This window comes from Lethenteron reissneri, chromosome 53 (genome assembly GCF_015708825.2).
Source record: "Lethenteron reissneri isolate LAM-NWPU_2019-01 chromosome 53, ASM1570882v1, whole genome shotgun sequence".
NCBI lineage: Eukaryota > Metazoa > Chordata > Hyperoartia > Petromyzontiformes > Petromyzontidae > Lethenteron > Lethenteron reissneri.
In genome coordinates, this window is record NC_083831.1 from 2,252,377 (window position 1) to 2,396,247 (window position 143,871).

Consider the following 143,871-nt stretch of genomic DNA (forward strand, 5'->3'; position numbering starts at 1 on the left):
CTCTCAATAATAATGAGCGGGTGACGTCACTCCACATGGAGCACCCCCCCTCATTAATAATGAGAAGGTGACGTCACTCCACATGGAGCACCCCCCCTCATTAATAATGAGCGGGTGACGTCACTCCACATGGAGCACCCCCCCTCATTAATAATGAGAGGGTGACGTCACTCCACATGGAGCACCCCCCCCTCATTAATAATGAGCGGGTGACGTCACTCCACATGGAGCACCCCCCTCAATAATAATGAGCGGGTGACGTCACTCCACATGGAGCACCCACCTCATTAATAATCATGAGCGGGTGACGTCACTCCACATGGAGCACCCACCTCATTAATAATGAGCGGGTGACGTCACTCCACATGGAGCACCCACCTCATTAATAATCATGAGCGGGTGACGTCACTCCACATGAAGCACCCACCTCATTAATAATGAGCGGGTGACGTCACTCCACATGGAGCACCCCCCTCATTAATAATCATGAGCGGGTGACGTCACTCCACATGGAGCACCCCCCTCATTAATAATCATGAGCGGGTGACGTCACTCCACATGGAGCACCCCCCTCATTAATGATCATGAGCGGGTGACGTCACTCCAGATGGAGCACCCCCCTCATTAATAATAATAAGCATGAAACGTCACCACATGGAGAACTGCCCCGCCATTAATAATAATGATCGGATGACGTCACTCCACATGGAGCACCCCCCCCCTCATTAATAATCATGAGCGGGTGACGTCACTCCACATGGAGCACTCTCATTAATAATCATGAGCGGGTGACGTCACTCCACATGGAGCACCCCCCTCATTAATAATAATGATCGGATGACGTCACTCCAGATGGGTGGGGGAGCCTCCTCCCTCCTCACCAAGAACTTAACCCTAAAAAAAACCAGAACCCTCAAGTCACGCGAACTCCGTAACGCTGCTGAGACATAGAAGCAAAAAAACGACGTCATGATGAACAAGGGATATAATCTTGATTTAAAGCTTGCGTGACTGCAGGGATTCATATTCTTGGTTCTTTCGGTAAAGTCACGTAGAAGGGAACTATTAAAATAATATAAATATAAAACAATAAAAATTCTCACGACGTTTCGACTGCAACACGAGCAATCATCACCTGATGGATCGTAAGGATTTACTTGACCAGTCTGTTGGGGGCCGCCGCAGGCTGTGGTTGTTTGCTTGTGTTGCAGTCGAAACGTCGTGAGAATTTGTATTGTTTTATATTTATATTATTTTATTATCTCCCTTCTACGTGACTTTACCGAAAGAACCAAGAATAAGGGATATAATCGTCAAATAAAATAGAGTCTGTGTTACCGGTCTTACAAATTGCACACTTATGGATGCACTGAATATGATGTCACAGTCTGCTTTTCGCTTGAATATTTCAGATGTACTGCGATACACCCGTCTTTAGACGGGCTGTGGGCTAGTTTATTTATAGTCGAGGAGGAATCCGATGAGCTATAAAGCTCTTTTTCACAGATGTCCAGTAGGGGCACGGGGTCAGAAGGTTACTACTACAGCAAACAATATAACAACACGATAGGAATGCGAAGTATAGGAAAGGTAAACAAACCACTTACAAATATAAACAATTTTTTTTTTATCTTACCATTTAAAGCCCACTGAGCTATTAACTTATTTTTCAGAAGCGACCTGGCCACAAATGATAGCTCACCAAAGTGACTTATCATGTGGAAATGTATTGTAGCAAAATAATCTAAATGCATGCTTCTAAATGTGGAGCCAAAACCGGAGGACCCGGAGAAAAAAAATCTACACGACCACGGGGAGAGAGAGACACCACAAACTCCAAATATACAGCAGGTGTCAGTGTCGGGATCGAACCCACGACCTCCTGTCTACCAGACGAGGTAGTTAACATCTCGCCACCATGCAAACTCCAAATATACAGCAGGCGTCAGTGTCGAGATCGAACCCACGACCTCCTGCATACCAGGCGAGGTAGTTAACATCTCGCCACCATGCAAACTCCAAATATACAGCAGCAGGTGTCAGTGTCGGGATCGAACCCACGACCTCCTGTCTACCAGGCGAGGTAGTTAACATCTCGCCACCATGCAAACTCCAAATATACAGCAGGCGTCAGTGTCGGGATCGAACCCACGACCTCCTGTTTACCAGGCGAGGTAATTAACATCTCGCCACCATGCAAACTCCAAATATACAGCAGGTGTCAGTCAGTGTCGAGATCGAACCCATGACCTCCTGTCTACCAAGCGAGGTAGTTAACAGCTCGCGCCACCGTGACGACTGGGCCACTCACGGCTGTCACTAACAGCGAGGTGAGCAACAGCGGACTCCTCCTCGCAGCCTCTGTGTTGTATCCGCCGTGTGTGTGCGTGCGTGAAATACACGTCGTGCCCTGTGCCTCCTTACCCGGACTCTGTGTGCGTCCTTTATATAATAATCATAATCTATAATAGAGGAGGGGGAGGGAACTTTGTTGGGTTAGATTGCGTAAATATAAATGTGTCGTTAAACCCGCCACCACCCGGCACGGCCAACTTGGCGTAGGTTTGTCACATAAACAAAGCGTGCCAATTAGTTACTAGTTCAGCACTAACGGGTTGTGTGTTTTGGGCGAGTAAACCCACTACAACATTTTCCAATTCGAGTCCCGTGACGTTTCGTCGGTAATTACAACCAGCATCATCAGGCGACAGCCGGAATTGTGGAGAAATCCTCCTGTGCATCTAACCTGATCTAACCCAATAAACCCCCCCCTCTATTATGGATATTGGTCGCGAAAGCAGACGTGTTAAATCAGAATCTACTTCAAACTTGATTTGGAGCTTTCGTGACTGCAGGAATTACTCTTTGGTTCTTTCGGTAAAGTCACGTAGAAAGAAAAAATAAATTAAATAGCATACGACGTTTCGATTGCAACGCAAGCAATCATCATCAGGTACAAATGAAAGAGAAAACAAAACCTAGAAAAACTTAGAAATGTAATGTAATACAACAGAGAGTCGGCTAACATAACAGTCAACACCCTGCCTGGTTGATGACGTTCTTCCAAAGATTGCTAAATTTGAGAGAGAGAGACAAAACACAGACACTGAGACACAGACAGACACATAAGCAGAGAGATACAACACAGAGACACACAGAGAGAAACACACACATAGGCACACAGAGAGAAACAGAATATACATAGTTTATTATATTATTACAATTTACTTATTTAACCAGGAGAGCCACACCGAGTCGTATGACTCTTCCTGGGCAAGGTCCATTGGGTGGTTATATTGGAGGCCCATCTAAAGGGACGAATTCTCAAGACAGACGTCTAAACGTTACTCCAAACGTGTCGGATTGTCTTGCGTGACTTTACCGAAAAAACCTAAGAATATGAATCCTTGCAGTCACGAAAGCTTCAAATCTAGAATTAATGGCAAAAGCGTTGTTCCAAAGCCTGGAATCTGCACAGTGGCGAAAACCCCGATCAGCCCAGGAACAGAGCCTTGACATCGGAGTGGTTATAAGAAGGCTGTCCGCAGATCTCAAAGGGGACTCGTTCGATATTAAAGATTGTTGGATTAATTGCTGGAAATATTGAACGTTAGACGGCGAAAGCCCCCCCCCCCTCTCCACCAAGAAATGTCTATTACTATTAGAACTATTTTATTTTACCAGGTATGGCCCATTGAGCTATATTGGGTTTTTTTTCAGAAGCGACCTGCCTGGCTTTCACAAATGATAGCCCAAAGAAGTGGCTTATCATTGCGTGGAAATGCTTGTCAGCCAAATACTCCAATGGTTCTAAATGTGGAGGGGAAAACCGGAGGACCCGGGGAAAAATCCACGCGAACACGGGGAGAGCAAGAGAGAGACACGCAAACTCCAAATATACAGAAGGCGTCTGGGTCGGGATCGAACCCACGACCTCCTGTGTACCAGGCGAGGTAATTAACATCTCCTAACCACCGTGATGATGATGATGAGACACACAAACTCCAAATATACAGACGTCAGGGTCGACCTACTGCATACCAGGCGAGGTAGTTAACATCTCATAGCCACCGTGGTGATGATGATGATGATGATAGAGACACACAAACTCAAAATATACAGAAGGCGTAAGGGTCAGGATAGAACCCACGACCTCCTGCATACCAGGCGAGGTAGTTAACATCTCCTAGCCACCGTTGTGATGATGATGATGAGAGAGACACGCAAACTCCAAATATACAGCAGCAGGCGTCAGGGTCGGAATCGACCCACGACCTCCTGCGTACCAGGCGAGGTAGTTAACATCTCATAGCCACCGTGGTGATGATGATGAGAGAGACACACAAACTTCAAATATACAGCAGGTGTCTGGGTCGACCTCCTGCATACCAGGCGATGGAGTTAACATCTCCTAGCCGCCGTGATGATGATGAGAGAGACACGCAAACTCCAAATATACAGCAGCAGGCGTCAGGGTCGACCTCCTGCATACCAGGCGAGGTAGTTAACATCTCATAGCCACCGTGATGATGATGATGATGATAGAGACACACAAACTACAAATATACAGCAGCAGGCGTCAGGGTCAGGATCGAACCCACGACCTCCTGTGTACCAGGCGAGGTAGTTAACATCTCCGAGCCACCGTGGCTTCCAAAGGGGCCCTCCCCACAGTGGCCGAGCAGCAGCAGCAGCATTGGAGCCGAGGCACCCGGGAAGACCACCAGCACCACCAGCATCAAGACGAAGAAGAAGCAGAACGAGAAGTGTTCACTCGTTGTTTATCTTTAAAGATCTCTAAACATCTCTAAAGATAAACAACGGGGGAGGCGGCGGGGGGGGGAGGCGGCCGTGGGCGCCATCCGTTGCCAAGCGCCGCCGTTGCTAGAGCCGCGCCGAGCTGGGCGAGTGGCGTGGTGAGTCTCGTGGTGAGTGTGCCTGTGTGTGCGTGTGTGTGTGTATGTGTGTGTGCCTGTGTGTGGTGTGGTGTGTGTCTGTGTGTGTGTGCGTGTGTGGTGTGTGCCTGTGTGTGGTGTGGTGTGTGGTGTGCGTGTCTGTGTGTGTGTATGTGTGTCTGTGTGTGTGTGTGGTGGTGTGTGTGCGTGTGTGTGTATGTGTGTGTGTGCCTGTGTGTGGTGGGTCTCTGTGTGTGCATGTGTGTCTGTGTGGTGTGTGTGCGTGTGTGTCTGTGTGGTGTGTGTGCGTGGTGTGTGCGTGTGGTGTGTATGTGTGTGCGTGTGTGCCTGTGTGTGCATGTGTGTGGTGTGATGTGTGTGTGTGCGTGTTTGCCTATGTGTGTGTATGTGTGTGTGTGCCTGTGTGTGGTGTGTGTGTGTGTGCGTGTGTGTGGGATGTGTGCCTGTGTGTGGTGTGGTGTGTATGTGTATGCGTGTGTGCCTGTGTGTGGGGTGTGTGTGTGTATGTGTGTGTGTGCCTGTGTGTGGTGTGTGTGTATGTGTGTGCGTGTATGTGTGTGTGTGCGTGTGTGTGCGTGTGTGCCTGTGTGTACGTGTGTGCCTGTGTGTGGGGTGTGTCTGTGCGTGTCTGTGTGTGCGTGTGTGGTGTGTTTGTGCGCCTGTATGTGGTGTGGTGTGTGTGTATGTGTGTACGTGTGTGCCTGTGTGTGGGGTGTGTCTGTGCGTGTCTGTGTGTGCGTGTGTGTGTGGTATGTGTGCGTGCCTGTGTGTGGTTGGTCTGTGTGGTTAGTGTGTCTGTGCGTGTGTGTGGTGTGTGTGCGTGTGTGCCTGTGTGTGGTGTGTGTCTGTGCGTGTCTGTGTGTGGTGTGTGTGCGTGTGTGTGTGGTATGTGTGCGTGTCTGTGTGTGGTGTGTCTGTGTGGTTGGTGTGTCTGTGCGTGTGTATGTGTACGTGTGTGTGCGTGTTTGTCTGTGTGTGGTGTGTGTCTGTGTGTGGTGTGTGTGCGTGTGTGGTGTGTCTGTGTGCGTGTGTGTCTGGTGTGTGTGTCTGTGTGCGTGTGTGGTGTGTGTGCGTGTGTGTTTGTCTGTGTGCGTGTGTGGTGTGCTTGTGTGTGCGTGTGGTGTGTGTGTGTGTGCGTGTGTGTGTGTCTGTGTTCGTGTGTGTCTTCGCCGGTTGGAAACATTTAGGCTGGCCTGCCTACGATCCATCCTGGGTTTAACCTGTAGGCTGGATTGTGTGAGGAGCTCACAAATCCTTGAAAGATCTGGGCAAAGTCCCATCGGTGAGCTCCTCCGGCAGGCAAGGCTGCGTTGGCTGGGTCATGTAGCCCGCATGCCCAGCCACCGCATGCCTAAACAGCTTTTGTTCGGCCGGATCGAGGGGGCTAAACGGGCGCGGCACGGGCTAGAGAAGAGATGGAGTGATGGGTGAGTGGGTGAGTGCGTGGGTGAGTGAGTGGGTGAGTGAGTGGGTGAGTGGGTGGGTGAGTGAGTGGGTGAATGAGTGACACGGGCTAGAGAAGAGATGGAGTGATGGGTGAGTGAATGAGTGGGTGAGTGGGTGAGTGAGTGGGTGAGTGAGTGAATGAGTGGGTGAGTGGGTGGGTGAGTGGGTGAGTGCGTGAGTGAGTGGTTGAATGAATGAGTGGGTGAGTGGGTGAGTGAGTGGGTGAGTGAGTGGGTGAGTGTGTGAGTGACACGGGCTAGAGAAGAGATGGAGCGATGTGGTACAGGAGGATGTGGAGCTGAGTGGACTTGCCGATGACTGGTACCAGCGGTGTCAAGATCGGCCTCTGTGGAGGAGGCTCGTGAAGGACGCTACTGGGCAGTTGGAGGCAGTCGCCCTCCAACAACAACGGAGGGCGGAGGAGCGACGCTCACAACAACGAGCGGAGCGCCGGGTGGATAAAACGCGGCGAAGTTGGCACAGTCGTGTTCACAGGTGGTGCATCTGCGGGTAATCCCCGCCAGTCAACCCATGGCACCTGCAGGGTCGGTCTCGTGACCGCCTGCCAGCAGAGAGCCTTCACCACATCACGTGGCCTCAAAGTGCACCTAGCCTGGCACGGGCACCGCGGTGACGCCACTGCCACTCCGTGGCGAATCCGCTGCAGCTACCTGAGTTTGGTTCCTGCTCACGGCCAACGCCAGTGACGATTATTTGAACCGGTCCTGGGCCTCTCCTAGGTCGATTCAGCCCCAAATGAGTACCCGGTGTGGTGTCTAAAACATCGCCACTGGGGAGACAAAGGCGGTAGGGCGTAGTGTTGGCCACCCACGCCCTCGTGTGCCGTGCCGGCCTTCATAGGTGCTGCTCGCTCACAGCACTTGCCCCTACAGTCTGTTGAGGCTACACGGGGTAATCTTTGTCATTCATGAATGTTTGACCATACTTCACCGCGCTGGTCAATGCGGGTTAATGAAGACGGACAGCATGGGCACAGGGCGACTGCCTCCAATGGTAGCGTCCCCACGAGCCTCCTCCACAGAGGTCGATCTTGACACCGCTGGTACCGGTCGTCGGCAATTCTACTCAGCTCCACATCCTCATCTACCGCATCAGCCCATCTCCTCCCCCATCTCTTCCTCCAGCCCATCTCCTCCAGCCCATTTACCCCCTTCCATCTACCTGATGACGAGTGCTTGTGTTGCGATCGAAACGTCGTGATTTATTATTTATTGGTTCTTTCGGTAAAGTCACGTAGAAGGGAAATAATAAAAGAATAAAAATATAAAACAATAAAAATTCTCACGACATTTCGACTGCAATGATGATTGCGAAAGAACCAAGAATATGAATCCCTGCATTCATGAACACTTTAAATCAAAACGTATTATTTATTTTTCTACTTATGTGACTTTACCGAAAGAACCAAAGAGTACTATTCTAATTTTTCACGTCTGTTTCATTGTCATCAAGGGTAAAACCTATTCTTATTTTTCATAGTATGATATCAGTGTGTATAGGCAGAAACGGATGTCTGCGAGTAGATTCGCATACGTGCCCTGAAAGCGGTGACCGTATAAATGCACGTACGTTGAAATGCGGTCCAGCAATGGGATATGTCTTGCTGCAATTTCCCCACAATCTTTGACGCGTGAAACGTGCGTCTGAATTCGCGGCAGGGCCCGTCGCCGTTTGTGCCGAACGCGGTTTGGTGGCCTCTGCGCGTACCACATGGCGAACGTTGGAGCGACGCGCGCAGAGCAGCAAGGCAAACTCACGCCCGAGGACGCCCGGTCACTCGGCAAGAGCCCCGTGTACGGAGTGCGGTGGCTGGACGCGTGTCTGCAAGAGACTCTCCTGCCAGGCGCGTCCTGGCACAAGGTCAGCGTGGATCCGGGTGGATGCGCGCGTATGTGCGCGCGAGCGGTAGTGGAGCGGGTAGCGCACTGCGCTACGAACCCGGCGACCCGAGTTCGATTGCCGCTCACGCAAATCATTGGTGGTGATTGTCTGCACCGGTCCTGGGCCTCCCCTAGATCGACTCGGCGTCAAATGAGTACCAGAGAACATGGCGGCCGAGCATGTTGTTGGCCACCAACCACCCCGTGTGACGTGCCGTCCTTTATAGGTGCTCTCCTAACAGCACTTGCCCCAACAGTCTGTTCAGGCTATATGGGGGATCTTTGTTTTCTCTTCCGAGCTCTGTGACCGTTCAAAAAGGCAAAGTGATTTCCCGCTCGGTTCGTTGATTCCGTTCCATCGGAAGCTGTTGGTGATGCCGGTTTGGCCGACAGCCGTTCCTCGATTTGGTTTGTGCAGATCTCAACGGAGGTCTCATCAGAAGCCCTCGACACGAGGAAAAGGTCACCGGGTAAAGAGCACCACGGTCAGAGGTCACCGAATGAAGGTTAGTGCACGTCATCACGGCTGCCACCTCTGAGATAGAGAACCTCGCCGTGAAGGCGACTGTGCAATGAGTTCTGTGCGCTCGTAAAGCCGTCGACTTATTGCTCGCCGTCTTTCATTCAATACGGTTGCTGGGCACAGACCCAAAACACCAAGCGGCCAGCAACAAGCGACACTGTCCATGTTATAAGAGATCGAGGCATTATTAAACTCACTTATTTTCCGAGCTCACCCCACGCCCCCTTAATCTCCCGCTCATAACCGCCACCTTTACCATTGCATGGCTATCACTCATGAACCTTATTCATTCAGTCCATTCATCGTCATTTGCTGTCATCAGTTTGGCTTTCACGTAATTCACGCACCACAGATTTGCCACCATTGCTTCCTCTCATCTATTTTATTCACAATTACGTTCACATGCTGTACCATTGTTAATTTTGTGTCATGTGCCTTGGATAAGGTGCTATATAATTTATTTTAAAATAAGAATCGAGCAAGGTTATTATTGTTATAAGAGGGTGGGTAGAGAAGAGACAATGATGATGGAAGGAGGGAATTCCACAGCAGAGTAGTGCGAGGAAAGAAGCAGAGAGAGAAGTGAGGTGACTTGCAGTGTGGTGAGTGGGTGGGTGGGTGAGTGGATGAGCAAGGAGTAGGTTAGTGCGTTGCTTTGACCTGCAGTGTGGTGATTAAGTGAGTAAGTGATGAGTGGGTGTGTTGTTGTGACCTACAGTGTGGTGAGTGGGTGGATGAGTAAGTGGTTTAGTTATTTGCTGTATCCTGCAGTGTGGTAGGTAAGTAAGTGATGAGTGCGTTAGTAGGTTAGTGTGTTGCTTTGACCAGCAGTGTGGTGATTAAGTGAGTAAGTGATGAGTGGGTGTGTTGTTGTGACCTGCAGCGTGGTAAATGATGAGTGGGTGAGTGGGTTAGTGTGTTGCTGTATCCTGCAGTGTGGTGAGTAAGTAAGTGATGAGTGGGTTAGTGGGTTGTAGTGACCTACAGTGTGGTGAGTGAGTGGGTGATTGTGTTGTCGTGACCTGCGGTGTGGTGGCGCTCGACCGCAGCGTGGATGAGACGGAATAAGTCAGTCCCATTGACATGAGCCACATCTTCTCAAACTGTAGAAGTGTACCTCCAAAACCGACACCCCGTGTGTATTTACGAGACCGTGACACGTGTGAGCACGAGGTCTCCTGATTGTGTGGAACTGCCCGCGTCGCGCGAGCTCCCCGTTGACGAGGAGGAGGAGCCGTTTGCCTCATCTCTCATCCCCTCCCAGACTCCGTGGCGGCGTTCGTGGACGGCACCCGCGTTGCGGTCGCTGCCGCGGCCAGAAGGGCGATGGCGCAGGAAGCGGCGCACCAAGGGGAGCCGGTGCGCCGCTCGGTTGGGCTGCAAGGTGAGGGATGTCGCAAGGAGGGATTCGTGGCCATTGTTACGATTAATGGCCATTGTTACAATTTGCAGCCATTGTTATGATTCGTGGCCATTGTTACGATTCACAGCCATTGTTACAATTTGCAGCCATTGTTATGATTCATGGCCATTGTTACGATTCGCGGCCATTGTTACGATTTGCAGCCATTGTTATGATTCATGGCCATTGTTACGATTCGCGGCCATTGTTACGATTCGCGGACATTATTACGATTCACAGCCATTGTTACAATTTGCAGCCATTGTTATGATTCATGGCCATTGTTACAATTTGCAGCCATTGTTATGATTCGTGGCTATTGTTACGATTCGTGGCCATTGTTACGATTCGCGACCATTGTTACAATTTGCAGCTATTGTTATGAATTGTGGCTATTGTTATGATTCGTAGCCATTATTACGATTCACAGCCATTGTTACAATTTGCAGCCATTGTTATGATCCATGGCCATTGTTACGATTTGCAGCCATTGTTACAGTTTGCAGCCATTGTTATGATTCATGGCCATTGTTACGATTCAGAGCCAGGTTAGTGTGTTGCTGTATCCTGCAGTGTGGTAGGTAAGTAAGTGAGATTAGATTAACATGCGTCTTGAATCGAGCAAGGTTATTATTGGTATAAGATACAATTCATGGCCATTGTTAAGATTCACAGCTATTGTGAAGTGTCGAAGGCTTGCTGACAGGGGGTCATAGAACAGGCCTAGATGCTATGGGTTGGCCGACTGAGATGACTGCCACATGCACCGGCTTTACCCCCTAATCACACCAACCGCTATGGCAGCAGCGTCCGTTGTTTACGTAAGGTGTGCTTCTGTGCGGCTTCCTCCGTGCGTGTCAGGCAGTGCTGTGCAGTGGCCTCGTGTTGTGAAACTGGGACCCCCCTCCCTCTGCCAGGCTCCAGGAGCGAGCTGCTGGGAGAGTCTATGTGCGCCGTGCTGGGGGTCGGGCCTGAGTGCCTGGACAGAGTGTGCTCGCGGCTCACGGGCAAACTCCTCCCGGCACGGCTCCGTGGAGAAATATGGTGCCGGTCTCTTGGGTTTGTGACGCTGTTATAAATTTTCACATAAGCCACTTCGTTGAACTATCATTTTCACCCATTTTCACCCCGGGGTCGCTCGCTCGCCTCCTTGTCGCTCGTCTGTCGCCGTGGTTGCTGTTCCCAAGAATCTCGCTCATTGATTCCCCCACCCGCATTGAGAGACGCGGTCTCTAGCAGGCATTGTTTCATCTCATCCGTACTGTGGTCAACCGCCACCACACTGCAGGTCGCAAGGATACATTCACCCACTCATTCACTCGCTCATCCAGTCACCCGCTCACTCACTCACTCATGTTTTACTATGCACCATGGCTACTGTTCCCATGGACTTTGCCCATTGCTTTCTTCAACCCATGTTGAGGGGTGTCACGGTGGCGAGCTGTTATATACCTTGCCTGGTATACAGGAGGTTGTGGGTTCGATCCCGACACTGACGCTTGCTGTATATTCGAAGTTTGCATGTTCTCCCCGTGGTGGCATGGATTTTTCTGCAGGTCCGCCGGTTTTTCCCTCCACATTTAGAAACATGCGCTCAGAGTATTTGGCTGTTATAATTTTCACATAAGTCACTTCGTTGAGCTATCATTTGTGGCCAGGTCGCTTCTGAAAAAGAGCTGTATAGCTCAGTAGGCCTTACCTGGTAAAATAATAAAAATTGTTTAATAGTTTTAAGACGATGCGATCTCGTAACAGACTCTGACTGTTGTTTTCTCATCCATCCTGTGTTCAACCACCACACACCTAGTAAATGTTACAGCCTCACATCGGTTCTCTGCTGTGTCCCCTTGGTGTGGAACTCTCTATATCCCTTTGCAGATCCGCAACATGAAATGCACTCTGATTTTTAAGAAACATCTCCAGGCCTCTATCTATTTGGTCTCCGCGCCTCTGAGTTGTGGACTTGTCTGCAAAATCTGCCGTGTTATAAATGTCATTATTATTATGAACTGAACCAGTTGTTAATAATGAAATGGTAACCAGTTACCGGTTAACAAGCCCGGCTGTTCCACAGGGGTGCGTGCGAGGGGGAGGCGTGGGAGCAGTTCAGGCGGAAAGTGTGGCGTGGCGTGGATCAGATGGGGATGACGCACGCCACGCAATCTCCCGTCGCACACCTCATCCGCAACACGGTGACGGAGGTGAGTGGGTGCGCACCGACCCTGCGCGCAAAATCAACAGCAGCAGCCGCCATTCGCAAATATGTGGTGGGAACGGCACCGCGGCGCTTGTGCCAGGCTAGGTGCAGTTTGAGGACATGACGTAAAGTGTGGAAGGTCATGGGACAGACCCATGGTGCCATGGGTTGACTGACTGAGATGATTGACAGATGCTCAACTCGTGCTGCCCACTGTGCCAACTCGCTGCGTTTTACCCGCCCGGCGCTCTGCTCGTTGTTGCGAGTGCCGCTGCTCCTACCCCCGCCGTTGCTGGAGGGCGACTGGCTACGACTGCCCAGTAGCCTCAAGGTGCACATGGTGCACACACAGACATGGACACACTAAATGCAAATGGTCTGGATCAAAACACCAGAGAGTGTGCGTAGTTAATGAGCCAGCCGGGGGTTAATCGAGAGTGGGGCTGTTGCGGTGTGGTGGAGGCAACGGCCGCATGTCACCGATCGCAATTCGTTCATCTGGCGGGTCAGCAGACTGCAAGGCAAACAGTACATAGGCGATGCATCGTCGAGCGAACGTTCGTCACTCGCCACGTGCTCGCCCGTGCCTCCGTGTCGCCCACCCCCCCACCTGCGCAGAAGCTGCGTGGGAGCGGCTGGCTGCAGCGCACGTACATCTCGGGCGATGGGCTGGCATTCACGCTCGTGTGCGACGTCCTCAATGTGCTGTACACGCACGGCCGCGTGTACGCACCCCACCTCGTGTACCGCCTCGTGCCGCTGCACCTCGCCTTCGCATCCGGGCACCCGCACGGTGCGTGAGGGGGCGCCGGGGCCCCGACGGCCCTGAGCGCCGGGCGTCGACATCGTGTCGGTCAATAATGACAATGATATGTTTGTACGTATGGATGTTGAACTTCGTTCGTCACCGTACGTCATCAACCATGTTAATCGGAGGTGCCGGGGAAGGACAACAAATTAAACACAAAAAGCAGTTTTAAAGAAATGAAAGCGTTGAAGAGGTTTTCCTGTAAGAAGTGTACATTCACAGTGGGCTCTTTATTCAGCCTACGCACAAGCCACACGCAGTCGTGGGGAAGTAACGCCACGGCGACCCGAGCGGCCGTTAGCCCGTCCCTTTATCCCCTTTTGGGTCCCTCTCGATCCTTCCCACCCGTTCTCCACTTTACCCGCGCAGTCCTATCCCAGCCGCCACCAACCGCCCTGAAGGAACACCTTAACATCCTCTCTGCCAACGCCCCCCGCGGTTTCCCAATCGGACGCCCGCTCCATGGCCGGTTAATCGGCTTGTCTGGCTGGTGCGCGATGACCGGCGGCGTTCCTGACTGATTGTATTTTGAACGACGCGGCCATCAAAGCTGCTATTTGGCTGCGGCATAGTTCAATTTAATAATAGGTATACGTCTCTCGGTGATCCGGTAATCAGGCCCCGAGCATGATCCCGGTATTTATATCGTGCCCCAAAACGAAAAGCCTCGGGGCACAGTATCAAGGGGTTATTTTAGCCGAGAGGACATTTCAGCGGCAGCTGTCTCTATGCAACACAAAGTGAACGCAGCAAATGCTAGTAGTAGGCGATATTGCTTCTGTTATCCCGATTGAGTAATTGTCAGGTACATTTTCAGCATTACGCCCTTGTTTTTCCAATGCCGGTTACATTGTATGGAGGGATTTTTTGGCTATGGGAGGAAACCGGAGAACCCCGGAGCAAACTCGTGCAGAACAGGGGGTGAACATACACACACTGCACGCAGAAAGGCGCCCGCGTCGGCAAAATCGAACCCAGGGCCTTCATGCTGCGAGGCACGAACATCACCACTGCACTACCGCCACCCTGCATGCCTAACGCGGTTCGTCGGTGGATATTCTCACAGCTGTTCAGTTCATTTCAGTTAATTTATTTGGTACTAGCTGTACTACCCGGCTTCGCCCGGGACTTGGATCCATCACGCCCGGCCGCCTTTGTCTCCCCAGTGGCGATGTTCATACGCCACACCAGTTACTCGTTTTGAGGCTGAGTCGACCTAGGGGAGGCCCAGGACCGGTTCAAATAATCGTCACCGGTGGTGGCCGTGAGCGGGAATGGAACTCGGGTCGCCGGGTTCGTAGCGCGGCGCGCTAACCACGACACTACAATGCGTTACGCTTCCGTTATAGGGTTTGTGTAAGGCGCCGATCCGTTGTAGGATTTGTGTGAGGCGTACCGATCCGTTGTATGATTTGTGTGAGGCGCGCCGATCCGTTGTAGGGTTTTAGTGAGGCGCGCCGATCCGTTGTAGGGTTTTAGTGAGGCGCGCCGATCCCCCGCGCTACAATAATACTGTGTAATCGCTATAATTTTATTATCTACCGACCCTATAATAGTAATTGCACACATTGGGGTGGCGGGGGAGTGAAGAGGACGTGAAACTTTGATGAATTTACCTCAGAGTCGCGTGGTGGGTGTCGAGGCCTAGCACCGTGCAGAGCCTCCGGCCTCGCCTAAATTGCCCACCCGGCTGAGGCTGGGTACGGGTGCCGTTCCCCCCCCCCCCCCCCCGCGCTACAATAATACTGTCTAATCGCTATAATTTTATAATCTACCGACCCTATAATAGTAATTGCACACATTGTGGTGGGGGGGGGGGGGAGTGAAGAGGACGTGCAACTTTGATGAATTTACCTCAGAGTCGCGTGTTAATGCGTGCGCCTATTTTTAACGGGAATTAAAAATGGCGTCCACCCCGCGGCGAAAGCGTCGCTACCCGTTGCCAGGGGTAACCGCCGTCCAATGAAACTGCGTATGGTCCGGCGACACACAGACACACAGACAGACAGATTCGCGATTTTATATATATAGATAGCCCTGTGAGCCATTCAGCTCTTGAATCAAGTGCAACCGCAACAAACAAAAACATGAACAAGAAACATCTTAAAGGTCTCGATTTGAAGCTTTCGTGACTGCAAGGATTCATACTCTTAGGTTTTTTTCGGTAAAGTCACGTAGGTAAAAATTTTTATAAAAATAAAATAAAATAATAATAAATGAAAATAACTAAATTAAATCACGACGTTTCGGAAGCAACACAAGCCTCCGTCATCAGGTGTGACTGCTCCAGTAAAATTACGCTACAGTAATTTAGTTATTTTCATGTATTATTATTTTATTTTATTACGTGACTTTACCGAAAAAACCTAAGAGTATACATCTTAAAGTGACTACGCGCAATAGAAAAATCCAGGAAAAAACAGCAAAGTCTTCCAGAAAAAACACCGCATTTCAATGCTGTGTGCAAAAATCCCAGTGGGATGCAAGTCAAACAATAACAACCACAAGACAATTTAGATTAAAGTTATCAGTTTAACTCTATACAACAACAAAGAAATATGACTAATCCAAAACGTTTTCGAAATCACCAAAATAAAGCTATAAAAACAACGTAACAGTGATCATAGGAACTGTGATTCACATTTAACAATAAACGAAACACATAACATATACGACCAAACTTTGCAGCCATAGCTGGCAGCATGAGTCACTCCATAACAGCAGGAGTATCAGTAGGAGTATCAACATTTTTCAATGCCCCTTTAAAAATCAGCAGACTATAATCAAAACTCAAGATCATACTTTGCAGTGGTCACCCGGAGCGATACATTTGATTTCAGGCCACTGAATAGCAGTGGCAGCTAGGGCTGTACAACTCCTCTAGAGCAGTTTTCGTTTTGCCTTCCCATGCAAATCCGTCTCCGAGTCGTAACCGCCGCGTGTCCACCTCCCCCCCCCCACCGCTCGCCCCCCCCCAGAGGTCGCAACCGGGTACCGATACCCGTACCCTACCCGATACCCGGCTACCCGTACCCGACCGGGTACGGGTACCCGTTTGCGACTCTGGTGTGGCCGGGTACGGGTATGGGTAGACCGTGAGTCACTGGTGAGTAACTGTTTGTCACTCATTTCCCAACGTCTTGTCTCTTCTCACAATTTAAGTTCCTAGAATCAACCCACCCGCGCCTGCAACATGGCTTCATCCCAGAGGTCGCAATCAGGTACCTGTTGTATCCTAACCCTTCTTCCATAATTGAGATTAATAATATTTGATGATTTTTATATATTATCTTTTTACTTGTTTTTTTTAATGAGTGAAACACACCAAAGCGCACCAAACTGCAAAACACCAGGTGTTGTTAAGTAATGAACGAGAGGAGGGCTAGGATGACAGAATTGCAACCTTGCTTCAAGGCAAAGGCAGTGAAAGGAAGCAGAGGCGCCCTTGTCTAAGTCATAACCACAGAAAGCCAGGAATCATCACTGATTGTGTGTTAGGGATTCCGAGCTAATTAGAACACGTGCACACAGAAAGGGAGGTAGAAGCACGCCTTGTTCTCCTGCAGCTGAGGAAACATAGATAAACCCAAGAAGGCCTTGGACCTGAAATTAAGAATAACATTCCCAGAGCAGAAGGTTGGAGGGCCACAGAGAGCTGATTTAAAAAAAATGTTGTATATCTCTCAAGGCGGGCAGACCCAGCTAAATAACACGGCTGCGGGGGTCACCAGAAGTTCGCGTTCGCCTAGTTAAGACAAAAAGCTCAATTATTCTGTATTGCTATTAAAGTAACGTTAAAGTCGGAACCTAACAACAGGGTAGGCTAAAGTTTGATATTCACACCCACTCCAATTAAACCAGGTCACAAGTACGCCTACTGAACCATCACCATCATTAAGTCAATATGAAATGTTATTTCCATACTTTAATGCTTTCTATACAACTCGACCCGAAGCATATGCATGAAAAGACAAAAGTAAAACTTATGAAAAGCCAGGATAACGGGATGAATCACCACCAGGTCGAATATAAATACATAATAAAAAACGATGTTAAACCCAGGGTCGGAGAGAAAGGGAGATCCCGGCCGTCTTTGTATCCCCGCAGCGCGGGATAGGAGTGTGTATACGCTCGGGGAAACACCTACACTTGGGTCGGGAACCACGATGGGAAACGACAGACCTTAGGTTACATACAGAATCATAACTGTGAAATAGTAAGGGACAAATGTTAACTTAAAACTTTTTAACCATTTCTTTGTGCGCCGGGTCGGAGAGAGTGTTGCCCCTCCCTCCAGGTTGTGCAACACGAACAAAGACGCCTATGAGACGATTTGTAACGTCTGTGTTTTGGGTCATGAAGAAGGCCAGACAAGAGATAATATTGCACCCAGACAGAGAGACGACTTCGAGGCAATTTGTAACATCTGATTGTTTGCTCGTGGGTTTTATGGAGGGAGTGTGACAACGAATATACCGTCAGTGATGCACACAAGGACACACGGACATACGGACAGACACATGGACACACCTGCCTACGGACAGATCCTGACACAGCAAAAATCGGAGGAAGCCCCGCCTTGTGGGCGGGATCCAGGGGGAATTTTCGGCATAAAGTAAAGGATCCTGAGCATTGGAAACCAGTGCGACGGGAGGGTCCACTCAGGAGTGCGACGGGAGGGTCGACTCAGGAACGAGTGCGACCAGAGTGGGTCCACTCAGGAGTGCGACCAGCGGGTCCACTCAGGAGTGCGACCAGAGGGTCGACTCAGGAGCGAGGGCGACCAGCGGGTCGACCCAGGAGCGAGCTCGACCGGGAGGGTCGACTCAGGAGCGAGCTGCGACCAGCGGGTCGGCTCGACTCATCTTCAGCTCGTCAACCTCTGCCGAATCGGGGGTCTCTGCTGCCACCGGAGTGGTGAGCATCGCGGATCGGCGACAACCCAGAGCTGCACGCTACGAGCGAGTTGTGGGCGCCACCTACCGACCGGGTTCCGAACTGCGACAGCGTATCAACGGGCATCCGAACCAATTCGCCACGGGATCGACTGATACGTATGACGCGCACCGCCCCCTCACCACACGACCACCAGGCGTCTGTTTGACCTAAAGAATCGACTCCGAACACTGACTATTCAAGACAACTCTTACCACTCAAAAACACTCGAACCCATAAGCCATCCGTGGCTGGAAAGCATCACAACGAGACCGAGTGATGGCCCTCCGTCGTTTATAAGAGTATTCTTAATTTTTATCTTTAATATTTAGTGGGCTGTACTCTTAATCGCATAATTCCCAACAGATCCATCAATACGAACTGATTCTTGGCACCTCCTTCCGCCGAGCCACGCTCACGTGGGGAGTGGTGGCCCACCGGATCCTTATCAGGTGATCTGGTCCCCAATTAGTAAACTTGGTATAAGATAACAATCTTCGGAAAAGGAGCACCGTCGCAGGCCCTTACTCCGAGCCGTTCTGAGATAACCTGCCGATGTATCTGTTGAGATTGGTGCCTTTAAGAATAATAACTGTTTTTGATTGTGTTTTTTTTTTATCGCCGTATAATCTTTCAAGTATCTTTCAGTCATAATCGCCGCACGTACTCGCATCCTCTACAGAATATTCAACTGTTCCGTGACCCAAGGTGTTAACAACGTGATAAGGGTTGCGTATGATCAATAAGGAGTGCGGTACTGCGTGAACAATATTGAGTATAATCATTCATTAACGTTAAGGTTTTCTTAGCATAGTATTTGCATGTTTTAACGACTCTCTCTCTCACTAACAACCATCGCGTTATGCGGGATCCATGTGCCGTTGTCAAAGTGAAATCAGACAATCGTTGATGATACTGTATTGATGCCGTATTGACGTTCCGGGATTGAGAGTTCGCATACTATATCATAGTTAAGGTTGAATTAGTAATAAATTGATCAATACAGAAGTGGTTGTGTGATTCTTTCCTGAAATCTATGCATAAGATCTGCTTCTGCGTTGAGATTTGAACTTGGTGACCTTAATAAACACACTAATACATACTCAGTAAATGTTAAAGCGATAACGGGGTGAACCGGGGACCTAAATATAACCACGAATACCCACTCTGGGAATGTTAAAGCGAGAATGAGACGAACCTAGACAACGATGCCGAGTTAATCTAAGTTAATCTTGCATACTTACACCACACCTGCATAACCGCATACGATTAATTGCCTTATTCCGATCGATAACCCACCCTCGTCACCGAGGCGGGGTCTGGTTATCATAACGACTTGCATTATCATAATTACACCCACTCGCATAATTAATACGATTACCTCTCGAATTGGCATAATTAAAATGTGCGTAATTACATAAATTCAACATATTTCCGGATAATTACACATTTGGCCAAATTTCATTTAATTATTATTATTTCCACTGAATATTCATAACCCACATATACAACATAATAATTTCACCCACGCACGCATACAACATAACAAATTTTCATACCCAACATATACAACATAATGGGGGCTCGTCCGGGATCTCTCGCAGACAGTTATGCATGAATTCAGGAACGAATCACTGATGTGTTAATCAAAGTGTTGTGAACTAACGTTGCCTTGTGATTGTAAACGGGGGTATACAAACAAAACGCGCTCTGAAGGGAAATACCAGAGTAGCAGAGTATAACAAAGACAGCTGGGCTGAGATTATTTGCTCGAGTTGAACTGACGCATCCTGTGATACAATTGTTTATATGCACTCTGAAAAGAAATATTAAGGTAACTCTTGCCATACTTAAGATGCTAGGATTAAGAATAATATTTGAATGGGTTACGGGATACGGGGAGCTCGTATTTAAACGTACCGACCAATCTGTTACAAAGCAGTACAGTCAGAGAGACATATGGGAAGGGAGCTGTATCGATAACACGAACACACCTCGGGGGAAACTAATTGACTGGATAAAAAGTAACGAAGGCAAACACGATGCAAAAACTGCAGAGAAGGCAGGACAGGACTCATACCTTCTCACACAGGCATACAGACAGGGATTGTGGAATGAGGGAAAATTTGGAAAGGAAACGGGAGAGAAATCGTCTCTAATAAACGACGAGAAATGTCCTCACACCCTCGAGAGGGAGGAGAAATCAAAGCTCGCGACACCAGCGAAACTCACAGACGTTGAGCCACAGAATAAATATGGAAGTAACATCAAATCACTCTCTTGGGTACGTGGACAGAGTCCAGGGATTGATCGCACAAAAGTTAAAGTAAAATCGCCAGGACATGGTACACTAAGGGCAGAGGCAAAAACTGAAGGGAAATGGCAACACGAGCGACACGGCCCTGGGCGCGCACACAGAAAATGCACACCACTTAAACACAAGAGACACAGCACAGACCAAAGTGACAGATTGCCTGATGATAACTTGTTTGATGATGACGCTGTCAGCAATCAACTTTCGGAATACCTGTTCACCAGTAAAACCCTTAAGTTGATGGACAAGGCTCTAGTCAGAATTCCCGATTTTGACCCCCACAATAAGACTATGGATATCCACACACATATCGCGACAGTGGAAGAGGAGGCAATGATTAGAGGGCTGAGGAGACGGGATGAAAAAGCGAGTTTGTTGAAACGGACCTTACATAAAGAATCTATTCCATGGGTAAAGTCACTACCACACAAGGTTAGAAATGAGTTTAAACAATTGAGCCTGGCAGTGATTCGGAAGTTTGGAGAATATTCGACACTCACTGAGGGGTTTTATGCTGTAAAATCGATGACCCAGGGCATGGACCAAGATCCACGTGACTACCTCGTCCAATTTAAAAGAGCGTATTACGCAGGCGATGTGAATCAATACCACGAAGGGGATAAAATGTTCAAAATTATGTTTTTTGAATCCTTGAGCCCAGAGATTACAGAAAGGGTGAGAATGGTTTTGAATCCAGAAACCGCATCCTTACGCCGCATAGAGAGCAAGGCGTACATGGCATGGTTATACAGAGCTAAGAATCATAATTCGGATCCAGAACACAGGGAGAGGGATGAGGAACCCAGCCTCTCAGAGAGGAATAAAAATCACCGAGCAGTCCCACCATGCAGAGAGCAGCAGAAACGCACGCACACATGGCAAAATAACCCAGAGAGAGGTTGGCACGAGAATGAGAGCGGCACAAAGCCGAACATTCAGGAGAATCGCAGGAGGGGGAGGTTCAGAATAGAACCATACCAACACCCCATGCCCCGACATGCGCAAGGTCAAGATTACCCACAGGGATGGCGAAGTAACAATCCAGGAAAAATTTGGCACCCAAATGGGAAAAACACTGGGCCAAGGGTGCAGGAGAATCGTAGGAGGGAGAGGTTCAGAGCAGAACCATATCAACACCCCATCCCACGACACACGCAAGGTTCAAATTACGCACAGAGATGGGAAGATAACCACCTAGCGGGAAGGTGTTACACATACCGCGGAGGTATGGATGCGAACATTCACGAGAATCGCAGGATGGGAGGTCAAACACAATCGATCCAATTCCGACCAATTCCTCCACCGGCTATACCAGGAGGGAATAGAGGAATAACACAGAATACGGTCCAAATACGTGATGAACCATCCACAGTGATTGAGAGCGGGCAGCCCATACGCGCCACACCCGCCGAGGTGTTAAACCCGGCGCTCAATGTGAAATACAGGCAGGCTGCAAGTGACAGGGCGGGCAAAAACGTGGACAGTGCTCCCGTAAATGACGCGCGGATCGAATACAAGGACAGGGTTGAATTGAAGCGTGATCGGACAGTACAAAAACAGACAGCAGGGACACGCCCTGAGGAGCGCAGGCATGAGCCTTTGAATGGAAAATATCCAAGGGAAACCAAAAATTATGTGGATCGGAGTGCTAAAATGGAGACGAATGTCCATGACGTACCGGGAATGGTGTTGAAATCCAACACACTAGTAAAAACAAAGAGGGCAACATTACGAGGGACAGAATTAAATCGACACACTGACTCGGCAAATGTGCATGTAATCGCAGAGAGAGCGAATGCCTCGAACCAAGTGTCAAAGTGGGTCGTGTGCGCGAATTCTGGTTATGTGCAGCACAATTTTTCACCACACACTCCCACGACACAGAGAGTCAGAGAGGAAACTACAAAAACGAACCCGAAAACCGTGATCGAATTATCGAAGTGATAAGTGGTGAACGAGGCAACATGAGGAAGGTAACGCATAAATGCGTTCGAAACCGCTACCTAGCGTTTCCCAGGATTTAACAAAAACAAAAATGAATATTCGTCGGAGTCATGATGTATCAGAACCGATGTAACGCAATATCGATGTTTAACGCTTGTTTAATTTTCTTTGCTCAATTCAAATATAACCATGTTAAGTTGTGACACGTACGCGCGCGTTGTAAGGAATAGCAGCAAAACTTGAGGACAATCGATGGTTCATGATGGAAGAAGGGTATACATTTTTTTTAAAAATAACCCGTGGCCATTTGACCACTGGTCATTTTTAAAAGGGCGGTATGTTGTATCCTAACCCTTCTTCCATAATTGAGATTAATAATATTTGATGATTTTTATATATTATCTTTTTACTTGTTTTTTTAATGAGTGAAACACACCAAAGCGCACCAAACTGCAAAACACCAGGTGTTGTTAAGTAATGAACGAGAGGAGGGCTAGGATGACAGAATTGCAACCTTGCTTCAAGGCAAAGGCAGTGAAAGGAAGCAGAGGCGCCTTTGTCTAAGTCATAACCACAGAAAGCCAGGAATCATCACTGATTGTGTGTTAGGGATTCCGAGCTAATTAGAACACGTGCACACAGAAAGGGAGGTAGAAGCACGCCTTGTTCTCCTGCAGCTGAGGAAACATAGATAAACCCAAGAAGGCCTTGGACCTGAAATTAAGAATAACATTCCCAGAGCAGAAGGTTGGAGGGCACAGGGAGAGCTGATTTAAAAAAAATGTTGTATATCTCTCAAGGCGGGCAGACCCAGCTAAATAACACGGCTGCGGGGGTCACCAGAAGTTCGCGTTCGCCTAGTTAAGACAAAAAGCTCAATTATTCTGTATTGCTATTAAAGTAACGTTAAAGTCGGAATTTAACAACAGGGTAGGCTAAAGTTTGATATTCACACCCACTCCAATTAAACCAGGTCACAAGTACGCCTACTGAACCATCACCATCATTAAGTCAATATGAAATGTTATTTCCATACTTTAATGCTTTCTATACAACTCGACCCGAAGCATATGCATGAAAAGACAAAAGTAAAACTTATGGAAAAGCCAGGATAACGGGATGAATCACCACCAGGTCGAATATAAATACATAATAAAAAACGATGTTAAACCCAGGGTCGGAGAGAAAGGGAGATCCCGGCCGTCTTTGTATCCCCGCAGCGCGGGATAGGGAGTGTGTATACGCTCGGGGAGACGCCTCCACTTGGGTCGGGCACCACGATGGGAAACGACAGACCTTAGGTTACATGCAGAATCATAGCTGTGAAATAGTAAGGGACAAATGTTAACTTAAAACTTTTTAGCCATTTCTTTGTGCGCCGGGTCGGAGAGAGCGTTGCCCCTCCCTCCAGGTGGTGCCGAACAAAGACGCCTATGAGACGATTTGTAACGTCTGTGTTTTGGGTCATGAAGAAGGCCAGACAAGAGATAATATTGCACCCAGACAGAGAGACGACTTCGAGGCAATTTGTAACATCTGATTGTTTGCTCGTGGGTTTTATGGAGGGAGTGTGACAACGAATATACCGTCAGTGATGCACACAAGGACACACGGACATACGGACAGACACATGGACACACCTGCCTACGGACAGATCCTGACACAGCAAAAATCGGAGGAAGCCCCGCCTTGTGGGCGGGATCCAGGGGGAATTTTCGGCATAAAGTAAAGGATCCTGAGCATTGGAAACCAGTGCGACGGGAGGGTCCACTCAGGAGTGCGACGGGAGGGTCGACTCAGGAACGAGTGCGACCAGAGTGGGTCCACTCAGGAGTGCGACCAGCGGGTCCACTCAGGAGTGCGACCAGAGGGTCGACTCAGGAGCGAGGGCGACCAGCGGGTCGACCCAGGAGCGAGCTCGACCGGGAGGGTCGACTCAGGAGCGAGCTGCGACCAGCGGGTCGGCTCGACTCATCTTCAGCTCGTCAACCTCTGCCGAATCGGGGGTCTCTGCTGCCACCGGAGTGGTGAGCATCGCGGATCGGCGACAACCCAGAGCTGCACGCTACGAGCGAGTTGTGGGCGCCACCTACCGACCGGGTTCCGAACTGCGACAGCGTATCAACAGGCCATCCGAACCAATTCGCCACGGGATCGACTGATACGTATGACGCGCACCGCCCCCTCACCACACGACCACCAGGCGTCTGTTTGACCTAAAGAATCGACTCCGAACACTGACTATTCAAGACAACTCTTACCACTCAAAAACACTCGAACCCATAAGCCATCCGTGGCTGGAAAGCATCACAACGAGACCGAGTGATGGCCCTCCGTCGTTTATAAGAGTATTCTTAATTTTTATCTTTAATATTTAGTGGGCTGTACTCTTAATCGCATAAATTCCCAACAGATCCATCAATACGAACTGATTCTTGGCACCTCCTTCCGCCGAGCCACGCTCACGTGGGGAGTGGTGGCCCACCGGATCCTTATCAGGTGATCTGGTCCCCAATTAGTAAACTTGGTATAAGATAACAATCTTCGGAAAAGGAGCACCGTCGCAGGCCCTTACTCCGAGCCGTTCTGAGATAACCTGCCGATGTATCTGTTGAGATTGGTGCCTTTAAGAATAATAACTGTTTTGATTGTGTTTTTTTTTATCGCCGTATAATCTTTCAAGTATCTTTCAGTCATAATCGCCGCACGTACTCGCATCCTCTACAGAATATTCAACTGTTCCGTGACCCAAGGTGTTAACAACGTGATAAGGGTTGCGTATGATCAATAAGGAGTGCGGTACTGCGTGAACAATATTGAGTATAATCATTCATTAACGTTAAGGTTTTCTTAGCATAGTATTTGCATGTTTTAACGACTCTCTCTCTCACTAACAACCATCGCGTTATGCGGGATCCATGTGCCGTTGTCAAAGTGAAATCAGACAATCGTTGATGATACTGTATTGATGCCGTATTGACGTTCCGGGATTGAGAGTTCGCATACTATATCATAGTTAAGGTTGAATTAGTAATAAATTGATCAATACAGAAGTGGTTGTGTGATTCTTTCCTGAAATCTATGCATAAGATCTGCTTCTGCGTTGAGATTTGAACTTGGTGACCTTAATAAACACACTAATACATACTCAGTAAATGTTAAAGCGATAACGGGGTGAACCGGGGACCTAAATATAACCACGAATACCCACTCTGGGAATGTTAAAGCGAGAATGAGACGAACCTAGACAACGATGCCGAGTTAATCTAAGTTAATCTTGCATACTTACACCACACCTGCATAACCGCATACGATTAATTGCCTTATTCCGATCGATAACCCACCCTCGTCACCGAGGCGGGGTCTGGTTATCATAACGACTTGCATTATCATAATTACACCCACTCGCATAATTAATACGATTACCTCTCGAATTGGCATAATTAAAATGTGCGTAATTACATAAATCAACATATTTCCGGATAATTACACATTTGGCCAAATTTCATTTAATTATTATTATTTCCACTGAATATTCATAACCCACATATACAACATAATAATTTCACCCACGCACGCATACAACATAACAAATTTTCATACCCAACATATACAACATACCCGATACCCGTACCCTACCCGTCTACCGGGTAGGGTACGGGTACGGGTACGGCCGGGTACGGGTACGGGTACCCGTTTGTGACCCTGGTGCGGCCGGGTACGGGTAAGGAATCAAAACCCGTTTGCGACCTCTGCCCCCCCCCCCCCCCCCCACCGCAGCAGAGGCCACACTGCAGCTCGCCTTCCACCTCAATGCCCTCCTTCAGAAGCACTTCCCGGAGTGGCGACGCATCGCCGACATCTCGCAGCGAGTGGTCGCGCGGCTGCAGGAGGGCGACCCGCACCTGCACGCGCGGCTGCTGAGGCTGACGCGCGACGTGGCGGCACCACACACGCAGGTGGGAGCGGCGCCCCGGGCGCGCACGACGCCGCTGGGTCGTGGGAACCGGTGGCGCGGCGGACGGCACGCTGCACCCGCGCTGCGGTCGTAACGAAACGTCTCAGGGGCACGGGTTTGGGGTTGGCAGCTGTCCCTTCGAGGCGCGAGCTGAAATGCAGCGCCCAGTGGAGTGGGCTTCACGGGGAGACGTTGCCATTGGTTGTTGTTTCAAAATAAGCGATTTGCGAAACGTTTTTCAACATGTGGCAAATTTGGGCCGTGACGCCGGCAAAAGTCGGACCCGACGTCCCGTGGCAAGCACCGGTCTTGGAGTTCCCTCTAGGTCTACTCGGCCTTAAAATGGGTCCCCGGTGCAAAAGCAGCCGAGCGCGGTGCCGGCCGCACGGCTGTGGTGTCGTCGCCCGAGCCACAAACCGGTCGCGTGGCTGGCATGGACGGCGTTCTGCTCCGACAGAAGGAATTCCGGAGCCTCCTGGAGTGGGGCGACGACGAGGAGAAGCAGAAGCATTCGCACACGGGCGACGGGGAGCGCGGAGACTCTGGAGGAGACGCGGCGGAGCACGGGGACCCGCACGGCCCCCCGCCCAGCATCCTGCTGGTCTTGCGCAAGTGGATCGGAGAGGTGGGCCCCATGAGCCCCTCCCTCCACGCCTGCCGCGTGTGGAGCGGTGGCTAGCGCACGCGTCCCACCCAGCGCAACTGCCTGGGCCAGTTCGTGCCTACGACATTCACCTGCCAGTTTCTCTCCTGAACCTCCAAGTAAGGTGTGAACAGGCGAGAGTGCCCCGCAAGGGCAGGCGCGTTCAGTCTCACGACTGGTGAACAGTACCCGACTGCACCACACACACGCTGCGCTACGATCACAGTGGCCAGTCCTGGGCCTCCCCTAGATCGACTCGGCCTCAAATGAGTACGTACCTTGCATGGCCTACAAACGAAAGTACCAAGGAGACAAATGCGGCCTGGTTGTGGCGTTGGCCACACCACAGCCCCTTGTGCACAGTGCCGGCCTCAACAGGCGCCCACTAACTTAATTTGCTCCGACAGTCTGTTAAAGGCCGTGCGGGGGATCTTTGTCTTTTTTGCAGGCATTCGTGAGCGTGCTGTCGGCACCGGCCGTGCTGCTGCTGTGGGACCAGCTGTTCCTGAGCGCGTGGGATGAGCGTGTGTTTGTGGATTCGTGCCTCGCGCTGCTGTTGCTGCTCAGGGACCAGATCATGGCGTGCGCCGACTGGAGCTCGCTCATCCAGGTCCGAGTGATGGCGCACACCCGCATGCGTGCGTGTACCTGCATGTGTACCTGCGTGTGTACCTGTGTGTGTACCGCCGCGCATGTGCGTGTATTAACGTGCCTGTGTACTGTTGTGTACACACACAGTGGCGGCCGGGCGTGGTGCTGGCCAACCCCATCCCTCATTCTAGATTTGAAGCTTTCGTGACTGCAAGGATTCATATTCTTAGGTTTTTTCGGTAAAGTCACGTAGGTAAAAAATTAAAATTAATAAAATAAAATCAAAATAAAATAAAAATCACGACGTTTCGGAGGCAACACAAGCTTCCGTCTTCAGGTGGGACCGTCACAGCACGCTTGCTGTATCAAGTAAAAAAAAAGAATACCCATCCCTCATACTGGCTCAAACAGTCTGTTAAGGCTATACGGGGATTTTGTCTTTGTATGTTCGTGTGAGGAGTGGTAGTGTAGCGGTTAGCACGCCGCACCGCCAACCCGGCCATGTGAGCTCGGCCAACACCAGTGACTATTAATTTAAGTGGTCCTGGGCCTACCCTAGGTCGACTCAGCCTCAAATGAGTACCTGGTGCCATGTGTGTATATCGCCACTGGGGACAGAAAAGGCAGCCGCGCGTGGTGTTGACCGCCCACCCCCTCGTGTGCCGTGTTTGCCTTTATAGGTACTCGCAAACAGCACATGCCCCAACAGTCTGTTAAGGCTATACGGGGGATCTTTGTCTTTGTAGGCAATTGCAAGGCCGTGACTTTACCTACTTCCACGATGTATTCATGATAGTTTTAGTTTTCTCGTTCATGCAAATTGCGTCGCTCACAGTCGTGGAAGAACCACAGTCGAGCGGGGGAAGGCAAGCAGTTGCCAGGTGGCAAGCCGACGCTACCCACGATTGCCCAAGATCCACAGTCCTCTACATAGTAAGATGTTGTCAGCCAATGAATGGGCGGTGCGTTTACATGCGGGAGCAAACCGGAACACCCGGTGAAAAATCCACCGTGCGTGCGATAGGGCCAACACCCTTTTCCGTACAGAAGTCTGCGCCTTGCTGTGCAGCATCACCGTCACCACTGCCCCGGCTGCGCATTTGCTGGAGCTGGCTGTGTGCTGCCGCTGCTCTTGCTGCAGGTGCTGTTGGAGGAGACGCAGCGTCTCTACACGGTGGACGTGGCACGGGCGTTGGCGCACCTGCGGGGAGACGGCGACGCGCTGGCCGTGCCTGCGCTCAACCGCTGGTGCGTAATGGGCCCCGGGCCGCCGCGTTTCGCTCCATGAGCTTCTTCAGTGCCGCGGAGAGAAACGGAGTGCGGCAGCCCGAGGGCACGTGGGGGGAGCTGCCGCGTGGCGCAAGCCGTGTCCTGCACCCACGCACACGTGTCGTCTGCACAGCCGCTTTGATCAATCCACTGCTGGATGAGGGCCTTGGGGGGTTGTTTGACTTTAGCACGCTGGTCAGTGCAGGTGGACGAAGGCGGTGAGCATAGACATGGGGCCATACAAATACAGTACAACGAAGGTTTTGGCTGTACTGACTTCTGCTGCCCGAACCCGGACGAGTGGGAGTCGTGTCATCACTGCATGAGTATGCATTGCAAAGACAAAGATCCCCTGTACAGCCTTAACAAGACTCCTGCACAAAAGCTGTAAGCTAGCAACTATTAAGTTATCGTATCATGCCCGCCCACCTTTGTCTCCCCAATGCTGATGTTCATACAACCATCCCGACTATTCGGAATTGAACTCTGGTGGCCGGGCTTTGTAGAGCAGTGCACTAACTGCTGCACCACCGCTCTCCCCCCCCTCACAACAACAACAACCACCGCCATTCGCCACTAAGTGGCGGTGACGTCACCACGGCGCTTGTGCCAGGCTATGTACACGTTAAAGCCACGCAAAGTGTCCAACGCTCGCTAGCAGGTCACGGGAGAGACTCAGGTGCCATGGATTGACTGACTGAGATCACTGGCTGATGCCCCCTACTGTTCCAGCTTGCTGTGTTGTAGCCACCTGGCACTCCGCTCGTTGTAATTAGCCGGAATTGAACTCGGGTCGTCGGGCTTGTAGAGCAGCACGCTAACCGCTGCACCACCTCTCCGCCCCCCCTGCCCTCACACACACGTACGCACACACACGCGCGCACGCACGCACGCGCCACACACGCGTGACCCTGGCAGGCACGGCGCCCTCTCCCCGTGGGTGGCCCACGACCCGAGTGTGGCGCCGCCCGCCCCGTGCCGGCCCTCCGAGCCGTTCGTCCTCCACATCGACGCCGTGCGCTACCTGCCCGATTGCGCCACCATCATCAAGGTGCGGCGAGGTTCCGCCCTGAGCAGAGGAAGTGTGTCACGTGCGTGCAGGGGAGGAGGAGGAGGGGCTGCCACGAAGGAGAGAATTGACGTCCAAACCTCAGCACGGATGGGATGACGATCGTGCATGATGATTGCTGCCAGCCTCAATAGGCGCTCGCTAACAGCACTTATCCGAACAGTTTGCTAAAGGCTACACGGGGGTCTGTTGTGTTTTAGTGGGGGGGGGGGAGGGGGCTGAGACGGAGGTTTCTTTCGATCCGAAACTAAATATTTTGGGATCGTCTGAAATACAATGTCGAGGCCCGACTTTCAAATCCTCTCGGGTGAATGCGAACGTGGCGAGAGCGCACCCCCCGTGATGGCATCGGCGGATCTGGCCACGGCGACGTCTCGACCTCTTTTGCCAGATTCCGAATCTGCAGCCGGATCGTGTGAACTCGCTTTGTCGCCCAGCGCCGCCACCATCGTCGCGATTACGCTCGTTCACCTGGGAAAGCCCAGCAGCGCTGCTCCGCCCAACGTCGAGCGCGAGCCTCGCGTGTGCTCCGCGAGCGCGCAGGTGACGGGCCGCGTGGTGAAGTCGGGCCTGGAGGGACTGGAGGACATCATGGCCGTGCCAGAGTTGGACAGCCTGGCGCGGAGCCCCCACTTCTCGGAGTGCGTCTCGATCCCCGCGGGGAGCGACGCGCGGGTGCACGACGACGCGCTGCTGCTGCTGCGCGTCTACACGCTGGAGAGGGACTCGCGGCGCGCCGTCGTCATCGGTGCGCAGCCCGAACCGCGGCCCGAGATCCCTGCGTGAATGAAATGAGGGCTCCACCTCTTCCACCTTTATGGGATAGCGTGTTTCCCCCTTGCACGTGCGGGTTTTCTCCCAGTGCTCCGGTTTCTTCCCGCCTGTAAGCACTCGTTAATTGGCTGAAAACATCTTAATTTATATGGGACTGCAGAGCTTGGGCAATTGTTCACCGCGTGGCTGCTGCTGCTGCCTTCCCAGCCATCTGTGGTTCCTCCTCTTGACACCTCTGAGCCGTTCTCTGTCTCCGAGAGCGAGCGACAGCAGTGCAATGGCGACAGTAGGCGGCGGCGCAGTTTTTCAAGTTGAAATTCCATTTTTAAAAAAAGCCACGGATATTTCGTTCATGAGGATAGGAGCTGAGTACTGAGAGCAGCCGCTCACCCGCAACACTCTGAAAATGAGGATTCCACCTCGCCTGGTATACAGGAGGTTGTGGGTTCAATCCTTACCCTGACGCCTGTATATTTGGCGTTTGCATGTTCTCCCCATGGTTGCGTGGATTTTCCTCCGGGTCCACCGATTTTTCCCTCCGCTGATTATTTGGCCGCTACACATTTACACGTGATGAGCCAAATCGTCGAGCTGTCATTTGTGGCCAGGTCACTTTTGAAAAAGAGCTACGTAGCTCAGTGAGCCTTACCTGGCGATAATAGTTTAAGCACTTTAACAAACATCCGGACGGTGTGGCGCGTGCTCCCGTGCGCCTGCGTGTCCGCGTCGTCTCCAGGTAACGTCCTGTTCGGGCTGTTCCGGAGCGACGGATGTCTCAAGAGCGGCGGGCACCAGCTGAGGCTGTGGGCGGGGATGCCCGATCCCGGGGACTCGGCTCCGCTGAACGAGCACTCGCTCGTCCATCACCCGCTTGTGCCGGCGTGCACCATCCTCATCCGCTTGCTGCCGCTCACTCCGGTAAGGGTCCTCAGCGAGCGGCTTCTGCACGGCGCGGCCGCTTGCCAGGTTTAGGCTACGTGGCGGCAGAGTTGAGTTGATTTTCTGCAAAGTGGCTGAGAGATAAAACTATATAAGTAATATATATTAAAAAAATATAAACACGCTTTAATGAAATGTAACGGACTAGTAATGGAAGAACTCCACGACTCCAGGAAGTGGCCCCGAAGCTTGCCACAACGTTAGAGACCGTGGTGATTTACAGCCAACGTCAGTTGAGCGTGGACAATTAGATCCAAGCCGAAACATAACATATAAAAAATAATATTTAAAAATATATATATTATTTGTAATGATAGAATATAGTATTGTCATTAGTATGACATAAGTATACCAAGTTTGCAGTCGATGGAAGTGGGTAAAAATTGAGTTGCAAGATTTGAGGATACAACAACAGACAGAGTGAGTTAATAAAAAGCGTGTAATAAAAACTAAACTAAACTGTTTTTATTTGACCAGGTGAAGCCTACTGAGCTATGTAGCTCTTTCTCAAAAGGAGACGTGGCCACAAATGATCGCTCAACGACGAAGTGGCTTATCACGTGGAAAGTTATTTCAGCCAAATAAGAGCGTGTTGATTCTAAATATGGAGGGGAAAACCGGAGGTCCGAGAAAAATGCACGCGACCGCGTGGAGAGGGATGTGTAAACTCGGCAATGTCTCCTGCCCCCGCCAAACGCCCCCCCCCCCTCATCAGGAGCCGAGGCCCCGGCCCTCGTACGAGACAGGGTTCTACTTGACGGAGGGGGCCCGCCCCTCGCCCTCGGAGATCAACATCATGAGCTCGTACAGCAGGGACGACGCGGGCTCCCCCCGCACCGTGCGGGACTGGCTCTCCGTGCTGCACCCCGGTGGTACGCCGTCACACCGTCACATCGTCACAGCATCACATCGTTACGCCGTCACTCCGTTTCACCAACACACCGTCACACCGTCACATCATCACATCATCACACCGTTACTCCGTCACATCGTCACACCGTCACATCATCACATCGTTACGCCGTCACTCCGTTTCACCATCACACCAACACACCGTCACACCGTCACACCGTCACAGCATCACATCGTTACACCGTCACATCGTCACACCGTCACATCATCACATCGTTACGCCGTCACTCCGTTTCACCATCACACCAACACACCGTCACACCGTCACACCGTCACAGCATCACATCGTTACGCCGTCACTCCGTTTCACCAACACACCGTCACACCGTCACTCCGTTTCACCAACACACCGTCACACCGTCACTCCGTTTCACCAACACACCGTCACACCGTCACTCCGTTTCACCAACACACCGTCACATCATCACATCGTTACGCCGTCACTCCGTTTCACCAACACACCGTCACACCGTCACTCCGTTTCACCAACACACCGTCACATCATCACACCGTCACTCCGTTTCACCAACACACCGTCACACCGTCACTCCGTTTCACCAACACACCGTCACACCGTCACATCATCACACCGTCACTCCGTTTCACCAACACACCGTCACACCGTCACATCATCACACCATCATTCCGTTTCACCAACACATCATCACACCGTCACTCCGTTTCACCAACACACCGTCACACCGTCACATCATCACACCGTCACTCCGTTTCACCAACACACCGTCACACCGTCACATCATCACACCATCATTCCGTTTCACCAACACACCATCACACCGTCACTCCGTTTCACCAACACACCGTCACACCGTCACATCATCACACCGTCACTCCGTTTCACCAACACACCGTCACACCGTCACATCATCACACCATCATTCCGTTTCACCAACACATCATCACACCGTCACTCCGTTTCACTAACACGCCGTCACACCGTCACATCATCACACCGTCACTCCGTTTCACCAACACACCATCACATCATCACGCCGTCACGTCATCACGCCGTCACATCACCACCCTGCCACGCCACCACACCACACCAGGCTGCCACGCCACCACGTTTCGCTCCACAGGCTGAAAACTTGAGGAACTGAATTTGTTCGTAGCTGCACTGCGCTACGAACCCGGCAACCGAAGTTCGATTCCCGCTCACCGCCAACATCAATGACAAATATCAGAACCGGTCCTGGGCCTCCCCTAGGTCAACTATGCATTAAATGAGTACCTGATTTCATCTTCTGACAGACCTGTTCTTCACATGAGGACGCTGTCTTTCCGACAGACCTGTTCTTCACCTGAGGACGGCTGCTTGCATTGTGGCCGAAACGTCGTGAGAATTGTATTTTATTATGTTTTATTTTTATTATTGTATTATTTCCCTTCTACGTGACTTTACTGAAAGAACCAAGAAGATGAATCCCTGCAGTCACGAAAGCTTTAAATCGATACCTGATTTCAGTGTGTAAATTGGAGCAATGGAGAGACAAAGGCGGCTGGCCGGGGCGTGGTGACTGCTCCACCACATCGTGTGCCGTGCCGGGCCTCCGCAGGTGCTCGCTAATGAACACCAACACCTTGCGGAGACTACACGGGGAACCTTTGTCTTTGTCTTTGCGTGTGTGCGTTGCAGAGCTGCCTGCGGACTGGCGCAGCGTCTACCTGGAGCTGCTGGACGCGCGGCGGGCGCTGCCCCCGGGCTGCCCGGCGCCGCACCTGAGCCCGCTGAGGGCCGTGCGGTACCGGCAGCGCACCGGCGTTTGCGTCAGCGTCACGGACGCCAGCGTCACATCACGTACCCGGCGCACACGTGCAGACACAAAGACCGCCCGTGTTGCCTGTAGTGCTGTTTTTTTGTACGCCGCACCGGGTGCTCGTTTGAGGCTGAGTCGACCTAGCGGAGGCCCAGGACTGGTTCACATATTCGCCACTGTTACTGGGTCACGAGCTTGGGTCGCCGGGTTTGTAGCGCAGTGCTGAACTACCGCTGCCCGTGCACAAAGACGCACACGCAAACAAGTGCTTTTGAACTGGCCACAGCACCCTGTTATATCATCCCTTTGGCTTCCGATGGCGTCCGTCAGGACTCGATCTCGTCCTACTCACCAGCCCCCATCGGTAACAACTGTTGGCCGGTTCGAACAGGGCAATGAATTTATCGCTGCACACATCTCACCCCTGCGTGTTGTTGTATTGCGCGCGAGCCAGGCGGCTGCCCGTACCATTACGTACGGGTGTTGGCGAACATATTGCCGAGTGCCGAACTGGACACGCGCGCCGTCAAGGAGATCGTGATCGCGAACCGTTTGAACCTCGTCAACTGCGGCACTCTGAGCGGGGAGCTGGAAAACTGTAAGGTGCGTGATGCGAGTGGAGGCCGGGTGGTCCGAGGGGTCAGAGCGTTGAGCCGGTACCGCTGACGTGCCTGGGTTCCAATCCGGGGTTCAGCCGCTGCCTGTGATTAAACCGGGATCTCAAGTGCAATGAGTTGATGGTCTCAGCCTGGTCACCAGTGACTCACGTAAGAGACCCATAGACTCACATAGACTCACATAGAGACGCATAGACTCACATAGACTCACATAGAGACCCATAGACTCGCATATAGACCCATAGACTCGCATAGAGACCCACAAACTCGCATAGAGACCCACAGACTCGCATAGAGCCCACAAACTCGCATAGCGACCCATAGACTCGCATAGAGACCCACAGGCCCACTTAGAGACCCAAAAACTCGCATAGAGACCCACAGACTCGCATAGAGACCCACAAACTCGCATAGCGACCCATATTCTCGCATAGAGACCCACAGGCCCACATAGAGACCCATAGACTCGATGAGTCAATCCTCTTGACTGCGTACGTGATTCGTGTTGTGCTGCGTATGCCGCGGGTGCCGGATGCGTCTTAAGCCGCCGACGCGTCAGCGACGCGCGATGGCATCGGCGGATCTGGCCACGGTGACGTCTCGAACTCTCTTGCCAGATTCTGAATCTGCAGCCGGACTGGGCGAACTCGCTGCTGCTCAGGGTGTTCGGCCGGAACGACGACGGCGACGACGGTGAAAATTCGGAATTTGCCGACGTGAGCAGCGCGGACTCCAAAGGGAGCAGCTCGTCGCCGCAGCTGGGCTGGGGAGTGCTGCCCCTGTTCCACGGGTAACTCAGGAGTGTAACGGGTGTCCTGGGCCCCGTGGTCATGGAGTTCCCTGTCCCACAGCCGCTCTCTAACTCAGCGGCATGAGGGCCCTGTAATCACAGAATTCCCTATCCCACAGCCGCCGCCTATCCATAACAGTTTTCTCCGTGACCATTTATGAAATATATGCATCGCACATTATTATCCTACAGTCTATAAAACTCTTAAAAGGATTTTATCCATCAAGATCTGAGGTTTCTGAATTCAACTGAATTATCGAGGGCATTGGTACACTTTTAATTTTCTGCATAAAGCCTGACACTCATCAGGCGGTAGTGAGGTAAGATGGTCCACTGAGTTGGAAAGTGGGTTTTGTGTGTCTTTAGTAATTGTATGTTTGGAAAAATGGACATTCTTTGTTTGAATTATTCTATGTTCCAGGCCATATGTGAGGACAGGAAAACATGACATTCTGCTGTTTGAAGGGGCTCCAGATGAGGTAACGCTGACCCATTCACTCCACACACACCGCCTGTATCAGCACACTGTGCAAGTTGTTGTAGTATTACTCAGCTTCGACCCCAAACTCTAACCTTTCACCTAGTCGACCGCTGGTCGATCACCGAATCTACGGCCGTCCGACATGCCTGAAGCTTTTATGAGAACCAGGATTTGTCGCCGGTTTTAGAATGTTCTGGCCTCATGATGACGATGACGACGCGCGGGCAAAGCGCGGAGGAGCTACCTGAGCAGCGGGTGGGACCAACGTCAGGAGGAGCAAATAGGAGGCCACTCGCTGTGCGCAGTGGTGCTAGCGGTTTGGTGTGGGCACTGCTATGCAAAAAAAATAAGTGGCGCGTGGGGCTGGTAGCTCACCGTGCGTTCTGGTTCGACCCTCCCAGATATCGGGTAGCTGTGTAGATCGCCGGCAAGGCAAGCACTGGATGCATTCTCACGCGAGGGGACTTCACGTGCGTGAGGCCGGCCGGTGAAGCGCGCAGAGCGTCCGCCCCTCCCTGACTCTCGCCCCTTCGATTATCGTCAGAACGTGGCGGCGCTGCTGACCCGGGGGGGTGGGGACGTCGCCTCGGCCCTGCGGGAGGCGGAGGAGAAGCAGTGGACTCGGCGAGCGCAGCTCTGCACCGGCCTCACCGTGGAGCTGTGGGACGGACATTACCTGGAGGCCGAGAGGCAGTCGCTCATGGTAACTTGAACGATGCCACAACAACGCCCCTCGTCAGGCGGCAGCGGTGGCGGGTGGCGCGGTGGTAACGCTCGAGGCTCACAGCAGGAAGCACCTGGGTTCGATTCCCGTTCATGGCCAACACCAGCGATATCTGAACCAGTCCTGGGGCTCCCCTAGGTCGATTAAGTACCTGGTGCGATAGTGAACATTGTCACTGGGGAGGTATTATCACCGGGTGTGGTGCTGGCCACCCATCCCCTTGTGTTCCGTGCTGGCCTTCAGACGTGCACGCGAACAGCTCTCGCCCCAACAGTCTGTTCAGGCTAGACGGGGAATCTTTGTCTTTGTGACCGGGCTGTTAACGGTAGATTGTCTGTCCGCCAACAGAACTGGGCCTCCAAGCATCAGGCGGAACATGGAGAAGAGCGACCGTAGCCTTCCTGTTCGTCTCCGTACGCGAGGCTCTGCTCGTGAGACGACGGAGACTTGGACGCGTCACACCCTCGGCCGGCCGGTTGGCCGGCCGGCTCCCCCTCGACGAATCCGCGACAGCGACCGCAGGCATCGACGGCACGCGGACACTGCGGCACTCTGCTTGGTGTCCGCTACTCGGCCGACTCGATGATGTCAGCTCGTGCTCCGGTTCAGAACGCTCAACAGGGCGGACCTCTTGACGGATGTCAGCGATGGCTCTCGTTCAATTGGATTCCTCCCACCGCCTCTGTCCGCCCAGGGGCATAAATGGGAACTACCGCAGTTAGTCGATCGGTGGGTATTGGGTGTGGGTACTCCTAACACATCTCCCACGACGTTACTGGGCCAGCATGGACGAGTTGACTCTAGATTTGAAGCTTTCGTGACTGCAAGGATTCATACTCTTAGTTTTTTTCAGTAAAGTCACGTAGGTAAAAAATAAAATTAAAAGTAATAAAAGTAATAATGGAAATAAAATAAAATAATAAATCACGACGTTTCGGAGGCAACACAAGTCTCCGTCAGCTAAATATTAGCTGTGACGGTCCCACCTGATGACGGAGACTTGTGTTGCCTCCGAAACGTCGTGATTTATTATTTTATTTTATTTCCATTATTACTTTTATCAACTTTTAATTTTATTTTTTAACTACGTGACTTTACCGGAAAAAACCTAAGAGTATGGACGAGTTGGCCAAAACTCACTCGAGAGATGGGCCCTCTAAAGCTGCCTCAGCGGAGGCCCTTCTGTCATCAGTGGCGTGAGAAAATAGTCCCAGAGCTGTGGCTCTACCACTGCGGCCTTCTGCCGGTGGCTGTGTTAAAGATGCCCAGACTGCTCACGATTCCTCTGTGTCAAGAGCGGCTGATGCACACTCACTCCAAGCCTTCATTGGTCGCATCTAAAACCCAAGCGCAACGTTCACTCCGTGCATCTGCTGTCTTGGAATTAATTCAATGTATTACTGTTTTTTACTACTATTTTATATGCTGATTATCGGTTCGCGTGAAAGTGCCAGTGGTGGAAATTCCATAGTATAATCGCTGTTGACTTCCCCACAAAGTGGAACTCATTTCATCCACCTCGGAGGGAGTAATTACAGACTGTCAACCCACTGACCAGGATTTAAACTTCGGATTGCGAGCCTCTCGCTCTGCAGGTGGACCACCCGGCCAGATTTTTGTTACTTTTTTGTGCTGGGTGGATTCTTACGTCGCAGGGTCGTGAGAGGCGGCAGGGGCTTAGGGAGGCTTTCATCCGACAGTGTCTTGGCCATGGCTGATGATCGTGATGGTGATGATGAAGCTGATTTTGTGGAGTTTTAGCATTGTGTAGTTGTTTTGTATGTATGTATGCTAAGAGGAGGTTTTGCTTTGACTAAAATTTTACCTTAAATAAATGTAAAAACCATAAAATTTTGGCAATACATTTGTTGACGTCTCAAGCCTGGATGATAATGCTTTAATACCACTGCCAGTTTTGGCTGCGATTGGGAGTATGGGTGTGGAGTCTGGGTTTGGAGTCTGGGTTTGTAGTCTGGGTTTGCAGTCTGGGTTTGGAGTCTGGGTTTGAAGTCTGCACTTGTAGTCTGGGTTTGGACTCTGGGTTTGGAGTCTGCGTATGCTATCGTGGTTGTGCTGCTGTGCAGTTCTCCCACATGCGTTACGGTCGTGCCCCACAATATCCGACGTTTGTTACCACACCGCTTTGTTACCTTACCGTTTCACCCTGGTCACCTTCAGTTATAATGAACACAAATTCAGACTCTTCTGCAGTCTCGCTGGTGTATACCGCTAACCAATTTGTTCATTCACAATGAACATGTGATCGAGTGAACTGGTGATCCTGTCTGCGATGTTTTTATTTTGTCACATCAGGCCATATATACACTCAGAGCTTCATCTCTCACTCGATATTTTGCGGAACCTTGCTAGGCTTGGCACTGTAGCAAGGCTTTCGCGGCGTAAGGCACTACCACGACAGCGATGCCCATCCAGAACAGAAAAGTCAAAATGATTTTTCATGCTCAAGTGGCTGCTGAAGCATCGTTCACAGCCCCTGAGCCAGTGGTGGAAATTCCACATTCCTATGACAGGAGTCAAGTCTCCCCAGAGGACAACCATCAGTGTTGACTTCCCCACAAAGTGGTACTCATTTTTATCGAGCTCTGGGGTGGAGATGATGATGATAATAATGTGCGGAGTCAACCCACCCCTACCAGGATTTGAACTCGTGACCCGCTGAGTCACCTGGCTCGGAACCGGGGTTCCAGACTGGTGGTGGCCGAACGGAATCGCTGCGTGTGTGTGAGCAGTGGATCAGTCGTGAGTTGTGGTGTAGTGGTTAGCACTATGCAGCACTACCAACCCGGCGTCCCTGTTCGAGTCCCGCTCACGGCCACAAGCACCAGTGACGATTAAACGGAACCGGTCCTCGGCATCCCCTAGGTCGACTCAGCCTCAAATGAGTACCTGGTGTGGAGTGGCATCTACATCTGTAGAACATGAAGAACCAGTGGCATCTACATCTGCAGATGATTCAACTTGTAAAGCCATTCCCCGTGTTTAGTGTACACGCCGTACAACATGTACGGAATCGATCGGAGTAAAGTTGGACTTACGAACACATCGACTTACGGACAGACCTCTGGAACCTAACTCGTTCGTAAGTAGAGGAGTCCCTGGACTCTCTTCCACGCTGACGAAGCGGGCGTTATCCACATTTTACCCCACCGCACGCACCCTGCCGATCGACTCATTGGAAAGTCCAGTGAGACATCTCATCCGTCACACCATCATCCCACCACCTTCATTTATCAAGTTAAAATCTGAACAAAGTTGTGTTTATTGCTCCAGGCAATTCTGTATTGCACCGTTTTTCTGCACACACACACACAATTGCCTGTACTAACCGGTTTTCTTGGCGGGTTTGGCGGTTACAACTCACGCTCACTGATGCCACCAACCCAGGAACCACACTCGCGATGGTGAATGTGAGCGCCACTTAAATAAGTAATATTTAAAACAACTTTTTTTAAACACGCTTTTATGAAATGTACTAGTAATGGCAGACTCGAAGAAGTGGCCCCGAAGCTTGCAATAATGTAAGGGACCGTGGCCAATTACAGCCAACGTCAGTTGACCGTGGACAATTAGACCCAAGCCGAAACATAACACATAAAAAATAATGTTTTTATGATAGAATATAGTATTGTCATCAGTATGACATAAGTATACCAAGTTTGCAGTCGATACCACATTGGGAAGTGGGTAAAAATTTAGTGACTTAAGATTTTACGATAACAACAGTGAGTTAAATAAAAGCGAGTATTAAAAAGCTTCAGGCCGCGCGTCTTATAATCCGGAATGCGTGTGACCAGACCTGTAGTCCTCTTCTGGCTGCGTCTTATAATCCGGCAATGACGTGATTTGTTGCGCGTCTCATGGTCCGCAATGTGACGAGAGATGTGCAAAACTTCATTCGGTGCGCGTCTTATAATCCGGTAGGGATGTGCGAGACAGGATTTAAATAATTTTTCAGAAACCGAACACGAGTGTGTGGGGGGTGCGTCTTACTTTCCGGTGTGATGGGGGGGGGGGCGGGTGCGTCTTACTTTCCGGTGTGATGGGGGGGGGGGCGGGTGCGTCTTACTTTCCGGCGTGGGGGGGGGGGGTGGGGTGCGTCTTACTTTCCGGTGTGTGGGGGGTGGGGTGCGTCTTACTTTCAGGTGTTGGGGGGGGGGTGCGTCTTACTTTCAGGTGTGTGTCTTACTTTCAGGTGTGTGGGGGGGTGCGTCTTACTTTCAGGTGTGTTGGGGGGTGCGTCTTACTTTCCGGTGTGTGGGGGGGGGTGCGTCTTACTTTCCGGTGTGAGGGAGGGGGAGGTGCGTCTTATAATGGGACAGCAGCGGCGGGTGGGCCACTGCTTCTGCCCTCGTCCCCAGCTCCTCCCCCCGCGGGTCGCGGTGGCGATGGGGCGGAGACGCAGGGGGAGGGGACGGAGGTTCAGTTTCATCTACAGTGCTCTTAGTTGTTTCGGTAAAGTCACGTAGGTAGAAAATGAAATAAAATTAATAAAAAATAAAAAAATCACGACGTTTCGTCATCAGGTGGGACCGTCACAGCCAGATTTGCTGCATCAAGTGCTTCAAATCTAGAATTCATTTACAGTTTTCTTGGTTCTTTCGGTAAAGTCACGTAGAAGGGAAGTAATAAAATAATAAAAATAAAACATAATAAAATAAAATAATTCTCACGACGTTTTATTTTAATTATTGTATTATTTTCCTTCTACGTGACTTTACCGAAAGAACCAAGAAGATGAATCCCTGCAGTCACGAAAGCTTTAAATCGAAATTTCATTTACAGTGTTTGGTAATAGCCCTGTGAGCCATTCGGCTCTTAAATCGGGAGGGGGCGGAGACGAAGGGGGAGGGGGCGGGGGTGAGGAGGAGGGGGCGGGGGAGGGGATGGGGGAGGGGCGGGGGAGGGGGCGGGGCGGGGGAGGGGACGGGGGAGGGGACGGGGGAGGGGGCGGGGGAGGGGACGGGGGAGGGGGCGGGGGAGGGGCGGAGGAGGGGGCGGAGACGAAGGGGACCGGGGAGGGGCGGGGGGGGCGGGGGGATGGGGGAGGGGGCGGGGGGGGTGACCGACGGGGCCAGAAATAGCGCGGGCGGAGGCGGGCGGCGTGGATTGTATCCGCGAGACGCGGGTTGAGGAGGAGTGAGAAGCAGCAGCAGCATCGCCACCATCACCATCACCACCATCACCGCCACCATGAAGATGAAGATCTTCGTCTTGATGTGCGTCGCCATCGCGGCAGCGGCGGCGAGCGGGGAGCGACGAGGTGAGAGGCGCGACGTCCCCCCCCGCACCTCGTCTCCCTCCAACTCTCCTCTCTCCCACCTCGTCTCCACTCGCCCCCCAGCCCTCATCTCCACTCATCTCTCTCATCTCCCATCTCCGCCTCCCCCCCGCCATCACCACCTCGTCTCCACGCCTCGCTCTCGTCTCCTCATCATCACCATTCGCTCACCTCGCGGGGTCGACATCAATCAACACAATCCCAACAACCAGCACCACCATCACCCAACAACAACAACCCCCACCGTTAGTTCGCCTTGAACCACAACAACAGCCCCGCCACGACACAATGAGTTGTAACATCACGGGAGCTCCCCTCCTCCACCTTCCCCCTCGTATCACGACAAGCTCGCCCCCAGTAGCCACCACAGAGTCTCGGGAGCCCCGGGGGCAGAGGGCGGGCAGCGCGTCCCGTCGTGCAGGCCCCGAGGGCGGCACACGAGGGCCGTGACACACACCCTGACACACACACACCCTGACACACAACTAACACACACACCCTGACACACACACCCTGACACACACACACACCCTGATACACACTGACACACACACACGCTGATACACACTGACACACACACGCTGACACACACACACACCCTGACACACACACACACCCTGACACACACACACACCCTGACACTAACACACACCCTGACACACACACACACACACCCTGACACATACGTTGACACACACACACAACCTGACACACGCTGACACACACACACGCTGACACACACACACCCTGACACACACACACACACACGCTGACACACACACACACCCTGACACACACACACACGCTGGCACACACACACACGCTGACACACACGCTGACTGACACACACGCTGACTGACACACACACAGACACAAAGAGCACCTACGAAGGCCGGCACGGCACACGAAAGGTTGGGTGGTCCACACCACGCCCGGCCGCCTTTGTCTCCCCAGTGGCGATGTTTACTACACACCGCACCAGGCACTGCAGTTGAGGCAGAGTCCTGCCTAGGGAGAGGCCCAGCACCGGGCTCTGATACAGGTGGGGTGGCTTATTTTTGTTTTAATTGGAACTCTGCGCTAACTGCTGCGCCACGGCTCCTCGCCGCAATAACTTATCGCACAGGAGCACAACAACGGCATCTCTTGTCAACAACAACAGCGGTGGTGGTGGTGGTATCATTGACCACATCAGCACCGTAGTGATTGTAGTAGCAGCAAGCCGGGCAGCCAGAGCCAGTGGAACGGGTGCGATAGGGCACGTGTTGTGGCCTTGGAGGTGCACGTAGCCTGGCACGAGCGCCGTGCTGACGTGGCGATTGTTGTTGTTGTGGTGATGTCGAGGGCTACCCCCACATCGTAGTTCTCCCCGCAATCGTGTTCGCTTGTAGTTCCACAAGAAGAGCCGAGCTCCGGAGTGAGTAAAACATTTTTTAGATATCATGGGTGGTGGTGGTGGTGTACAATGGGCAATAATAACCATTGCTAATTGAATTTCGATGTAAAGCTTTCTTGACTGCAGGGATTCTTATTCTTGGTTCTTTCGGTAAAGTCACTTAGAAGGGAAATAATAAAATAATACAAATATAAAACAATAAAATTCTCACGACGTTTCGACTGCAACACAAGCAATCATCATCAGGTGTGAAATCCACAGCCAGCAAAAAAAAATGTCTTGCTATGGATTTCACACCTGATGATGATTGCTTGTGTTGCAATCGAAACGTCGTGAGAATTGTATTGTTTTATTTTTATTATTTCCCTTGTACGTGACTTAACCGAAAGAACCAAGAATACAATTCATAATTGGTTTATTTTGTTTTGTTTAGCGAATGCGATGACACGCCACTTCTCACAGTCAAAACAATCGGATTTAAAACAAAACTGGTGTGACTGTCGTCACGTTTGGGGCCGTCCATAAATGACGTCACGCATCTGGGGAGGGGGAGTCAGACATTTGTGACGATGTGTGGCGAAATATAGACAACACGTTCTACTTAATTAAATAGACTTTTTAATACATGATTTCTCCTACAACATCAAAGTGCAGCGCCACATTAAATACGCACTACAATGACAATAGTTTAAAGCGATTTGAAGCATGTTTTTTTTTGGGGGGGGGGGGGAAGAACTTTGTGACGTCATTTGAGGGGGGGGGGTCTGACTTTTTGTCACGCCGTGTGACGAAGGGGGGGGGGGTCAAAAATCGGCCAAAACCGCGTGACGTCATTTATGGACGACCCCTTTGTCGGGCCGGGCCGGTTCACCCAGATGTCGAACATGACTGGGAATTTCTCGCTCCCCCAGAAAGGGCATCTCGAAACCCCTAGTCAAGAGCCGCTGGCTGAGAGAATCATGGTGCAGCTAAAATGTTAAACAAAAAATGATTCGCCAATATACCCGCACAATCTAACCAAAGATAAACTCTATAACATGAGAGATATTTACAGTAATTTTTTTTTACGAGCACGGTTTAAATCCACAACCCGGGATAATCGGCTCACACGGGCTGGCTCTGTGTAGTAATAACACGAACACAAGCTGCCCCCCAACTTAAGTCACCGTGTCAACTTGAGGACCCGAGCCCTCGCCTTTGCGGTGTTGATGGCCGCAATGGGTTTAATCGTTGCCGTGATCTGTGGCTTCACCTCCGCTGCCTCGGTTGTCCCACCGGGCCAGCGGTTGGGCTGCCGTCCACTTAGCCACCGGTCGATCTTCTACTTCTAGATTAGAAGTTTTCGTGACTGCAAGGATCCATAACTCTTTGGTTTTTTCGGTAAAGTCACGTAGGTGAAAACAAAATGAAATAGAAATTAAACAACTGAATTCAATCACGACGTTTCATACGCTACAGTAAGTTTTGCTGGAGCAGTCACACCTGATGACGGATGCTTGTGTTGCTTCCGAAACGTCGTGATTTAATTTTATTTTATTTTCACCTACGTGATTTTACCGAAAAACTAAAGAGTATGGATCGTCATCTGCTGCTGATGTAGATACAGAGAGACAACAACTTTACAATCACACATTCAGGATGAGCAAGCCAGCAGATGGCCGCGTCAGCAGCAACAGTAGCGGAGTGTATTGCCGTGATGATGTATTCTTCTTCGTATTTGTGGATCGGGCATCATTGCGTATGTTCTGGATGACCACAGTCGCACTAGTGCCCCGGTGATCCACCGCTCGATTTGTGTTTATCGGCGGCAACGATTCGGCGAACTTCAATCACACCTTTTGCCACATATCTGGCAGATCGAAATAAAATCCGGCGGACATCAAGCCAGCAGATAACCACGTCAGGAGTAGCAGAATATATCGCTGTGATGTCTCCTTCGTATTTGCAGATCGGGCATTGGTTATGGTCTGTTCTGTATGACCACAATCGCACTCGCGCCGGTGATCCACCGCTCGTCTTGTGTTTATCGGTGGCTACGATTCTGCGGGCTTTCACCTTTTGCCGCAGATATCTGGCAGGTCGGAATGAAATCCGGAGTACGTGAACGGGATTTTATGCCAAGGCCGTTCTGTACATTTCCACGTAGCTGATTTTAAAATTAGAATGGCAGATGCGTTGAGAGATGATGATAAGCTTTTGGGCAGCTTCAGACAATCAGGGCCTATGGGTGATTGGTTAGTGGTGGTGGTGGTGACATCATCTTGAAAAATGTGACGGTGTCGAAATACTGTCAAGGTGTGACACACCTGTTGTGGCACGGACACGTCCGGTGTGGCACGGTGTGTTTGGTGTGGCCGGCACGACATGTCCGGCGTAGTATGGCACGGCCAGCGTGACACGGTCACTCCTGCTGGGGTTTGTGACAGAGGTAATCTTAATGCCCCCACCACCAGCAGCTTATGACAGGGACAATAACAGTTACGTCATTTGTTTATCCAGGAAGCCTTGCAGAGCCGTATAAATTCTAATCGCATAGTAACTTGTGGTGTTATGCGTTTCAGAAGTGGCCCAGACACCGGGATTTTTTTTGGCCTGGTCATGTCTGTATTGCAACGTTGTTGAGTATTCGCTGGCCTCGCCTGAGGGGGGGGGGTCCACTTTTGACAAATTACGAACGGTGATGCTGCTTGCTGTTGCTGCGTTGGCAGTGACGGACAAAGCAACGCCAAAAAACTGAACACGTTCGTCCAGTCGCACTGTGGCCTTGCAGGGGAAAAATATATATACAGATAGTCCCCGAGTTACGATGGTCCGACTTACGATATTTCGATCTTACGATGGCGATACGACAATTGTTAAATATTTTAAATTTCGCGCGGCAGGCAAAAGCAGCAGCGTACGAGGTACGATACTGTATGTTGGGATGCTGCCGGTGATGTACGCATCTTCCGCCTTTCTAGTAAATTGCAGTATAGGTAGGCTAAGAATTTACCTTGTTTTTTTTCTTTACATATTACTGTGCAATACAGTATTGTAATTAATAAATACATACAGTATATAGTTTATACAGTACAGTACTGTAAATTGCTCTGTTTTGCTAAATTATCACCATTAAGACTCCTGGGTAGGCTAGGCCATCTTCAACTTACGATATTTTTTTAGACTTACGGTGGGGTCGTCGTAACGCATCTCCATCGTAAGTAGAGGACTACCTGTACAGGTCGCGTTATGGACAATGGACCTTCTTCATAGCACGTAGAGGCCAGAGAGAGAGAGAGTGGATAATAGTTTTACCATAGATTGCGCTCCACACCAAGGGGGGCCCTGTGAACAGTATTTTGATAACGTGGCTAACATTTGTACCATCTGCTCCCCTGCAGATGGCCACGCTGGCAGAGCCGGACTGGACGTGGGTTGGTTTCACGGTTGTTTTTTGCGCGTCTGACCCCCATCTTCATGGCCAAGGCCGAGAAACCAGCCCGAGTTGCCACCGCGGTTCGATGGACAATGAATTCGAGCCCCATGTGCTGCTCGCACGTGCGTTTTAAGAGTGGAGCGGTGGCACAGTGGTTCGCACACACTGCGGCCATGAACCCACGGCTCGCGTCAATAGCGAGCGACCTCTGAACCGGTTAGAGCACGCGCACCCCCCACCCAACTCCTGGCCAGTGATCAATGTGGTGAGGTATAGTCACATGACCTCCATTCTCACCCGACATGCCGTGGGGAGGCTTTCATCCAGCAGTGGATTACCAATGGGCTGTGTAAGTGTTACTAGTGGAATGCAGGTCTCTGGAGTGGTGACGTGGCCGACATGCTCAGGTAAGACAGTGGTCCTTCAGCCGTGACACGCTTGAGCAAGCAGAAGCTGCCTCTTAGACTTGTTGACGTCCCATGTGGGTTGTTCATTGACTGGGCGGTTGGTGTGGGTGGTGTACCCTCGAGATCGGTGGTTCTTATTAACCTGGGGTGCACGCACCACCCGGGCCTTTCTGGGGGTGCGAGACCATGGCCAGATTTTTTTAGAAGGTAAATCATTGAAAAAACAAATTACGCACGGTCACGTAAGTTACGACTACTTTGCATAATCAAATCTATGTATTGATTAACATAACATTTTTTTACGATGCAGAACCAAAGGGGTGCAAGGCTGCGGTAAAGGTTAAGAACCACTGGCTTAGACTGTGGCGTGGCCGAGCGGTTAGCACACGACGCCACATGGACCCAGTGACCAGAGTTAGATTCCCAGCCACGGTGGTGAGTGATATTGGGAGTGGTCCTGCCCTCCCGCTTCCAATTCACCAAACCACACTGACGAGCGTGGTGAAGTATGGTCACAGACCCCGCCTGCCCGCCCGCCCACCCCGTGACGGACACTGTGTGGGGAGCATTTAATCCAGTAGTAGACTGAGCATGGCTGGAGTTCGTTATTATGATTTAGTGCTGTGCTGCCGATGTAGGCGTGTGGGGCAGGAGCCCGTGATGTTATGTTGAGGTGGTCCCTGAGACGTGATGATGGCCTCGGGAGTGGCGAATCGCTGTGATGATGGCCTCCTCCGTGTCTGTGAATCGGAGACGTGGGAGTCGCTCTCTACGTCCACCGCGGTTCTGTGATGGGTGGGCCAGTCTCCGGCGCACGCTGCCTGAGTTTGTACATCTCCTATTTGTGCATCATTATCATCAATTTCAGGTGTCCGCATCTGCTGCCATTTTTCGTTCAGTGGTTACGGGCATTGGGGGGGGTGGGGAGCGGCGGCGCAGTGGTTAGCGCCGCTGCACTACGAACCCGGCAGAGACCCGAGTTTTGATTATCGCGCACGGCCACCAACACGCAGTGATAATTATCTGAACCGGTCCTGGGCCTCCCCTAGGTCGACTCGGCCTCAAATGAGTACCTGGTGGAGTATGTAAAAACATCGCAATTCAGGAGACAAAGGCGGCCGGCCGTGGTGCTGGCCACCCACCCCCTCGCGTGCCGTTCCGGCCTTCACAGTTGCTACTCGCTAACACCACTTGCCCCCAAGTCTGTTAAGGCTACACGGGAGATCTTTGTCTTTGTGGCCCCAAGGTGCTCCCAGAGCAGAAAAATCCGAGCCCGGGGATTCTCCCGACTTGGTGAGGTCATTTCTCCACGGGCGCACCATCTTCGGAGTTGGTGAGGTCGTTTCTCCACGGGTGTGCGTTTGCCCTGGGGTGCATCGACTGTACCGTGGTTGGGGAGCTCGGCAAGCGTGGTGGTGTTTGTTTGAGGGTTTTGCGTACGCGAGTTGGAGAAGAATCTGGAAAAACCAGAACGTGTCCGGGGTGCGGTAACAACGGGCTGGAGTCAGGCCGGTTAGACCGCGTCTCGGGGGTGCGGTGACAATGTTTACTACTGTACGGCGTTTCGCAACGCAGCCGTGGTGTTTATGTAGGTTTTGTATTTGCCCGACGCTCAGAAATAAACGTTTTAAGAACTCACCTTTTGGCCGTTGGGAAACACACCAGATGACTCCGCAAAGCGGTTGCTTTGCCTGCGTCTATATTGGCTGTGTTTACATACCTGTGTGTAGCAGTTTCGGGGGCTAAACGGGCACGGCACGGGCTAGAGCGGAGTTGGAGTGACGTGGTTCAGGAGGATGTGGAGCTGAGTGGACTTGCCGATGACTGGTACCAGCGGTGTCAAAAACGGCCTCTGTGGAGGAGGCTCGTGAAGGACGCTACTGGGCAGTTGGAGGCAGTCGCCCTCCAACAACAACGGAGGGTGGAGGAGCGATGCTCACAACAACGAGCCGAGCGCCGGGTGGTAAAGCACAGCAAGTTGGCACAGTAGGGGGGCACAGGTGGTGCATCGGCCAGTCATCTCAGGCTGTCGATCCGTGGCACCTGCTGGGTCTACCCGTGAACTCCTGCCAGTGGGCGTTCGACACTTCACGTGGCCTCAAGGTGCACATGGCCTGGCACAAGCGTCGTGGTGACGTCACTGCCACTTAGTGGCGAATGGCGGTTGTTGTTGTGTGTAGCCGTTAGCGCGCTGCGCTACAAGCCTGGCGTCCTGAGTTAGATGTCCGCTCGCGGCCAACACCAGTGACGATTGTATTATCTGAACCGGTCCTGGGCCTCCCCTAGGTCGACTGGGCTTCAAATGAATTCCTGGTGCGGTGTGACCACACACCACCTCATGTGCCGTTCCGGCCATCCATAGATGCTACTCTAACGACATTTGCCCTCAACAGTCTGTTAAGGCTAAACGGGGGATCTTTGTCTATATACCTTATGTCTATATACAGGGACTCCTACTTACGAACATTCGACTTACGGACGTTTAGACATACGAACAAACCTGTCGGTATGTCATGTAGATGCCACATGAAGAACCAGTGGCATCTACATTTGCAGAACATGAAGAACCAGTAGCATTTACATCTACAGGAGATCATACAACTTTTGAAGCTATTCCCCATGTTCCGTGTACACAAATTCCAAAGTACAACATTTTGGAATTTACATAAGTAAAGTGACTTACGAACGCAGACCTGGGACCTAACTCGTTCGTAAGTAGAAGAGTCCCTGTGCCGAAGCTAGTACCCTGCCTTCGCGATCACAGCCTTGCGCCCTACAAATGATTGCGTTGAAACCAAATCTGCCAAATGATACATCACGTGACGGTTTATTCCCATGCTTGTGGTGTGTGTACAGATAGTCCCCGAGTTACGATGGTCCGACTTACGATATTTCGTTCTTACGATGGCGATAGCGATACGACAAAATTGTAAAATATTTTAAATTTCGCGCGGAGGCCAAACGCAGCAGCGTACGAGGTACGATACTGTACGTTGGGACGCTGCCGGGATGTACGCATCTCCCGCCTTGTGTGACGCCTCACTCTCACCAGCAGTCGACGGAATTAAGTTAGGATTGTTTATTGAAAAAACTTTCTATTAAATTGCAGTTCATATAGGTAGGCTAAGAATTTACCTTATTCTTTTTTACTTTACATGCTACTGTGCAATACAATATTTTAATTAATAAATACATACAGTATATAGCTTATACAGTACGGTACTGTAAATTGCTCTGTTTGCTAAAACACATTCCTGCGGAGGGAGCTGGTAGGTACGTTGGGTTGGTCGGTCAATGGCCAGGGTCAATGGCAGCGTGGTGTATTCCGCAAATATGCCCGACTGCGGGCAGGCACAAGCCGGCGTAAGTAGGTTAAACGTTGAGTTTTATAAGGGCACAACGGGGTGACCAGCCCCTCCCCACCCTCCCATTCCAGCCCCTCCCCACCCTCCCCACCCAGCCCCTCCCCACCCTCTCCTCTCCACCCAGCCCCACCCCTCCCATTTTCGGATGCACGATGGACGGACACAATAATCCCCTGTGGGCTGGTGTAACCAGGAGGTTCCTACCAGTATTATCACCATTCTTTAAGACTCCTGGGTAGGCTAGGCCATCTTCGACGTACGATATTTTTGACTTACGATGGGGGTCGTCGTAACGCATCTCCATCGTAAGTAGAGGACTACCTGTATTAATGAATGTATATATATTGGACTTCTTTCGCGCTGCACGTAGCCAACTGTTGCTGGTCGGAGGAGTGGTGTGATGTAAGCTATTGGGGGGATGGGGGGGGTGAGGCTCACCTTAGCGCCAATGAATGCTGGGAAACTCCTCAAAGGAAGAAGCGGTGGCGGCGGTAATGGCCGTGTTTGTGCGGTGTAAAGCGGAAAGCTGCTGCCATCTCGAGTGCGCGTTCTCCCCGGGTAATAACAATTTTTTGTTATCTGAAATAAATATTCTGCCAGTCGGGAAATCGAACATTTTGTTCCGAACCGGCAAAGGTTTGTTGTGGGGGGGGGGGGGGTTAGGCGCCTACAATGGCCAAGGACAAAATTGTGGGAAAATCTTAATGATACCCAGAACATACCGAATAACTTTTGTTGAAGTGGTCTTTGAAAGAGGAAAAATAAGATTGTGTTTGGTTGAGGATGCGAACTTGGACGCGGGGAAATATTGTTCGCGTAGAGCGGGAACAGCACGTGCGAGACAAAGGGTTGCGGCCCTTTGATTGCTTGGTTGTATTATTAATTTACTACTAATGCTCGCGAAAGGGGGCCTCCATTAGAGGGAGCAGCAACAGTGTGTTTTGGTCTACTCTTCCAGGCCGAGCCACGCGTTTTGGATAGATGTGGGAGTACCCACCCAGACTTTTACCCCACCACCACACGCCACCTGCCTATTAGCTGACTGCGATTCACCCCCTCTATTCTGCTGGGTGGACAGAGGCAGGGTGCGGGAGGTGGGGACGTGGGGAGGGAATAATAAACTTGCACCGCTATTTCAACTGCCGCGCCAGGAGATGGAATTCAACCTGCGACCTCTTGGTTGCAAGTCCAGTGCGTTGCTGACCTAAGCTGCCATGGTGGCTGCTCCATTATTAACATTATTGGTGGCCAAGTGAATTGATGGAATTTTTGTTAACTTTAAAATTCTCTACTTTTTAGTTTTAATTATATTATACGAATGCTTTTACACGTGAAGTTTACACGGTTAGAGCACCGGATTACACTAAAGAAAACAATAATTACACTAATACATATGCATGTCGATTGTCATATGAGTGGACGTTGTTTAAGGCCCTTGTGTTATACTCAGCTAAATGGGTTCGGGTGTGGCAATCGTCTCCTTTCACAGTTCCCGAGCTGTGCCTGGCGCCGCCGGAGGTGGGCTTGTGCCGGGCGCTGATCCCCAAGTGGTACTACGACGCGGCCGCCTCCGAGTGCAGGTCCTTCAGCTACGGCGGCTGCGGAGGCAACGACAACAAATTCTCCACGCAGCTGGAGTGCGAGGAACAGTGCCTCGCCGACGCTGGTGAGGGGGGGGGGGGCGGACTCCTGGGGGGCGGGGGGGGGGGGAGAGCGCTCGTCGTAGCGATTTTTGTTTTGTTATTTTTTATATAAAACTCACGGCAACAAAACCGGGGCGCGCCGTTCGCCGACAGCACCCGTGGCCCCGAGGGTCAAACGTGCGGCACGTTAATCGGTGACATTTCGGAAACGCGGACCCCCCTCTTTCGTTGGCGAAGGGGAGAACAATAAGAAGGGCTCGTTGCCCGAAACATCGGCCCGATAGGACATCTGCCGGGCGGGGGGGGGGGTAGTCGACGGATGTCGGTGGCTCGTGTGTGGGGTTGCTTGCTTGGACGGATCATTGTGTCGCCGAACCATGTGACTGGTAGTGGCAACTTTGGGGAGGCCTTCGTCCAGCAGTGGACTGACCGTGGCGGGATGATGATGATGATGAGCGATGTGGGTAATTGTGGTCAGTGTGAAACAAACAGAGTTGGGGGGGGGGGGGAGGTTGGGGTTGGCTAATGAGAACCCCCCCCCCAGGACCCGCAAAGCCTCCTCCGTCCTTAGTGGAATAACAGAACAGCTCTGCCTAGACACAACAACATCGGTGGGCGACTTCACTGACTGATCCTGCCCTCTTTAATTTGGTCGGTTGCTCCTGGTTAAGTTTTTGTTTCCTGCTTTTTATTCATTGCGTATTGGGATCCTAGGATGGAATGCGCATTATACATTTTAATTATTAATTGGAAGGTCGTGAGGAGTTCAAATCCTGGTTGGGTTGGTTTACTCAGCCCATCGTCATCATTTTCACCCCCAGGCTCGATTTAAAATGGGGTACCACTTTTTGAATTAAGTCAACATTGGTTGCTCTCTATAGACTTTCCCCTTCCCCCCCCCCAAATTTTTTCCACCATTTGCCGTGCAGGGCCGTGAACGGGAGGTCGGGACTCATGCTTCAATGTGGCTAATCTGAGCAGCAGGGAAATCGCTGACTTTGAGGAGCACGCGAAACGCGTCTCTGCCCCGCTATAGTAGCATCCCCCCCCCCGCCGTCCCGTTCCGCTGCAGGATGTAAATTGCCGAGCGGTGTCGACGTCGCTGCTCTAGTCTGGCTGTAATTAGTATAATTACGTTGTAAATGTCCTTTACTGTCGCAAGCAGCTGTTGTATCCCGGCGGCGATGCAGAAATGGGTGGCGACGAGTTATGATTGGGGAGGTTGAGGCTCATCGGAGATGATTGGGGTGTGCGATACAATGCAATTTGGATTTATATAGCGACATCTAAATGCAAACTGCATCCTTGCCAACGCGCTGTACGGACGGGAGCGGTGGGCACGGTTTTATTGGTTAGGGGAGCATTTGGTCGTAGGCAGAGAGGAAAACGGGAAGGCCTTGAGCCTAGACTTGGAACAGGTGGCGCAGGGATGTTATCATAATGTAAGTTGAGGTTATTGTTCACAAACGTCCTAAAATTTTATTAAAAAATTAGAATAGGTTTCCCCTTTCTGGCAATAAAACAGGAGGGTGTTAAGATGTTAAAAAACCACCTTTTGCGTGGAATCAAGTCTGCATTAACCACACGTACTTGTGGCAAAGCATGAAAACAAACATGCTCTAATAATTTCCGCGTTTTCTTTGGCACTGATTGGCCTACACCAGAGAGTGACGGTTTATGGCCTAGTCTCACCAGTGCTAGACCGGAGAATGCCAAAAGGCGAACAGCACAAAGGCAGTGCACGTATCGGAACACTTATAGCCCGGATCGAGCAGGTATATTTCTAGGAAATCTTTTTAGCCAGTATCCAAAATGATGAAAGCAAGATTGTCCTGTTGTCAGGGTTTTTTTTTACGAAAGCGCTGGACGAAAATGAGTGTTGCGTTTTCAGGCAAGTGCAGCGGTGTGACGGTAACAAGCCCTCTGTATACACCAGGCTTCCGCGGGTGCTCAAGGCGAGCGGTGAACATTGCAGTCTCCAGATTTGAAGCTTTTGTGACTGCAAGGATTCATATTCTTGGGTTTTTTCGGTAAAGTCACGTAGGTAAAATTTTTTTAATTAATACAAGTAAAATAAAAGAAAAAATCATGACGTTTCGGAGGCAACACAAGCCTCCGTCTTTCGGTGGAACCGTCACAGCACGCTCGCTGTATCAAGTAAATGAGAAATTCAAACAGATCCGACCCCGTATATATACTGGTTGAGGGGGGAGGAGTCAGGGCAGGCCCCAGGATAGGAGTTTTTTATTATTATGGTAAGGTTGGTGCGGCTGAAGCTACGGCTAGTCTACATAACAAAGGACTGAGCCTTTGTTATGTAGACTGGCTGAGAGGGGGGGGGTGCCAGAGTTGTTAAAGTGCGGCTGCTGCTAATGGGACCGAGCCCCTGCCATGTAGATGACTTTACCGAAAAAACCCAAGAATATTGCAGTCTCCGTTGTACCGATGAGTCCCGCTGGCCGAGGACACAACTTGGTCTGCGGTTGTCTCACCGTTGTGTTGCCCGCTGCCTTGGAAGGGACGATAGGGGGCGGACCCATTTTCAAGTCTTTTTTTTTTTTGAGTCCTGTGACCTATAAACAAATACAACTTCGACACGTCCAGTGCTCTGTGGAGCTGCTGGTCTGGACAAGGCTGAGAGCATCATTGTTGTGTGTGTGGCGTGGTGGCCACTTGGCATGCGCCTTGCATGGGGCGCATGTCGTGGACTGGAGTCAGTGGCCTGCTGCTGTTTGCGAGCAGCAGCAGCAGGCGGCACACCTTTACCCACCCACTCACTCCACGCACTCGCCAAAAACAAAGATGCCCCGAATAGCCTTAACATACTGTTGGGACAAGTGTTGTTAGCGAACACCGAATGAAGGCTGGCACGGCACACGGAGGGGGTGGATGGCCAACACCACGCCCGGCCGACTTTATCTTCCTAGTGGCGAATGCTTTTACACATCGCACTTGGTACTCATTTGACACCGAGTTGACCTAGGGGAGGCCCTGGTACCGATTCAGATAATCGTCATCGGTGTTGGTCGTGAGCGGGAATCGAACTCAGGCCGCCGGATTTGTAGTGCAGGGTGCTGACTGCTACATGACCTCTCAATAGAATTCTGGAAGAAGGCTTAACCACTCACCCATGCACTTACTCCACATTAACCCATCCACTCGCCCATTCGCCTACCCACTCACCCACACCCTTGCGTGTTGTTAAATCCATTTGTTTTCTAGCCTGTGCGCACCGCGCGTCCCCCTGTTCATGATGGCCTATCTCATCATTTACACAAACTGTTGGAGTTGAATCGCTGCGGCCAAACAAAGCAGAGGGGAGAAGCTGTCTTCCAGCATTCAATTGATAAAGGGCTGTACGTACTATTATTATCACGCCACGCTAATAATATGATACAAATAACTATAGACTGATAAGTCTGCCAACACTAATAGGATTATTTGCACTTTGCTTCAAGATGGTAGGCAGGGCCACATGATTGCCCGTGGGTGTTTCGTGTTGTCGCGACGAGGAACCCTGGTTTTGTTTGGTTCCGTGTGCGAGGATTTGTTTTTAATTTTGCATCGTTTTTGTCTTCCAGGTGGGAATAACATCACCCAGGAAGCAAGGATGGAAGGTCCAACAGGTAATGACGCTCGACAACATCAATAAAAGCAATAATGAGAGCCGGTCTCGCGCTGCTGCTGCCGCACGGTATTCGCTCCCGTAGAGAAGGACGGACCCTTTTATTCTTGCTGCCTTCGCCCTGGCAAGCCAGGGTGCAGGCACCTCTTTGACGCTCGCGACAAGGGAGTTTTGCAACCACAGTTCCGGAGCAAATCCACCAACCCTCGCTGCTCGTTTCCACAGCGCTGGATCACAGGCAGCCAGTCGCGTTCGTTACCATCATCTCCCGGAAAATGTAAAGCCTCCCTTAATGCTTGCATTTCTTACGCGTGGAAAAGGGGCGGTCCTGCGTAGCTTGTTCATCGCCAAGGTGCACAAACACCGCATCGTCTGTGGCCAGAGCAGGACGTCAAATTAAACCTACGCTTTAGCAGGCGGCTCTGGGAGGGGCAGGGGGGGTAGAGCAAGAGCCGGCACCACTGAGATCGTGGGTTCGAATCCAGGTTTCATCCGCCGCCCATGATTAAACCGCATTCTCAAGTGATTCGGTGGTCTTGGCCTGGTCACCAGTGTCTTCCCAACGTTCAACTTGGTGTTCTGTACTTAATTTCTCTCATTCAAGGACTGAAAACAAGTATCGATTTGCCTGACCAATAAACGCGGCTGTCTGTTCGTGGGGCCTGATAGGAAAAGTGCTGCCTCCTGCTGTGTAGACCGAAGGTCACTTGAAGAAGGAAACTTGGTGGTAGCTCTACGAGACCCGCTGTTGTGTGGGGGGCAGTGCCTGATTCAGCTAGTGTGGGGTCCTGTAACATATGTTATATAGGTGCTCTAAATAAAAAAACACATAAATATAAAATAATGTTTTTACTTGCATAGTAAAGTAATTGGATGTTTTCGTTTGCTATACAGCCAGATAATACTACAAATCGCTAACCTTAAACACCTAGTCGTTCATAAAAGTTGAAGGCAGTATAGTACTATAGTAATAGAGCAAGTACAGAATGACTGAACCGCAAATGATAGCTTTAAAGCATTTAGCGCCGGGCCCTTGAGTCCGGCGCCCATAGCATATGTAGCTACTTTTGCTACTAGGATAATCCAGCACTGGTGGGGGGGGCACCACAGTGATTCACTGCAAGCCCCGATTATCGGGGTCTCAAGGGGAGCCGGATGTTTTTTGGTGGGGGAGGTGGCGGCGATTGCCGCCATCGCCGGACGATGGCCCGGGCCACCGTCTCTGACGGTGCGGTGCGTGTGTGGGCCGCTGTGCAAAGACGACACGTGCACGGCGCCGATGGTCGAGGGCCCTTGCATGGCCGCCTTCCTGCGATGGTTCTACGATGCGGAGAGCCGGGCATGCCGAGAGTTCACGTACGGAGGCTGCCATGGCAACAAGAACAACTTTGAGAGCAGCGCGGAATGCATGAAGGCCTGTTCCACCGGTACGCTTGGCGCTCGCTCTACGCTCGCTCCTCCACGCTCATTGGAGCGCCTCGGGCATCGTTGGCTCGTTGCCGGTGCCTTACACCAATCGCGCACCACTGCTGGTCAGAAGGGCCTCCACCAAAGCTGATTTCGAAATGGTATTTTGGCCAATTTTTTCCACGTTGACCGGACACAGGAGGTGGGACTACGCACACTTTAACTCGCTGCATGCGACCTGCCGATCAGATTAACCGCGGTCATGCCCGTTCATACGCCGCTGGGCTGGTGGATTAAAGGAACTTGGTCACCGTTGTTTGGGCCACCGCGCTGGGGCACGGAATTGAACCGGAGGAAATCGTGGTTATGAAGTTGGGGCGCCCCGACCATGGCAGCTTGCAACTCGCCCACGCGTGCGTGCGGGACCGTGTTCTCTGAATCATGGGACGTGCCCCGAACTTTTGGTTCGATGCCAAAATTAAAAAAACTGTTTTGTCACGGCCAGCTGTTTTGTCGCAGGTGACGCGGCCTCGTTTATGGTGTAAAGCTCGATAATCAGGCACAATCGCACACCGCAGACTGCTCGAGCGCGCGACGAGCGAAAGCCCCCACCCCCATGTGAACGACGGGCAGGACTAGTGGCGTAGGCAGGAGAAAGACCACAGACTTCAAACGAGCGACCGCGGCTTCGCCTTGTCGGCTCGTGTCGACCAGTCGGCAGAGTGGGTGGGTGGAGGGGGGTGAATGATTTGGGACCGTCGTGCGGGCTATCTGTGGGGGGCGGGGGTAACAACAATTGTAGAAACGAGCTGGAAGGGATTTTCTGAACGTGTCCCGTTTTGAAGTTGATTTCACGCGCTACGTGAAGAAAGGGCCATTGCCCGACCGTACATTTATTACTGCCCACATTTTTGCACCACTGCCAAGTGTAGCTGCATCGCCCAGGTAGAATTTGTTTACCACTACACTACGGCGTTGTAGTGTAGTGGGTAGCGTCTCTTCAGCTCTTGAGCAACGAGACCAATGGTTCGAATCCGACTTTACACTGTGCTCAATCAATGTGTACCACGGTTGTTTTTGCTCTGATTTCGGGTTTGATTATTTGTTGTACTGGGTTTTCATGTTTTTGCTTTTGTCATTTTGGTCACTTGAGTTCAGTCACTCTTGGAAACGAGAGTAGGGCACCGCGGGGGTGAAATGTCATGTCCCTCGCCTGGTATGTAGGAGGTCGTGGATTCAATCCCGACTGACGCCTGCTGTATATTTGGAGTTTTCGTCTCTCTCCCCATGGTCACGTGATTTTTATTTCTTCACCTAGTCCTCCTTTTTTTCCGCCTCCAGTTAGAATCGGCGTCGCGCGTTTATAATATTTGGCCGCTATAAATTTCCACGTGATTAGCCGCTTAGTTGATAGCCAGGTCGCTTCTGATAAGAGCTACTTCGCTCAGTGGGGCCTTACCTGGTGAAGTAAAAAATAGTTAAAATCTTGACTTAAAGCTTTCGTAACTGCAGGAATTCATATTCTTTGGGTCTTTCGGTAAAGTCACGACCGCTTGTGTTGCGATCGAAACGTCGTAGTTTTTTGTCATTTTCTTTGAACCTATCTACGTGACTTTACCGAAAGACCCAAAAAATAGGAATAAAAATAGTTTCGTTTTTAATCTTGAACTTCTGACCTAGTGAAAGCAAAATCGATAGACCCGAGACGTGGTGTTGTAACCGTTGCTGCTGCCCGTGTGTGTGCGCGCGTTGCGTGCGTGCGTGCAGATCGTGCCGTCAAGAGCCAGAGGATGCCCATTCAGTTTGAGCAACCACTGCAAGGTACCGGAACGCAGCCTTCATTTTTTGTTCTCTCTCTCTACGTTTTCGTAATTCGCGTTTTATGCAAGTAGGCTTGGCGATACAAAACTGTGCGCAGAATAGTATCGGGGTGCAGCTGCTGCCATTTCCCACTTGCGTCGACGGATCGAGCTCGGGTCGTGTACTGGTGGCAGACGGCAACTACTGCAGCAGTAGCAGCACCAATCTACAGCGCTAGACTAGTCATCCACAGCGCTAGACTAGTCATCTACAGCGCTAGACTCGTAATCCACAGCGCTAGACTAGTCATCCACAGCGCTAGACTAGTCATCTACAGCGCTAGACTCGTAATCCACAGCGCTAGACTAGTCATCTACAGCGCTAGACTCGTAATCCACAGCGCTAGACTAGTCATCTACAGCGCTAGACTAGTCATCCACAGCGCTAGACTAGTCATCTACAGCGCTAGACTCGTAATCCACAGCGCTAGACTAGTCATCTACAGCGCTAGACTAGTCATCCACAGCGCTAGACTAGTCATCTACAGCGCTAGACTCGTAATCCACAGCGCTAGACTAGTCATCTACAGTGCTAGACTAGTCATCCACAGCGCTAGACTAGTCATCTACAGCGCTAGACTCGTAATCCACAGCGCTAGACTAGTCATCTACAGCGCTAGACTCGTAATCCACAGCGCTAGACTAGTCATCTACAGTGCTAGACTAGTCATCCACAGCGCTAGACTAGTCATCTACAGCGCTAGACTCGTAATCCACAGCGCTAGACTAGTCATCTACAGCGCTAGACTAGTCATCTACAGCGCTAGACTCGTAATCCACAGCGCTAGACTAGTCATCTACAGCGCTAGACTAGTCATCTACAGCGCTAGACTCGTAATCCACAGCGCTAGACTAGTCATCTACAGCGCTAGACTAGTCATCTACAGCGCTAGACTCGTAATCCACAGCGCTAGACTAGTAATCTACGGCGTGTCTCCACTGCGACTGGAGAGCCTGATTCTCCAACTTAGCGTCCGCCGTCAATCCCAGAGGCCCTGTGCCGTGCCGGCGTGACGATCGTACTCGGGCACGGGGGACTCCCAAGAACGAAGAGGATTTTTTTTTGCCGATGCATAAATCAAAGACGCGGGCGACGACGCGCCTGACGGGTCCCGTTCAGGTCAAGCTCGAGTGTTATTTGTGTAACGAGGTGGGAACCAGGTGAGGGCAGAATGAGAGTCTCATTCGTGGGAGTGAACTCTTCGTTGCTCTGGTGCGTGCGTGCGTGCGTGCGTGCCGTGGGTGGGTGTCGTGCGGTGTGAGCAGGCGTGTGTACCGCTCCGCCGTTCGTGGGCCCGTGCCGCGCCTCGCTGCGACGGTGGTTCTACAGTCCAGACGACGCCACCTGCAAGGAGTTCATCTACGGCGGCTGCCATGCCAACGGCAACAACTTCGAGAGCAAGCAGGATTGCGCGGCCGTCTGCTCCGCGCCCGCTGGAGGTAACCGGTCCCTGCATCCGCGTCCATACGTAGAGCGACGGTGGTGGGGGGGGGGGGTGGCGGCAGTACAGCGGTGACTCTCGCGCCTCGCGGCAAGAAGAGCCAAAGTTTGTTTTCTCCCTCACTGTTCTGTCTGCATGTGTTCCATCCGAGGCTCTCCAGGCTTTCCTCCCCAGAGCTAAATAGAAAAAAATCGCAGTGTAACCCAGTCGGGGGGGCGGGTAACAAACATCTTAGCCTCTGCCTACGTCGCCCGTGTTGGCGCCATCCCAGCGGTCGACGCGCTTGCGTTTGTGGCCGCCCCAGGGCCGTATTATCCAATAGGCCACAGCAGGAACTGTGCCTCAGGCCTACGAAAACTAAAGGGGCCTACGAAAACTCATTTTGACATTTTTGTTGAATGTTACCGATGAAAATGAATGTTACCCCTTTTAAAGCTGCCTTCATCCGATATGATAATCATAGTAAGAAAAGTTGAAGACATTTTTGCTTATAAATCTAACTATCTGCAGCACACAGCACGCTCCCCATCGAATTAGGGCACAGACTAAATAATGAATGTATCGGTCACAACATCTGTCCAGCGGCTGGACGAAGTACCGCGTCAGAAACAAGCGGGGTGGCGGTAGTACCATGGGGCAGCAGTAGCAACTGTACAAAGTTATCACCTGAAGGCCTATGGAACAGAAATGTCTAGGGCCTGCAAGGACCTTAATCCAGCCCTGGCCTGCCCGGCTCGCCGTTTTGGAGGCCGTCTCGTGGAGGTCAGTCCAGCACCCACCCATGGTGGGGGGGGGGGGGGGTCCCCTCTCTCGAGCTGACCCACAGCACTGAGAGCTGGCGGGTCAACAACAACAAAACAATACAAAAACGGGATGACACGCACGCATACACTCGGCAACGGCGACCTCTACTGCGCACAACTTGGCAGAGTCTCGAGATCCTGTGACGCTTTTCTGGGAGAGCAAGCGGGAGAAACAAGAATAACCGCACGGGCTTCTGTGAGTTCACCGCCGTATCGTCAAGGGTGTTTGTCCCCTCCCACCCCACTGGTTTGAAGGCACTGAGCTGGCTACCATGGTGGCTAGGGGAGATGCTATCTCCCTCGCCTGGTATACAAGAGGTCTTGGGTTCGATCCCAACCATTACGCCTGCTGTATATTTAGAGTTTTCGTGTTTATTTCCCCGTGGTCGTGTGGATTTCTCCGCATCCTCCGGTTTAGAATCGGCTTCATGCCTTTAGGGTATTTAGCTGCTATAAGTTTCCACACGAGGACGATAATCCACTTGGTTGAGCTATCATTTGTGGCCAGGTCGCTTCTTAAACTGAAAAATAGCTTCGTAGCTCAGTGGACCTTACCTGGTAAAACAATTAAATTAAATATAAGAAGTATGGCACTCTGCTGCCCCACAGCGTGAACTCGGCCGACGGCAGCCGCCCATAGACTCCGCCTGGAGGCCGTGGAGTGCGGTAGAGGAGCTCCGACAGCCCCATCCAGAAGCTGTGCTGTTGACCTTGATGTGACGTGCGCAGGTGGTGTTACGGTCGGCGGTGGTGTTGGGGGGGTGCGTGTTGTGGTGTTTGTGTCGGTTTGATTTTGAGAATCGTCCCTTCTCGTGTTTTTCAGAAAACCAGCCCCACGAGGAACGTCAGAACGACTTGTTCGTGCATGGTGAGATCACGAGCTCCTCCGGTCCTCTCTCGTGTCGTCCACCAGAGCGGTTTCCACGTGCAGTATAGTCCGACGAGCCCCCTCTCGGTACACCCATGGGGTGCCGGGTGCCGGGTCCGCCAGCGCCGAGGCACTGCGCTCGACTCCCGGCAGCCGCTCGCGGTGAAACCGCGTTCTCGGATGCCGCGGGGTGGTGGTCACAGGCCGGCCGCCAGCGACTTGCGCTACCACCCCCACCGCACGCGGCCTGCCGCTCGCCTCCCTATGCTGGTTGCATCCGTTTACACTGCCGGGTTGGGCGGATCTAGGCAAAGGAATTTAATGAACTTCAAACCGGCACCGCCTCCGCATTGCGAGTCTAGCGTAGCGAGACCATCGGCCCCACTGGCAGCGTCTCCCCCTTACTCGAGTTTCGTTGCTTCATGTTTAGGGGGAGGGGGTGGGGGGGCGGTGAAGCGGCCCGGCGGTCACGCACTTTGCCGCCCGTTGCGGACGTCTTGTCGTGGATGATCTCCAGCGTGCTCTCCTGGCTGTGCGTATTAACCACAGAGCGCGATGCGCGCCGTCTGCTTTACGGTGGATGTTCAACATCCCCGGGCATAACTAGAAATAAACTCCTTAAAAAAATGTTTTTTTAAAACAACGGTTTTATTAGCAACTTTGTTTAACTCGCGGTCGAGAAGTACGTCAATGGCGCCTGAGACACGTGGCGCCTGCTTTTTGTGCGAGCTGATTCCACAGTTTAGGGACTGCGGCGTTTTTGACGTACACAAAAATATATAATAAGCCGTCCATAAAAAATTTGTAACTGCTTGAAAGGAGACAATTAATTGATTAATTGATGCCGATTTCCATACAGGCATGCATTGTCACCGGATCTGAGTATGTATCAAAAATTTGTAATTGATTGGACAACAAGAAGTAGACTAACTTTTGATTACAAGATTTGACCACGACAAACACAAGTGAAGTTAAATAAAACCGTTGAAAAAGGGAGGGGAGGTTAGGCCTTCATGTGCCGGCATCGCGGACCAAATTTTACAACTGACAGTGTGCATTGATAAAATTGGGATTGCGCAGAGCGACATCGCCCCCCCCCCCCCCCCACTACTGTGACGCCACCGCAGGCCGCGTCTGTACCACACAGCAGCACCCCCACCACGTGACGATCGCCCTGCACTATCGGGAGTACGAAACGAATATAAAATGCCAAACGCGCCGTACGCGTCCGCTTTCACCGTTGCGCGTGTGTGTTGACTCCTGGCACTTGTGCGGTCTCCCGGCGCTTCCCCACGACAGTGCTGGGCGTGCTTGTCGCTGTGCTGGCCTCGCTCATGGTGCTCGTGCTGCTCTTCCTGTGGATGCAACGCCTGCGCCAGCGGCAGACCCACCTCCCCGAGGTGTTCACGGTGGTGCGGCCCAACAACCCCAAGCAGGACGACACAGAGTACCTGATCCCCAACATCGCTTCCTGAGCGTGGTGCTGGTGGTGGCGGGTGGCGGCATCTCTCGTCAGCCACTCGACCGGCATCGCACCGTGGCGCTCTCCCCCTCTAAAGCAGGGACCGCCCTTCCGGTTCACGTGGAAACCCCCCCCACCCCCAACCAGTCACCATTTACTGAACCAAAAGAAACCCATCGCATCATTCTATTTGGTTGTATTGTGCACTTTATTTTGGGTAAATTGGTTAAGCTTGGAAAAGACTGGAATTAGAGAAACCCTGCTTTAAAACGCGCGTGTTGTTCTGAACGAGCTTGAGGTCCCCCCCCCCCCCCCTGTGCACAGCCCCCAATGGTAACAGAATCAGAATCTACATACTGGAGGAATCCGATGAGCTATAAAGCTCTTTTTCACTATGTCCAGTAGAGCGCAGGGTGCGACTAACCCCAGCCGCTGGGCGCTTCTCCCCTCGTGCCTTCTCACCAACACCACTATACCCGTCGCTCTATCCTGGCACATCCAGCGAGTTTTGTTACGGAACGGTAATTAATGAATATCAAGTCGTTTCGTTTTCAATGTTGATTGTGGCCTATATTGCTATATATAAACTGTTGATTTTTAATCGATTGAATTTTCACGGACAAACCTTTCTCATTTGTGGTATAATTGCAATAAAATATTTAGCTTATTTGGTACAAGGGATTTATTGTTTTGGTATTGAAGTTGATCCTAATGCACACCAAGATGGGTATAATCAGGTCTGTACGCGTCGCGTTTAAAATGATGCTGGAAAGATATTTGCACGAAAATGCTTTTTCTGGATACCACCAGGAGATGATGTTTGTAATGTCTTTCGCGCCGCGCTGCGTTTTCGCGTTGTGCCACGTGCCATTCGGCACGACATCCGACGTTTCGCTCCCGTGAGCTTGGGAGCTCCTTCAGGAACTGGAATTCGGAAAACTTCGGGACATCCGACCGAACGGCACGCAAGCTGCCGCGGTGCAATCCGAAAGCAAACCGGCACAAGCGGAATGTCCGGCACGTTTTAAAATGCGACTTACTCGCTAGCAATCACTGGTGTAGAAGAGGTGTGTTGAGGTATCGTTGTCGTCGCCCTTCAAGCAATGCATATCGATGCTCATTTTTAAAGCTTTTTGTAGAACCTTTATTGATGTTTTGGACCAAGGGCCTGCACCTTGTTTTGTATGTTTTCTAAGCGTATTTGGCAAGGGGGGAGAGCGCGAGAGAGAGGACAATGAATGTTATTGTTAAATTGAATTAAAACTTTCTGTTGGGTATCGAATAAGGATTTTATTAGCTGTCTTGGGTCGAGTATTTTCTACTTTCTTGTGCGTCAAATGTTTAATAAAGTTGGAATAAAAATGGGAACATGTGTGCCCGAGGCTGTGATCCATCCACGGCTGGATAAAGGCCTCCCCAAGATGCTGCCGTCTAACAATCTTGCGCTGCAATGATCCATCTCGCTCCCTGAATACGCACTCATTTAATCGCTCCATCTCATCGGCGGATGTACCTCTCGGACACGTTCCTTCCTTGGCCCGCCACTCCATTCTTATCCTTGAAGGGGCCATCGCCCCTTTAACACGAACCTTATCATTGAAGCTTACGGTATACTAAATGAGATTGAAAGATATTGTCGAAAATTAAACCTATAGGGAGAATCAAATGACAATCGAATACGATGGCATACGAAAGCCTGTGCACTTCAAATGAATCGGAATCTGTTCTGGACCTCCGACGTGGGCAGCATCATGCCCAGATGAACGCGTGGCAGCAGGGATTCAACGCCTGCGATGGAGAGGCACGGCGAAGAGGCTGGGTGCAGATGGTCCTCTCGAGTTGTGTGCCTGTGTGTAACAGGAACGGTGTTGCCTAACTCAGCGGTTTTAACAACAGCGTTACTGAATCTTCGACGTCCACTGAGCGAAGCGGACTGCGCGTTGTAGTACTAATGGTAAATGCGCACCGCAGTGTTAACCAGAGCGGTCCACCAGAGTCCGAGCTGCGAAACTCTAATAACAAGTGGTCCAGGTGTCGCCTCCACTTTTAGCCCTTTCCCATTCTGATGACGTACGTCATCAGTTTTTCCTTCCAATTCGGGCGAGTGACACAGTTTGGTGCCCAGCTGCTAGAGAGTGCGGTTGTGTCGCTCCAGTTCCCTGCGGTGAGTGATGCCTTTTTAAAAAAAACAGCGGCGTTTAATAACATTAACGCTAAACACGCGTCCCGAGATTCGGCGGCGAACGGGGCTCTATTTTGCAAACTTGCCGATTGCAATTATAAATACTGCAACACAACACTTTGAGTCGTGTTACGTTTGCACTGGCGGAATGAGTGAATTTAACGTCCACGAAGTAACGCAACGTCAAATTTCGATTTAAAGCTTTTGTGACTGCAGGGATTCATCTTCTTGGTTCTTTCGGTGAAGTCATCACGTAGAAGGGAATAATAAAAGAATAAAAATAAAACAATAAAATACAATTCTCACGACGTTTCGGTCACAACGCAAGCAGCCGTCCTCAGGTGAAGACAGCGTCTGAATGAGCTTGGTGGTGTTCATTCAGACGCTGTCTTTCCGACAGACCTGTTCTTCACCTGAGGACGGCTGCTTGCGTTGTGGCCGAAACGTCGTGACAATTGTATTTTATTATGTTTTTTATTATTTCCCTTCTACGTGACCCAAGAAAACGCAACGTCAGTGACGTATGAAGGCCACGTGACTCGCGCTGCACGTGCCCCCCCCCCCCCAGGTAAGATGGCGCCACCGTTCGCACGCCCGACCCCCGCCGCGTGGCGTAAGGGAGACCCCGCGATTGGCGCGATCCGGTCACGTGCTCCGGACGTGCCCGGAACTTCCTGTCACGTGCCGCCTTTCCCGCGACCGTTGAGCGCCAGAGTCAAACAGTGGAAGAGTCAAACACGGAGGGCGAGAGGCGAACACACGCGGGGAGAGCGTTAACACACTCAGGGAGAGAGTTTAACACACACGGGGAGAGAGTTAACACACGCGGGGAGAGAGTTGATACGGAGAGAGAGTTAACACACACGGAGGGTGAGAGGCGAACACACGCGGGGAGAGAGTTTAACACACTCAGGGAGAACGTTAACACACACGGGGAGAGAGTTTAACACACATGAGGAGAGAGTTAACACACTGAGAGAGAGTTTAACACACTCGGGGAGAGAGTTAACACAGACGGGGAGAGAGTTTAACACAGAGGGGGAGAGAGTAAACACACGCGAGGAGAGAGTTAACACACACGCGGGGAGAGAGTTAACACACACGGGGAGAGAGTTAACACACACGGGGAGAGAGTTTAACACACTCAGGGAGAGAGTTTAACACACGGAGAGAGAGTTTAACACACACGGGGAGAGAGTTAACACACTTCAGGGAGAGAGTGATTCGGTGACACGTCTGGCTCCGTGTCGCTCCCCCCGTGCGCGGTGTCTACAACAACAACAGCAGCAACAACAGCAGCGACAACAACAACAGCAGCAACAACAGCAGCGACAACAACAACAGCAGCGACAACAACAACAGCAGCAACAGCAGCTACAACAACAGCAGCTACAACAACAACAGCTACAACAACAAAAGCAGCAGCAACAGCTACAACAACAACAGCAGCTACAACAACAGGTACAACAACAACACCAACAGGTACAACAACATCAGCAAGTACAACAACATCAGGAGGTACAACGACAACAACAGGTACAACAAAAACAGCAGCGACAACAACAGCCACCACCCAACACACGTGTCAAGAGCACGGTGACGGGACCTTCAGCAGGGTCCACGTACTGTACTGTAATAGGCGACGTTTCGGGCAAATGCCCTACTGCAGGTGCGTTGGCGCACAGCTGACATCGGTTAACAACACCACTCGGATAATAACACCGGCATTAAAAGGCGAATCGTAGAACGGGCGACGTTTCGAGCAACGGCCCTTCTTCATGGCACATTGAAGAAAAGGCTGCTTCATCCTTTCTTCATTGCGTCTCCTGTCCCAACCTCGACACGGGTCTCCATAGCTGTCAACCCCTTATCAGCGGGGCCCTATCTTATTACAGACTAATTTAGACTGTATTGGTTACCAATACAACGTTCATCCTACAAAGTCTCATCACGAGGAGAGAAACACAAGCAAATAGATATTAAAAAAACACTTTTTGTGTTGCCCGTATTGAATGATCACTCCACTTAATCCTCCAGACTCCCATCACAAAAGCCTGAAAACTCTGCACACAGATTGTGTGAGTCACCACCTACTCCCATCACACTGTACATTTAGAAACGTGCATTGAGATTATTTAGCGTATTTTGCTGCTATAAATTTCCAGATTGCTTCTGAAAAATAAGCTCTTAGCTCAGTGGGCTTTACCTGGTAAGATAACAACATAGTTTCGTTTTATTTGTATATATTTTTAAAGTGATTTGTTTACTTTTTCTATACTTTGCACTCCTGCCGTGTTTTTGCTTCGTTGATTTGTTGTAACATTCTGACCCGCCCCCTACTGGGACATCTGTGGAAAAAGAGCTTTATAGCCCATCGGATTCCTCCTCCAGTGCAAATAAATATTCTGATTCCAAATGTTGCAGCTGCAGTCTAACGCAAATGCATGTTCTTGTTTCTCGCAGGCATTTGGGTGACCCTCTCGCATGGAGCCGGTTACGCGCGGCGATCATCCCACGGTGTCCGACTCGGCCCTCGTGAGGCGAGAACGCGAGAAGGATGCGAATGCCGAGCCGCCACCGCCGCATCGCAACGCCTCCGCCTGCCCGCCCACGTTCGCCAATCTCAAGACGTCCTTTCCTCTCGACGACACGAAGACGTTCGACTATCCTGGGATCGAGCCGACGCTCAACCAGACCAACATCCTCCGCGGCATGAAGGACAACGACATCGGAAGCTGCCTCTCGAGCACTGCCAACCATCACGTTGACACAACCGGCCCGGGTGAATATGTCACCTACGTGGCTTTGCCCCATGGCTCAAACGTCGCCGATAATATTCCTGGCCTGCATCGCGTCCCCAAGTCGGCCAGTGCCGACGCAGCCGATTACCTGGCCGTTATGCGCTCCGCCGATACGAATTACAAAGTTGTTCAAGCTCCGTACGGCGCTCGGGGCTATGTCACCGGCTACAACGCCGAACCCCTGAGAGCGATATCCAACGGCGCCGCCAGGGTGACGTGCGGTTTTCCCGGCGGGCAGCAGGTCGTTGCCGGTTTTCCGTTTGGTTTGCACCCGCACGGCACGAATCGCTTGGTCTTCCCGAACGCCTACGGCGCGAGCGTAGAGAACCGTGAGAACGTGCCGGCATACCCCGGGAGCGCCGGCTTCACCTCGCATGCCACCAGGGCGACCAGCATGCCGCCCTTTTCACATTACGAGCCGAAAGCGAGGGCGGCGGGTAGCGGCAGCCGGTCGTGCGACTTGGAGATGTGGCAAAGTCATCCGCTTCAGAGTGCCGGTCATCAGCTGTTGATGTACCCGAAGGTGAGAGTAACCGCGGTTGTGTGATCGCCTTCCCGCAGCCCTTACGTTGGTTCCTGTCGGTGATGAGTTTCACTGGGGGCAGAATTACGTTACTTTCAGAATCCAAAAGCGCAGAGGAGGCCCGGTGGCTCGGAGGTCAGAGCGCTGAGGTGGCACAGCTGAGACCCTCGGTCAACCCGGGTTCTCAAGCATCACGAGTTGATGGTCTCAACTTGGTCACCAATGACTGTTCAAAAGATACAAACTTTCATTACCTTTTATTTTACCAATATGTTGAACTTCTTTTGCACCATACGTAGTCAACTGTGATAACCGGAGTCATTACCTTTTGTTGTACATATGTATGTTGAAATTCATTCGCACCGTCCGTAGCCAAACCGTGCTAACCGAAGGTGTTAATCGGAGGTGTTCTGTACTTACTTGGCTAAATTCCAGCTCTGAGAATGAAAATACCATACAGCATTCGTTCGAGAGTCATGTGACGACCATTACTCTCATATGGCAGAGCTGGTTGGAAAGTGCTGCCCGCTATCGTGTGTGTTGAATAGAGGTCACTTGAAGGAGGGATCTCGGAGGTAGCTCTGTGATGTCTGCTTCCGTGGGCCGTTCTCTTAACATGAAGGGACACGCACCGCTGCGTGACAGATCCGAACGGGTTCTTGGTCTCGCGATGCCGCTGTCAGATAATCTGGATATGAATAAAACTGCACCAGTTTATGACAGAAAATGTGAGCGAATGTTGGCCTCATGGTGAACAGTCTGCATGTTGAAACGGTGTTTATCTGAGGGTGCATGCTCACAAGCATGCATACTACAGTAATTGTGAAAAGTACAACCGAGTGCTACTCTTTCGCATGGCGATGGTAGCAGCAGCGTGTTCGGGAGCTTAATGACAAAATTCGAAGCCTGCTGGCCACGAGAAGGCTTCAGGAGAGAGTTCCTGTAGGTTTGCTCCTCCGTTGAACAAGCGCAGACTACAGTTGGTTTTGTGTATGGTCCACAGTTTGGGCTGCATGGCCACAAGCGCACCGCTATTGGCTTGTCTTGAATTTTCCATTCGTGATGGAGACGTGCACATCGGTTTGTACATTTTCCGATGCGGTTGTTGATACCACTAGTGTCTTCGAGGAGGAACGTCAAAGCCAGGAGGTTAAACGATGTTTGTTTCTCGAACGAGGCGTTGATTCCGGACTCCCGCGTTCCACTCTGTTCTCTAGCGTTCTTCCGGATCTGGGCGAGATTCTGTGGGGGTTGGAAAAGCGCGATCCCAGACAGGGGAATTGGGGACTTGAGTAGAGCGGCGACGAGGTGACGTTGTTGAGGTGTCGGTTGGTGGCTGGGTTGTCGCCGGCAACAAAAGCATGGGATAAACTCCCTCGCAGTTTGCGTGAAATACCTCTCGTTGCTCTTTGTAGGATGACGAAGCGACTGCGGACCTCAAGAGAAAACTGGGCGCCGCGGAGCTGGAGGTCAGGACCCTCAGAGATTCCCTCCTGAAGGTCCAGAACGATCACTCGGCGCAGCTCAAGAAGATGGAGGAGAAGGTGCCGCGCGTTTACCGAAGAAACGTTTGCAGAGCGGTTTTAGTGGCGTCGGTTTTTTGTAAAGTTAACGCCCAGCAGGTTTTTTTGTTTTCAGCAGCCAGGGTTATTACGGTTGATTTATTTTGGGTTTTGCTGACTTCCTGGATTCTCGTTCTGATTCATTCAATCACTTTTTGACCATCGCACCCGCTTAGTCGTGCCTGAAGATGCTCCACGCAGCTTCAAGCGACACGCCGTATGCGATCGGCTGAATTTGGCTTTGAGAATTTCCATTCAACTCACCGGCGAGGGAAGCTTAAACTATAATAATTGCCGCGTTTTAAACACTCGTACACGTGACGCTTGATTCGTTTGACCGTGTCGGTAAAAAGGAGTTCCTAACGACACGAATGTGGTCAGAATATTACGTGGCCCTCACCTCCTTCTTGTCGTACGGCTGCTGACGTAGATGCAGAGGCAACGACTACAATTTCACATTCAGTCGGTCAAGCCACAGACAACGGCGTCAGCAGGAGCAGCGGAGTGTATCTTTAATGTAGTGGTTCTTAACTTTTACTGCAGCCTTGCACCCCTTTGGTTCTCATTCGTAAAAAAATATGTTAATAAATACATAGGGTTTGATTTAAAAAAGTTGTAACTTACGTGCCCATGCTTAATTTGTGTTTTGCTGATTTACCTTCTAAAAAAAATCTGGCCATGTCTCACACCCCCAGCAGGTGCAGCGTGCACTTCAGGTTAAGAACCACTGCTCTAATGTCTCCTTTGTATTTGTGGATCGAGTATTGCGTCATTATACGTTGTTACGGTCTGTGGTCTGTTGTGGATGACCGCAGTGGCCTGCGGTCATCCACAATCAATTATGAATCGATACCCAAATGCGCCCACAATGCAATTTGATCTGTTTTTCACTTGCAGGGCTCTTCGTGGCAAACGCTAAACCTCACTGATTTTCTGTGTGCAGCTTAGGCCTTGCTTGGCCCGTGTGAACAAGTGCATGTGCTCCCAACAGATTAAGAACAGAGACAAGCACATGGAGTCCCTGAAGAAGCGCTGCCAGAAGAGCACGGAGGAGCGTGACGAGAAGGAGCGGAAACTCCAGAGCATGGACAGATACCTCTCGGCGTTGCCCACCATGGAGGACCACCAGCGAGACCTTCAGCAGGTCAGCTGGACAATTAGTGATGTTTAAAACGATCAGAGCTATCGTCGTTTATTTGCTCGTTTACCGACGGAAACCTCGAAAGACTATTTCAGTCTTCGCAGCAGTAGAGGGATATGTTCGTGCCCTGTGCTATACCAATTGAGTCATTTTGTAGGTTTACTCTTCAGCATTGGGATATATCGGCCATACCAGTTACATTGTATGGGTTTGTATATATTTATATATATATATTTTTTTTTTTGCAAGCTATAACAGGAAATTCCAGAACCCGGAGGAAGCCCATTCAGAACAGGGGGAGAACGTGGAAACGGCACCTGGAAAGGCACTCGAACTTTGGATTCGAACCCAGGGCCCTTGCTCAGCGAGTTGATTCCTCTTCGCCGCCTCCACCCAGCCACTCAAAACTCCTCTCTAGGGGCAAACGGCAGAAGGGTTTTCGCGTGAAATGTACAGCCCTTTGACAATTCACTGCTGGATGAAGGCCGCCACACACCCATGGCACGGTCATACGTTGTTATTTGATCATATTTTATTACGCTGGTCGGGTGAATTAATGAGCAACGTGCTTAAATCCCCGTGCCTCTGTCCACCCTGCAGTATGTACGTTGAACTTCTTTCGCACCGTACGTAGCCAACCACGCTCATCGGAGGTGTCGTACGGGGGGGGCGAAGTGCGGGTAACTCCCCACCCCTTCCAAGCGTGGAAGAGTTGGCCAAAATACCCTCTGGAGGGAGCAATTTCTGCCAGCAGTGGCGTGAGCTAGCGCCTGCGTGGGCTAGCGCCTGCGTGGGCTAGCGCCTGCGTGGGCTGCGCTTGTGCCTGGAGAGAGAGAGGAGGGGGGTCACCGTGCGTCACCACGCGTCGGCGGCAGTGACGCAAAAGTCGCTCGCTCGGCTTGCGTCGGCGACGTTTTGAACGTGTCCCCCTCGGCGTTGCGTTCGTTTTCATCGCCAAACAGATGACGGAGCTGGAAACGTTGAGGTCGAGTTTGCAACACAGGGTGGAGGCCCTGGAGGGAAGGCTGCGCGACAGGGACCGCGAAATCCTGGACCGAAAAACCAAGGAGGAGGAGCTAGTGGCCGCAGTGCAAAGGTACGCGCCGCTCGGAGAGAGAGAGAGAGAGAGGACGTTTGTCCGTCCTCCACCGAGGAGGAGAGGAGCCACAACGGTCAGAAGTTGGCTCGGGCGCAGGCGCCGGGGTGGGTCGTTACGCCGCAGGATTGCGAAGGGGTGGTGCTGGCAGCGGCTTGGGAGAGGCCTTCCGTCAGGTAGCGGATTGACCATGGCTGATGTTGATTTCGTCTGGCAGAAAATAGTCCTCGCCCAAGCCCATTAATCAGCTGCTGGATGAGGGCCTCCCCATGAAGTGCGGTTCGTGGGGGGGTTATTTGACGATACTGCACCATGCCGGTCAGTACGGGTTGGTGAAGAGGGGTGGTGCGTAACGGTTTATTGACGAAGGTCTGTTGGCTATTACAGTTCTTTAAGTAACACGATGAGTGCTTTGTGCTTCACATGTGTGTTTTGCAAACCTGCAGCCTTCAGCACAAGCTGGACTCACTTGAGCAGTCAAAGAGTCCCCCGTCTGGAGTGGACGTGACGCAGCTACGGCAGGAGAACTGCAACTTAAAGAAGGTTCGTGTTCCCCATGTGCGTCACCTTCATGCGTCTCTCGCGTCGCCGACGCGATCGAAGCCTGCGGCCTGAGTCCGGGTCGGTTCCCGGGGCGACCGGTCACGTGACCGCATCTCCCGCGTAATCGCGCAGGTCAATCGTCGCCCGCAAACGCTTTGTCCACGTCCGAGCCAGCGGGGCGGCAAGGAAAGTAATCGGCCAATCGCAGCGCGCGCGAATGTGTCACATGACAACGCACAAGCGTCGCCGAGCGGATGGAGGCTTGACAGCAGAGTCTGTCTCCACTGTGAGCAGCGACCGGTTGCGTGCAACTGCTCGCAACCGGTTACAGAGACAGACGTCCACACATGAGCGGTTTAGTTGCGTCAACTGATTTGCATGCAACCAGCTGATGGCTCCGATGTTGGACCTGGCTCTTTCGCAAAAGGGTCGGTGCCGTCACGCGTGGTGTGGACATTCAGATGGAAGTACAACGTGAGTGCCACGTTCCCTGGCAGGAGATTGTCGCGTGTGACGGCTGTGTTTGCGATCGTCTTGGTTGTTTGTAAGTGAGTGAGAATGGAAAACGTTGGCAAAGGCTGGCCGCCTCCGACCACTCTCAGCTTTGTCGGAAGCTGAGCAGGATTTTGAGCCTGGATAGCGGGTGGATGGGTGCCCAACCTTGCGTCCGCTGCTGGGAGGCGACACTCTGTGGAGAGCGCTTCACTCCCTACAGCCCTCGCCTCTACAATCCCCCGCCAACGGCAAACCGCGACGACTTCCGTGGTGGAGTACGGCCCTCATCCAGCAGCGGATTGGCGGTGGCGCCGTGCGTACGCAACGTGCGGCCGCTGGCACCCGCGGCGCGTTGCGACTGCGTTGCCGTGGTGGCGGTGGATGCTGCTATGCGCTAACCCCGCCGCGTTTTGTTTGCCAGATCATAAACATTTTAAAGAAGAAGCTCGAAGCCCTCACCGAAGAGCATGGAGATAAAATCAGGGTGCGTGTTTTCCACCTCGTGGCTTTACCCTGCGGTGCGTGTGTTCAGAGTGCGTGTGTGTGTACTGTAGTTTGCTCACTAACAGCACTTGCCCCAACACTCTGTTAAGGCTATATGGGGGGATCTTTGTCTTTGCTTGTACTGGAGCGGTTAGCGCGCTGCGCTACAAACCCAGCGATCCGAGTTCGATTCCGGCTCACGGTCAATACCGGTGACGATTATGTGAACTGGTCCTGGGCCTCCCCTAGGTCGACTCAGCCTCAAATGAGTACCTGGTGCGGTGTGTAAACATCGCCACTGGGGAGATAAAGTTGACTGGGCGTGGTGCTGGCCACCCACCTCCTCGTGTGCCGTGCCGGCCTTCATAGGTGCTCACAAATAGCACTTGCCCCAACAGTCTTTTTCAGGCTATATGGGGGATCTTTGGGTTTGTCTTTGTTCTGCAGTGGCATGCCAATGCTCGCGTTAACCGCAATGCTAATGGAGATAAAGCCAGGGTCTATAGAGGCGAGCGTTGGTGGATCACACACCTTATTGGAACTCCCTTGTTGGCATTGAGGTCGCCATCGCTAAAGAAGCTCCCGGCTCGTGGGGCGAAACGTTGGACATCGGCGGATGCTCAGTGACGGTCAACTTAACACGCAATGATTTCGCAGCCAATACGATTCATATTGCCCTTTGGGTTTAGGCTACAATGATCTGGTCAAATGTGGTTCGTAAGACCCTCCACCACACAACACGTATTAAATTGTCACGTGGTGCACAAGCGTTTAACAACGCAGCCGATTGTTATTGTTTTAGCTCCCCGACCGGTGATTTACGTAGTAATTCTCACGGCCACATTTAGCAATGGAGTATACGACGTTACGTCAAGCGTCATCAGGATAGAATCCAACAACTCGGAATAGCCATGTCACCTGACCCAGCTTTTTAAAATTGGTGCCATAATTTCACAAGAGCAACTTGTTTAACACGTAGGAACAACCAATCGGATTTAAGGCAGATATGAACCACTACGAATGAATGCATCCAAAGTTGTGTTGAGTGCGGCGGGTCACGTCGGCCCGACCAATAATTATTCACTGCTGTGGCCTTGTGCGTGCTCTCCAGCTCTTAGAAGAACAAGTGGTGCACGAGGAGGAGGAGAATGCGGCTCTAAGAGATGCGCTCGGGGAGAGAGACAGCGGCCTGCAGGCCCTGCAGAGCGCCGTCAAGGAGGTGCATGAAATTACAGCGTCGTGTCAGCGTGGCGTGATGTCAACGCGACGTCGCGCCGTCGTGTCGTTGTTGCGTCGTTGCATCGTGCCATTGTCATCTTTCCATTGTGCCATTATGCTATTGTTCCATCGTGTTATTGTTCCATCTTGTCATTTTCCATTGTGCCACCATTCCATTGTTCCATCGCGCTGTCGTGTCATCGTTCCATCTTGTCACCATATGATCCATCGTTCTATCATTCCTTTGTGGCGTCGGCCCAGCGTGACAGCGGTGTCATCGTCGCACGATCCTCTGCGCCTTGAAGCATCCGCAGGCCAGGTAGCCGCAGTGGTAGTCGAGATGGGAGGCCCTGTGATTACTGTTGTGTTGTTGTTGTTTTGCATCAAATTGCTTCACTTGCTCTCAATCCCTTTCATAATATTTCCACCGTGCTACGCTGGGTCAGTGAACTCACCGAGGCCAGCTGCAAGTCAAACAACTGGGAGGGTCTCTCTGCTCAGTAGTTGGGGTGTTCGTTCATCCCCGCTGGCAGTCCTGTTCCAGTGAATAAATATCACCTTTCTCCGCCACTGAGGGACAATGCCTTTGGAGATGCGTTGATTAATAATTATAGGTCTTTAGTGCATTTGGTATTTGTTTTGCTCATATAGCGCTGGGCTGCTACGAACGAATGCGCTGTGTTTCACAGATGGGTATCGTCGGCCAGAAAGAGGGCGATGTTGATATCTGGTGTTGCTACCTGATGTTGCTACCTGGTGTTTCACCGTTGAATAATTTGAAAGTGTTTTATTTATTTGGACCGGTGACGGCAGCACACGTGGCCTACTTCCCTCTTTATGATGTTCGTGTCTTTGATTTGTAACGAAATTTTGGATTAGGCCACGTTCATGTTCTGGGTCAGTTTTGTGTCGTTCAGACCCCTTGGCCACCCGACACGGCCAAACAAATGAAATGGGCGCGCGTGGTCAAAGAGTTTAACAACGCGCTAATTATTATTGATTTTGATTTGAATCTTGATTTGAAGCTTTCGTGACTGCAGCAATCCATACTCTTTGGTTCTTTCGGTAAAGTCACGTAGGCATAAAATTTAATAAATCACGACGTTTCGGGCGCAATACAAGCTCCCTCACGAGCCAGATTTAGCTCCGTTGAGATCGGTGGTCCTTAACTTGGGGTGCATGCACCCCCTGGTGGTGCCTAAAACACAAATTCAGCACAGGCACGTAAGTTACAACTACTTTGTTTAATCGAACCTATGTATTTATTAACATTATACACTTCTTACTGTTGAGAACCAAAGGGGTGCAGGCTGCAGTAAAGGTTCAGAAGAACTACTCGTTTAGATACAAGACGTTTCACTTGCCACTCCGCCCAAGCATCGTCAGGACAGCATCCAGGATTTCCGTTATGACTTCCTGATGTTTGGCCTAACCTCCAAAGGACTCAACAGCGAATCCTAGTCTTGGCTGAGAAAACCCACGTGGTTTTTGTCGTAGTCATTGTTGGTGGTGTTGTTGGTGTTGTCATTGTTGTTGTCGTCATTGTCGTCATCTCACGCGTGTGTGTTGTCAGCTCGCGGCTCAAAACCAGAAGCTGCTGGACGGGCACTTAAGCCTGAAGGAAGAGCTGCAGGAGACGATGGACGTGTCGCGCGATCACGATCGGCTGAGCCAAGTCGGCAGCGAACTCCAAGCGCAGCTGAGCCACTGCTTTGGCGAGCTGCGGTCGCTGTGCCGGGTGGTGTGCCAGCGAGTCCACGGGCACGATCCGAACCTGTCGCTGCTGCTCGGGATTCAGAGTGAGTGCCCGGAGGGAGCGTATGCAGCGGCGGGGTCCGTCCGTGTGTCCGTGTGTGTGGTGGTGGCTGGTCACCCACCCCCTTGTGTGCTGTGCTGGCCTTCATAGGTTGCTCGCTAACAGCACTTGCTCCTACAGTCTGTTCAGGCTATATGGAGGATCTTTGTCTTTTTTTGGTGGTGGCTGGTCACCCACCCCTTTCGTGTGCAGTGGTCGGCCTTTATAGGTGCTTGCTAAAAGCACTTGCTCCTACAGTCTGTTAAGGCTATACAGGGGATCTTTGTCTGTCTGTACCCGGGAGCGGAAGTGTAGGGGAGCGGTAGTGGTTAGCTGCGCTACAAAGCCGGCGACCCGAGTTCGATTCCTGCTCACAGCCAACACCGTTGACGATTATCTGAACCAGTCCTGGGCTTCCCCTAGGTCGACTGTGTATATACATCGCCACTGGGGAGACAAAAGCAGCCGGGCGTGGTGCTGGCCACCCACCCCTTCGTGTCCTGTGCCGGCCTTCATAGGTGCTCGCTAACAACACTTGCCCCAGCAGTTTGTTAAGGCTATACAGGAGGGGGTAGGAGGAGGGGTCTTGATGTCCCCAGGACCTGCGGAGTCGAGACGCTCGCGTTGAGCACCGGAGCTCTGCACCAGCGGCCGCTTCGGGGTGGCGGTTGCTCCGTGCCGGCGTGTGATGCCAGCGGCGGTGAACACGAAAACCGGAGATCTAGCCAAATGTAGACGGTTGTGCCAATATGGGAGGACTTCAGTCGAGGCGGCGTTTAGCTGGAGGTAGTTAGCCGGGCCTACTGTTGCACGCTGGGTGGGCCGGACGTCTCGGAAGAGGAGGGAGTATAGCCACACTTTAGCCCACCGAGATGCGACTTGCGGATCGGCTAACTGCGATGAACCCGTGCACACCGCGGGGTGGACAGAGGCGGCAGTGAGGGGGGGAGTTGGAGGCGGGGGGGTGGGGAGATTTAAGAAACTTGGCACCATTGTCTCAGCTGCCACGCCGGGAGATGGGATCGAACCGGTGACCTCCGAATTTCAAGCCCGGTGTTGGAACTCCGTTCCTCCGCTGTGGCAGCGCCCCCAGTTAGTCGTCGGTCCTGGCACTGGGGGGGGACCTCGTTACACGTGGCCATCGCGGTTTGCGATTGGCGGCTCCTCTTCATAGGGCGTGCGTGTTCTCTCACCCCCCCCTCCCAGGCCTCGCGCACGATGAGAGGGACGCCGGCGGCGACGGTGGCGGCGGCGGTGCCGACCGTCGCTCGGCGAGCTCCCCGCCCATGCCGCTCGCGTCCACGCTGGACGGTGTGCGGCAGCTGCGGCGCGAAGTGGACGAAGCGCGAGCCGTGCTCTCGGAGCGCTACGCCGAGGACGTGGGGGAGAACTGCGCCGTGCAGTAGGCGCCAACGCCGGTGCCACCATGCCGGTGCCACCATGCCGGTGCCACCATGCCGGTGACGACCGAAGGGGTGCTTTTAAGAACGTTTGGAGAAATTATCATTTGGATTAAAAAATATTGGGTTTCAGTCTTTGTTTGCACCTTATTTTAGTGATTTAATAATCCCCCGATTTGCTTATTAAGATTTCATCCTGCCCCGGTGGTAGCTCGGCGGTCAAGCGAGCCCGCTCGTCAGCGAAAGTTTGCGAGTTCGACTCCTGGTTGGGGGTCTGACGCAGCCCATCATCATCCCTCTGGGGTCATTAAAATGAGTACCACAATGTGGCGAAGTTAAGTGGATGCGTCCTCTGGATCAACATGGCCCCTGCCATAGGAGTGTGGAATTTCCACGGTCACTGACTCTACAGGGCAATAAGCAGGTGAGCACACCGGTGCTTGTTTGAGCAGCAGGAAGTCGCTGACTTTTGCATGACGTATTTAAGTAACTTGTTTTTGCAGCATGTCGACAATAAAGAAGTGCGTTTGTACGATTTTACACGGTGGCTGGAGTGCTGCAAAGTCACTCAATGCGTCTGCGACTCACAATTTGCCACCAATATTTGCGAACGGGCCCCAACCTTCTGTTGGCTGCGGACTGCCGTGCCCCGGGTTAATATGGTGACGGCGACGGCGCCATGTGCAGCTTAAGAATCGGAATGTTCATTGATACCGGACGGAATCCCATGAGCTATAGAGCTTTTTTCTAGACGACCAGTCGGGATGGGTCACTGACATCCTACCTTCTGCCCACGTCGCCCCTGTTGGCGCCATCCCAGCGGTCGGCGCGCTTGCGTTTGTGGCAGCCCCAGGGCCGTATTATCAAATAGGCCACAGGAGGTACTGCCTAGGGCCTACGGAAACTAAAGGGGCCTACGAAAACTCATTTTGCCCATGTTTTTTGTTGTTGAATGTGTGATCTGTGATGATGAACAACATCTTTTTAAAGCTGCGTCATCCAATGAAAATTTCGCTTAAATGTTTAGGCTTTCTTTTTTTCTTCAATTTTAAATTAAATCTGCTTGTCTGCGGGTCACAGCGCTCTCCCATCTAATTAGGGCACAGACTAAATAATGAACATAATCATCAGTGATGACGTCCAGTGGCTGGACGAAGTACCGCGTCAGAAACAAGCGGATTGACAGCGGCAGTACCAACTCTATAAAGTTTACACCATTGGAACCTCCTTTGCCAGTAGCAAAATATGATCATTGGTTTTTACCCTTTTATCTGGCAACAAAACCGACACCTTTTTTACAAGGAGTCATGTTTGCATTGACCACAATACCTGCGGTCGGAATGCAAACAAAAAACACAACTCTGATAATGTATGCACTGCAGGTATTGTGGTCAATACAAACATGACTCCTTGTAAAAAAAGGTGTCAGTTTTGTTGCCAGATAAAAGGGTAAAAGAACAATTATTATTATCTATAAAATGTATCACTGAAGGCCGACGAAGCAGAAGTGCCTCGGGCCGACAAGAACCTTCATCCGGCCCTGGTCCGCCTGGAGGTGTCTCTCCTGGTGGTCAGTCTAGCAGCAGCAGCTGCGGTGGGGGGGGTCCCCCCCCATCTCTCGCCGACTCGCAGCACCGAGAGCCCCAGCCATGGAAACTCCTCCGCTCTCTCCACGACTGCCCCGATCGCTTGTGGCGAGTTGACGCAAAATACCCAGGGAAGGTGCTTCATTTTTGGTAGGGCTGATGATAGCCCCCCCCGCTCCCCACCTCTTCATGGCACGCTTTAGGTTCACCCCAGGCATCGATCAGCCCTCCCACTGTATCTGTACCAGATGGAAATACCTCTGGTACGCCCATGGAAAGCTTCTGAAACTGCGCGGCCCGAAAAAGATGTTCAATAATGTAGGAGCCAGAGGACATCTGTTTGTACCCGAAGGTGAACAGGGAATGGCTGTTCTCTCCCAGATCACGCAGCTTTACCCGGGTCTGCCCACCATCGGCAACGTGAGCGTGGGTTGATGCGACGCGTATCTGGTAGCGGTACTTATTAATGGACTGACCACGTATCTGCGAAACGACGTAAATCGAAGTGTTATTGCAATTCAGAATCTGAATATTCATACTGGAGGAATCCGTTGAGCTGTAAAGCTCTTTCACAGACGTCCAGCAATTGAGTTGCAGGTGAAGGGGTCACCCCCCCCCCTTCACACCCTTCCAGAGCCCCCATTGGCCACTGTGGTGGCCATGAGGGTCACTGCTGGTTGGGATCGGCCTCCTCCCCAATGGGATGGCTCACAGCCACCACAGCGTTACCGACCGTCAAAGTAGGTTTTTTTGTTGTTGCCAAGTCGTTGCAATAACCCAGCGAAACAAACATCCGTCGCCTCCGAAGTTGTTTTAATTTGTGTATATACTCTGTAAATGTGGTGCAAAAAACTGAACCGTAGATTACAACCAAGCGGATAACACGAGAGAGACGATACAAGATTTGTCCAGCTGCAGCGGTGTCGGCACCAGTCGCCTCGACCGCCAGTTCTCTTCTTTTTCTTCTTCTAAATCGGCGACCTTTCCTCTTCACCGTCGCACCATGTTCTCATTTTTGTCTCGGCGTTTCTGTTTGTTCTGTCGACCTCGAAATGTCAAACACAACTTCACTTGCACAACTCTTAATAATAGATTCTCGCACGCACCGGTTCGTGGTGTACCCGCGAGCGGGAACCACTGCCATGTGGTTCCCACTCGCGGGTCCGTGGAATGGGCTCTGGGACCTGACGATGCCCCGTGTATGGTTACAGACGACGAGTGTAAATGTTTTGGGAGTTGTAAACGTATTTACACACGACAAATTACAACCGATACAATAAAAAACCTTTACACAATGTCACGTGTAAAAAAAACCATTCAAAATAACATTTTAAAAAAGAACAAATTGTATTCACTTTGTGACCTTATTTAAGAAAGACAACTTTTAAGCCCACGTGGTCACAAGCGGGGCATTGGAGCAGATAAGTGCAGACAGCATCAACATGGCAGGAGGGAGAGCCCTGTTCGTGAGCAGCAAGCAAGAGGGCATCCCTGGAGGGGCATGAAACGCCCCCCCCCCCCGTTCCTGACTGAAAATTGTCATTGACTGCGTCGCCGAAATGTTTGCTGGGTCGCGCCCGCTCGGAGTGGGTGGCACCCATGGCTCTTTAGTAGCCACGACTTTGGCAAACGGGTGGGGTATACTGGATGTGGCGTGTGCCCGGCTGAGTGCATCGCTGTGCGGTTGGTATTCCGTAGTGCAGGTGGCCATGAGCATCAATCGTCACGGTAGGAAGCATCGTGAGTCACGCCAAAGATGAACCTCAAGGCACTCAGAGTCCGTCCGTTTGGGGGGACAGGGGGAACACGAGAAATCTTCGGGTGGGGAGCGGTGGCGCAGTGATGAAACAAATAATAGGTTTTACCCTTTCTGGCAATGAAGCAGGTGTTAAGATGTTCCAACGCCAAATGGATACAGATTGCATGGCATCAAGTCCGCATTAACCACACAGTACCGGTACTTGTTGCAAAAACAAAACAAACATGCTCTGATAATAACACGATGTAACACAATTTTTGTTCCTGGGTAGTAAGTGTTATTTCCTAATTGCGTATGCCTAAAAAGTAATAAAAATGGCTATTATTCCCCACAAACTTTGCTTTTGTGACCAGGAGTGATATCTTGAAATGTACCTATTTTCAATGATAAAACGGGCGACTGTGTCTTTTCGTTAACAAGTCAGAAAAAACAACATGAATCAAAATTAACATGTATTTATACTAAAGTAATACAAAAATTACTTCAAAATATTTAGTAGTTTTTCGAGATTTACGATGATACTGTAAATCACTTTAACGAATCAGCCCCCAAATGTAGCCTTCCATCATGTTCTCGTTATATTGTCCTTGGTAGCGGCGTTCAAAGACCAGTATATTCTGGTGGAAGCGCTCGCCTTGCTCATCCGAGTACGCTGCCATGTTCTCCTTGAATTTATCAAGATGAGCATCAAGGATATGGACTTTGAGGGACATCCTATAGCCCCCATTGTGCCGTAGTTCTTCACCAGAGTTACAACCAGCTCCACAATTTTCGACCTTGTGATTGCCCAGGAAGCCACGAACCACTGCGACAAAACTGTTCCAAGCTGCTTTCTCCTTACTAGTGAGCTTCTTGGGGAATTCATTGCACTCCAGGATATTATTTGTCTGTGGTCCGATGAAGACACCGGCTTTGACCTTTGCCTGAGACAGCTTAACGAATAAGTATTGAAGGTACTTGAAGGCTGCCGACTCCTTATCTACAGCTCTGACAAATTATTTCAATAGGCCCAATTTGATGTGCAGTGGTGGCATCAGCACCTTCCAGGGGTCCACAAGTGGCTCCCACTTGACGTTGTTCCTCCCCAAAGAGAACTCGGTCCGCTGTGGCCAGTCCCGCCTGTGGTAGTGCATCTTGGTGTCCCTGCTGTCCCAAAGGCAAAGATAGCTGGGAATCTTGGTAAAACCGCCGTAAAGACCCATCAGGAATGCCACCATTTTGAAGTCTCCGATGACCTCCCAGCCGTACTCATCATATTTCAAGGCGTCCAGCAAGGTCTTGATGCTGTTGTAATCCTCTTTGAGGTGCACCGAGTGAGCCAGGTGAAGAGACGGGTACCTGTTACCATTATGGAGCAGCATGGCTTTGAGGCTCCTGGATGAGCTGTCAATGAAGAGGCGCCACTCATTCTGGTTACAGGCGATTCTAATTGCCTCGGACAGACTTGTCACATTGTGGCAGAAGACTGGTCACATTGTGGCAGAGCCCATCTTGACGGGTGAAGAAGCTGCAAAAAGGTTGGTGACGCTTCCTCTGATCTGCGACTTGCACACTTTCATCCAACAAGTTTCACTGCTTGAACCTACACGTCGAAAGCTCGGCATTGGACTTGGTGAGACCAAGATCTCTGATCAAGCCATTGAGGTCTTTTTGGTTGGGGTAGTATGGGTTTCTTTCCTCAGCCCCACCTCTGAAATTGTCATCTGGATCTACGTCTTCCCCACTCTCTGACTTGCTGCTCTCTGCTAAAGACGGCTGCTCTCGCTCCGGAGGAGTGGGTACGGAGAGCTCATGGCAGTCTGGCACCGGGGCGATGGATGAAGGAAGGTCCAGATAGTCCAGTCCGACGTCGTTTGGAAGGGTCCACCATGTAGAAGTAGCAGTTGCTTGAGTGGTCAGTGGATTCCCACCAAATTCTTGGGATAGCGAACTTCATGGCTCTCTTTTCCCCTCTGTACCATCCTATAAAAATACATTTCACCCATGACTAATGTGTAAAAGATTATCGCAACATTTTTCATATGATATATCTTTTCAATAACGTTGAAATTGTAAAACATTTGAAAATGTAAAACTTTTACAATTTAAATTTTGTTTTACAAATTTTCTAACGTAAAATTCCGTGCCACAATTGTCCATCTTACCTTCCAAAGTTTGTTTGCATTGCTCGCAGGTAAAATGAGGTTCCCAGGATTTGTCTTGATCCCCGACAGGCTTGCCGAAATATGTCTTGTAGGCCTCGCACATCTTAGCAGATGCTTCCACAGAGTACTTTTTCGCTCTTGTCTTGATAAATTGGCCGCAGAAATAACAGAATGTGTCTGCCGGATGCTTGCAGTCTCTTGATGCCATCTCAGAAAAATGCAGATATGTATCCACATAGGCAGCTGGAACTAAATTGAACTGGTGGGCTTAAGGCCCCTGTATTTATACCACTATTTATTTTACTGAAAAGTTCTAGATTGCTCTAGAAGTTACTCCATGTTTACTTGGCACTGAATCTATCTGGAATATTCTGGTAAAAAAGGTACATTTCTAAATATCACTGTCCTGGTCACAAAAGAAAAGTTTGCAGGGAATAATAGCCATTTTCTATACTTTTGAGGCATGAGCAATTAGAAAATAACACTTATTACCCAGGAACAGAAAATAAATAAATGTGTTACACATTGTCTTTGAAACTGATTGGTCTACAGCAGAAACGGCCTTCTTTTTGGCCAAGTTTCAATACCGGCGTTCGCCAAAACGCGATCAGCACAAAGGCAATGCACCTATCCAGAGCACGAATAGCTTCGGGTCGTGCAGTTATATCGATGGGTCCCTTTTTGCCGGAATAAAAATTACGAGAAAAAATGAAAAAAAACAATACTCTATAGGTGTTGAGATGTTAAAAGGTCATTTTGATCCTGGCAAGAAAGGTCCCATAGGTGGGGCAGCCACAGGGCACCACGAACCCGGTGACCTGCGTTCGACTCCCAGCCGCGACCAGCAATGGGTAGGGCGTGTGGGACCTGTGAACCCGTTTGGGGATGACAACCAGACTTGAATAAACCCACACTGACCAGCGTGGGGAAGTATGGTTCAACGATCCCTGTGACAGACTGTGTGGGGAGGTAAAAAACTATTCCTATATCTTGCTACTGGCAAAGGAGGTCTCATAATGTAAATGCTTACCCCGAGCTCTCAATACTCTGATGGTGCGATGTCTTTAAGTTGTATGCCTTTTGGTGTCATCTGGTCCAACACCATGTGAGACTAGGTTCTAAGAAAAGCTGTCTCGGGTGTGGACCAATCAATTTCAAGGACAGTGCATACATTATCAGAGTTGTCTTTTTGTTTGCATTTTTACCGCAAGTGTTGTGGTTAATGCAAACATGATCCCTTGTATAAAGGTGTCAGTTTTGTTGCCAGATAAAAGGGTAAAAAACTATTACTACTGTGTGGGGAGGCCTTCATCCGGCAGTGGATTGACAAAGGGGCGTAAATAATTATGATTGTTATTCTTCAATTTCAGACTGTTTGCAAATAAGATCTAACGGTGTGTGGTGTTAAGTTAAGACGACGTAACTGCGTAATAAACATTACATTCCATGTTAAATAACAATTCCTATGCTTATCCTATAAACAATGTTATTTTTTTTATTAAAGGGATCCCTTGGACATCTGCAAAATGCATTTATCCTACTTCGATGAAAAGTTTTTTTTAACATTTAAATATTTAATGTTTAGAAAGTTGTTGTTAAGCTTTGCAGTTGCTGATAATAGCAACAGCAGGAGCAATAAATGCCAATTGAAAATGCAAAGTACCGTGAACGTGACCACATGAAGCGTGCGGCTTACTGACAGCTGTGCACGATGTCTCAAGAGCAGAACATAATAATCCATAATACAGGTCGTTTTTTTGTGTTAGATCGCGTAAATATATAAATGTGCCATTAAACCCACCACCACCTGACACAGCCAATTAATGTAAACAGAACGTGCCAATTCGTTATAAGTACAGCACAACGGTCTGTTGTAGAGCAAAGCCACAACATTCATAATCCGAGTTCGACGTTTCACCAGTAATTACAACTAGCTTCATCAGGCAACAAGCCAAATTTGTGGGGAAATCCTCCTGTTTCGTTCCTGAAATAGAGGAAGATATGTGATGATTATCACTGGTGTGCCCTTCTTGCGCGAAGTGGGAAGAGGGGAGGATTCATGAATACATATAAACCTGCATTATGGATGATACTGGTCGCGAAAGCCTACGTGTTAAAAAGAAGATAATCACGTACGCATGTTGTATGCATGTTGAACTTCTCTCGCACCATAGGTAGCCAACCGTGCTAATCGAAGTTGCGGCGGAAGGACAAAGTAAACACGAAAAGTAGTTTTCAAGAAATGAGTTTGTCAATCTAAATGACGATGATTTAAAAGTGCATGAGCCCCAGCGGCTTCCTAAAATCGGACGGAAGAACGTTCCAGACGGCTGCAGAAGTGCATCTCAAAGTGCGCGATGCAGTCGCCATCTTTGTTCGATGGACTTCTTTTGCACCGTACGTAGCCATATGTGCTTATTTTTTTTTACTTTCAGCGGCGTCTTGTTCATAAGTGCACCGTAACAAGCCTGTGAAGTATTATTGCAGCCTTAGAGGATGGTTAGAAAATTGTCAAAAAATAAGTGCCTTTTTTTAAAAACAAGTGTCTGTTTTGACAAAGACTGGATTCGAGATCTGATTCTTAGATTGATCCGAGAACCGGGCCCAGAAAACAAGTCGTTGTTGTTGTTGGCGTTGCTTCCGCGCACTTTTCCACCCGAAAGCGACGCACCATTGGGGGGCGGCGCCGCCTTTGTTCGAGCGCGTGTTCTTCACCAATTTTAAGTTTCCCCCAAAAAAGAATGGTCCTCAACAATCCAATTGTCGGACAAAAAATAAAATCTGAAACGCTTGCGACGCATCCGAAGCGCCCGTCCCGTGGCAACGTGGCAAGTGGAGTCGGACGTCGTCGGCCTCCATGGATTGCAGTCTCGCCTCCCGAGAATCACTTCAAGTCCTGGGTGGTGGCCATGTTGGTGCGCAGGGGAAGGACGCCCTCCACCCACTCGCCGGGCCGAGACACCATCTCCTCGAAGAGGCGCTTCTCCTCCCCGCGCGAGTCCATCCACTCCACGAGCTGCCCGTAGCTCATGCCTGCCAAGCGTCGGCACAGGCGACAAGCGCACAACCACGCGGTCATCGCACGGTCATCGCGCGGCCATCGGCCGGCCACGCAGCCATCGGTATCGGTGGCTCGCGGGTGAACAGGGAAAGGCCCCGCTCAAGAGGCCTACTCCTCTCTTTCCATGCCGGTCGGACGTCTCTCGCGAGAGTACCCCCACACTACAGCCTAGAGCACGCGACCTGCCCGATCGGCTGCCACGTACCCACTGGGGAATTAGTCCCGTGCCCTTGCGGCAACTGCCGCATCAGGAGATGGAATTGAACCGGCGGAGTCCGGCGTGTTAACCGTAACACTGCTGTGGCCTTCACAGTTCTCAGTCCAGCTGGTCAGGGTCAGGTTTGTCGCTGGGTGTGGCAAAACCGCTTCCTCTGGTTACAGGTTCTGCAAAACAAACCAATTCTAACGACCCTAGCATCCGCCCAGGACACTGTAAACTTCAACCATAGGAGGCTAGAGTCGTCTTGGTGGTGGCTACGCGCGCCTGTCACCCAGCGCTGTGGAGGCGAGCGAGGGTTGGTAGATTGCGCAAACGTTGTGTCTGTGTTACGGATGATATGGATGTCTAATGTGTTGGTGAGTTGATTGGGTGGGGGAGAAGAACATTCACAGCAGGTGGCGACTTATTTAGGTGGCCCAGTAAGTTCTTGAGTAGGTCCAGGTGTGGCAGCACCTATTGTGGAGATGAGTATTTCAAGCGAGCTGCGAACAGAGCTAGAGGATAGAGGAAGGCAGCCTTGGAAGGGGCCTCTCTCCAGCAGCGCACCCTCGAAGTAAGGCGAGCGCCCCATGCTCTACCGTGCCCTGGTGGACTCCCTTTGTGGAGCGACGCCAACATCGGTAACCCGCTGGCTGCGCACGCCTGCCACCCAGCGCTGTGGAGGCAGGCGAGGGTTGGTGGATCGTGCAAACGTTGCGTCTGTGTGGGATGAAATGGCTCCTCTGGGCCGCTCCGATTTCCTCCCATTTACTTTACTTGGCCTCAAGCACCTTAATATACATGGTGCTTCAAAAAAATTGTAACACTTTGGAGAATTTGCAACAATACCACGAGAAATGTGCCTCCGGGCTCTGGAAACCACCTGGAGAAGATTCCAGGCAATGTGTTGACAATGATGGCGAACAAGTGGAGATTAACATTATTAACATTACATTTGTTATCACGTCACAGTGTATTATTATCCGTTCTTTTTCCATTACAAACAATAGTCCCATATAAGTGTTAACATTGTTTTGAAGCACCCTCTATAGAGAGGACCGCAGAGCTTGGGCAATTATTGATGCTGGATCACCGAGTGTGTCTGTGGGTCTGTGGTTGCCCCCCCCCCCTCTCTAGGATGTAAAACGAATGTCTTTAGAACTTCTCTGTGTTTAGTTTGTCGATCCTTCCCCCGCACCTCCAAAATATCACGGTTGCCTACGCACGGTGCGGAAGAGGCTCAGCATACACACATACGTAACAAGTGCGTCACAAGCAGACATTATTACTACTACAGTCAATCGTCGATTCATCTGGCGGCTTCGCTGGGTGGGGGTGCCGGATTTATATAAATATATAAATGTGCCGTTAAACCCGCCACCACCGGACACAGCCAATTAGTAAGGTATGTCACGTAAACAGAACGTGCCAAGTCGTTACTAGGTCAGCACACCGGTGTGTTGGAGAGCCAAGCCACAACACTTATAATCTGAGTACGACGTTTCGCCAGTAATTACAACTAGCTTCATCAGGCGACAGCCACATTTGTGGAAAGGTCCTCCTGTTTCGTTCCTTCGACTGTATTATTGCTATTTGCGAGCGTGACCCCCCCCCCCCCCCCTAAAAGGATGGGTGTGCGGGCGGGAGGGCGGGCCCTGCGCTCACCGGTTCCATTGCCGAGCCGCACGCCGCCCAGGAACTGGTTGGTGGAGAACCTTTCGTGGTCCCAGACGGTGAGCTCCACGCACGCCTGCAGCACGTCCTGGTTGCGGAAGCCGTCGTATACCATCGTGTGGTTGTACTCCGGGTTTATCGACTTGCGGATCACCCGCGTCTTCTGGCGGCTCTTCCGGCTCGTGTCCGGAAGGATGTAGCTGAACGTCGGGAAGAGAGAAAGAGCGAACGTTGGATGAAATTCTACTTTTTGTTGTGGTTGAATATTCGAAGCTTAAAAGCAACAAGTGAAAAATACGCGGCCGTCGTTGGGTCGGCAAATCGGGAGGCGAGGGGGTTGCCAGATGACCACACCAATGACGTGAAACTCCCCGTGAGGGTCTTAGGAGATTCCCAGACCCCTGGCTCAATAGGAGAAGGTGGCACGGCAAGCGGATGAATCGCCATCTGTTTCCATCTGTATGAATTTTCTTTGTTCTTTGGGTGCTCCGGTTTCTCTCGTCTTACAAAATTTGGATGCACGGTAGTGTGCCATTTGACGCGATAAACACGCTAAGAATATACAGCACAATTGTGTGTGGACACACGGCTGGGGCGGAGGGCTGGGGCGGGTGTGAGGGGGAGGGTGTAATGTCGGTGCACTAACCGGCCGTGTGCACGGCCGCTGCCCACGGTCGCGCATCGGGACTCACCACTTGACGAACGAGTCGACCCCCTGCGCTCGGTGGGGCAGCACGTTGTTGGCCTGCTTGATCCAGATGTGGATCTCGCCCGTGGGTGGACTCTGGCCACCTGTCGCCGAGGGAGGAACGGTTAAAAGTGAAGACGCCAGGAGGGCCCTGCAATTATCCCGGCTCGTGCCTCTGCTGGCCGGCAGAGGATATTTTTTGGGCCTAGTCTGCCACGCTGGTCAGTACCTTATTGGAAGAAGAGATGGGAGTACCCACACTTTACCTCATTACGCGCGTGCTGCCTGTCGACCTAACTGCAGTTAACCCATTTGTTTTGACACTGCTGGGTGGACAAAGGCGTTGGGGCAGGGGGGGGGGGGGAATTTAAGAAACTCGCCGCCGTTGTCTCGACTGCCACGCTGTGAGATGGGAGTAAAAGCAGTGCTGTTGACCGTTACGTGCCACGTGCATTTGAAAGGGAAGAGTGCCAAAGTTTGTTGTGGACATTGAAATCTCCAATAACAATTGAGTCAAATTTCGATTTAAAGCTTTCGTGACTGCAGGGATTCATCTTCTTGGTTCTTTCGGTAAAGTCACGTAGAAGGGAAGTAATAAAATAATAAAAATAAAACATAATAAAATAATTCTCACGACGTTTCGGCCACAACGCAAGCAGCCGTCCTCAGGTGAAGAACAGATGCCGCGACTCTAAGACCTGTTCTTCACCTGAGGACGGCTGCTTGCGTTGTGGCCGAAATGTCGTGAGAATTATTTTATTATGTTTTATTTTTATTATTTTATTATTGACGGTGAGCAGGCGAAAAAACAGCAAAGTGCGAGGGGTGATGATGTTGCCATTTGCAAGTGCTTTCATAGTACTTGGTCTCTACTTCGAACAAGCGGCAACACTGGAGAGGCGTCATCATCATCATCATCATCGTCGTCGTCGTCAGCCATGATCTATCCACTGCTGGACGAAGGCCTGCCCGAGCCGTCCGCCGCCTGGTGGTGCTGCTGTCGATTCCCCGTTGGAGCGGTTTCAGTGCGGGTCACGGATTGAGTGCTCACCGATAGAATTTGCTGGAATGAACTTGAGTCCAATGAGGATCTGGCCCCTGGTCTCTGCCGGCTCTGTGCTTGTGAAGTCCTGAAACGGACAAGGCAACCGTCACTGTTTAACACGTAGGCTTTGTAAATGTTGCAGTGGGTTTTGCTCTCCAAAATATAACCGGTTTAGTGCTGCACTAGGAACGAATCGGCAGGTTTTGTTAACGTGAGAAACCCTTACTAATTGGCTGTGTCGCGTGTGTGTTTAACGACACTTTTTTTTACGCGATCTAACCCAAAAACCTCTTGCGGGAACATCGCTCTGCTCACCGTCATCATCGAAGGAAGACAAAGATCCACTGTGCGGCCTAAAACGGACTGTTTGGGTCAAGTGCTGTTGAGGGAGCAGCCCCCATGAAGGGCCGAACCTCCGATGAGTACGGTTGGCTACGCAGGGCGCGAAAGAAGCTCAAGATACGTACTCACAAGGCTGGCGCGCCACACAAAGTGGTGGGTGGCCAGCACCACCACGCCTGGCCGCCTTTGTATCCCGAGTGGCAATGTTTACACACTTTACCAGGTACTCGGTTGAGGCGGAGCCGACCATCCTCATCAATGCCCTCTACATATTCATCTTACAAACCCTGGTTAGGGGAGGTGGGTTGACTCAGCCCACATCATCCCTCCAGGGCGAGGAAGATCAACAGTAGTTGTCCTGTGGGTAGGCTCAACCCCCCCCCTACCCACCATAGGAATGTGGAATTTCCATCACTGGCTCTGCAGCAGGGTTGTAAACGGGAGACGGACACCAATGCCTCGATGTGGCTCATTTGAATGGCAGGGCATCACCGACTCGACCTTTGACCATAGCGTGTGTGTGTGTGTGTATGTACGTTGAACTTCCTTCGCGCTGTACATAGTCAACCGTGCTAATTGGAGATGTGCAGGGAGGGGAAGGATGATAAACAAAATACAAAATGCAGTTCTAACATCGGGAAGGTAGAGCATTCCAGACGGCCGCGGAAGCACATCCGAAAGTGCTTGCGATGCGGTGACCATCTTTGTTCGGTGGTCAGCCAGATTCCACGGAGAGGATGAAATGCGCGCACAAAGCCGGAGAGCCGGATTTGTCTCGTGGTTGCGCACGCACGCGCACGCACGCGCGCGCGCGCGCATGCACGCGCGCGCATGCACGCACACACACCCGCGCCACTACGCCTCACCTTTGGCTGCAGTGTGTACCAGTTCATGACGTGGTTGGCCCAGTCCCAGCTGTTGAGGATGAGGTTGACCTCCCCCAGGAAGATGTTCCTGCCGAACGTGTCGTTGTGCCACACCGACAGGTTCAGCACCCGCTTCCTCAGCTCCGTTCTGTCCACCTTGTACTGGCGCGGGGTCACGCACAGTGGCAGTGGCGGCGGCAGCGGTAGCGGCAGGGTTACGTTGCTTGCCAGCTCCCATTTAGCAACGACGATGTCAACTTGTAACGCTGTGCCGCCGCCACACAGTGTCCGCTCGCTCTCGTAGAGAAAGAGGGGATGACTCAGAGGCGCCAGGAGGAGGAACCTCACCTACCCACCCATTCAGTCACCCCACCCACTCATTCACTCACTCACACACCCACTCATTCACTCACTCACACACCCACTCATTCACTCACTCACCCACTCACCCACCCACCCACCCACTCATTGACTCACCCACCCATAGACGAAGATGCAGCAGCAGCCACGCAGCGGGTTATCGGCCAATTCATATGGGAGGAAACCGAAGCACCCACAGAAACCCCAGACATGCGAGAGGGAAACACTCTCTCCCATACAGACAGAACAGGTGGAGTCCACACTTTCGCTGTGCTGCCTTCTCCTGGTGAACCAGGGGTACAGCTCCTCCTCGACGCACACGGGAAGGGAGTTTCACAACCCATCTGTGTGCGATCCACCAACCCTCACTGCTGCATGGACAGTGCTGGATCACAGGGCAAGTGCAGCAGCAGAGCCACCATCACCCGTAATCTCGAGATTACAAAATGCCTCAAAGTAAGACCACCCCCCACCCACGAAACGTACGCACAGTGTCAATAAAGTGACACAAATCTGGTCTCACGCACGCACACCAATACCCGCTACTAAGTGACTGACGTCACCACGGCACCTGTGCCAGGCCAGGTGCACTTTGAGGCCACGTGAAGTGTCCGAAGGCTCGCTGACAGAAGGTCTCGGGACAGACCTAGATGCCAAGGGTTGCCTAACTGTGATGACTGGTAGATGTACCAGCTGTACCCCGTACTGTGCCAATTTGCTGTATTTTATCCGCCCGGTGCTCCGCTCGTTGTTGTGAGCATCACTCCTCTGCTCTCCGTTGTTGCTGGAGGGCGACTGCCTCCAAATGCCTAGTAGCGTCCTTCACGAGTCTCCTCCACAGAGGCCAATGTTGACACCGCTGGAACCAGTCGTCGGCAAGTCCACTCAGCTCCACATCCTCCCGTACCACATCACTCTATATCGTGCCTGTTTAGCCCCCTCTATGCGGCTAAACAGAAGCTGCTTGGGCATGCGGTGGATGGTTATGCGAGCTACATGACCCAGCCAAAGGAGCTCACGGATGGGAATGTGTCCAGATTTTTCATAGGATTTGTAAGCTCCTCACACAATCCAGCGTGGTTAAACCCAGGATGCACTCACACACACACGCACGGACACATACACGCACACACATGCACACACACGCATGCACACACACGCATGCATGCACGCATGCACATGGCTATCGATTGTAAGACACATCCCAAACTTTTACGATAGAATACGGGGGGAAATGTGGATAATCTGGAGGATATGGTAATTTGTGGTGGTGGTAGAGGTGGTGGTGGTTGTTGTGGTGGTGGTAGAGGTGGTGGTGGTTGTTGTGGTGGTGGCGGTAGAGGTGGTTGTAGTGGTAGAGGTGGTTGTTGTGGTGGTGGTGGTGGAAGCGGTGGTGGTGGTGGTTACGCACGCGCAGAACTTCGCTGTACATGGGCTCCAGGGTTTTCTTTTTCACCATCGTCTTGCGTTTGCTCTGCCGCGATTTGTCTGGCAGGAGGTAAATCTTCACGTAGCTGTTGGCAAGGGGGGAGTGGGAAGAGGCATCTCATTGTTCCTCTTGTTGTGGCTTACCCAGGCACACAGTCTCGCCGAGTCTCAAGACTCTTTTTCATGAGGGTCCAGCCAAACGTGATTCTAGTAAGCAGACTGCTCCACTCAGCTACCCCGACACAACCACGTGTACTCTGGTGGAGCAAGCGGACTGCTCCACTCAGCTAACACAACACAACCACGTGCACTCTGGTGGAGCAAGCAGATTGCTCCACTCAGCTACCCCAATACAACCACGTGTACCCTGGTGGAGCAAGCGGACTAGGACTGCTCCACGCAGCCACCACCCCGGATGCCGTGGAATGGCTCACATTAGCCACACGACCATAGCCCCGCTGACTCCATGAAAACACCAGGGCACCCCGCCCCAATCAGTGTTTGGAGAACAGTATAATCATTATATTTATTCACTGCTCCTATGAAATTAATGTTTATTTTATTCAGCAATGAGTACCGTTATTGTGATTTTGCTCATTTGGTCGTGGTGATGGTGGTGGCAGTGGCGGTAGTGGCAGTGGTCGTGGCGCGGTAGTTACAGTGGTGGTAGTGGTGGTAGTGGTGGCGGTAGTGGTGGTGGCTGTGACAGTGGTGGCGGTGGCATTGGCGGTGGTGGTGGTGATGTAGGTGGTGGTGTTGGTGCTCACGGGTCGGAGCGGTTCTTCTTGCCGTGTGCGGCTGCAAGGCCACGGCAGCGGTTCACGTGGACAAGCAGCTCGCCGCGGCGGTCCTCGTAGGAGAGCGAGAACTCCACCTCGCCCGTCACGCTCACGCTCCCAAAGTCGCCCGCCTCGCTGTACAGGCTCATCATGCTGCTGCTCACCTGCACACCGCGTGCGCACCGCACACGATCTCAGCATCATCGTCATTATTAATTATAATTCGTTATTTTCATGCTGTGGTTAATGATGTGTGATGATGACGCTGACACCGCAGTATGAACGTGGGAGCCCTGCCAGATTCGAACCACGAACCTCTGCGACGAGCGGCCGATCGCGCTACTGCCGGTTCAGAGAAGGCGGCGACCTCATTCACACCCCGCGTCACACCCCGCCTCACACCCCGCCTCACACCCCGCCTCACACCCCGCCTCACACCCCGCGTCACACCCCGCGCGTCTCACCGACGCTGACGACGACGTGAAGCTGGACACGGTGTGGCTCGTCACGGTGCTGCCGGTCTTCCGGTGAAGTCGGAAGTTGAAGTTCTCCGTCATGGAGTCGGTCTCGTCGTCCTTTTCACTCTGGGAACGAACACACAATCACCGTCGTCACCATCAGCCTCCCCCACGCCGCCGTCGCCACCTCCCATCTTCACCGCTCCATCTCCGTGGGGGGCGTCCGCTAGGCCGCCACTCCGTCGTCACGGCCAGCGGCGCGCGTCCGGTCGTTTTAAACGTGCGTGGCGTTGTCTCGTCCACGAGCTTCGTGACCGGCATACACCGCCGTGACATCACACCGGTGTGCCGCCGTGGCAAAGCACCTGGTGTGACGCGATATTTTGGGAGTTACACAGGCAAGGCAGAAATCTCGCCGTTCACTCGGACAGACGGACAGATGGTCGGACGTACGATCTCTCCCCCATGCCACTCAGGGTCCAACCCAGTACCAAGATGCCGATGCACGATCGCTGACTCTTTTCCAACGGCGTTGCCGGGACACTGACGTTCGCCGCTGCATAACAGCAGATAGCAGATGTAGGGGTTTGCGGTTAACGTAGCTGCTGCAAGAACCACTCGGCTACATTTAGCACATCCCAATATTCGTTTGCCACATTGCACGCTGGGCATTTGTTCGCGAGTTCTCATTTGGGAAGACAAGTTTCAGCCGTTCCCAACGAGTCTTACCTCGTCCGATGCCAACAGATCTGGCACAGATCGACTCAAATTCACCGATTCCGCAGGCTCCTGGTCTTGGCCGTTACCTGAAATGCAAAATAACGAGACGCTTATATTACCGTCATCATCATCGTCGCTGCCGTCATCGTTATCATAATCATCATCATCGTTGTTATCATCGTCATCATTGTCATCATTGTCGCTGTCATCATCATCATCGTTGCTGTCGTCGTCATTATCAGTCATCATCATCATCGTCTTCATTGTCATAGTCATCATGATCGTCATCATCATCGTCGCTGCCATCATCATCGTCATCAGTCATCGTCATTGTTGGCCATGGTCAATCCACTGCTGGATGAAGGCCGCGCATCGCGTTTCAGCTTTCATTCCGCTCTGTTTTGCGCACGGCCACGTTCCTCGCACGGCTGCCGACGTATCTGCGTGTGTGTGCGAGCATGCGCGTTGAACTTCTTTCGCACCGCACGTAGCCAACCGCGCTGATCGTGTGCGTGCCGAGCGCCGTGCTCACCCGTGGCGGCCGACAGGTCCTCCACGCTACGCGTCAGCAGCTGCTTGTTGTTGGTGTTGCTCTTGTTCGCCCGAGCGAGCATCCTCGCGACCGGGCTCATGCCGTTCCCTGCGGCATAACGCACGCAACGGACGCGGCGTCAACTCGAGGCTAAGCTCACACAGATACTCAACACAGGCTGTGGCAAGCGGACGCGTCTCGATAGGGGTCGCCGCCGGAGCACGGCCACGAAGCCACAGGGTGCCTTGCGCGATCCGGGATTGTGCACGTCGGGAAGCTCTCGGCTCCACCGAGACGCCGGCGCAGTGGACACAGCGGCGGCGTGAACGGCCGTCGAGAAACTCACAGCGGCGGTGGCTTTTGGCTGACCACCATCGCGAGCACTTTCGGATGCGCTTCCGTGGCTGTCTGGAACGCTCTTCCCTTCCGAATGTTGGGAAGCCACTTGAGGGCCATGCACTTTTAAATCATCGAGATTTACAAACTAATTTCTTTAGAGCTGCTTTTTTTGTTTAGTTTGTTGTCCTTCCCGCGCACCTCCGATTAGCACGGTTGGCTACGTATGGTGCGAAAGAAGTTCAACACACACAAACATAAACAGACCCATAGACTCACGCAGAGACCCATAGATTCACGCAGAGACCCATAGACTCACGCAGAGACCCATAGACACAGAGACCCATAGTTTGTTGTCCTTCCCCCGCACCTCCAATGAACACGGTTGGCTACATACGGTGCGAAAGAAGTTCAACATACACGGTACATATGTAACGGGTTCCGGAGACACTTGTAGAGGTAACTCCTTTATTACAATACAACACTCCAACAGTCCTTATACTCTGTTACAGCCTAGGTACACAGCCTAGGTACACAGCCTAGATACTCTACTCTGGCTACGCTCTGGAACTCGCCCTCACAAGGTCGTCGAGTCGGGAGTTCCAGAGTCCCACCACTGGCTCTCACATCGTCCCAGGGTCCTCAGATGGCTGGTCTTGGGTCTTGGGTCTTGAGCTACGACTGGCCCCGATCGTCCAGGGAGCTCCGCTTTTATAACTAGTCCCCAACGAGGGGTGGGGCCGTGTGCGCCCCCAGATCTCCCACAGAGGACACACAGCCCCCCCCTTTGGCGGCGCCAAGGGGATTAAGCGCCTGAGAACCCAACGCCTGGTGCCAAGGGGCTTAAGCATCTGGACCCGCCCGGGAACCCAACGCCTGGTGCCAAGAGGCTTAAGCGTCTGGCCCACCCAGGGTCCCAGAGCCCCCAGCAGCCCCTCCCCTTCAATGTCACTACATTACCCTCCTCTATGTAGCCTCCAGCCGTCCCGGCTGTCAATAATTAGAAAGTTTAAATTAACGAAAGAGAGCGAGAGAAAAAAAAATACGCGAGCCTCAACAGGAACAAGAAAGCAACCATAAATACCATAACCAACCTGTACAACTTTACACTATATACAAGCATCAATCAACAAATATACAGATTCCGACGCGTTGGATGCACAACCACCGCATGGATGGCAGGGTTCCACACCACCCTGCCAGCCTCCCATCCGTCAGGTGGAGAGAAGGTGAAGACCAACATGTCGAGCATCCCTCTACACACACTAATCCGGACGTCTGTCTACGTCCCGGGTCGAGAAGTCGTACTTCAGGGCCGACCCATGTACTGGGCAAAGAAGTCGCACTTCAGGGCTGCTCCAGTATCTACATTTTTAAATATATATATAAAATTTACATGACACAAACAAAATAAATCTGCCTGCTCCTGCCCAGAAATGGTGGCCGCACGCGCAAACCGCATCTCCAAAAGGCATCCCGTGCTTGCGTCCCAGCAGCCCTCAATGAGGACCACCACCGACATTACATGTCAACCGTTAGCACCCCCCGCCTTTCCAACGTGGCGTCTCCATCCTAAAACCGCGCACGTCGGCCATATCGGGGGGCTTCAACCCAGTCTCTCTCCAAGACTCGCATCGCAGCATATAGCTGTACCGACAGAGCTGAGACGACCCAGTCTCTCTCCAAGACTCGCATCGCAGCATATAGCTGTACCGACCGAGCTGAGACCCAATCTCTCTCCAAGACTCGCATCGCAGCATATAGCTGTACCGACCGAGCTGAGACCCAATCTCTCTCCAAGACCCGCATCGCAGCATATAGCTGTACCGACTAAGCTGAGACGACCCATCGTTCACTCCCTGCACAACATGCACCCTAACAACTGAGGGATACAGTCCCAACGTAACGGGACAACTACACCTGAACACCACGAATCTCCAGCCCACTGTTTCAATGCGCCTCGGAGTGTTTCAATCTCCGGGCCATGTGAGCGCACAGCCCACTAGGCTAGACATGCCACGGAGTGTTTCAATCTCCGGGCTGTCAGGTCAAGCCGTCAGCCATAGCATGACGGGACCACACCTCTCGTGTTAGACACGCAACACCCGCTGGCCTATCCTGGTCAGGATCTGCACCCCAAGATATTTGAGAGCCAGCCTGACAATTCCAAATCCTTGGCAGCATGTCATCATCTCAAGATAAATGCCCCATACAGTCTATACATCGTTAACAATGACAGCACAAGCTATACATTAACAATCACGAACAAAGCTCAATACAAACCATACATTGTTAACAATCACAAGCAAAGTTTCGCACACACATTGACAACACTCACGAGCGAAGCTCCACACAGTTTACCCAACAACAGTCACGACTCCCCGACGACAACGAAGAAAATGTCAACAACAAAAATAATTAATCCGGAGCGCGTAAATGTACAAAATGTCAGGGGCCTGGTCTCCCGACCTCCAACCTTTGGCCAGAGCAGCAAAGGCGGCGACCAGCGTGTCGGTCGATGTGCCGGCCCCGGCGCCGGTTACAGTAAGAATGGCGCCCTCACTGTCCGGTCGCAGCGCTGATGACGCGGTATGCTAGGTTGAAGCCAGCTGTCGTCCGGCAGTGAAGGTCGCAGCGCTGATGATGCGGCGTTGCTAGGTTGCAGACAGCTGTCACCCGGCGGTGAGGGACGCAGCGCTGATGACGCGGCGTCATTTAGTTGGCCCAAGCTGGGCCCGGAAGTGACGTCGCTCCCAGCGGTCATTGCTCCCCCGGCAGAAGTGACGACACACCCGGATGTATTTGCGGCGGGAACGGCTGCCATCTTTGTGTGGGAGCCGGCGGAATGGCGCGGCCGCTGCGCCGCCTCTCTCCCTCCTGTCTCTGCCTGTGAGCGACGCATGTCGTCCAGGATGGAGACGGTGGCGTGGAGCAGCTCGGTGAGGCGAAGCAGCGTTTCCTCCATTGCTGCTCCCGACGCTGGAGGAGGATCGGCAGGTGTGGTGGACGACTGCTCAGCCGGCGGTGCGGCGTCGTTGTCGGCCCGAGTTGGCTGCCCCGTCGCCGCTTGCTCTTCAACATCGCCGTCAGGACTGAAGGTACCTGGCTCACTTCTTGTCTCCATTGCCACTTCTGACACGAAATGTAACGGGTTCCAGAGACACTTGTAGAGGTAACTCCTTTATTACAATACAACACTCCAATAGTCCTGATACTCTGTTACAGCCTAGGTACACAGCCTAGGTACACAGCCTAGATACTCTACTCTGGCTACGCTCTGGAACTCGCCCTCACAAGGTCGTCGAGTCTGGAGTTCCAGAGTCCCACCACGGCTCTCACATCGTCCCAGGGTCCTCAGATGGCTGGTCTTGGGTCTTGGGTCTTGAGCTACGACTGGGCCCGATCGTCCAGGGAGCTCCGCTTTTATAACTAGTCCCCAACGAGAGGTGGGGCCGTGTGCGCCCCCAGATCTCCCACAGAGCACACACAGCCCCCCCCTTTGGCGGTGCCAAGGGGATTAAGCGCCTGAGAACCCAACGCCTGGTGCCAAGGGGCTTAAGCGTCTGGACCCGCCCGGGAACCCAACGCCTGGTGCCAAGAGGCTTAAGCGTCTGGCCCACCCAGGGTCCCAGAGCCCCCAGCAGCTCCTCCCCTCCCATGTCACTACACATACTAAAGCTCAACAAGGCCTCCGTGGAGACACCGGGACACTCCGCGGGGCCCCAGCCAATGTTTGGGGGGGGGAGGGGGGTGGTGTAATAACGACGTTCCGTTAACTCCGTCTAACAAAGTCAACGGTTATTTCGGCCGGCAGCGTTGTTTCTTACCGACGCTCGCCCTGCCCGGCAAAGCCTCGGCCAGTCTCAAAGATTCGTCATTAGCGAGATGTCCTGTGAGGTTTTCACAGCAGGGGGCGCGGTGTTTGCTGCTGTGCTAGTGCGATCCCAGTTGAGCAAGTTTGCAGATCATCTCTCGGCATTGTGATGTGGTTTGGGGCTCCACGGTGGCTAGGAGATGTTAACTATCTCGCCTGGTATACAGGAGGTCGTAGGTTCGATCCCAACCATGACGCCTGTTTTGGATTTGGAGTTTACGGTCTCTTTCCCCCCATTTAGATTCAACGTGCGTTTAACTGCTATAAATTTGTGATAAGCCGCTTCATTGTGCTATCATTTGTGATAGCCAGGTCGCTTCTGAAAACGAGCTACACAGCTCAATGGGGCCTTACCTGGTAAAATGGTTTAGTCAAATGGTTTTGAGATGTTTTTTTGGTTTGTGATAGGATGAAACTGGAGAATCCGGAGGAAAACCTATGCTGAACAGGGGGAAGAAAATACAAACTCCACACTCAACGGTCCATTTCACAGACTGTTGGGACAAGTGCTGTTATAGTGAGCACCTATGAAGCCTGCTGGCACGGCACACGAGGGGGTGGGTGAACCAGGCTGAGTCCGACCTCGGGCTAGGCGCAGGACCGGGTCAGACATTTGTCACCGATGTTAGATGAGCGTGGGAATTAAACTTGGCTCCCTCGCACTCACTCTGCAGAACTGGTGGAGAACTGGCGGAGAACTGGTGGAGAACGTGCACGTACCACACAGGAAGGTGCCGGGAGTTGGGATTTAAACCCGGGTCATTGTCTCATTCAGTGCCACATTGCCACCCCGGTCAAGCCACAGTGCCGCGCCGGTCACCGACACATTCAATACCATGATGCCACCCTGCCGCCCCAATCACAGACTCATTCAGTACCATGGTGACACCCTGCCGCCCCAGTCACGCCACGGTGCTACCCCAGTCACTGACTCATTCGCTCGGTCAGCCTCACCGGACACCTCGACCGGTCCACTCACCCATGACGGCGCTGCCAATGTCCAGGGTGCCCGCTCTCGGCATGCATCCCGGCCTCCCCGGCGCTGCCAGGTCGTCGTCATTATCCGACGCATCTCCAGGCAATCTGTGGTGGTTGGCAACTTCTTCAAAAAACATCACATTTCTCTCGGCACGAGCGAGGGGGCTGCGCCAGTAGCGTCGTAACGAAATCATCAGTGGCATAGTTGCTACATTATCAGTGGCGTAGTAACTACATTATCAGTGGCGTAGTAACTACATTATCAGTGGAGTAGTAACTACATTATCAGTGGCGTAGTAACTACATTATCAGTGGCGTAGTAGCTACATTATCAGTGGCGTAGTAACTACATTATCAGTGGTGTAGTAACTACATTATCAGTGGCGTAGTAGCTACATTATCAGTGGCGTAGTAACTACATTATCAGTGGCGTAGTAGCTACATTATCAGTGGCGTAGTAACTACATTATCAGTGGCGTATTAGCTAAATTATCAGTGGCGTAGTAACTACATTATCAGTGGCGTAACTACATTATCAGTGTTGTAGTGACTACATTATCAGTGGTGTAGTAACTACATTATCAGTGGCGTAGTAACTACATTATCAGTGGTGTAGTAACTACATTTTCAGTGGCGTAGTAATTACATTATCAGTGGCGTAGTAACGAAATCATCAGTGGTGTAGTAACTACATTATCAGTGGCGTAGTAACTACATTATCAGTGGTGTAGTAACTGCATTATCAGTGGTGTAGTAACTACATTATCAGTGGTGTAGTAACTACATTATCAGTGGCGTGGTAACTACATTATCAGTGGCGTGGTAACTACATTATCAGTGGCGTAGTAACTACATTATCAGTGGTGTAGTAACTACATTATCAGTGGCGTAGTAACTACATTATCAGTGGTGTAGTAACTACATTATCAGTGACGTAGTCACTAGATTATCAGTGGCATAGCAACTAGATTATCAGTGGCATAGCAACTATATTATCAGTGGCATAGTAACTATATTATCAGCGACGTAGTAACTACATTATCAGTGGCATAGTAACGACATTATCAGTGGCGTAGTAACTACATTATCAGTGGCGTAGTAACTACATTATCAGTGGTGTAGTAACTACATTATCAGTGGTGGAGTAACTACATTATCAGTGGTGTAGTGACTACATTATCAGTGGCGTAGTAACTACATTACCAGTGGCGTAGTAACTACATTATCAGTGACGTAGTAACTAGATTATCAGTGGCATAGCAACTATATTATCAGTGGCATAGTAACTATATTAACAGTGACGTAGTAACTACATTATCAGTGGCATAGTAACTACATTATCAGTGGCATAGTAACTACATCCTACAATAGGAATGTGGAATATCCACCAATTGGCTGTAGAGGGGCTGCAAATGAGATAAATCGGGGACAAGCGATAGCACTGCCTCAATGTGGCTGATGTGAGCAGCAGCGGCGGCACCAGCGGCGGCAACAGTGACAACAGCAGCAACACCAGCAGCAGTGACAACAGCAGCAGCAGCGGCGGTGGCGTTGGTGGCAGCGGAGTGGTGACGGGCGCTGTCGGTGTCCATGAGTCTCAACGTGGCCGCTCTTTACCTGGACGCAGGAGAAGCCTGCGGAGGAGTCTCCTTGGCGTTGCTCACCGTGATTTCCGGCACACGACGGCGGCGATCGCCGTGATCACGGCCACCATCGTGATTACGGCCACCATCGTCGTGATCACGGCCACCATCGTGATCGCCGCCGCCATCGTCGTGATCGCCGCCGCCGTCTCGGTCGTAACGGGCGACCTCGACGTCGTCACGACGTTCTGATCTCTTCCCCTGAGCGTCAATTGTCGCATCGCGCTCCTCAACGCTGCCGCCTGGTGAGGGTGCTCGACGAGGGTCGTGGGCCTGCCGCGAGACGGTGCTCCTCGCTGCATTGCTCGTCTTCGTCGCGCCGCCGCCCCTCACCGTACCATCCACCTCCTCCTCCACCTCCTCCTCTACCTCCTCCACCTCCTCCACTTCCTCCACCTCCTCCACCTCCTCCTCTACCTCCTCTACCTCCTCCACCTCCTCCACCTCCTCCACCACGTCCACCACCTCCACCACGTCCACCACCTCCACCTCTTTCTTCACTTCCTCCTCCACCTTCTTCTTCACCTCCTTCTTCACCTCCTTCTTCACCTCCTTCTTCACCTTCTTCTTCACCTCCTTCTTCACCTCATCCTCCTCCTCCACCTCCTCCACCTCCTCCTCCACCTCCTGCTCCACTTCCTCCTCCACCTTATTCACCTCCTTCTTCACCTCCTTCTTCACCTCCTTCTTCACCTCCTTCTTCACCTCCTTCTTCACCTCCTTCTTCACCTCCTTCTTCACCTCCTTCTTCACCTCCTCCACCTCCTCCTCCAACTCCACCTCCTCCTCCGAGACAAAATCTCCTCTCTCGTCTGGAGACATGGCACGCTTGCCTTTTGGAGAATTCCCGCTCCCGATGCTCGGCGCGTCCAGAATCGCTTTCGCCATCATCACTTCCACCTTGTCCAGGAGAGATTCGACGTTTTTGGAAATCAGCTTTGGCACGAGCGGAGCCGGCGCCGCCGCCGCTGTCCTACGTTTAACGTTCCGAACGACCGGCTCCCCGTCTTGCCCGAGCGCGCCCTCCCTCAGGGAGCCGGAAGGAGAATTCCCACCAAAGGCATCGCTCCGGATGCTCACGCTGGCCGGGCGTGCATCGTTGGCCGGACGCGCGTCACTGGCCGGACGCGCGTCATCATTGCTGTGGCGTGACCTGTGCTCCACCTCGTACTCGACTGCAGGTGATATCGCCTCAACCCTCAAGTCGCCTTTTTCTTCAAGCGTCTTGGCATGGGACTGCGATGATTTTGCTTTAGAATCCATGATCTCAGTCATTGTCTCGCTCTCCTTTATTCCCCTGGAATCACCTCGTGCCGGCAGTTTGGATTTTCGTTCTGCTTTCAAAGGCTCCTTTCGTGGATACTTTCTGGAATAATCATCATCATCGGCCACCACCACCTGCATTTCTTTCGGATAATTTTCCCCATTTCCTTCTTCTTCCACCGCTTCGTCAGCGGTGGAAGCCCAACGTGACCCACCTTCCCGACGCCTATCGTCTGCGTGTTTCGTTTCCCCGTTGTAATAATCTCCGTCCCTCTGCCGCGCCAGCGAAACACCGATGACGCCACCTTTTGGCGCCGCCTGCGGAGCCTTGGAGCGATGTTCATCTTCCTCCGCCGCCGCCCGCACTTTACGCACCTCTCGATGACAGTCGACCCGGGGTCGCGTCACGCCCTCCACTCGGCCGTCGTCTGTGCCATCGGGCTCTCCACTCCCTGTCGCCTCCGCCGCCGCCGGTGGTGGTCTCAGTTGACTGCTGGAGACGTCTCCTCCCGACGCTTCATCGCGAGGCCGACGAGGCCGCGGCACCGGGGCCGCCGGTTTCGGCGGCGTGACGGCGTCAGCGTCGTCCATTCTGCCGCCGGGCGGCGACGGCAGAGATTTGTTCAAATGGGGCGTCGCATCAGGGAACCGATGTGCGGCGTCGTCTTCGTCAGGACGTCCGACTATATCTTCCGCACGCATTTTGCTTTCGACGCGGCAAGGCTCGTCCGAGCGAGAATGGTCTTGCTGTTGTCTCGGAGAGGATCGATGCCTCTCGCTTGATGCTTGTCTGGTTTTCTCGCGGTGGCGCAGATCTGGTAACGCCGGCTCTGCTGGCGAGTGGCCACCCTCCTCCTCCTCCTTCAAACCCCCACGACTTAAGGAAGTTCCCGCAGCTTCATGGGGAGACTTCCCGCGTTCCCGGCGCGTGGGAACGCTGGGGGCGACGGTCCCCACGTCGGCATCCTCGCGATCCGCCGATGGCTTACTGGCGGCTCGCGGGCGATTGCGCTCGGAGTCGCCGCCTCCGTCGCCTGCGGCATTTGCTGAAGGATCAGAGGCGGCGGTAGAGCCTCGTTCATCGGAGCGACCGGGCGACAATTCGTCCCGACCAGTTTCGCGTTTCTTGAACGCCTCCGACTTTGCTGCCGCCTGTGCGAGCGGTGGATGTTTGTCTCTGACAGGAAGCTGTCCGCCAGAAGGTGGTCGACTCGGCTGAATTTTTTCTCCCTCTTTGCGGCTTGCCCCTGTCCAATGTTTTTGCGGAGTCTTCCCGTCGTTGCTCTCTGGAAGTTTGGCGGCGGCGGCGGTGGCGGCCCGCGGTGATGGTGCCGACGTCCTGGATGCTTCTGACGAAGGCCGTGATGGTGGCGGAGACAAGCGCGGTCTGGTCTCGCGTGGAGGGACCTCGCCGGCGTCATCTTCCGAGAAACTGGACGCTCCGATTCCGTCAAACGGATTGCTTCTCATCTACAAGCCAGACGTCGCAGTCACCACACACGCAGGACAGACCAACCTCAAGGTCATTGTTGCTCAACCGACCGGCGGCCCCGTTACTCGTCTGACACATCGACGTGGTCGGGAAGGCAAATGAAGATATGCGAAGGCGATAATTTGCGTTTGCACATCCACTGCTAGATGAAGGCCTCTCAACGCTACATGAGCTGATTCTGCCACTCCATCTCCGGAGCGGACGAAAAAACCACCATCGCTTCCGATGATTCGGCCCTGCCCAGGTGTAGCTCGCCCTCAAGCCGACGAGATACCTCCGCTCCACGCCGGTTCTGTGGCCGCGTACGTGTCCCTCCCGCCATCAGCCGCGGTTGCCAGCACGCTTCTCTCAGTGACGTGCGGCCAACGTGGCATGATCACCGGAATGTTACTGCTCATTATCAAATTTAATTTTCCCAAAAACCTCCTCCCCCCCCCCCCTCTTGCCCTACTCTCACCTCGCCTACAGGTGCCCTGGGGGCATCCTCCCTCCATTATTTCCGTCTGTTCAGGGAACCTGTTTTCTGCACGGACTCCGTGTTGCTCCTCTCTACCAGCAGCCTTCCCCCTGCCAAGTTCCTTCGATCGCTCCCCACACCTCGTCACCATCACACCACCTCATCACCTCACCTTTTCACCCCAATCTATATATATAAAAGTAAAAAAATTTGAGTTTGTGGGTTTGTTTGTGGTCGCTCGCTTGGCTCTCCAACGGTGGGGTTTGTGAAAAGAAAATAGCCAGGCTCCACGCCATAAGCCCCGCGGTCAACAAGCGCTATTCCTTTTTCACACCCGTGAACTTTCAATTAGTTTAATTGAAGATTTAGTGCGATTTTTTTGCGCTAAAATATTATTTAATTACTTATGACGCATGCACGACCATACCAACTCACGCGCCTTTGGTGGGGGAGACGGCCCATACCAAGTCGCACGCCTTCGGTGGGAGTGAGGGGGACTTTTTCTTTCGTGTTTAAATGCTATAAACGCTCAAGTAAATTCTTCACTGAGTGATGTCCCCCCCACCCCGATACGTGCAGTTACTCATATATACAGTCACTAGATGCTAGCACTATTGGCTGTAGACCTTTTATTTATTTATCTATTTATCACGCGCACACGACCATACCAACTCACGCGCCTTTGGTTGGGGGGGGGCGACCCATGCCAAGTCGCGCGCCCTCGGTGGGAGTGAGGGGACATTTTCTTTAGCGTTAAAATGCTATAAAAAGACACTAAACGCTCAGGTAAATTCTTCACTGTGTGATGTCCCCCCCACCCCGGTGTGTGCAGTTATTACTGCTATACAGTCGCTAGATGCTATCACTATAGGCCGTAGATATTACTGCAGAGTGGCCAGAGAGATCGTGGCTGGGGGGTGGGAGTGTCAGGGGTAACAGCCCAGCCCCAGCCTGCCAAGGTGCCACCTCGGCCGGCTGGACAATCTAGGCGAGGCCGGAGGCTCTACACCGGACTAGGCCTCACCAAGCCACTCTGTCAAGTGTGTACTTTGTGCTATAGAGTCGATAAATACTGCCATAGAGTCAGCATGTACTACTGTAGTGATAGCAGGTACCACCAGTCGATATGCACTGCTGTAATCATAGCAGCTACCACCACAGTATGCACTGCTGTAATCATAGCAGGTACCACCATAGTATGCACACACTGCTGTTACATTTTCAAGAGGAGCTTTGAAATATTTTTAAGACCCGGGCAACGCCGGGTACTTCCTGCTAGTGTGATGAATAAAAAAACTTTTTTTTTTAATTTTACCATGTAAGGCCCCACACTCACGAAGCTATTGTAGCTCTATAGTAATAGGTTTTTACCCTTTCAACTGGTACAAAAAACTGACACCTTTATACAAGGTATCATGTTTGCAATAACCACAACACAAGCAGTCAAAATGCAATCAAAAAGAAAACAACTCTGATGATGATAATGATATGCACTGTCCTTGAAGTTGATTGGTCCACACCCGAGACAGCTTTTCTTAGAGCCTAGTCTCCATTGGTGTTGGACCAGATGACGCGTTTAAAAGCGACCTGGCCACAAAAGCATTGCGGTGATCTCACCGCCACTTGGCGGCAAACAGCTGTTGGGTGTTGTGAGAGGGGACGTGTGTAACGTCATAATGCTGTGGCCACCGGGGCGCCGACGCGCTTCGCCACACGTCGCCGTCACGTGTCGACGTCACGCTTCGCCATCACGCACGTCGTCACATGTCACCATGCATCGTCACGCATCGTCACATGTCATCACACGTCACCAAGCGTTTTCATGCGTCGCCACATGTCGCCACACGTCGCCACACGTCGCCACACGTTCGTCACGTGTCATGCATCGTCCAATGTCACTCATCATCACATGTCCCCACACGTCACCACACGTCGCCATACATTGTCACACATTGTCACCCGTCATCACACGTCGCCACACGTCATCACACATTGTCACACATTGTCACGTGTCGTCACGCATCACCACGTGTCACCACGCGTCGTTGCCACGCGTTTACCTGCACGGCAATGGGATCGCTCACGATGATGGGATGCCCCGCGTCCCGCTTTGTTTTTGTCGCGATAGATCTGTTCGGAAACGCAGCACAGCTCGTCACACACGTGCGCACGCACACACACGTAGCCATGCTGCAATCCTATGCGTTCCATTCTGGCCACCTGCCCGGTGCACGACCACCCAGGTTCAGCTCCACCTAGCTTGCATGACCCTGGTGAGGCAGAGCGGTTGACAACCGGTGCGGAGCGGAGGCCGTGACACCGCCACCGCGGCTACCGGCGGGATAACAATGCAAGCGCCAAGTTTAGTAGTAGTAGTAGGAGGCTTTCACGACCAATATTATCCATGAGATGTTTTTTTTCGGTTAGATTGCATAAAATATAAATATGTCGTTAAACCCGCCACCACCGCCAATTAGTGAGGTTTGCCAAGCAAACAAAACATGCCGATTCGTTACTAGTTCAGCACAAGTCAGTTGTTGTGTTTGAGACTAAACCCTTTATGACATTTACACATCGAGTACCGTGACGTTTCGCCGGTAATTACAACAACCGCAACCACCAACATCATCGGGCGACAGCCAGAGCTGTGGAGAAATCCTCCTCCTTTGTTTCAGGCCTTAAATATTGTTGGGGGATAAATGTGACGTCGTCACTTGTGAGCCAATCAGGTGGGAAGAACAGGGTGGGGGGGGGGGGGGGTTAATGTAGTCATAAATTACAATGGATCTCTATGATTGGGCCAGGAGCTTACGGTTCATCGGCAGCCTTGCGAGGAGCCGGCTTCCTGTGCCGGGGAACGTCACCGACCGCCGCTCCGTCTCCACGACGCTGGGGTCCTCCTGGGGACACGAGGGGGCACGCACACACACACAAGGCAAAGATCCCCCGTGTTGCCTTAACAGACTGTTGGGGCAAGTGCCAGCACCAGGCCCGACCGCCTTTGTCTTCCAAGTGGCGATGTTTTTACACACCGCGCCAGGCACTCGTTTGAGGCAGAGTCGAGCTAGGGGAGGCCCATGACCGGTTCAGACAATCGTCACCGGTGTTTGCCATGAGCGGGAATCGAACTCGGGTCACTGGGTTCATAGCCCAGTGTGCTAGCCACTACTACACTACCAGTCTCCCACAAGCGGTAGTGTAGTGGGGGGGCGAGGGGGGGGGCACACACACGCACACGCGCGCGCACACACACACGCGTGCACACACACGCGCACAACAACATGCGGGCGACATGACCCAGCCAACGCAGCCTTGCCTGCCAGAGGAGCTCACCGATGGGACTTTGTCCAGATCTTTCAAGGATTTGTGAGCTCCTCACACAATCCAGCCTGGTTAAACCCAGGAAGGTTCATAGGCAGGCCAGCCTAAATGTTTCTAACCGGCGAAGATGTTCCATTAGGGGAGTCCACGTTTCGCAAGCATAGAGAAGGTAGGGAATGACCGTGGCCGAGAAAACCTGCAGCTTCGTGCAGAGCTACAGACCAGGTAAGCTTCCACATGACGTTACGCAACCAATGAAAAGATAATGGCGCTCGACTGATTCGGAGATGAGACCTTTACTGTCAAACTGGAGCTTGTGATGAGCACACTACCCAGGTATGGGTAACTCTTCACTCACTCCACAACTGCCCCATCACCAATTGGTTCTGATGATGAGAGTAGGCCTTTCAAATTTTCTCAGCCATCCTGAACACCTCCATCAGCCAGGGTATCTCGGGAGGTCTGGACCATGTACCCAAAGCAGCCATTGCAGCTGCATGAGTCACAGTCCTAAACCTCGCCCATTTCCCCTCGACATCTGGAGGAGTGGGGGACGATGCCAACCCCAGCCGCAAGCGATGATTACATTCTCGCTTGTAACTTTCATCAGCTAGCTGACACCAGGCCACCTTGGGTTTGAATGGGGTCCTGGGTGTACACCCACCACCAGAGTTAAAGAATGGCAGGCGTATCTTACAGATGACAAGTCGATGGTCACAGTGGGCAGATCAGCTCCACGGTAGGTCCTGGTGTCAAGGACATGGGCCCACATCCGCTGTTCCATCACTACGTAGTCCAGTAGATGTTCTTGGTTGGACCCGGCATGCATCCATGATGTTGTGTGGATGTGCCGATGCCAGAACAGAGTGTTGGTAATTATAAGCCCATGGGCTGCACAAAAATCTAGCAGCCTCCTACCGTTGTTATTGAGCTGATCTAACCCATGTCTTCCAATCACTCCAGCCCAGGTGCCAGCATCATGACTAACTCAGGCATTTAAGTCGCCCAACAAGATGACTCTATCCCGAGGGGCCACTTTAGCTAGCACCTGTGACAGGAGGCCATAGAAGCCACCTGACTCATCGGCCTTGCCTGCATCCCCACCACGGATGTTCGTCTTTGGTGGGGGCATAAGTAACCACGACCACCATTCCTCGCCTCCGGTTGATGGGAAGGCGAGCCCAAAGTAGTCTGGGGCTTACCGCTTCCCACACTTCACCGCCACGCTCCAACTCCCCCCTTCATTCTTTTGTTCAGAAGAAGAGCCACACACTGTTGTTTGGCAGTCTCCTGCCCCGAGTAGAGGACTGTCCACCCCTCATGGTGGCAGGAGCCAGAGCCGGTCCACCAGACCTCCTGAATACCACAGAAATCCAGGCGGTACCGGTCCAGCTCCCGACAGAGGAGTGGCAGCCTCTACTCCACAGTGAGTGTTCGAACCTTCCACGTGGCCATCCGAAATGGCTTTTTGTTGTTTCTAGAGGAACCCTGAGGGTAAAAATTCAATCTCCTGGCTCCCTCAAAAGGGATTTGGCCAGGAAACGTCATAGACGCCTGTCCCCCCAGGGCATCCGGCACTAGCTTATTAAGTTTATACTTTATACGTGGTTTTGTTGTAATTAATTGAAGGTGGAGGGGTTACCAGCCCCTCGCACCCATCCAGAGCCCCCATTTGGCCTCTGTGGTGGTTACAAATGTCATGAAGGGAACGGTCAATCTAAATTGGCCCTCCTCCCATGGCACTGCCCACCACAGCATTGCCATCCGGCACCGTGAGGAGGTCGGAGGTTGTTTTTGCTGGACACACGCACACACAAATGCATATGCGCACACATGCACACACACGCACGCACACGCACACACATGCGCGCACATACACACGCACACGTGCACACACACACGCGCGCACACACACACATGCGCACACACACGCACATGTTTGCGTTCCCTCGACAACCCCCCGATCCCCTCTCTCCCCCCCCACCACCACCGATTTTTAGCCAAAAGGTGAAAATGTGCGGGCCCCCCCCTTGCAGTCCACACTCTCTCACCGGGTGAGGAGGAGGCGGCGGACGAGGCCGAGGAGGCGGAGGTGGCGGAGGAGGCGGAGGAGGAGGCGGCGGCGGCAGTGGCGGCAGTGGCGGTGGCGGCGGCAGTGGCGACGGTGGCGGCTTTGGTGTCGTCGTGCTGCAGAGAGACCTGGACGAGGTCCGTGGAGGGCGTCTGGTCGAGGGGGTGGTGCCGGGACTTGGTGACGTTGAACCAATCGCCACTCACCTTCCATCGCTCCTTCCAGCTGGCAAGCCGCCCCTGCTGTTGCCTGCAGCAGCGGCAGCGGTAGCAGTGGGAAGTGGCGGCAGCAGCGACAGCAGCAGCAACACAAATTTAGCACCGAGAGTGCTGTACTAGGAACGAATTGGTAAGTTCTGTTTAGGTAACAAACAATTACTAATTGGCTGTGCCGGGTGGTGGCGGGTTTAACGGACGCATTTATATTTACGCGATCTAACCCAAAAAATCTCTATTATGGACCAATTTATATCATATTAACCCCCGCCCGCCTCCGATCTTCGCACCCGATCGGCACACAGTGATGCCATCATCTTGCTCCATTTAAAAATTCTGGCAAATCGCCTGACGAAGCTGGTGGTTGTTGTAATCACTGGCGAAGCATGGTGCTTGAATTGTAAAGGTTGTTGGCAACGGTTACATTTTGTTGATGTGACAAACCTTACTAAGTGGCTGTGGACTCTCTCTCTATCTCTCTCACCTTCCCCGTGAACACTCTCTCTCACCTTCCCCGTCACGCAGTGTACCTCGGGGTAAACACTGGATCGTATACTCAGCGACAAAAGGCACACTTTAAACACCAAAGCCAAGGTCAACACGCGAAACAACATTCTGCGAAAGCTCGCAAAAATTCCAAGTGGGGAGCACATATATCCACTCTACACAACACCGCATTAGCACTTTGTTTCTCTGTGTCTGAATATGCATGCTCCACCTGGGGACGCTCAACCCACAGTAAACGTGTCGACACCGCCCTAAACGATACGTGCAGAATCGTGTCAGGGTGCCCGAGAGCCACCCCTGTTCCCTGCCTATCTGGCAACTATCTAGCACAGCGCCCCCTAGCATAAGATGGAGGGTAGCAGGTGATCACGACCGGCAAATGGTGGAGGGGTACAATCGTCACCCGCTACGTGGTCATCTGCCAGCACCACCACCGTCGTTGTCTGTCATATTGAGAAACAGCTTCTCGTGGTCCACCATACCACTGACACCACATCACCGGAATCTGCTCGAACTTCCCTCTGACAAAAAGAATGGGAAACATCAAGCTCGCCCCTGGCTCCAATTCCGAATGGCTCACATGACAGAGCCTACACAGACTGAGACTGGGTTTCGGCAAGATGCAACTCTCTCATGAAATCATGGGGGGGAGCTCATCGCAAGCGAACAATGTGCACTTGTCAGGAGATGCAAACCGTGGATCATCTCCTGAGATGCGCTGCAGCACCCACAATGCACCTGTCAAGATTTGGCAATGCCAACACCAGGAGCGGTGGCCTGTGCAGAATATTGGGAAAAGTTGATTTCGGTTGGACAGGAGACACGAAGAAGAAGACCTTCCCCGTGAACTTTCTCTCCATCTTTCACCTTCCCCCTTGAACTCTCACTCACCGTTCCCCATGAACTCTGTCTCTCACCTTCCCCGTGAACTCGCTCTCTCTCGCGCGCATTCATTTCCCCTCTCGCGCAATACATTTCTGTAATGATTAACGCAGTTTTATTCATATCAAAACGTCCCCGCTGCTCGGAATTACATTGGTGACCTGCCAACGGGCCTAACCAAGAGGGGTTTTAATTATCCGCGCAGAGTCGTCCCACGTGGTGACTTCTCCCAGTGAGCGCGGCAACGTTGCTCCGACGTCGGCGTAACGTTCGCTGGGATATGGACGCAGGAAACACGAGGCGCCGACAGGGAAGGTGGACCAAAAGCTGAAGAAGGTTGCAGAAGTGGAACGGGGGGAGAGGCCCACGCTGGGAATTAAGGCTGGAGTAAGAGAGAGGGAGGAGTGCGCGTGGATTTAGAGGCCTTACGCCAGTTCGGGACAACCGCACTTCGTGTGAGCAAAACTCAACATGGGCCTTGAGCAGGAGGCAGCACGGCTTGGAAGGGTGGCAGCGGTGAAGACCACCGGCGATGGTGGAGGGCGGCCAAAGGAGGGGGAACAGCGCGGAGATGGAGCCACGGAATACAGCGACGGATCGGAAAGAGGGGGGAGGAGGGGGGGGTCCTTCATTCAGCAATGGATAGATCACGGCCGGCACCGACGACGGAGTTACACACCGGACCCTCTCCTCCTCGCGTTTCCTGAGCTCCGCGTCGCGATGGAGCACCTCCAGGATGACCGCCCGCTCCTCTTCCGACAGGAAGCTCAGGTCGAGCATCGCTGAACCTGCGAGGAGGGGGGAGAGGGGAAACCGCATAATCCTGGTATTGGGGGTTGACTCGATAAAACGATCACCACTTTGTGGAGAAGCTAACAATGGTTGTCCTCTTCTGGATAGGCCACCATCACCACTGAGATCACCACCATTTACCACTGCCACCACCATCACCCACCATCACCACCACCACAACAACAGCAACCACCACCATCATCCACAGCGCGGATGACAACGTCTGCGTTTCCGCCCGACATCGCCACTGGGGAGACAAATGCGGTCGTGCGTTGTGCTGATGATGATGATGATGGTATTAGCCAGTGAAGATGGTGATGATGATGTTAGTCAGTGAAGATGGTAATGATGATGTTAGCCAGTGAAGATGGTGATGATGTTAGTCAGTGAAGATGGTGATGATGATGTTAGCCAGTGAAGATGGTGATGATGATGTTAGTCAGTGAAGATGGCAATGATGATGTTAGCCAGTGAAGATGGTAATGATGATGTTAGTCAGTGAAGATGGTGATGATGATGTTAGTCAGTGAAGATGGTGATGATGATGTTAGCCAGTGAAGATGGTAATGATGATGCTAGCCAGTGAAGATGGCAATGATGAGATGTTAGCCACTGAAGATGACAATGATGATGTTAGCCAGTGAAGATGGTGATGATGATGTTAGCCAGTGAAGATGGTGATGATGATGTTAGCCAGTGAAGATGGCGATGATGATGTTAGCCAGTGAAGATGGTGATGATGATGTTAGCCAGTGAAGATGGTAATGATGATGTTAGCCAGTGAAGATGGTGATGATGATGTTAGCCAGTGAAGATGGTGATGATGATGATGTTAGCCAGTGAAGATGGCGATGATGATGTTAGCCAGTGAAGATGGTAATGATGATGTTAGCCAGTGAAGATGGTGATGATGATGTTAGTCAGTGAAGATGGTGATGATGATGTTAGCCAGTGAAGATGGTGATGATGATGTTAGCCAGTGAAGATGGTGATGATGATGTTAGCCAGTGAAGATGGTGATGATGATGTTAGCCAGTGAAGATGGTAATGATGATGTTAGCCAGTGAAGATGGTAATGATGATGTTAGTCAGTGAAGATGGCGATGATGATGTTAGCTAGTGAAGATGGTGATGATGATGTTAGCCAGTGAAGATGGTGATGATGATGTTGTTAGCCAGTGAAGATGGTGATGATGATGTTAGCCAGTGAAGATGGTAATGATGATGTTAGCCAGTGAAGATGGTGATGATGATGTTAGCTAGTGAAGATGGTGATGATGATGTTAGCCAGTGAAGATGGTAATGATGATGTTAATCAGTGAAGATGGTAATGATGATGTTAGCCAGTGAAGATGGTGATGATGATGATGTTAGCCAGTGAAGATGGTGATGATGATGTTAGCCAGTGAAGATGGTGATGATGATGATGTTAGCCAGTGAAGATGGCGATGATGATGTTAGCCAGTGAAGATGGTAATGATGATGTTAGCCAGTGAAGATGGTGATGATGATGTTAGTCAGTGAAGATGGTGATGATGATGTTAGCCAGTGAAGATGGTGATGATGATGTTAGCCAGTGAAGATGGTGATGATGATGTTAGCCAGTGAAGATGGTGATGATGATGTTAGCCAGTGAAGATGGTAATGATGATGTTAGCCAGTGAAGATGGTAATGATGATGTTAGTCAGTGAAGATGGCGATGATGATGTTAGCTAGTGAAGATGGTGATGATGATGTTAGCCAGTGAAGATGGTGATGATGATGTTGTTAGCCAGTGAAGATGGTGATGATGATGTTAGCCAGTGAAGATGGTAATGATGATGTTAGCCAGTGAAGATGGTGATGATGATGTTAGCTAGTGAAGATGGTGATGATGATGTTAGCCAGTGAAGATGGTAATGATGATGTTAATCAGTGAAGATGGTAATGATGATGTTAGCCAGTGAAGATGGTGATGATGATGATGTTAGCCAGTGAAGATGGTAATGATGATGTTAGTCAGTGAAGATGGAAATGATGATGTTAGTCAGTGAAGATGGCAATGATGATGTTAGTCAGTGAAGATGGTAATGATGATGTTAGCCAGTGAAGATGGTGATGATGATGTTAGCCAGTGAAGATGGTGATGATGATGTTAGCCAGTGAAGATGGTAATGATGATGTTAGCCAGTGAAGATGGTAATGATGATGTTAGCCAGTGAAGATGGTGATGATGATGATGTTAGCCAGTGAAGATGGTAATGATGATGTTAGCCAGTGAAGATGGTAATGATGATGTTAGCCAGTGAAGATGGTAATGATGATGTTAGCCAGTGAAGATGGTGATGATGATGATGTTAGCCAGTGAAGATGGTGATGATGATGTTAGCCAGTGAAGATGGTAATGATGATGTTAGCCAGTGAAGATGGTGATGATGATGTTAGTCAGTGAAGATGGTAATGATGATGTTAGCCAGTGAACAAGGCAATGATGATGTTAGCCAGTGAAGATGGTGATGATGATGTTAGCCAGTGAAGATGGTGATGATGATGTTAGTCAGTGAAGATGGTGATGATGATGTTAGCCAGTGAAGATGGTAATGATGTTGTTAGCCAGTGAAGATGGTGATGATGATGTTAGTCAGTGAAGATGGTGATGATGATGTTAGTCAGTGAACAAGGCAATGATGATGTTAGTCAGTGAAGATGGTAATGATGATGTTAGCCAGTGAAGATGGTGATGATGATGTTAGCCAGTGAAGATGGTGATGATGATGTTAGCCAGTGAAGATGGTAATGATGATGTTAGCCAGTGAAGATGGTAATGATGATGTTAGCCAGTGAAGATGGTGATGATGATGTTAGCCAGTGAAGATGGTGATGATGATGTTAGCCAGTGAAGATGGTGATGATGATGTTAGCCAGTGAAGATGGTAATGATGATGTTAGCCAGTGAAGATGGTAATGATGATGTTAGCCAGTGAAGATGGTAATGATGATGTTAGTCAGTGAAGATGGCGATGATGATGTTAGCTAGTGAAGATGGTGATGATGATGTTAGCCAGTGAAGATGGTGATGATGATGTTGTTAGCCAGTGAAGATGGTGATGATGATGTTAGCCAGTGAAGATGGTAATGATGATGTTAGCCAGTGAAGATGGTGATGATGATGTTAGCTAGTGAAGATGGTGATGATGATGTTAGCCAGTGAAGATGGTAATGATGATGTTAATCAGTGAAGATGGTAATGATGATGTTAGCCAGTGAAGATGGTGATGATGATGATGTTAGCCAGTGAAGATGGTAATGATGATGTTAGTCAGTGAAGATGGAAATGATGATGTTAGTCAGTGAAGATGGCAATGATGATGTTAGTCAGTGAAGATGGTAATGATGATGTTAGCCAGTGAAGATGGTGATGATGATGTTAGCCAGTGAAGATGGTGATGATGATGTTAGCCAGTGAAGATGGTAATGATGATGTTAGCCAGTGAAGATGGTAATGATGATGTTAGCCAGTGAAGATGGTGATGATGATGATGTTAGCCAGTGAAGATGGTAATGATGATGTTAGCCAGTGAAGATGGTAATGATGATGTTAGCCAGTGAAGATGGTAATGATGATGTTAGCCAGTGAAGATGGTGATGATGATGATGTTAGCCAGTGAAGATGGTGATGATGATGTTAGCCAGTGAAGATGGTAATGATGATGTTAGCCAGTGAAGATGGTGATGATGATGTTAGTCAGTGAAGATGGTAATGATGATGTTAGCCAGTGAACAAGGCAATGATGATGTTAGCCAGTGAAGATGGTGATGATGATGTTAGCCAGTGAAGATGGTGATGATGATGTTAGTCAGTGAAGATGGTGATGATGATGTTAGCCAGTGAAGATGGTAATGATGTTGTTAGCCAGTGAAGATGGTGATGATGATGTTAGTCAGTGAAGATGGTGATGATGATGTTAGTCAGTGAACAAGGCAATGATGATGTTAGTCAGTGAAGATGGTAATGATGATGTTAGCCAGTGAAGATGGTGATGATGATGTTAGCCAGTGAAGATGGTGATGATGATGTTAGCCAGTGAAGATGGTAATGATGATGTTAGCCAGTGAAGATGGTAATGATGATGTTAGCCAGTGAAGATGGTGATGATGATGATGTTAGCCAGTGAAGATGGTAATGATGATGTTAGCCAGTGAAGATGGTAATGATGATGTTAGCCAGTGAAGATGGTAATGATGATGTTAGCCAGTGAAGATGGTGATGATGATGATGTTAGCCAGTGAAGATGGTGATGATGATGTTAGCCAGTGAGATGGTAATGATGATGTTGCCAGTGAAGATGGTGATGATGATGTTAGACAGTGAAGATGTTAATGATGATGTTAGTCAGTGACAAGTGTAATGATGATTTAGCCAGTGACAATGGATGAGATGTTAGCCAGTGAAGATGGTGATGATGATGTTAGCCAGTGAAGATGGTGATGATGATGTTAGTCAGTGAAGATGGTATGATGATGTTAGCCAGGAAGATGGTAATGATGATGTTAGCAGTGAAGATGGTGATGATGATGTTAGCAGTGAAGATGGTGATGATGATGTTAGCATGTGAAGATGGTAATGATGATGTTATCAGTGAAGATGGTAATGATGATGTTAGCCAGTGAAGATGGTGATGATGATGGTTAGCCAGTGAAGATGGTAATGATGATGTTAGTCCGTGAAGATGGAAATGATGATGTTAGTCAGTGAAGATGGCAATGATGATGTTAGTCCAGTGAAGATGGTATGATGATGTTAGCCAGTGAAGATGGTGATGATGATGTTAGCCAGTGAAGATGGTGATGATGATGTTAGCCAGTGAAGATGGTAATGATGATGTTAGCCAGTGAAGATGGTAATGATGATGTTAGCCAGTGAAGATGGTGATGATGATGATGTTAGCCAGTGAAGATGGTAATGATGATGTTAGCCAGTGAAGATGGTAATGATGATGTTAGCCAGTGAAGATGGTAATGATGATGTTAGCCAGTGAAGATGGTGATGATGATGATGTTAGCCAGTGAAGATGGTGATGATGATGTTAGCCAGTGAAGATGGTAATGATGATGTTAGCCAGTGAAGATGGTGATGATGATGTTAGTCAGTGAAGATGGTAATGATGATGTTAGCCAGTGAACAAGGCAATGATGATGTTAGCCAGTGAAGATGGTGATGATGATTTTAGCCAGTGAAGATGGTGATGATGATGTTAGTCAGTGAAGATGGTGATGATGATGTTAGCCAGTGAAGATGGTAATGATGATGTTAGCCAGTGAAGATGGTGATGATGATGTTAGCCAGTGAAGATGGTGATGATGATGTTAGCCAGTGAAGATGGTAATGATGATGTTAGCCAGTGAAGATGGTAATGATGATGTTAGCCAGTGAAGATGGTGATGATGATGATGTTAGCCAGTGAAGATGGTAATGATGATGTTAGCCAGTGAAGATGGTAATGATGATGTTAGCCAGTGAAGATGGTAATGATGATGTTAGCCAGTGAAGATGGTGATGATGATGATGTTAGCCAGTGAAGATGGTGATGATGATGTTAGCCAGTGAAGATGGTAATGATGATGTTAGCCAGTGAAGATGGTGATGATGATGTTAGTCAGTGAAGATGGTAATGATGATGTTAGCCAGTGAACAAGGCAATGATGATGTTAGCCAGTGAAGATGGTGATGATGATGTTAGCCAGTGAAGATGGTGATGATGATGTTAGTCAGTGAAGATGGTGATGATGATGTTAGCCAGTGAAGATGGTAATGATGTTGTTAGCCAGTGAAGATGGTGATGATGATGTTAGTCAGTGAAGATGGTGATGATGATGTTAGTCAGTGAACAAGGCAATGATGATGTTAGCCAGTGAAGATGATGTTGATGATGTTAGTCAGTGAAGATGTTAATGCTGCGTATGATGTTGACGATGATGACGGCCCGGAATTAGCTCTGACGAGACGTGTACGCAAACATCATCAACCTCGTCAACAACATCATCATCAAACATTTACATATCGTGAGTGGCTCTGGCTGCGTAACAATGTCTCACCTCGGCGTGTAGACATGGAGACGCGGAGACGAGACGCACACGCAGGGTGAGACACACACACACAGAGACACGGACAGAGGGAGAACACGGACACACACGGCAAGACGCACGGTGACACACACACAGTCACGGACACAGAGAGAGAGACACGGACACACACACAAGGTGAGACACACACACAGGGTGAGACACAGACACACACACAGAGACACGGACACACACAGAGAGACACGGACACACGGGGGGAGAGGGAGGGGCTAGGGGAGAGAGAGAGAGAGACGGGGAGATGGCTTCTGGCGGAGGAGGCGCCGCGCACCTGTGCGACAGGAAGAAATCTGCGCAGCCGCGCGTCGGTGGCGGTGGGGGCGGGGACAGGTGAGCGGTGACGTCACGGCCTCGCCCCGTCCAGGTGCGCGCCTCTGCCGCGGACGTCATCGGTCGAGGACGACGCCCCGCGGCTGCGCCCTCTCCCAGGTGACTGCACCTGGCAAGTGGCTTCGACTCCACTCGACCGCGACGGAGGCTTCTGCGCTCGCTGCCCCGTCTCTCTTTAGGCGGCCGGTAGCAGCCAGTGCCGTAGGAAGCAAGTGCGGGGCCTGTAGCAAATGTTGTTATAAAGGGGCCGAAATTTTTTTTTTTAAACACAGATATTAAACACAGTAAATTGTGTGTTTTTTGTTCATTTGCTACACAGCCAGATAATACGACAAATCGCTAACCTTGAACACCCAGTCGTTCGTGAAAGTTGAAGGCGGTATAGTACTATAGTGATAATGCAAGTGCAGAATCACTGAACCGGAATTGATAGCTTGGAAGCATTTAGCGCGGGGCCCTTGAAAGTGCGGGGCCCGTAGCATGTGTAGCTACTACACACGTGTAGCTACTACACACGTCTAGCTACTACACACGTCTAGCTACTACACGTCTAGTAGCTACTACACGTCTAGTAGCTACTACACGTCTAGTAGCTACTACACGTCTAGTAGCTACTACACGTCTAGTAGCTACTACACGTCTAGTAGCTAGTACACGTGTAGCTACTACATGTGTAGCTACTTGTGCTACTAGGATCCCGGGTTTATCGAGCGCTGTGTGTAAGTCGACTCGTGTTGAGCCGAGTGACTGCGTCCGTCACGACTTCATACCGTGGCTAAGGGACCGTCCATAAATGACGTCACGCACCTAGGGGGGGGGGGGTGTCAGACATTTGTGACGATGTGTGACGAGTAGGGGGGGGGGGGTTGAGAAATGTGACGTCACATCAAAATGCGCAACTTTAAATAAATATAGACAACACGTTCTACTTAATAAAATAGACTTTTTAATAAATGTTTTCTCCTACAACATCAGAGTGCAGCAGCGCCACATTAAATACGCACTACAATGGCAATAGTTTGAAGCGATTTGAAGCATGTTTTATTTTTTTAGGGGGGGGGGGCAGAGCTTTGTGACGTCATATTTGAGGGGGGGGGTCTGACTTTTTGTGACGCCGTGTGACGAGGGGGGGGGGGGGGGTCAAAAATCGTCCAAAATCGAGTGACGTCATTTATGGACGGCCCCCAACCCATGCGGTGTAACACCGTATTCCTGTGCAGGAACATTGTGTGTTCAGGTCCATACGGCGTGCAGCCGTTTCAATACCGATCGAGATGTGAAGTTTTCCTGACTGCAGGGATCCATACTCTTTGGTTGTTTCGGTAAAGTCACGTGGGTAGAAAATATAAAATAAATTAAATGACGACGTTTCGGGCGCAACACAAGCGCAACACGAGCGCCCGAAACGTCGTGATTTAATGTACTAAATGTTTTACCTATATACGTGACTTTACCGAAAGAACCGAAGAGTACGTTTCAATACCGGCAACGATTTGATTGTTTTGTCTATTTGTTCGTGTTTTATTCCTTGTGATGGGACTTTGTAGGATGAACGTTGAGATTTATAAAGGCCACGGGGTGACCAATACGGTCTGGATTGGGGTGTAGTAAGGTAGGGCGCTGATAAGGCGTTGACAGGAATGGGATGACGATTGGTATTTATTACCACATCAGCAGGAACTGATTGCTGCCGTTGTGTGTGTCGTGTGTGTGTGTTGTGTGTGGGTGTGTGCGTGTCGTGTGTGGGTGTGTGCGTGTTGTGTGTTGGTGTGTGCGTGTTGTGTGTGGGTGTGTACGTGTGTGGAGCGGTGCTCGCTAACACCACTTGCCCCAACAGTCTGTTAAGGCTATACGGGGGAGAAGGGGCTCCTTTGTCTTTGTAGGGATCGCTAGTGGAGCGTTTTGCGCTGCGAAACCTGCCCGAGACCCCAGTTCGATTCCCGTTCTCGGCCACAGGCACCGGTGACGATGACCTTAAATGACCTCCTCGGCGTGGCGTGTAAACATCACTGCTGGGGAGACAAAGGCGGTCGGGAGTGGTTCTGCCCCCCCCACCCACCCCGCCCGGCTCATCACGTGACGGATTTGACTCCTCGCTCTCGTGCAACGGCGGCCACCTCCGTCTGAGACGCGCCTGCTCCATAAGGGGCCGTCCATAAATGACGTCACGCACCTGGGGGGGGGGGGGGGGTCAGACATTTGTGACGATGTGTGACGACGGGGGGGGGTGTTGAGAAATGTGACGTCACATCAAAATGCGCAACTTTAAATAAATATAGACAACGCGTTCTACTTAACTAAATAGACGTTTTAATAAATGTTTTCTCCTGCAACATCAGAGTGCAGCGCCACATTAAATACGCACTACAATGTCAATAGTTTAATGCGATTTGAAGCATGTTTTTTTGGGGGGGTGGGGCAGAGATTTGTGACGTCATATTTGAGGGGGGGTCTGACTATTTGTGACGCCGTGTGACGAGGGGGGGGGTCAAACATCGTCCAAAATCACATGACGTCATTTATGGACGGCCCCATACCTGTCAACCCCTCATCCGTGCCCTACCTTATTACAGACCAATTGAGACCTTACCCATAATCAACGTTTTTGGGTTTAGATCGCGTTATTTATAAATGTGTCGTAACCCTCCACCACCCGACACGGCCAATCAGTAAAAAAAGTGTCACGTTGACAAAAGACAACATTTACAATTTGAGTACGACGTTTCGCTGGTAATTGCATCCAGCATCATCGAGACCTTACTGGTCACCCGGTGGTGCACTTATAAATCTCAACGTTCATACTACATCACAAGGGAGAAACACAAACTAATAGACATGGGCTGGCAGGTATGGTACAGGTCTCTACTTTGTAATTCTACCTTCAGGTAGTCGCCTCAACGGCTCGTAAGTGACGTACCTCTTCGCCACGTGGCGCATTTGTCCAGCCACGTGTGATCGGTTTGTTATGCTCACCCCGGAGGCGCCGTTCAATGGCCTCGTTGGGCAATTGTCTCGCTCAGACGTGGACAAAGCAGGAGCTGGTCGCTTTGTGTGGCACCTGGGTTCCTCCACTGATTCGTCACGCGAGCTGATCAGATCTAACTACCCTGGGGACAATGATTTTTAGGGTGCTCGTAAAACCAAAAAAAGCCATGGGTAAAATACGCAAACCAAACAATTGCCCAAGTTTCGTGGCCCTACATTTGCAATATTGGGTCAACTCCATAAATGAGTGCCCCTAGATCATCGACTATCCGGCGGGGATGGGGCGCCAGATAATCACGAATCATCAATAATTAAAATAGATTATTTTTGCACATTCTTGTATGAAATTATGTTTGGAGGTGTTGTGTTTACATGGAATTTTTTTTATCCTACTTTAAAAAGTGACTGTATTTATTGCACCGTACTTACCACTCCATGCAATCTCTAAGACTCTGCATGGGGTGATGTAAAAACACGTGAAGCATTTGCAATAAGTTGTATGTAGTGTATAATGTAGTGTATATCATATTAGACCCTGAAATCAAGCGTAGCGACTTGTTATCTGCCACGCACGTGGTGCCCATCGCCGGACCTAGTTACAGCCTTTGGAGCGGTTTTGCCGATTTTGCCGGGACCGCCGGGTAACGTTGGAAGCAGCCAGATAACCGATGATCAGCTGCAGTTGATACACGGCAGTAGACGATGGCACGTTACGGGCAGCCCACAGCCCAAAGCGACGACCAGGTATACTGGGACGTGGTGTGCCGCGCACGGAAGTATATTCCGAGCCGGTGACGCCGCAGACAGACGCAGCTGGAATGAAGTTTTTTTTTTGCTCGAAAAAAATATCTGAAACGCGCTCCGCTGGCCAGGTGGAACGTGACATGGTAGGCAATCCTGAACACAACGTACTGAGATTTCTATTTGAATGTGCACTTTCTATTGATGGACTACTGTGTGTTTGTCTTGGTGTGGTCTGTGGCTGCTGTCGTTTTACTGCCCTTTCCGGAGCTTTGGAATTGATGATGCAATTTGAACTTGTATACTTTGTTTTTTTTTTAAGGGGCGCAACTGTGGCGTGATGTTAACTCCCTCGCCTGGTATGCAGGAGGTCGGGGGTTTGATCCCGATGCCTCCGGTTTGGGTCCTCCGGTTTTCCCCTCCACATTTAGAAAGATACATTGAGACTATTTAGACTATTTTGCTGCTATAAATGTCCAAATGATAAGTCACCTTGTTGAGCTATCATTTGTGGCCAGGTCGCTTCTGAAAAACAAGTTAATATCTCAGTGGGCTTTGCCTGGTAGGATGGGGATGGTTTAGTTGTATGTGTTTGTGTGATTTGTTTACCTTAATTGTAATAATAATAATTCCATTTACATCGCGGCTTTTCATAAAGGATCTCAAAGCGCTGCACAGGACACAGCAGCAGACACTCAGCATAAAATAAGTATATTATAAATAGATTTTAAGAATCTATTTACGAAATGAACTAAACATTGAATAAGTGGAAGTGTATATAAACAGGTTTTAAGACGAATTTTAAACATTTCCAGGAGTGAGCGTGATGTCGGCACGCTTTAATAACACTGTTAGAACAGTCAATGCGATATGTCAATAAAATACCAATATTCGCGGGTGTTGAGGGGGGATGGGGTGGTGGGGGGGCTTATTCCCCCACCCCCTTTGCACCCCCCCCCCCTCCTTCAAATGCACCACTGGTATGTACAAGATACCTGTTGTGTGGGATATTGGGTGTTTGTTATTACTGCATGGCACCTGGGTCTGTCCCGTGACCTCCTGTCAGTGAGCCTTCGACAACTTCACGTGGCCTCAAATTGCACCTGGGCCTACTACGGACGCTGTGCTGGCGTCACAGTCACTTAGTGACGAATGGTTATTACTGCTGCTACTGCACAGCAGTGGACTTTTGCTGCAGTTGCCCTCTATTGCGACACCGTGACATTTGTCGCCACGGGTCTCTCCAACGCCGAGAGGAGGAGCTCCTGATTCGACACCACCATCTGGAGCCTGTGCGGGCCTGTGGCTCGCGCACTAACCCGATGTTCGAGCGTCGACATGAAATCCGGAAGCAAGCCCCAGCGACTGTCGGGCTCCGACCACCCACACTCAGCCTGGTGCTGTTCGCGGAGAGTGATGGCGGAGAGTGATGGCGGAGAGTGATGGCGGACGTGAAGCCTCTCATCCAGGAGGAGGCCTGGCCAGGGACGGATTATCCAATAGGCCACAGTAGGCACTGTGCATAGGGCTTACTCACCCACTCACTCACCCACCCATTTACCCACTCACCCATGCACTCACCCACTCACCCATTCACTCACCCACCCACCCATTCACTCACTCACCCACCCACCCATTCACTCACTCACCCATTCACTCACCCACCCATTCACTCACCCATTCACTCACCCACCCATTCACTCACTCACCATTCACTCACTCACCCACCCATTCACTCACCCACCCATTCACTCACCCACCCACCCATTCACTTACCCACCCACCCATTCACTCACCCACCCATTCACTCACCCACCCATCCACTCACCCACCCACCCATTCACTCACCCACCCACCCATTCACCCACCCATTCACTCACCCATTCACTCACCCACCCACCCATTCACTCACTCACCCACCCATTCACTCACCCACCCATTCACTCACCCACCCACCCATTCACCCACCCACCCATTCACTCACCCACCCACCCATTCACTCACTCACCCATTCACTCACCCACCCATTCACTCACTCAACTATTCACTCACCCACCCACCCATTCACTCACACACACACCCACCCACCCGTCACTCACCCACCCACCCATTCACTCACCCACCCATTCACTCACCCACCCACTCACCCACCCACCAGGGCCGTGTTATTCAATAGGCCACATTAGGCACTATGCCTAGGGCCTACGAAAACTGAAGGGCCTACGAAAAACATGTGACCATGTTTTTAGGTTGTATGATAAAACAATTTAACCAAGATATCGTCTTGAATCAACATATATATAGCAAGATAGGCACAGTGTATACACAAATAGGCCGATCATGTCAATCGGGTTTTTTCATAAGGTGAGAGAAATGAACACCGGAGATGAACTTTTCGAGATAATTTTCCCATTGCAAAATTAGCAAATAACATCTTCGAACGGTGTTTTTTTCACAATCTCATTCTCAATAGAGAGCAGTCCAAGGGAAGACAAGGCGGCATTATTGTCCTATGGTTGATCGGAGACAGTTTTTATCTTCATCAGCGGCTGTAATAACCATCGGGCAGCAACCACCAATTATTAAAAAGTTATCACTGAAAGCCTACGAAACAGAAGTGCCGTGGGCCTACAAGAACCTTAATCCGGCCCTGGGCCTGGCGATGGACAATGGGATCGAAGCACCCGGAGGGACATTCGACACGTCAACGTCTCCGTTCATGGCTTAGCAACCACGACTAACGAGTGTCCATCGGCATACCCTACGAGTCATCACGTTCGATGATGCGGAAAATGCCTATCGTACGAGAGGGTCTGGCTGACTGCCTAGAGGATCGCAGAGCTTGGGCAATTGTTGGTGGCTGCTGCTGCCCGCCCGCTCCTCATCTGTGGTCCCCTCGTGGCTCGTCATCCTCTCTCCAAGAGAGCGAGGGATCATCGGGCGCGTTACACGCTGAAGTTATTGTTTATTATCCAGGCCCCTTAAAAACCCACGTAGCTTGCGACACCTTGGGTCATCAGGCCGTGGACTCAGTTCAGCTGGGTCAGGGCTCATTCACGATAACCATGGACCCTCCCCTCCCTCTCGTGGACTCAGTCCAGCTGGGTCAGGGCTCATTCACGATAATCATGGACCCCCGCCCCCCGCTGTATGGTGGTAGTAGTGGTTACTGTAGGAGGCACCAATCTTCGTGTATCGTCACCGCCGCGAATGGCTGCCGGCATGCCTCCCGTTGCGATTCATAATGCCGGGGGGTTGAGTGTATCTCGGTGCGTGCGGAGGGAGACGCGTGACCCTTTTTGTTCGTCTTGCAGTACAACAGTTTTATTATGACCCCACCGCCTCAACCCCACCACGTGCACTGGTCCAAATCGCGCGCAACAGAACTGTCACGGTCGCCGAGTTTTGGGGAGACGTCACACGTCGGAGGGTACGCCACAACCGGGAGAGAAAAGCGGAACACGTTTGAAATAGCGTAGACCGATAATTATATAGCGTGTCCTGCTTTTAACGCGGGGGTGGGGGGGGGGTATGGGGGACTTGCAATTAAATTGGAAAGTCTCGATCCCGAAGCTCAATAAGGAAGCATCGCTCCGAACTGCGTCTCCACCCCGTGGAACTACAGCAGTGGAGACGGCTGTAATAACAGCAGTGGAGATGGCTGTAAGACTGCTGTAGTTACGACAGTGAATACTGCTGTAGTTCTGTACTCCACGATACAGCAATAGAGACTTGCTGTAGCGTGGAGTTCGAGGAGAGACTACTGCAGTAGAGACTGTTGCAGCAGCGAGTGTGGAGTGCAGGTCTCGACTCGGCCGGCCGCGAGTTGGCGTTATCTTTGTGTTACCTGCTGCCAGTGTTACTTGAATGTTGCACGACTTAAATGTTGTTTTCCTCCAATGTGTATTTGCTCCTCGGTGTCTGCAATCTTCTGATTCATTCGTTTCCGTAAACTGCCTCTCGTTCACCGAGCTTCCGCCGCAAGGCAATTCTTGCCAAACACAACTTAAGGCTGAATGTTTGTTTTGTTTTAAGCCACGAATAGAAAAAATAAAATGTAAAAGAAAAAATGCGCACGCACAACATGCTGGTGAAAACACGTACAAAGTTAGTCAAGGTTTCGGCCGAAAAGTCTTCAATGAGACTGCAATCGACGGAGACGTTGACTAATGTTACACGTGTCTCCAGTTGGGATCTCGGCCAATCCGATGGCCGCGCGCTGTTCCCTCCTCATTCGCGGCCGCGAGCGCCGCGCCAGTTGGTTGGTTGGCTGGCACGCACGTGCACCGCAGTGTGGCAGCGACGGACGCGCGTGATTGGTCGGCTTGGTGAAGGTGGACGAAGTCACGTGTCCCTGCCTCCCTCCCCTCATCTTCGCCCCCCCCCCCCGTGGCGTCAAACGTGATTCGGGCCAGCGGTGAAGAATCCACGTTCGCATGCCGGGGCCAGTGCGCTATTAGGACGACTATTGCTTTCCCCCACTTCCCTTACAACAACACAAATCATCTCAACGCATTCCTTAATTAAGACTGTGGTTTTAAAAGGAAAATACTATATAAAAAAGAGGTGACTATAAAAAAACAGGTGATTATAAAAAACACAATGACCCTTCTTCATAGCACTTCCCTCATTGGTGTTAGTATCGCGAGTCAAACGCGTGAACTCGACTTCAAATCACAATTGTCGCCTTACGAAACGAACTGGAGCTGGCCATGGGAACGTGGAGTTACCGTGGATAAATATCGCTGGGGGTGTGGCTCGCCGGTCTTGCAATCGAAGGTCATTGCGCGCGCCAGGTCAAGTGGTCCTGAACATTTCACAATTTCGCTTTAGAACTGTTGAAGTATTCAGAACCACTTAACCTGCCGGCGATCAGAGGCGAGCTCCTCCGGGCACGTGTCCATCTGTGCACGCCTCACCCACCTGATGCAACAAGACCAAAGACAAAAGACACCCCACACACACGTATAGCCTTTAACAGACTGTTGGGTCAAGTGCTGTAAGCGAGTGGCGTTTATGAAGGCCGGCACGGCTCACGGAGTGATGGGGTGACCGCCTTTGTATCCCCAAGTGCTCATGTTTACACAACATACCAGATACAGTGCTCATTTAAGGCTGAGTCGACCTAGGGTGGGGGGCTAGGCCCACCAACCCTGGTTCAAATATACGCCACTTTTATATGTCGTGGGCGGAAACCGAACTTGGGTTTGCCGGTTTTGTAATCCAGCACTGCTCCACCAACCTTTTTCAACAACAAATACATTACAAAGTACGGGCATAACAGACTTTCGGGGCAAGTGCTGTGAGCGATCATATATGAAGGCCGGCACGGCACACGTGGGGGTGGCTTGACCAGTACCAAAGACAAAGACCCCCCGTATAGCCTTTTGAAAGATTTGGGACAAGTGCTGTTCGCGAGTAGCACCTATTCATGCCGGCACGGCACACGAGGGGGTGGGTTGCCAGCACCACGCCCGGCCGCCTTTGTCTCTCCCCTGCTGATGTTTTACACGCTGCACCAACTACCAGTTTGAGTCGACCGAGGGGTAAGCCCAAGTGCGGTTCAGATATATTCGTCACTTATGCTGGCCTTAGCCCAGCAGTCTATTACATGGCGACACCGATGGTCTGTGTTTGTGCACGCGTGTTTGTGTGTATATGTTTGAATGGTGTGTGTGTGTGTATATTATGATGTCAAATACCATAACAAATACCATGGCACCGTTCACCGTGTCACCCCACAACAGACGCGTGAGTCAGTGTGAATACAGGTCCACACAAAGACAAAGATCCCCCGTATAACCTTGCCATACTTTATGGGCAAGTGCTGTTTGTGAGCACCTATGAATGCCGGCACTGTGGCACACGAGGGGGTGGGTGGCCAGCACCACGCCCGGCCGCCTTTGTCTCCCCAGTGGCGATGTTTACGACGCACCGCACCAGGTACTCATTTGAGGCTGAGCCCACCTAAGGAAGGCCCAGGACCGGTTCAAATATTGTCTGCCACTGTTATTGGTCGTGAGTAGGAATCGAACTCGAGTCGCCAGGTTCGTAGCGCGGCATACGGACTGACCACTGCAATACCGCTCCCCACACACAAAACACTCGCACATTCACGGTCACACGACACGTGCGCACGCAATCACTCACAGAAACACTCACACAGACACATATACATACACCTACATCACATACACAAAAAACACACAGGTACACACAGACATAGACACGCAACACTCACACACAGTCACACAACACATATATGTGCGCACACATGTAATCATACACCCAGAACATAGACTTACACACAACACACACGCACACATATACACCTTTATACACAGCGCGCACGCATACAACACACACATAATATGCATACACCACACACATGCAACACACATACGCACCTATACATACACAAAGAAACACGCAACACTTACTGCACACATAACACAGCCAACACACACAACACCATATGCAACACACGTACACACAAAGAGACAGATCACCCGTATAGCCTTAACAGATTGTTGGGGCAAGTGCTGTTAGCGAGCAGCATCTATTAACACACACGCGCGCACGCACACCTGTGCACGCACGCACAGACCAACCAGGCAGGTGAGCTGTCTCACTCACCTGCCCCGCTCACCTGCCCCACTCACCTATCCCACTCCCCTGCCCCACTCACCTATCCCATTCACCTGCCCCACTCACCCGTCCCGCTCACCTGCCTGCCCCACTGACCTGCCCCACTCACCTGCCCCGCTCACATGTCCCACTCACCTGTTGCGGCTGCTGCTGCTTCTGCAAGTCGCCGCGCTGTCCGTGTCACCAGACATCGCACCTTATATCGCCAACCTCTTCCTCCTCCCCCTCCCCCTCGCCATGCGGGTTGTCACAACACGCGGTGCAGCTTCACCAGGTGAGGGAGGTGAGGCGGGTGGGGGGGTGAGGTGAGGCGCCGCCTCCTCCCACCCGGAGCTGACGGTAGCGGCCGGATCCTCCCAGGCCTGGCTCGCTCCTCACCTGCCCCTTACCTGTACCTCACCTGCACGTGTACCTAACCCGCACCTCATCTAACCTGCATCTCATCTCACCTGTTCTACCTGCCACTCACCTGCACCTCAACTCGTCGACTTACAACCTCGCCCCTCCTGCGCCACATTTCACCTGCACCTCACCTCATTCACCTGTAGCTCGCCTCATCTCACCTCGCTGACATCACCTCGTAATTCACCTGCACCTCACCTGTACCTCACCTGGTTGACACTTTTCAATGTGTGTGATTGGCGCCGCCAGGTGTGGTTACCTAGCCCCAGGTGTGGCGCCTAGCCCCAGGTGTGGTACCTAGCCCTAGGTGTGAGACCTAGCCCCAGGTGTGGTGACCTAGCCCCAGGTGTGGTTACCTAGCCCCAGGTGTGAGACCTAGCCCCAGGTGTGGTTACCTAGCCCCAGGTGTGGTGCCTAGCCCCAGGTGTGGGACCTAGCCCTAGGTGTGGTGCCTAGCCCCAGGTGTGGGACCTAGCCCCAGGTGTGGTGCCTAGCCCCAGGTGTGATGCCTAGCCCCAGGTGTGAGACCTAGCCCCAGGTGTGGGACCTAGCCCCAGGTGTGGGACCTAGCCCCAGGTGTGAGACCTAGCCCCAGGTGTGGTGCCTAGCCCCAGTTGTAGCACCTAGCCCCAGGTGTGAGACCTAGCCCCAGGTGTGAGACCTAGCCCCAGGTGTGATGCCTAGCCCCAGGTGAGGTACCTAGCCCCAGTTGTGGTGCCTAGCCCCAGGTGTAGGACCTAGCCCCAGGTGTGGTGCCTAGCCCCAGGTGTGGGACCTAGCCCCAGGTGTGAGACCTAGCCCCAGGTGTGAGACCTAGCCCCAGGTGTGGGACCTAGCCCCAGGTGTGGGACCTAGCCCCAGGTGTGAGACCGAGCCCCAGGTGTGGTGCCTAGCCCCAGGTGTGGGACCTAGCCCCAGGTGTGAGACCTAGCCCCAGGTGTGGTGCCTAGCCCCAGGTGTAGGACCGAGACGGGGTCCGTGAGCGCTCTCCACCTGGGTTCTCTCCACGGTGCGGGCCGTGGTGGGTGGGAAGGGTGGGGGGAGTGCAAACACCGCGGGGGGTAGAGCCCCCACCCCCCGCTCCCGGGGATGAATGAGTGACCGTGTCAATGTTATGAGCGTGGGGACGCTGCCGCCACCCGCCGCTGTTAGCGAGCACCTATTAAGGGCGGCGTAGCACGCGTGCCAATGTGGGGGAACGTGGCGGGGGTGTCGGAGGGGGGGGTTGCAGATGCCACACGCACCCACGCGCGGCCGCCTTTGTATCCACGATGTTGATTGGCGCGCCAGGTCAGACCACTGGCTCTGCTGTCACCCGCCACTGATGTTAGCCGTGAATCGAACCTCTCGGGTCCGCCGGGCTCGTAGCGCGGTGCGCCAACCGCTGCACCGCCGCTCCACCACAGCAACACACCCCCGATAGCTACCGGGTACTCAGTTGAGGCTGAGTCGACCTAGGGGAGGCCCAGAACCGGTTCGGATATTCGTCACCGGATGCTGGCCGTGAGCAGAGATGGAGCTCGGGTCCGCCGGGTTCGTAACGCAGCGCAGCACACACAAAGACAAAGATCCCCCGTGTAGCCTTAACAGACTGTTAGGGCAAGTGCTGTTAGCGAGTAGCACCTATGAAGGCCGGCACGGCACACGGAGGGGGTGGGTGGCCAGCACCACGCCCGGCCGCCTTTGTCTCCCACGTAGAGATGTTCACACACCGTACAAGGGACTCATTTAAGGCTGAGTCGACCTAGGGGAGAGGGTGCGGGGTGGGGGGTGCGGGAAGGCGGTGCGGCAAGTGGACGCGTCGCCGTCTGTTTATTCCATCTGTACGGTGGGAATAGCGCGTTGCCCCCTCGCGCAAGGGCGTTGCGCATTCTCCGCGTGCTCCGTTTTCCCCGCCTCCCTAACGTGAACAATGAACACGGCTCGTCACCAAGTGGCTGGGAACAGCTCCAAATGAAACCCCAACGTAGCGGCAGCGGCGGCCCTGGCAGGACCCTCCTGAATAAGATGAGTGTATTTCTATCTCCGATCCACTCTGATGGTCAAACGAAGCCCGTCTGATAATAAAGGTTTTTGGGTTGGATCGCGTAAGTATAAATGTTGCGTCGTAACATCTCCACCACCCGACAGAGCCAATAAGGTTTGTCACCTAAACAACGCGATAATTAGTTGACTACTTGAGCCCACCGGTGTGTTGGGGAAATTATAAAAGTTGTGAATTGACTCTCCAACACACCGGTGGGCTGAAGTAGTAACGAACTGGCGCGTTTTGTTTATGTGTCGGGTGGTGGAGGGTTACGACACATTTATACTCACGCGATCTTACCAAAAAAAACCTTTACTATGAATAATATTGGTCGCGAAAGCCGACGTGTTAAATTCCATCTGGCGATGCTGCTGCTGCTGTGTTGGCAGTATGCACGTGTTTTGGAACTTCTTTCGCACCGTACGTAACCAACCGTGCTAATCGGAGGTGCGGCGATGCACAACCAACGTCCGAAACGTCGCCTCTTGTACACTTCAGTGCCTCTCTTTTTAAGGCCACAGTGATATTGACGAAAGTGCTGAGTTTTTTGCGACTTCCATCGTGCTGTTTGTTGCTGGCCGTCTGATGTTCTGGGCCTTTGGGCCTAGGCACGGATGTCTATGCTTCATCAGTCACCCATTCCACCTGTGCCCTGGCCACTCGACAGTAGCATGGCCGGGATCAAGGACCTTTCCTAGTCTCCGTGGGACCCACTGGCCCTGCGTATCCCTGACTGACCCCGTGTGACCCCTGACCCTGCGTATCCCCGACGGACCCCGTGTGACCCCTGACCCTGCGTATCCCCGACTGACCACGTGTGACCCCTGACCCTGCGTATCCCCGACTGACCCCGTGTGACCCCTGACCCTGCGTATCCCGACTGACCCCGTGTGACCCCTGACCCTGCGTATCCCCGACTGACTCCGTGTGACCCCTGACCCTGCGTATCCCCGACTGACCACGTGGGATCACCTGACCCTGCGTATCCCCGACTGACCCCGTGTGACCCCTGACCCTGCGTATCCCCGACTGACCCCGTGAGACCCTCTGACCCTGCGTATCCCCGACTGACCCCGTGTGACCCCTGACCCTGCGTATCCCCGACTGACCACGTGGGATCACCTGACCCTGCGTATCCCGACTGACCCCGTGTGACCCCTGACCCTGCGTATCCCCGACTGACCACGTGGGACCCCTTACCCTGCGTATCCCCGACTGACCACGTGGGATCACCTGACCCTGCGTATCCCCGACTGACCCCGTGTGACCCCTGACCCTGCGTATCCCCGACTGACCCCGTGAGACCCTCTGACCCTGCGTATCCCCGACTGACCCCGTGTGACCCCTGACCCTGCGTATCCCCGACTGACCCCGTGAGACCCTCTGACCCTGCGTATCCCCGACTGACCCCGTGTGACCCCTGACCCTGCGTATCCCCGACTGACCCCGTGAGACCCTCTGACCCTGCGTATCCCCGACTGACCCCGTGGGAGGCATTAGAACCCCGAGCGGAGCGGTCTGGGTCTGGCTTCGTCAGGGCTCGGAGTCGAACCGGTTCCGGCCACCTCTCCGGCTCCGTCCGCCTGAACCCAGGCGAGGGGATGTGCGGGTGGAGGGCACGGGGGAGGGTGGGAGGAGGGGGAGGGACAGGATGGGATCCACGACAGCACGTGGGGAGACGCATTTGGCCGGGCCGTCAGAGGCACGGCTACACACACACGCCGGGACGCAGTTGCGCATCTCTATCCCCGAACCGGTGGTGGGCATTCCACGTTAGTATGGCACGGACGGGTATGTCCTTGAGGCAAGCGCCCGCCTGACTTCCTGCAGGGTGACATTTGTTTTTAGCGGCAGGGCAGCGATGATTGTTCGACTTTTTATTTTTTATTTTGCTGCTATGAATGTCCAAACGATAAGCCACTTTTCGATTGAAAGCTTTCGTGACTGCAAAAAAAAAATGTCTTGCTGTTGTTTTCACACCTGATGATGATTGCTTGTGTTGCAATCGAAACGTCGTGAGAATTTTCTATTATATTGTATTTTATTATTTCCATTCGACGTGACTTTACCGAAAGAACCAAGAATACGATGGGCAACTTTGTAAAGCTATCAGTTGTAGCCAGATCGCTTCTGAATAATAAGTTATAATGCCTCAGTGGGCTTTGTCTGGATGGGATGGCGATGATTTGGTTGTTGTATTTGTGTTTGCGTGATTTGTTTGTCGTTGTCACGCTCCTACCCCTTGCCCCGACTGGACCTCTGTAACAAAAGAGCTTCATAGCTCATCGGATTCCTCCTGCAGAATAAATACATATTCCGATTCAAATTCTGATAGTGATGGGGCTGAATTGACCGACCATTGCCCGAAGAAGACCCATTGCTCGAAACGTCACCCATCATTAAAATATTTTTGTAACTTTTAAGACCGAACGTATAAATGTTTGTGTTGATATTTTATAGTTTACACAAACCAGGGAAGAGGACGCCAGGCTGAGGACGATGGGAACGGTGATGGGGGTGGAGCGGTGGGCGCAATGGTTAGCGCACTGCGCTCAGAACCGGTCTCCCGAGTTCGATTCCCGGCCACGGCGAACGCCAGCTGATCCTGGCCCGGCGTGTCGTCACTCCATTCGTCAAGCCGCACTGACCTGCGCGGTGAAGTATGGTCAAAAACGCCCGCTTTGTCGCTCCACTGCTGGACGAGGGCCTCCCCACGCCGCGCGGGCCGTCGGGGGTTAATTGACCATACTTCACCACGCTGGTCAACGCGGTGAAGGTGGTGGTGGGGAGCGGTGGTTCGACTCCCGCTCACAGGCAACGCCCAGTGACGATCATCTGAACCGGAACCTCCCCTAGGTCGACTCAGCCTCAAATGAGTACCCGGTGCGGTGTGTAGACATCGTCACCAGGGCGACAAAGGCGGCCGGACGTGGTGCTGACCCCCCACCCACCCACTCGTGTGCCGTGCGGGCCTACGGAGGCTGCTACTCGCTAACAGCACTTGCCCTGGCAGCCTGTTACAGGCTACACGGGGGAGCTTTGTCTTTGGCGGGGAGAGGGTACGGACCAAACAATGAATTTTCGCTGCATGTGGCGCCCTCTGCTCCACCCATCCGAGCGCTCGCCAGGCTTGAAAAAAACATCCTCCTGCTGAGCTTCCCCCGAGGTCCTGGCACGTGCCGCGTGGGAGGTTCAAGCTGCCTCGACTCATGGGGGGCGAGACGCCACCCACACGACAAAACGAGACTTTTGTTTTGATTTTGGTATAAAAAAACAACTCCTGCCCACGGTAAACTGGACTTCCATGGTGAACTGGACTCCCATGGTAAACTGGACTTCCATGGTAAACTGGACTGCCATGGTAAACTGGACTCCATGTTAAACTGGACTCCCATTGTAAACAGGACTTCCATAGTAAACTTGACTTCGATTGTAAACTGAACTCCCATGGTAAACTGGACTCCCATGGTAAACTGGTCTTTCATGGTGAACTGGAATCCCATGGTAAACTGGACTCCATGATGAACTGGACTTCCAAGGTAAACTGGACTTCCATGGTAAACTGGACTCCATGGTAAACTGGACTTCGATTGTAAACTAAACTCCCATGGTAAACTGGACTCCCATTGTAAACAGGACTTCCATGGTAAACTGGACTTCGATTGTAAACTAAACTCCCATGGTAAACTGGACTCCCATGGTAAACTGGACTCCATGGTGAACTGAACTCCCATGGTAAACTGAACTCCCATGGTACACTCGACTCCCATGGTAAACTGGACTCCCATGGTAAACTGGACTCTGATGGTAAACTGGACTCCATGGTCAGGGGCCGATAAACCAACCGCCGACTCCCCCCCTGGTGGGTGGGCGTGGGGGGGGAGTGGGGATCGAAGCGCCCGAGCAGCCGTCAGGTCGCACCCACGCGGCCTTTCTGAGCCCGCGGGCCGCTCCCGCGCCTCTGTCGGACCGGACCAACAGGTTCGACACCGGGAGAGGCGGTGGCGAATTCGTGTGGTGAGGTTGGGGGGGGGCAATGCGCGCCCTTGTTGCTATTTCAGGCCGGTTTCTGCTCAGTCGAGGCCAATCCGCTCCGCTGGGGAGGGAGGGTTTTTCGTGTGGTTATTGACCACGGGCTGACTGACTTGATAGATGACTGGCCGATGCACCACCCGTGCCCCCTACTGTGCCAACGTTGCTGCGTTTTATACGCCCGGCGCTCCGCTCGTTGTTGTGAGCGTTGCTCCTCTGCAACCTCCGTCGATGCTGGAGGGCGACTGCCTCCAACTGCCCAGAAGCAGCATCAGCAGCGTCCTTCACGAGCCTCCTCCTCCACGGAGGCCGATGTTGACACCGCTGATATCAAGTCGACGGCGAGTTTACAACTCACTCACACACACGATACGGTCACACACTCGAAATGAAAGCCACGGTAGAGGAGGCTGGATCGATAGAGCGGTGGGCGGCTACGAACTCCATCGGGTCTCAGTTCGACTCCCGGCCACGGCGAGCATCAGAGTGGCTTTCGCCTGGTGAGTGTCTTGGAATATGCTTACTCCGTGTATGGGTTAGTGAGTTGGGGGGGGGGGTCTAAATCTAAGAGCCCCCCCCCCCCCACACGCCACTCCCGCGGAGATTTCCATGGCTTCGGGCCACGCACTGCATTGGAGCACCGATTGAGGTGCGGCCGTGGCGGTCAGCACCACCCACGCCTTAGACATTTGCATGAGTTTTTGTTGTTGTTGAACTATAGGTTAGACATCCGCGGAAGTGCAGGCTACAAGCAAGACACTCGATGCTGCGGACATTTTGACGGCGGATTTACCCGATTGGATCGAAGGAACAACTTGCCTGGGATTCCTCGTTGTCGCCGTTTAAAGGGAGGCTTGAACTTCCACGGATTTTTGTTTCGTTTTGTGCCGCGAGAGATCCGTGGACGCGAAATATTCGCGGACACTCGGGGAGTGTGGGCGTGCCTTTGCCCGGATCTGGTGTTGTGACGTCAAAGGGGGCGTGTCAACTCGGAGCCGCCATCTTGAACATGTCCGCTTTTATTTCAGATTAAACGTTCCGTACACAGAGCTGAAGGAGTTTTTAATGAGATTGTTTTGTCTGTCAGTCTGTTAGGACACTAGACGAGACTGCTATGTTGATTCGCCATGTCAAAAAAGTGTGTTATGCCTTTAAAGAAGAGTTTTTACAGTTTTCTACTTCACTGCATCTGAGTGTCCGCTTTTATTTCAGGTTAAAACACGCCGATAGCGCCTTAGGTCCCCCCCTCCCCCCCCCGTGGTAACGAGAACTTCTGCAACAAAGACAAAGATCCGCCATGTAGCCTCGACGGACAGTTGGGTCAAGTGCTGTTAGCGAGCACCTCATGGAAGGCAGCAACGGCCGCATGAAGAAAGGGCAGCGTGAACACCACGCCCGACATTGCTAATGTTGACACATCGCCCTCCGTGTTCCACGAAGGCAGAGTCGACCTAGAGGAGGCACACAATTGGTACTACCACGCACCGCTGATTGTTGGCCGTGGCCGGAAATCAAGCCTAGGTGGTGGGCCGAGGTTCGTTCGTAAGCGCATGGCGCGAACCACTGCACGGTCCGCTTCCAACAAACACCAATCATCGCACCCACACCCATCCGGGGTGGATAAAAACTAACATCACTGCGTTGAATTCCACAGTGCTTAAGCCGTGTTTCCGAACTGGTTCGCCGTCATGAGAACGTGGAATTTCCACCACTTCGCAGTTCTGGGGTGACGGATGCACGCGCCGCCACGTGGTGGTATCCGCGTGGGGTCGCGGGGGTCACGGGACATTGCGGCAGTGTCGTGGGGGCTGGTCCATCGGAGGGGAGGCCCTTAACAGAAACCCCCCCCCCCCATCTGTCACCCACTTCAATTCGTAAGATCCGAGTGAGATGGCAGAAGAGGAGATACAAACGAGAAGAGATAGAGACGTGGTGAGACAAATGTGGACACGAGAGACAGCTGTTCGTGAGATGAGAGACGAAGATAGGAGACACGGGGGAGGGAAGTAAAAAGAAAAATAAATTGAAATAACTAAATTAAATCACGTTTCAGAAGCAACACAAACCTCCGTCATCGGGTGGGACAACCACAGCTAGAAACAAAGTGACTGTCCCACCTGATGACAGAAGCTTCTTCTTGGTTATTTCGGTAAAGTCACGTAGAAGGGAAATAATAAAACATAATAAAATACAATTCTCACGTTTCGGCCACAACGCAAGCAGCCGTCCTCAGCTGAAGAACAGGGCTGTCGGAAAGACAGCGTCTGAATGAGAATTGTATTTAATGTTTTATTTTTATTATTTTATTATTTCCCTTCTACGTGACTTTACCGAAAGAACCAAGAAGATGAATCCCTGCAGTCACGAAAGCTTTAAGATGGAAGCTTGTGTTGCTTCCGAAACGTCGTGATTTAATTCAGTTTCTATTTATTTTATTTTCACCTACGTGACTTTACCGAAAGAACCAAAGAGTATGGATCCTTGCAGTCACAAAACTTCAAATCTAGAGAGTTGTAGTCGAGATAGATCGTGTCTGAATTAGAGCCGACATATTTGACGTTTCGGGCAATGGCCCTTCATAACATTTCACAGAAGGGCCATTGCCTAAAACGTCGTTTGTTTTTTCAGGGCAGTGTTACTGACGAATGTGTTGAGTATCTCTGTTGTGATTGTACACCACTGCCAACGCAGCAGCAAATAAAACAAAAACGTAAATTTCGATTTAAAGCTTTCGTGACTGCAGGGATTCATCTTCTTGGTTCTTTCGGTAAAGTCACGTAGAACAGACCTGTTCTCCACCTGAGGACGGCTACTTGCGTTGTGGCCGAAACGTCGTGAGAATTATTTTATTGTTTTATTTTTATTATTTTATTATTTCAATTCTATGTGACTTTACCGAAAGAACCAGGAAGATAAAACAAAAACGTGTTTTTATTTGACCAGGGAAGGCCCCACTGAGCCAAATGGCTCTTTCAGAAGCCACCTGCCACAGATGAGCGCTCATCGTCATCGCGCGGTGATAGTGCAGCAGCAGCTAACTACTCCAGATGCATTATTCTGAATGTGGAGGGGGAAAACTGCGAGGACCCGGAGACTAATCCACGCGACCACAGGGAGAGAGAGACACGCAAACTCCAAATATACAGCAGCAGGTGTCAGGGTCGGGATTGAACCCACGACCTCCTGCATACCAGGCGAGAGAGTTAACATCTCATAGCCACCGTGATGAGACACGCAAACTCCAAATATACAGCAGGCGTCAGGGTCAGGATCGAACTCACGACCTCCTGCATACCAGGCGACGGAGTTAACATCTCCTAGCCACCGTGATGATGATGAGACACGCAAACTCCAAATATACAGCAGGCGTCAGGGTCAGGATCGAACCCACGACCTCCTGCATACCAGGCGACGGAGTTAACATCTCCTAGCCACCGTGATGATGATGAGAGAGACACGCAAACTCCAAATATACAGCAGCAGGCGTCAGGATTGAACCCACGACCTCCTGCATACCAAGCGAGGGAGTTAACATCTCGCCACTTATGGCGCTATATATATATTTTTACTCTCCATAAATCCGGGGTCCCCCCTTGAGCTCTCGCTTTTGTTTGTGCCCAGCCAACGCCGCCAACGATCGGTCGCGATCCGAGCCGGGTGGCTCTTCCTGCTGATGGGGGGCAGTGGGGGAGAGGGCTGGGCTCTAGAACCTCCTCCCTCCCCCACCACCCGGCCACTGCACCCCGTGGCGCGCGTTATCTGTGAGATTGGCAGCCAAGGGTGATGTTGTGCCAACAGCTGGAGACACCACAAACAGCACAGACTCGCTCGACAATCTCCGAGCAATCTCGCTTACCAGACACTGACCAATACTCACCAAACGCTCACCAATCTCCGAGCACTCTCGCTTAGCAGACACTGACCAATACTCACCAAACGCTCACCAATCTCCGAGCACTCTCGCTTAGCAGACACTGACCAATACTCACCAAACGCTCACCAATCTCCAACCACGCCCACTTACCAGACACTGACCAACTCACCAAACGCTCACCAATCTCCGAGCACTCTCGCTTAGCAGACACGGACCACTCCTCCTCAAGGGACTCTCCACTCCTCAGAGACATCTCCCAATCACTCCCCAGTCACACACCACAGTCCAAATCTCACTCTCCGTTCACCACCATTGCGTATTCATCTTCATATTATTTTAAGCACAGTTGCCAAGCACAGGCCCGAACACCCAAAAAGTCAAGCGAACAACAGCACTGTCAAAGTTGTAACAGACAAGTGTAACACGTGGTGTGAGACAAAGCAATTGCCATCGGCTGAGGGTGAACTATAGTAAAGAGGAAATTTCGATTTAAAGTTTTCGTGACTGCAGGGATTCATCTTCTTGGTTCTTTCGGTAAGTCACGTAGAAGGGAATTAATAAAATAATAAAAATAAAACGTAATAAAATAATTCTCACGACGTTTCGGCCACAACGCAAGCAGCCGTCCTCAGGTGAAGACCAGGTCTCTCGGGGAGACAGCGTCTGAATGACGTCTGAATGACACTGTCTCCCCGACAGACCTGGTCTTCACCTGAGGACGGCTGCTTGCGTTGTGGCCGAAACGTCGTGAGAATTATTTTATTATGTTTTATTTTTATTATTTTATTACTTCCCTTCTACGTGACTTTACCGAAAGAACCATGAAGATATAGTAAAGGGGGTTCAGGGGTCAACGGCGTAGAGGCCGGCCGGCAGCTGACCGAGTGAACCGGTGAGGCTGGCGAGCGGCGCTGCTGCTGCTGCTGCTGTGCAGGAGGAGGAAGAGAAACCGCTCACGCCCGTGGCACCGATGTGGGTTTTTATTTTTTTTTTTCACCGGATCGGCGATCGCGGCCTCAACGCAGCCACACGCGTTTCACGCCAACACCGCCTCGAGCCCTCGGCCCCACATCCGGCATTCGCGGCCACACACTCACCCCCCCACCCCAACCTCCCCCCCCCTCGTCCTCCTGACCCCCACGCTGCCCAGCGTGGTTCGCACGGAGGGCGAGCGAGCGAGCGACGCCATCGGCTCTTCCTGCGCCGTGCAGTTCGTCCACCGCGACGTCCAACGTCACGCGTGCCGGCGAGTCTCTTCAATTCCTTCAGTTGTCGAAGAAGCTCCACCCCACCACCCCGCCCTCACACAGTGCGTGGACCGAAACGTCGGACATTGTGCCGAACTTGTACGCCGCTGCGGCACGATGCGAGAGAAGAGCGGCAAAGCGAGAGTTGCGCGAAAACGCGCGGAGCAGCGTGGCCGCGATCGGTAGGATCCGACGCCGAGGGCGTGGCGTGGATCAGAGCCGGACCTCGCACGGTCGGCGCGGGGGTCGCGCCCCCCCCCCTCCCCAACAGGATTTGGTCAGGAGGGTTTGGCCCGGGCGAGAGGGGCCACCACAATTAAACTAACAGACAACACGTAGCCCTCTGCCAACTGTTCCACCACCGGCTGATTGAGCGTCCGCTACCTGTGGGGAGTTGGGGGGGGGGGGGGGGAGGCTTCCTGGCACTCGTGAGGAGGGTAAACAGGACACGATTAAAAACGGGGAACAGGATTCAAAACTCGGTGCAGCGCGACGCACGGGGTTTGTAGGAGGGGGGTTACGCATCTACGACGACGACGCCGGCAGCCGGACAGGTGACCACGATGCGCACACACACGCGCGCACGCACACCTACACACGGACGCGCGCGCCTACACACGAGCACACACACGCGCGCACGCTTTGTTTCGCTACCATTTGCGTTTTCGTTACAGCACGAGCAGCGTCTCCTGCGGCAAGGCGAACGTGGCCAGCGGGACGTGGAACGACGAGCAGCGCAGAGAGGACAACCGCGGCGGCGGCGGCGACGGGGGAGACGGGCTGAGCGCCAATATGGGGAGCAAACTAGCTAATCATTAACCCTGCTCCTACG

General features: G+C 51.7%; 5 protein-coding genes across 8 annotated transcripts in view; 3 read left to right on the forward strand and 2 right to left on the reverse strand.

Annotated features, from left to right (window-relative positions):
• Positions 1–4,844: 4,844 nt before the first annotated feature.
• Positions 4,845–37,821, forward strand: LOC133356260 (uncharacterized). Its single transcript, XM_061573662.1, has 21 exons — positions 4,845–4,916; positions 8,042–8,243; positions 8,682–8,769; positions 10,051–10,170; positions 11,106–11,247; positions 12,263–12,389; positions 13,004–13,178; positions 26,167–26,345; positions 26,802–26,969; positions 27,436–27,597; positions 28,720–28,826; positions 29,766–29,898; positions 30,460–30,664; positions 31,427–31,608; positions 32,345–32,501; positions 34,199–34,360; positions 34,774–34,922; positions 35,554–35,726; positions 36,148–36,205; positions 36,752–36,910; positions 37,280–37,821. Exons 2-21 carry the CDS (start codon positions 8,094–8,096, stop codon positions 37,325–37,327), a joined length of 2,844 nt encoding a protein of 947 aa, XP_061429646.1. The 5' UTR covers positions 4,845–4,916; positions 8,042–8,093; the 3' UTR covers positions 37,328–37,821.
• A 4,215-nt stretch (positions 37,822–42,036) lies between these two features.
• Positions 42,037–65,290, forward strand: LOC133356326 (carboxypeptidase inhibitor SmCI-like). 2 transcript variants are annotated; one of them, XM_061573788.1, is made up of 8 exons: positions 42,037–42,212; positions 52,303–52,479; positions 56,038–56,082; positions 57,341–57,508; positions 59,256–59,309; positions 60,614–60,787; positions 62,416–62,460; positions 63,760–65,290. In XM_061573788.1, exons 1-8 carry the CDS (start codon positions 42,143–42,145, stop codon positions 63,933–63,935), a joined length of 909 nt encoding a protein of 302 aa, XP_061429772.1. In that variant the 5' UTR covers positions 42,037–42,142; the 3' UTR covers positions 63,936–65,290. The 2 variants fall into 2 exon arrangements, with proteins under 2 accessions (XP_061429772.1, XP_061429773.1); XM_061573789.1 differs by lacking the exon at positions 57,341–57,508 and having other exon boundaries at positions 42,038–42,212.
• Positions 65,291–66,818: 1,528 nt separating this feature from the next.
• Positions 66,819–79,708, forward strand: LOC133356278 (centrosomal protein of 85 kDa-like). The gene is made up of 10 exons (XM_061573700.1): positions 66,819–67,565; positions 68,568–69,428; positions 70,844–70,972; positions 71,982–72,134; positions 73,094–73,227; positions 73,674–73,770; positions 74,687–74,749; positions 75,860–75,967; positions 77,540–77,765; positions 78,968–79,708. The coding sequence occupies exons 2-10, from the start codon at positions 68,589–68,591 to the stop codon at positions 79,165–79,167; spliced, it is 1,950 nt and encodes a 649-aa protein (XP_061429684.1). The 5' UTR covers positions 66,819–67,565; positions 68,568–68,588; the 3' UTR covers positions 79,168–79,708.
• Positions 79,709–81,543: 1,835 nt separating this feature from the next.
• Positions 81,544–104,039, reverse strand: LOC133356297 (synaptotagmin-like protein 2). 3 transcript variants are annotated; one of them, XR_009756834.1, is made up of 12 exons: positions 101,992–103,567; positions 96,803–96,910; positions 96,280–96,356; positions 95,557–95,676; positions 95,081–95,256; positions 94,297–94,399; positions 92,526–92,687; positions 91,324–91,402; positions 90,277–90,376; positions 89,576–89,784; positions 84,651–87,683; positions 81,544–84,468 (listed from the first exon to the last, which is right to left on the reverse strand). XR_009756834.1 is itself a non-coding variant. In XM_061573735.1 (12 exons), the coding sequence occupies exons 2-12, from the start codon at positions 102,032–102,034 to the stop codon at positions 87,535–87,537; spliced, it is 1,326 nt and encodes a 441-aa protein (XP_061429719.1). In that variant the 5' UTR covers positions 102,035–102,095; positions 103,608–104,039; the 3' UTR covers positions 81,544–87,534. The 3 variants fall into 3 exon arrangements, 2 of the variants coding, with proteins under 2 accessions (XP_061429719.1, XP_061429718.1); XM_061573735.1 differs by adding an exon at positions 103,608–104,039 and having other exon boundaries at positions 81,544–87,683; positions 101,992–102,095; XM_061573734.1 differs by having other exon boundaries at positions 81,544–87,683.
• Positions 104,040–142,754: 38,715 nt separating this feature from the next.
• Positions 142,755–143,871, reverse strand: part of LOC133356272 (putative lipid scramblase CLPTM1) — a 25,955-nt gene continuing 24,838 nt past the window's right edge. Inside the window, exon 14 of the mRNA XM_061573694.1 lies at positions 142,755–143,871. This exon is cut by the window's right edge and continues 933 nt beyond it. The gene's annotated coding sequence lies outside the window, so the exon portion shown is untranslated.

Coding starts and splice junctions, on each gene's coding strand:
- LOC133356260 (XM_061573662.1), top strand. CDS start 8,094: ATGGCGAACGTTGGAGCGACGCGCGCAGAGCAGCAAGGCAAACTCACG. Junction 12,390..13,003: donor TCCGCAACACGGTGACGGAG/GTGAGTGGGTGC, acceptor CCACCTGCGCAG/AAGCTGCGTGGGAGCGGCTG. Junction 29,899..30,459: donor ATTGCGCCACCATCATCAAG/GTGCGGCGAGGT, acceptor GCGAGCGCGCAG/GTGACGGGCCGCGTGGTGAA.
- LOC133356326 (XM_061573788.1), top strand. CDS start 42,143: ATGAAGATGAAGATCTTCGTCTTGATGTGCGTCGCCATCGCGGCAGCG. Junction 52,480..56,037: donor ACAGTGCCTCGCCGACGCTG/GTGAGGGGGGGG, acceptor TTTGTCTTCCAG/GTGGGAATAACATCACCCAG. Junction 57,509..59,255: donor CATGAAGGCCTGTTCCACCG/GTACGCTTGGCG, acceptor GCGTGCGTGCAG/ATCGTGCCGTCAAGAGCCAG.
- LOC133356278 (XM_061573700.1), top strand. CDS start 68,589: ATGGAGCCGGTTACGCGCGGCGATCATCCCACGGTGTCCGACTCGGCC. Junction 73,228..73,673: donor CTAGTGGCCGCAGTGCAAAG/GTACGCGCCGCT, acceptor GCAAACCTGCAG/CCTTCAGCACAAGCTGGACT. Junction 73,771..74,686: donor AGAACTGCAACTTAAAGAAG/GTTCGTGTTCCC, acceptor TTTGTTTGCCAG/ATCATAAACATTTTAAAGAA.
- LOC133356297 (XM_061573734.1), bottom strand. CDS start 102,193: ATGCCACTGATGATTTCGTTACGACGCTACTGGCGCAGCCCCCTCGCT. Junction 92,688..94,296: donor TGTACAGCGAAGTTCTGCGC/GTGCGTAACCAC, acceptor ACCCCGCGCCAG/TACAAGGTGGACAGAACGGA. Junction 89,785..90,276: donor GTCGACTCGTTCGTCAAGTG/GTGAGTCCCGAT, acceptor CCCGACGTTCAG/CTACATCCTTCCGGACACGA.